This window comes from Euprymna scolopes, chromosome 3 (assembly GCF_053919585.1).
Source record: "Euprymna scolopes isolate OS-2025 chromosome 3, ASM5391958v1, whole genome shotgun sequence".
Taxonomy (NCBI): Eukaryota; Metazoa; Mollusca; class Cephalopoda; order Sepiida; family Sepiolidae; genus Euprymna; species Euprymna scolopes.
Window position 1 is genome coordinate 19549019 of NC_136484.1, and position 144179 is coordinate 19693197.

Genomic DNA, 144179 nt, shown 5'->3' on the forward strand with positions numbered 1-144179 from the left:
AATATAGAAAAAGAAATTGCTACAGTATACTGTAATGGTGGTGGTAGTAGTAGTAGTAGTCTTAGCTTCACTACATATGGTATAGGTTCGAAAACGCTTGGTTTCCGAGTTGTAGGCCACTACACAAATACTGGTCGATATTCTTTATTTTAAACATCTAATGCAGACAATGTGTGTGATAGTGTACTGTTATTTCTACATATCAGATAAATAAACAAGATCCATATGTAAAATAAGCCTTTTTTGTTTTTGTTTTTTTGCAACACGCACCACCAAAATCATGAAATAATGATACCAAGAAAATATAATAATGTTGCTCAGAAGAAAGATCTTAATCATGATCGGTAAGGGCTCCTTTTATAGCCAATTTAGAAACCTCAGTCGGCATCTTACGAGTGTTGGCCTCTCTTATTCCAGGTAACAGATTACAACAGACCAAATACAGGTGGTAAATAAACATGATCACTAGGGCTGTGACAACAGCATATTCTTTTAATTGTTTTGACTCGAGTATATATCCGTTAATATCTTATATATTTTTATATAGACGGAGGTGTTTCTCGGTTGATTAAGTGTGTCTAACTGTGTCGGATATGTACCCGAGAATCAAAAGAATGAAAAGAATATACTGTTGTCACAGTTCTAATGATCAAAGACGATGCAAAGGAAAAAAAAAATGGGGGGGGAGGAATGAATCATAAAACTACATTAAACTAGTAATGAAGTGTTACTATTTAACCAAAATTAAATATACCTAACCAAGTACACTGGTTAAAGTAGTTGCAGAATATCTGTTTTGTTTATGGGTTCTATTTCTTAAAGCATAGATGTTTGTGACTAAATAGACAGAAACTAAAACTCTGGTGCTTGTTGGGACAAGGGCAACAGATCGATTTTTTTTAAATATGTCATTTTAAGCAACTAAAACAATATTACTTGCTTAATTGTCAGATCGAAAATAGTAACATATCCAAAAATTATGAAATGAAAAAGTGTAAAAATTTATTTATAATCAAATTTTTTACGGAAAATTGCATTTTTCATAGATGTTTAAAGTTGTGGCAAATTCCCAGTAAGTTAAGCGTCTGAAGCAGAGTGGCGTTGCAACAGGTTGCCTTGTTGCGACTTTCAAGCAGACTGATATGCGTCCAACCCTTTGTCGGCTGCCTGAATTACTCCTCCGCCCATATGCGGCATGCAGCCGCTTTAAATAGAGAAAAAAGTGGCCCATGACGCGAAATCACGTTAACACATGTCCAAAAATCTAATATATGGCATATTAAAAAAAAATTACCTTTAAAAAGGCATCGATTCAAATCCAGGCGCCATGAAAGGTAGATGCATAAATTATTTTCTACGCATTCTCTCCTTTCAAAAGATAAAAATGGAAAAGATAATTGCAGAATAATTTTTTAGTGACACTTTGCTTATTCCTTTAGGTATAGGCAATTACAACAATACCAACCAATTTTAAGTTTTAAAAAAATTGGTGCAATTAACTAATAGTAAATTTGTTTTCGTGGTACAAGATATATTTACAGCATCAATTATTATTCCAACATGTTCAACAAATGAATTTAGCACCACACCGATAAACTACTATGCGTTCAACTCCCCGACATATAGTCGCCTTAAATTGGAAAAGAAAGGTTAGGTGGAAAACTTCTGCATTTATTCAAATCACTGCGCATGACGCGAAAGCACGTTAACACGCTTGCCCAAAATTTAATTGGCGTCCTAAAAAAAAAAAAATAAATAAATAATTTTTTTTAAAGTATGATGTGTTTGATTCCAACTCAGGCACCATGACAGGTAGTTTTCTGCATCTCCTCGTTAAGAAATTCAAGTGTTCAACTCAGCGGATTAATTGTTGGAGATGTTAATGCCGAAACTGTTACCCATTCCGAGCATTTTTTTTTTAACTCAGGAATTTAGGCTCCCTAGGATAAATGGTCGTTCATATAAGTGCAAACCGTATGCAGTTAAAAAAAAAAAATGTTAAATCCGACATTGTTGCCAAAAACGCACTATTCTAAATCTTGACGTTCTGCTGTCAAAACTCAACTCTAGAACACGACTCACTGCTGACAATACTTGCTACTCTGACATCCACATAAAAAAGAATCACACTGTCTCTGAAAAAAAAATATTTTTTTTTTAATTCAATCGAAAGCATCTCATGTGACAACATTACAATCATATAAAAGAGAAAAGGCGGCCATTTTTTTTCTTCTTTAACCTTCATTTTCCTTGTCTACACGGAACTCCACATAAACAGGTTTGTACTAATTTTTAATTACACGGTACTTAGGATAAATGCCCCCTCCCCCAGTATAACAAAGGTTTAGAGCTACATGGTTTCAAAATAAAGAACACGGCAAACTATAGTACGATGCAAGAGAACAGTGTGGAATCTTAGAAATTACGAGTGTTCGTAAAACAAATTTAACGTTAGGAAAATCGATTGTCCGCTAGTATGCTACGATGAAATTAATCTTGTATAATTTAAGTACAGTAACAAAGTTCGGTTCTCATGCAGAGAGTGATCCGTGCTGAAATAATAACGTTATTATTTAAAAACCCATTCTTAACATGGGGAGGGTGTTTTGTATTTATTCTGTACTTTAATCTTACAATTGAATAAAAAAAAAACATAAAACGGTACTAGTGCACTTATTGATCCGTGCTGAAATAATAACATTATTTAAAAAGCTATTCTTAACATGGGGAGGGGAGGGTGTTTTGTACCTATTCTATACTTTAACCTTACAATTGAATAAAAAAAAAACTTTAATTAAACTTGGAAATACGATTTAAAAAATAGCGCGGATCAGTAAATGCACTAGCACCCATAAAACTTTAATTAAACGTGGAAAAACGATTTTTAAAAAATAGCGCGGATCACTCTCTGCATCAGCATCCAAAGTTCATTTGGAAAACTGAATAAACATATCCGTGAAAGATATAATTAAATGTCTGTAGTTTTCACAACTATGAAAAGTAAGTATAATTTACATGAATTCGTTGAAACGTTGAACCAAAAGGTATCGATAAAGTTTTAATATTAACAATTACGGAAAACAGCAGCAAGACTTTTACATCATGATGGAACGGAACCACGATTAAAACACCTGATGTGTTGGCGAGTTTGTGTTTCACAACGGATTTCCTGCTGCCAGCACTATAAAAAGGAACAGCACGAGTCCGGAATAGAACTGTTAGCGAAAATGTGGTATTATTCTTCAGGTTCATGGAGGCCGCAAAATTTCAAATCTCGCTGGAAAGAGTTCCAAGTCACCATTACAGTCGAATAGTACCTGTTCCTATTCCAGCACTTCTGCCACGAGGGTCCCTAAAGAATAAAACTCTCCAGAGTGTGATTCCGCCGGAAAAGGGATTCTATCCAAATAAATATGAAAATAAACCTATTGCAAAATGTCGCGAATTCCGACTGTCTGAGTGACCTTGCAACAGGTTGCCTGTTGCGATCTCCAAGATCTGGTAGCAGACTAATATGCATCCAACCTTTCGTCAGCACATGACGCAAAATCACATTAGCACGTAAATCATGCATGCCCAAAAATCTATGACGTATGAAAAAAAAGAAGCCGTTGATTCCAATCCAGGTGCCATGAAAAGTAGATCCATAAATTATTTTCTACAAAGATTTCACAGACAAGGGACATAACTCGGAACGCACATTTTAGAATCCACGTTTAGGTTTAGGCACCGATAGAGAGTGGGGGGATTTTATAGGGTTTTTGGCGAGACGAGTGTTTTTTTGCAAAAGATTGGCAAGGGGGAACCATAGATTGAAGCTCAGTTTTTTTTTTTTCTACAAAGGAGTCGCCACTTATCAAGGCCCGAAAACCACTCGAGGATAAGGGTTAATGAGTATATCGTAGTAATCGTTAGTAGTGGAGATTTGGTAAATTAGATTACATAAGGGAACGGCTCATCGAGAACTTGTTTACGTTGGACTTGAAGACGACCATATTGTAGTCAGTTGGAAAGCAGGCAAACGGAAGACTTCTACAGGTGTGCAGTTCTAAGAAAGAAACTTTGTTCATGGAATCTACGTTTAGGTTTAGGCACAGATAAAGAGGGGGATTATTGTTAGTGGTTTAAATTAGACGAGTGTTTTTCGTGTGAGTTTGTTAGAAAAGAAAATTTTTCATTACAGCTGAGGCTAAGGATCAAGGGGTAGATGGTATCGCAAAAAAAAAAAAAAAAAAAGGAAATCTTAAACGGCGGTTGTAACTTTTACACACAGCTCTCACATCGAGTACAAGAAAATTGGTTATAACGAAATGTCACCAGTGTTCACAGTTCACATTTATATTTGACTTCGTGTGAATTGTATATTGTTTTGTGTTTTAAGAGCTATTTTGTTTTATTTGCTTACATATGAAAAATGTTATCGTACTGTTAAAGTGAAAAATCGTCATGTTTGGAGGGGAATAAAAAAATTCTGATCTAAAAATTTTTCGGTTTCTAGACACGACCAAGAAAGAAAAAAAATGGTTAAGGCGGACCAAGAAATATTTTTTTGTGTGTGTGTTTCTAGGTTTAGCAAAAACCACCTGTGCTAATATTTATCCTGGGAGAGAGCAGAGAATAAGGGGAAGGCAGCGATCTTCCGACAATAAGAGGAAATGTTTGTTTAGAAAGGTGTAGGTAGGGAGGAGGCTGAAGCACTTACAGAATAAAATACCGAGTTAATCGTATTGGACTAAGAGTATATCATACACATACATACTCCTACACACACACATACATATAATCTCACTAGATTCCGCCACGCCTATAAGTCGTAAATATACGGTGTTTTTCTTTGGCTTTGTTTTTGTTTTGTTTTGTTTTTAGAAGCGGCGCACTTTAAATTGACAACTGTATTTTCTTTAATTGCAAATTTGGCAATTATCGGTTATTTTGAGTTCAGCTTGGTTAGGCAATTCATCATGAAGAGACTGACACTAGAGCAGCTTTTTTCAAATTGCAAATAATACGCTACGTTTCTTTCCTGAGAAACATTTGAACGTATAATTTCACGCAATATACCTGTCAACTGACCACCTTGTTCGTGCAATTTAACCCCATTAGCTTATTTTCTTAGGGAATATGTAAAGTCTCGTGTCTATACTGATAAACCAGGCACAATAGACCACTTGGAAGACCATATTCGACGCGATATTGCTGAAATACAACCTAATTTAATGCTTAAAGTTTGAAAATTGAATCTTTAGATTACTCCATGTATGTATAGGCCGTGGGATCATATACCTGAAATTTTTTAAATTATAAATGCCAAAATTAATGGAATAAATCGCATATTTGTATAATAAAAACAATGTTCATCTTATTTTAAAGTTCGCCATCTTAAAAAAAACACCCTTTAGATCTGTCCTGTCTGCTAATCTAACTAGCATTCTGATGTTCCATCAACCAAACTCCAACTTTGTTCCATCGCCATAATGCTGCATCCCTGTGCCTGTTTTACAAGTATTTTAAGTGATCTGACGAATTTCTAACACCTATGTCCCCCACGCTGACGTAAATACCTCCGACTAACCCGACAGGATAAGCAGTAAAAACCTACCCTTCACTGTAGAGATCCCTAAATGCTGGAAAACCATCTCCTCAAATAGTTTCTTCTCTCAAACTGCTAGATGTTGGAATTCCCCCTACGTATCCTGCTTTCCTGACTGTATTAACACGCAGAAGTTCAAGTATAATGTGAAGACATCTCGCTGCTCAACTTCCTACATAGTGTTCCTGTAGATATGATCCTTACGTTCAAATGGTACTTTGCCTTATTTAAGTTGAATAAGAATTAAAAAAAACTTGCTATAGATGTTCGTTGTGGCGACATATATTCGTTTAATAATTTAATTAAGTCTACAATTGAACAGAAATCTGTTGCTCGATGCTCATATCGTGAATAAATACATAGATATTATGTTCTTACAAATTTATATTTTCTCTGGTGGCAGTGGAGACTTCTGAGGTTGTTTGCCTTCGTACAATTGACAGAATTAATTGGATCTCATTTAAACTCTAATCCATGTCAAACAGAGTGGCAGTTACAGCATGTCTCACTGGCAATAGCCGATAGAAATACCTTTGTTTTATTTTGATTATTCGGACTACTGTTCTCATCTTGATTTTTACTTTTACACGTTTCGGTTGATGTAACTTCTGACATTTAGGTTTAAAGTACTTAGTAAACTTTAGTTCTAAGTGATCCTTTTCTAAAGGTTGAAGGTTCTCTAACACTGGATGGCACTTGTCTTTATTAGTGGTAGTTGAAGGATAAAAGTAATACAATGTTAACTTTTAAAAGGAAAGAACTTTATTTGCCTTTTTTACATTTTGGAGAGTACACCTCTTCTTAATAATGTTCGCCGGCAACGTACGTCTTGTTGGTTCGGTGGCTAAGATTGTACTGGCTACTTGCCTATCATGCTGGCTAGGGCTTGGTTAAGGAGAGAGAGATGGAGATAATGAGGAACTCTGGATAGCAGTTCTTGGTTTAGGTTCGGTTTATAAGGAGAGAGGCTAAGATACTTATTTTGGGGGAATGGTATTATTTTCGTCCTATTTCTTGGCTTTTAAGGGTGACTAAGGTCAGTCCTACAATATTCCCCTGCCAATTTTCAGAGTATTATTTTTTTAAAGTTTAATAATAAATGTATTCGTTATCTTTTTTCCATGTGACTCTCCTACCTGAAGTTCTTTTTTTTTTCCTGCACTTTTCTCATTTGTAGTTGTATTTTGAATGCATTTTTGTTTATTTCCAATGTAAGGTTTTAAACGGTCTATTGAAACTTGTGTATGCGTGTTTGGGTTAGTTTCTATTAAGAAATATTTTAGTGTTCGTTCGAGTACCATGTAAAGACCTGAATAGGGTGCTTCGAGCGGTTTTCGACTGCAGTCTATCCTAACCCAAACTTTATTACAGGTTTGAAATTGATCTGGAACGTATTGTTGATTTTTCTTGTTGTAGTATTTGTCTTTTTGGGGGTTTCACTAATTTTTCTCTTGTTGCATTTGTCTTTTTTTATTTTTTTAGCTATTGCGAAATTTAACTTTCTTCGGCTTTTGTTTTTGTAGTATTTGTCTTTTTTTTTCTTTTGCTGTTGTAGCATTTGTGGAATCTTACTTTCTTAGTATTTTTTTCTGTTTCAGCATTTATCTTTGTTCGTTTTTTTTTTTTTTTTTTTTTTGCTGTTGTATTATTTGTCATTCTTCGTCCCCCCCCACCCAGTTGTATCATTTGTCTTTTCTGCAGTTGTACAATTTGCAATTTGTCTTTCATCATTGTTTTTGTTTTTATCTGTTTTCTGCATGTGCTGTGCGGTAAACGCTGTCACATTGATATTGTTAAGCAAAGGCATAAGTTCATCCGCAAGCTTTCCAAGTTGAGATGGATTTAATTCTTTTTGTGAGGCTATGACGAGGGAAATTGTAGCTGGTAGGGCGTGTAGAAATTTGTGAATTACAATTTCTTCGCCGATACCTATTCGTTTTGCTATTGATGTGGATATGTAGGTATGTGGAAGGACGGCCTGTAATGGTGGTGGTTGACATTAATTTGTCAAGCAATTCTGGTTTTGTTCTTCCGTGTGTTTCAATTAAGGAACATTTTAGTTCTTCATAGTTCTTTGCCTCAAAAGTGTGTATTGATATTTTTGCTGCCACCTCTGCGGGCAGAGATGATATCACTGAAGAATTTTGTTGCTGAAGCTGTTATGTTGCGTAAGTGGAATTGTGTTTCCAGAATGGAAAACCAGCCCTTCACTGCCGTTTCCATGAATTCTGGAGTTTTTATATTAATTTGGGTACTCATGCAGAGAGTGATCCGTGCTGAAATAATAACGTTATTATTTAAAAAGCCATTTTTAACATGGGGATGGGAAGATGTTTTGTACCTATCCTGTACTTTAACCTTACAATTGAATAAAAAACAAAACTTTAATTAAACTTGGAAATACGATTTAAAAAAATAGCACAGATCACTCTCTGCATTAGCACATTAATTTGTTGCAAGCAGGCTTCTTCCATTATTTATTTTTTTTGTGTATATATATATATATGTATATATATATTTGTTTTTTAGACGAAGAAAAGAGGAAAAAGTGTGGTTTTTGTTTTACTTACGTCAAAGGTTGCTTCTTTTCTTTTTTTTTTAATGTTTGCGATGTGAAGTTGAAAAGTTACTTGCATTTTCTTGAATTCTCCAACAGTTGTGTTTTATTTCCTTTTCTTCCCGGTAATATTTGTGTTCTTGTCGGGTTGCATTGTTTTGTAGGGGGTCACCATTGTAACACTGGCTGGCTACTTGCCTGTCATGCTGGCTAGAGCTTGGTTAAGGAGAAAGAGGGGGGAGGAGATGATGAGGGACTCTAGATAGCAGTTCTTGGTTTGTGTTTGGTTTATAAGCAAGAGAAAGAGAGGGGCTAAGAAACTATTATTTTGAGGGAATGGTATTGTTTTCGTCCTATTTCTTGGCTTTTAGGGGTGACTCCGGTCAGTCCTACAGTTCAATCCTCAGCATGGGCGATAGTCGTAATATAATTGCAAATTACTTGGGACTTCGACACGATTATGGTTGACGATACGAGAGCATGCTACCCCTGTTGATTAAATAAATGGTTTTGTTTGATGTTCAGTGCAGATTCCTCGAGTTCAACAGAAAGGTTGGTGATAGTCAGCTAACGTACCTCATAATTTACAGCGTAGCGCTACCGGAGGCGGTGATAAGGTAAATCAGTTCCTTCACTTTTATTGTTCTTCAGTATTTCTATTGTGAAGCGATTTATTGAAATAAAATATAAGAAAAGGATATTATTGAAAAATATACAATAAAAATTAACAATTATGCAGATAAAATAAGTTAGTCTATATTTAAGTTTTTATTTTATTTGAAAGTTTTCTTAAGAAATATGTTTATGAAATTATAAAAATAAGTTGTTTTTTGTTTTGTTTTTTTAATTTAACAATAGTACTCCATAGAGAGGTACAGGTACTTTTAGGTGTAAGTAACTTTCTGGCACGATAAAGAAAGCCCACCTTCTTTGCAGCAACCTTGGTAATGCTCTCAATATATGTTACAACTGATGTTTCCTGTGAACATTAGGCCGAGGAGTTTAAAAGAAGTACTTTCAGGTAATGTGTTTTTAGCCATTGCTATTGGTGGTAGAGAAGGTTTCTTGTAATTATTAGTCTTGGAAGTATTGAATGTGACCATCCATTTTTATTCCAATTCCACTACAGATTGAAGGTCTTCCTCTAGTGTTTCTGCCATTTCCTTAGATATGTGTTCATTTGTTTTCCCCTCGTACCTGTTATAGATTGTGGTGTCATCAGTAAATATACCCATCTCGGAGACAATTTTATCAGGGAGGTAATTTATGAATATTAGGAATAATAAAGGTTCAAGGATACTCTCGCATTTATATCATATTGTTTAGATGTATGACCGTCTAGGACAACCTGGATTTTTCTTTTACTTAAGAAGGATTTAATGTATGTATTCTTCCAGTGATACCATACGATCTAATTTTCCTTAGTAGACCATCGTCAGCTAACGTACCTCATAATTTAAAAAGCCTTAGATATATTGTCAAAAGACCTAGATGTATTGTATTCTATCCTCCCCTGTTTTGTCCGGTTAACGGAATATACATTCAAATATATTCCTTGTCGCCGCTTTTGGTAGCGCTATGCTGGAAATTAGGAAGTACGTTAGCTGACTATAACTGAAAGATTTCTGAGTTTGACGAGATATGCCTGAAGAAGGTTGGAGGTTACATCAGTCGAAATGTTGTGAAACTAACACTCAAGATGAGAACAGTAGTCTGAATAATTCAATCAATATGAATCCTCATCTCAAAATTCGGAAATAGAAATATCTTCACCATAATTGCATTTGAGAGATAGCTTGTCTAATACTTTGGAAAAAAGATCATACTTCTGTTTAGTGAAGAACATTTTATCGATTTATGTAAATTAATGTTTTTTTTTTTTGTATTACATTTTCACCCCAAACAAAGCACGTTGCCACTTTGATGTAGGGGGCTACTATCAAGGACATAAGCTACAGGGGTATTATGTGGGGAGTAAGGCAGCAAGATGTTGGTTCACGTTATACTTGAACTTCTGCATGTCAGTACAGTTGGGGAAGCAGGAACCCGGAAGGGAATTCCAAAGTCTAGCGGTTCTGGAAACTACTGGAGTAGAAGGCTCTCTTACATCTAGGGATCTCAACTGTGAAGGGGTGGGATTTTGCTGCTTGTCGGGTTTGTCCGGAGTATTTACGTCGAGGGGGTACAAGTGCTTGCAGTTCGGAGCATTCACCGTTAAAGTACTTGTAGAACAGGCAGAGGGATGCTACATTTCATCGATGGGACAGAGGCTGAAGCTTAGATGATAGTTCAGGACCTATCAGGTTGGCGACTCTCTTTTGAACCTTGTCTAGGAGTGAGAGACTAGCAGCAGATGCACCAGCCCAAATATGACAACAATACTCCATACATGGGCGAATGGTGGCCTTATAGAGGTACAGGATACTTTTGGGCGTTAGTAGCTTTCTAGCACCTACCTTTTTTGTAGCGGTCCTGGCAATGTTCTCAACGTAATTTTTCCAACTCTTGTTTCCTGTGAACGTAAGGCCGAGGAGTTCAAAAGATGTACTTTCAGATAAAGAGTCTTTGGCCATTGCTATTTTTGGTAGAGAAGGTTTATTGTAGTTATTGAAGGAAACCAGTTTAGTCTTGGCAGAATTGAATGTAACCATCAATTTGTGTCCCCATTCCACTTCAGATTGGAGGTCGTCCTCTAGTGTTTCTGCCATTTCCTTAGATATGTGTTCATTTGTTTTCCTGTCGTGTCTGTTATAGAGCATGGTGTCATCAGCATATATACCCATCTCACAGACAATTTTGTCAGGGAGGTCATTTATGAATATTAGGAAAATAGAGGTCCAAGGATAGACCCCTGAAGCACTCCCGCATTTATATAATACTGTTTAGATGTACGACCGTCGAGGACAACCTGGATTTTTCTCTTATCTAAGAAGGATTTAATTATGTTAAGTATTCTTCCAGTGATACCGTACGATCTGATTTTTCTGAGAAGACCTTCATGCCATACCTTGTCAAAAGCCTTCGATATATCAAGAGCTACCAAACTACCCTCCCCTACTTTGTCAAGTGAATGGTATATACACTCAGAGATGTCTGAATGGCTTGTCTAAATCCATATTGTTGGTCGGTCAGAAGTTTAGTATCTGTAAGGTGATGGACTAGAGCTTGGTTAATTATGGACTCCAATATTTTGGCGGAAAGTGGGTGGAGGCTAATGGGGCGGTGATTTACTGGGTCAGTTCTTTCGCCAGAATTCTTGAAAACTGGTACCACAGAAGCAGTTTTCCAGCAGGCAGGAAAGCAAGATTTAAATTAAAAAGATAAACACAAATTAAAAAAATCAGATAGCGAACGTGTACAACAAACCACTTTCTAAAAGTTGTATTACGGAATTTTCTGTTTCATTTTCAGATTATAATTTTTTTTTTAATCTTGAATTTTTAACAGGGGGTTTAGTTTGCTGTGTATGTGTAACAGAAAAATGCCCTCTTGAAATTGATGTTTGTCAAGAATTTCTTTGCTATCCCTTAGAAAACTTATTGGATTTCAGGATGGGGGGGGGTCATCTTCAATTGAGCACTAAATTCTCACATTATTAAAATGACTTTTTTGCTTTTTGTTAAAGGCCAGTCGAAAAATCAGGTATGAAACGTTTATTACATGAAACTGAAAACCCCATTCTAAAAGTGATCTTGTAATTTAAAAAAACTGTACAAATATATAAAATCTATAAACTAAAAAAAAAACTAAAGTCGATAATACAGAGTGACTGGAAAATAACTTCTCGTCGTTAAAGTGAATAGGGTTTTATTTAGAATTCCAGATTGCTGCTAACATTGACTGATTTCGCATGGAGCTCCTTAGTTTTATCTCTTTTTTACTAATGAGTCGCCACTTAGTAAGGATAAAAATACTCGAGGATAATTAATGAAACAGATAAATTGACAGTTAAAATGATTATAAATACTAGGAGAGGATTGAAATCTCTGCATACTATCCACTCAAGACAACAGCCGGCCCATAAAACAGCAATTCTTTCCCCTTTGGCAGAAAGATTGCTCATATAATGTAACAAAGGATAAAACAGGAAGCAAGAGTTACGGATTGTCACTTATTTTGAAAATGCTGGTGGCGAATGCTGGCGCCTATATTACATTTTAAATTAAACCCCATGCTATGCACTTTTTTATAATTCTTATAAGAAATTAACATAACAATTTATATAATATTCTGCTTGTTCCTTTCTTAGTCCATACGCTTTGAAAAAGGCCAAATACAATTTTTGAAAGTCAAACTGCTTTTAAAAAAAGGGGAGGCACTTTCGTGAAATTTGGCCTTTAAAAGGAAAAAGGACAATTTGGCAACTCTGGACAAGATTATGAGTGACCTCCCTTTGATGTAGCCTCGTTTTCGAATATTCGAGTATATGATCAATTTTTTAATGGTGTGAGAAACGAACTTGTAATTTCGACGTGTAGCACTTCTTCACTGTAGAAAGAATACAGCAAAACGTTACGTAAAAAAAGAAACAGGGGAAAAAAGAAGAGAATTGCCTACCAAGAGGTGCTGAACTAAAGAAGTAAATTAAAGTTTGTCTCTTACAATATGATTTTATTATTTGTGTTGAACTATGTAGCACAATATTACTTTCTAAGTATTTATTGGTACTTAATTTATCTCGTTTGGGTTAGTTTCATATTTAAAATACAATGGCCACTATTTTCATAAAAATGTTAATAAACTCATATTTGCTGCGTATTATTGGTTTTTCTGTAAATAAAATAATTTTTTGCTCTATTCAGAAAAACATCAGTTTCATCAAAACATATTTGTTGATTAAATATATTTCTCGTTCCATGGAATTTCCACAAACCCTGCTGGTTCAGTAATAATTTGTGAACACTTAATAATAGGATATAATTTTCCAATCACCCTATACAATAGAACCCTGAAATACGGCATTAAAAGTTACTAACGAAATACATGCATATAATCAAATAACATTGTAAATAATACCGTAAGGCGGGGCAAATCCCATAACCAGGGGGCCAGAAAAACATTGTATTCCACATCATAACCTGAAAACCGTATCCCGGGGTTCTACTGAACATTGTAAAATTAAAAAATATTGGTAATGAAACCTTTTTAACATGATAAGGATCCGTGGCGTAACGGATAAAGTGCTAGGTTAACTTCACTTAGGAACGACCTTCTTAAGGAGGTTGAAGGCACAATTCTCAATGCGGGTGATACTCAGAATATAATTGTAAATTAGTTAACACTTTTACCAGGATGAACGAGGTCATGCTACCTCCGTGGATTAAATAAAGGGTTCCGTTTGAAATTCGTGCAGATTCCCGAGTTTGACGGGAATATTTTTGAGTTCTAAAAGGAACTCCTGAAAAAGGAGATTGCATCGACCGAAACGTTGTGAAAATAACACCCAAGATGAGAACAGTAGTTCGAATAATCCAAATTATACAAATGAATAAGCCATCACGCACCTCTGAGGTGACGATTAAGGTGGACATGGTGGTAGCAGAGGTAATTGAGGTGACAAGAGGTTCAGGTAGATCTTGGAGTGAATGGGGAGGGGCTGAATTGGTAAACAAGACTGATGAGAAAGAAAGAAAGATGTGAAGTAAGTGTGGAAGAGAGGGAAGTCTGTTTGAAAATCGTGTCTTTTCTGACTTGATGAACAACTTCAGCAGTGGAGTACTGGAGTACATTTTTTTTTTTTCTCTTGAGCAAAAATTGGTTTTATTTTATTGAAAAAAAAGGGGGAGAAAAGAATCACAAACAAAGAAGGATTTGGAGAACGAATAAGAAAAATCATTGTTGAATGTAAAAAGATTTTATCATCTTGTCGGCATCTACGACTAAAATGTCCCGCTACAAATCGGAATGGAATCGTATTCATCTGAATTTTAAAAAGACGGCACTTTTCTTCTGGTTGTATATCTTCTTAACGACTGCACAGGATTCGGGTACGGACATTTTTCATACTTATCGTGTAGGATCAGTGTGTAAGGTGAACAATCATTTGCGATTATTAAATTTGGTACTTCTGTATTTGTGAACCCGCGATTTCCACGAAGTTACTCAGGTGTACCCGGCGGATGACGGGAAGAACCGGACACGGTCGGCAAGTAGTTTTCTGGATCTTAAGACATTTTTCCCCAATGTATTACTTTATGAATTTCAGTGGTCGTCGCCATTCTTAACATGGGTGGGGGTTTGTAACGATTTGTGTTTTTTTGTAATAAGGCTCGCCCGGCCGTTTCCAGTTATTCCAGTCATCTGCCGGGCACACCCGAGTAGCTTCGTGGAAATCGCAGGTTTATAAATGCAGAAGTAGCTTTATAAATCGCACTTCGTTTGAAGGTAAATTTGAAGGGAGCGTCTTATTTAGAGTTCAACCTAATTTAAAAAACAAAAAAATATAGAAAAGTCTTTATGGTGAACGTACTCTTCACAGAACGGAAGCGTCATGTTCCAAAAATCATGTAAATTGATCAAGTAATAAAGAAACTAATTTTTAAACAATTTTAAACGATCGATGTGAAATTACAAGGTTGATCTCGCAAGTTTGAATTATTATGGGCGTATCTGCCTCTTTTTCAAGATGGTGATGCGGAACGGTCCCTTTTTGTTTACTAATAAAATTGATTTTCTTAGTTAAAAATAAAATTACTTGATCAATTTACGTAATTTTTGGAATATGACATCATAAAGATTTTTCTGTATTTTTAAATTAGGTTGAATTCTAAAAAAGAACCTTTTTTTCTCAATATGACTATAGATTATAACCGATATCATCACATGCAAAGCACAATTATCGGGCAAACTATTTTTTTAAATAGTTTATTTATAAGTGGAGCCTCGGAATAGACCGCATCATTTTCCGAGTGAGTCTTTTTTCTTTGTTATTGACAATAACTGTAAATTATTGTCAATAAGATCTCAAAGTATATCAGGTGCTTGTAATGGATTGGTACCCAGATTTCAGTACTGTGAAGAAAAATTTCAAGGCAGTTCCGGAAATGTCCGAAGCCGTTTACGGGTTGAAAGCTGTGATAAAAGGTAAAAAGGCAAAGGATACTAAGCATATGAAGGTTAGTTTAAGGTTTTTATAAGGGATAGATTTCAGTTACTATAGAATAAAATGTTCATTTTTATCGCGGAAATATACTCCCTCTCCATCTGAAAATGTTCAGTTATCTTTTTCTAAATGTGATTAAATTGAAAATAATCAGCAATTTGGGTTTTTATTTAAAAGAAAAACACGATGCGACCTCTATTACAACGCTCTATCTAATTATACATTGTTCTTTCAACCTTAATCGTTTTACCTTATTCTTCTGATTTTATGAATTCTCATGTTATCAAAATTTTGTAAAATATTTAAACTCATTAATCAATCTTTCATATAGAACGTTCGTTTATTTATGCCTTTATTATACTTTTCTTTCTTTTTTCAATTTCCAATTTTCTCAAGGTTTCTCAATTTTATAAGATTTAATGGATAATATTAACTCTAGGGAAATTCTTGAAAAATGGAATTTTGACTAATGCATTGTGGGCATTTTTTAAATAAGTTTTTAATTACTAAACCCTTTTAAAATATCTTTTATACATAAAAACATTTCAAGCTATCTCTACAACTATATAAAAGGAATTTGCGTGCGAGTTCGTTCCCTATGGGCTTCTAAACGACTGAGCTGAATTTTTTTAATTTCACACAAATGTACTTGACGTGCTTGGCAGTGTTCTTAGATAGGTTTTGTATCGGAATGTCTTCAAAAAGTATTGATAATCGAAAATCGATAATCGATACTTTAAAAAATATGATGAAAGAAGGAACAGGCGATTTTGACGCAAGTTAACGCCTTATATAGCCTAATATTACAAATTCATTGGAGAAGTTTTATTACCACACAAGCAGAAAGACCCGACATATAAAATTAACAGTTGGTTATCTGATATAACAGAGGCGCGTTAGAAATGAACATTTCTGTTAAAAGTACAATTGAACCATGATCCTTGACCTGCATTATAAACTTCAATTCCATTATATAAAAAAAAATTTATAAAATCAACAGTATGTTCTCTACAGTGCAATTTAAACTACAATGTATTGTGGACTAAGTTACTGCGAGGAGGCATATAAAGTTTCCTCCCGATGCACCGCAGTGTATCCGCAACTAGAGCAGGCAATTAATCGATTTGATTGAAAAATGGGCGATTTCACTAAATTCAATGACAATAAAATATGAAAGTGTGAAACATTAGTTCAATCCCGGGCATCGTCAGATCTCCATACTAGTAAACTATGAAAACGTTCATAAATCATAAGGTAACAAGGCATCTCCATTTTTCAAATAGTTTTTATTATGTGTGGAAAACATGATTATATTTTTTTATTAAATTATTTTACACGTATTATTTTTGTGTCTAAAACATTAAATATAATACATTTATAAAATGTGTTGTGTTTTTTTAAGGAATCTTTAAAGTTAATATTAGTTGATTTAACTTAATTGAAATTTGATTTTATTTATCATTAGCGGGAGGCAGGGGCGACCTTGCCCGGTCGTAAATACGCTTAAATATATTTTAATTTATGCAAAGTTCATATTTATTATTACATACCTCATTCTCTATTGAATATTATATTGTACCTAATATATAGTACTCATTTCAAAAGTTTGAAAAAAAATTGACTTGAGTGCCATCAGCTAGAATTGAAACCAAAACATTTAGCACTCCAGCTGAATTCCCTACCATTTGAGTTATCGAAAAGATTTAAAATTAAATCACTTCAAACTATGAATTTGCGCATGCACAAAAGTAATAGAAATATGTCGGCAAGTGGAAATGAGCATTTTGCATTTCAACCTGCCGACATATTTCTGTATGCATTATTCATCCATCCAAACATAGCTTTTACGCATTGTGTATGGTTAATATTTCCTCTTAATTTTAATGTTATGTGGTCAATAGTTTAAGAATTTATCGGTTAAATATTTTCACACACATACACATGCATCTACTATTTTATTTATATATATTTGCTATGAGTGGAATGCTATTCATAGTTTTTCTTGTTTTTTGTTTTTTTTACTGGTTTCCTCATCTTAGTTATTACAGCAATGTGATTCAAACTACTTCGATAGGTCAAGTATAGTGATAGCGACTAGGAACATGCTTAAAATGTACACAGATGGACATAATATGGGGGTCCTCTAATAAAGGACAAAGTGTTAGTTTTATAAGTCTTAAAAATTCATTCAAACATGTCCCAAAGCGACTAGAGCATTGGTTCAAATGTGCAGGTTATTTTGAGTTTCTGGGTTCAATCCCAAACAAAGATAGCACACGTTAACTGAAAGAATGACACAATATTGTATCTCAAATGCTTCATTGGGTTCCTCAGGTCGACACGAAGAATATTGTAAATAATAATAAGGATTCTTTGCCCCCAAAAAGAGTTAGATAATTTAGATGGAATATTGAATGAATTGCCCAATAAGGATTTTTTTTTCTATTTTTTCTTTTTAATGGAAATCGTTCTGGACAAGGCGTGAAGCCATTTGATGTAAGGAGCTAACAAGAATGAAAGGTAATTATGGCAAAAAGAGATGTCTAGTCTTGAAAAGACCAAAGCTATAGGTAGGAGGAAAACAGTCAGCAGGAAGAGTTCCACCAGTTTGTAGTTTTTGAAAATAAGTTATTGGAGTAGGAAGCTGTATTATAATAATTAGTATCAAAACAATGAATTAATGAAGACCACTAGATCAACAAGCTGGAACAAAAGAAGCATGGAATAGATCAGACAATTCTGAAGAACATATGCAATGATAGTTTGTGTTTTTAATAAATTCTAACATCATGCCTGCGAGAGAGGTTGCAATGAAGAATGGGTGGAACCAATTAAATTAAAGATACATTTTCTCATCTTATCAAGAACCATGAAATGGAACAGATTCGCTAGTCCAGCTATTACAATAGGGTACTTATGCAGAGAAGGTGCCGTGCTATTTTTATATAGAATTTTCAAGTTAAATTCAAGTTTTACAGTCTTTTCTTTATCAAATTGTTAGGTGAAAGTACAGAAGAGTTACAAAACAACCCCCTTTCCCATATTAAGAATAGGTTTCTAAATAATAATGTTATTTCAGCATGGTACCTTCTCTGCATAAGTATCCACAATAGTCCCCCATACATAGTATATTTGTAGAGATAGTGTTGTGAGAAAGTGTTTAGAGTAATAAAGAGAACTGACTTTATGAGAAGATGATCGGGATTCATTAATTGCACATTTTTAAATTAATTTTTATCAGAATTAAAATTTAAAAAATAAGCAACAAACAAAGTAAAATATAAAAATGGGTAAGTTACGTATATATACATAAGCATAAAGTGGTCAAAAATGTTGTTTATATACAGAATATAAAATGAAAAAAATATCGAATAATGAATCAAATTATGTAAGGGGAATAAGTCATATTTTAAGCTGCAAAGATTTATCTCCCTTACATTTTTATTCATTATTTAAGATAATCACCATTGTAACAATCTTTCTAAACAGAATAAAAAATGCGATGCTATATTAGTTAAATTTAAAAATCCAGTAAGATAATGTTATATGTTAGGTATTAGTTTACTAACTATTATTAAACAAGTTCACTTTTACCAAAAAAGAAAAATAATTTATAGATGGCGTTTCATTTCCAAATTTAATTAATTGTAAAATGAGCCTTCATTTACAGGCTATGAAGACTTCCTACTATAAATTATTGTAAAAGTAGTAGTTTTTAATCGGCGTTTCCCTGGCGTCTTTTTATTTTACTCATTGACCATCTACTTTTTTGTTTGGTTTTAATTTCTTTTAAGAAAATATTTACATACTTTACTGTATGCTCAGGTATCCACTTCATGGCCATCCTGGCAGTAAGAATAACTATTGCTCTTAGTTTATTAGCTTCTAATCTTACCAATCTTTTTTCCTCAATTTCGTTTCTATTACGTTTGTGTGGCATTTTTAGTGCGCATCTGAAAGAGGAAAGTATTATCTTAAATTCCCCCCCCCCCCGAAGAATTATATGCAGTTCAAGGAAAAAGGATTCTTAATGATCCGTTACATTGATTTTTGTAGCATTATTTTGGAAGATCAAAGTTAAGAGATACAGTACAATAAATTTTGACCATAGTAAGGGAACACTACCATGCGAAATTTCATAAAGATTGGTTAAGGGGATGGGGTGAAAAAGGGTGATCTGATTTAAATTCACAGAAGTTGGCCAGCGCCATAATGGTGACCCCCCGGGATGGCGGCTAACCCTAAATTGGTATGCACCATCCCTAGGTGGAGGAGTTTATAAAGAGCCGCACCAAATTTGACCTTGAAAAATGGTGTGCGCAATTCCTAGGTCAGAGACTATCATGTCAGCTTTTGTCATGATCGGTCCAGTGGTGTGGACTGTAGGATAGTTCTACACACACACTCTCTCTCTCTCTCTCTCTCTCCTACTTAATATAAATAGATTTGGAAATATACTTCAATGAGGAAATATCTTATTAAAAAAGTTTTACAATAAAATTGATCAAACGCCTAACGAAATATTGAAATTTAAATTGCATGAATACTTCTGATATTTTTTCATTCTTAAATTTATAAATAACTTGTAAGTTGCCGGCGTTGCCCAGAAGTATTTTTATTTTCATTTTTTTTTAATTGTTTTATTTCCATGCTTTTTTTCTGTTTAACTCATTTTCTTTAATGGGATTTTTAAAGTTAAACTAGACTACCCGTGACCCATTGAGTCAGTATGTTATATTAGCTATGGAATTCAAGTTTGAGCGTGACACTTGTGACATAAAGAAAATAGTTTTTTTTTGACACAACAGAAACATTTCTATGAAAGTATATTAAAATGAAAAAAGAATATAGATAGATTTCTATGAGTCGTTCTGTTTATTATAATTAATTATTTTTGAAAAAAAATGTACAGTTACTGAATTATAAGTGGTTGGCCATACTTATAGGTAAATGTGTACTGAACAGATACCATAATACTTATTATAGTTAAATTCAAATTTTGATATATCTGTTTTTTTTTTTACATCGTTCATTTCTGTATTACGTTTAAGTTATTTTAACCCCCACTCTTCCTATGTTAAATAATAATTTCGAAATAATAACGTTAATATTTCAGTGCGCAGGTCATGCGTGCATGCAAACTCAGATGTCATAAACCGGAAAGTGGGTTACATACATTGTTACAAGGTCATTTGAGTTTTATAATTATATAGATTGTTAATTTATTAGAGTGGTGCTAAAACTTACACAATCAGAAAACGATTTAGAATTGACTGTCAGTTTTCTTTTTCTTCATATATACTAATTAGAATTCATTTTTAAGAATACAATTTTTGTTTAAATTTTTATATATTTAAAATTAACGAGAACGGAAAACATTTTTTTTTTTTTTTGTTATTGCTCAACTCCTTTAAACTTCATTTGAAGGTGAATATATAAAATGATATCAATTTCTACAGTGTCTTTTGAAAAGGTAAGATTAATCTAGTTGATTTGGTTGGTTGGTTGTTTTGTTTTACGGCATATTAACCCTTTTCAGGTTATTTAATGCCGAATCTGGTGATTTTAAAGAACGATTTTTTAATATAGTATATTTGTTTTTTTAAGTCGTAATCTATTTAACCCATAGTTGGGACCCTAACAGGTGCTACCACTCCCTAAGGCCTGCAAGCTGGGGCCTCACCATCGGATATAGTTTAAGGTCATATCCAGGACCTCTAGTTGATTTAAATGTTATTTTAATTTATTTGATTGTCTAAAATCTACGGCCAACCTTTTCTTCCAGGGAAATAATATAATCATGTTTCAATTTGTCTAATGTTAAATAGTTAAAACAAGGGTGTTCCATTCTCGCTGGCTTTAAATAAATTAAAATGAAAAATTATATTCTTAAAATAATTATAATTAATTATAATAATTAATTATAATTAATTATAATAATTAATTATAATATGCAGGAAGAAAGCAAAAGCAGATGGTTGATTTGAGACCATTTTTCGGTTGTGTTACGATTACTAAACTATCACCTTAGATTCATTAATCCTTATCCTCGAGTGGCTTTAGGACCATTTAAAAGTTCTGACCCTTATAAAAAAAAACTACTTCAAGGTCAAAAACTTGCCAATGATGAGCATTAGATGGAATAAATTATGACCCAGAAAACAGCAATTCTTCCCCTCTTGTCAGAAACATTGCTCATGGAATGTGAGGACTAAAGGACAAAATAAGGGAAGCAAGAGTCGTGTAGCTGCCGAAAGTAAACCCAAGATCATTTTATTTGGTTTGTCATGCTTGAATTTAAAATAGTATTTTTGGTCTGTCACACAAGTTTGAAATAGAATTTTCATTGCTTATAAATGCATGTTTCTCTGTTTTCGAGTACGTTATTAGTAAAAAAAAAAATTGTTTAATTCTCTTTTGGTGACATTGGTTTCAATAGTATAACCAGATAGTCATAGAAGGGACCATGTGAAGGTTGCCAACATCCTTGTAAAATCGATAGGACTAAGACGACAAACCAATTATCCAGTTCATACCATTGACCATTTCATATTGATCATTTCATATTATTGACCATTTCACACGCAACCATTGATCCTTACCCATCCGACCATTTCGTCTATATTTGAAAGCAAGTGTACATTTATGCATTCCAAAAGGAATCAGAAAATTATTCTGTTTTTATTGGTCCCCTGAAAAAGGATTTCGCACAAACATTAGGCATGGTGAAAGTAAATTTTTGCCAGAACGGATTTTCCAGGATAACTCTGGTTTCCTCCTTGGAGGCCATTATAGGGGCAAAATTACCCCCAAATTGTTTATCTGACCTTTTGTTTGCGTTTTTCTCAATAACCACGCCTTGAATCCTTTTTAAAATTTTGCACAAACGTTAGTCATGGTGAAAGTAAATTTTTCACTCATGGAAGGGAACCTTACATGCTCGGCTTGTCTTGTTTATTATTTCTTCCTTAATTGATTGATGGCACTATTATGCAGTGTTAACGGGAAAAATATGTTTTATGGAATAATGAAACTAAAAAATTAGTTTTCATTAATGGATATAAAATATTATTAATTATATTTTAGATTATTTTGGAAGTTTATATATTTTATATAAAGGGGTTCGTTCAATACCATCCCCACAAAAATGACTGGTGAAATATTTAAAATCAATATGCGTTAGTTTTGGAAATATGAGGGCAAATTTTGATACTGATTGAATGTAGCAATCAATTAAACAAAATCGTTAACAACGTAAAGAAATTTCTGGAACAATCTAACATATAAAATTATTCCTATTATTTGGATTCTTCCGACTACTGTTCTTGTCTTGAGTGTTATTTGCACAACGTTTTGGTCGATGTAATCTCTGACCTTCTCCAGTTGGTAATGAAAATTCCTACAAAATGGCCAATGCAACACACGAATGTTCATTCTTAATAAAAGGCAAAAAACATAGCAGCAGATAATTTTCTGATGCCATCTCATATGCTATTCATTTTTCGTCTCATTCTCTCTTTCATTCTGAACCCTTCTTTTGAATCCTTGTTAGATCTCTCCACTCTTTTTCAGAAAACTCATTAATTCTCTCTGCTTTTTCTTTGGATCCCTGTTATCTCTCTCTCTCTCTCTCTCTCTCTCTCTCTCTCTCTCTCTCTCTCTCTCTCTCTCTCTCTCTCCTTTTTCTTTGGATCCTTGTTATCTCCCTGTGTGTGTGTGTCTGTTTGTCTGTCTCGTTCTTTCTCTCTTTCTTTCTATCTTTCCACTTTTCCTTTTGGATCCTTGTTCTCTCTCTCTCTCTCTCTCTCTCTCTCTCTCTCTCTATATATATATATATATATATATATATATATATATATATATATATATATATATATATCCCTTTTTCTTTGGATATCGGTTATTTTTCTTCCCATTCTTTCTCTTGATCCCCATTATTTTTCTATCCACTTTCCTCTTAATCCTTGTTATCTCCTTCTCTCTCCAACCTTTGAATCTACATTATCTCCTTTTGTTCCAACTTTTTTCTCTAGAGTCCCATTATCATTCTCTTTCTTATTCTTTCCATATCATACTGATTTCCTATTCCTCCACCCGACATATAATTTTCTTTCCCCTTCACAATCATAGTATTCATTTTTCCTGTCTTGCCTCCAATTAAAAAAAAAAATCACCTTTTTATTTATCATTCCGCCATGCCTGTGGTACAGGCCAGTTTTTGGGACGACAATCATTAAAATCCTTCCGTCAGTTCTCCATCTTTAATTTGCCCGCCATTTGACATAATGTCTTTTGTCATAGAAATCGGTTGACAGTGACCTTCACGTGCAAATAAACATTGCAAACTGAATTCCGGATTTTTTAATCGAACCATCTTCACTACGTCTACAATGATGACTAGCACGGTCACAAAATTACTCGTCTAACCCGTTCCTTGCACGGATACTAAGAAACAAACTATATTTTCTTCATTAGATTGGTCGTATTAAGGACAATTGTTGAGAGATCATTGTAACTTTTTCTAGAAGCTGACACATCGTGTTTTGAAACGTAATTAACAATTTTTCTTTTTATGTTTTTTAATTAAAAGATTGGTGGTTTTTTTATGAAAAAAACAAAAGTTTAGACTAGAACATAACAAAAGGGACTTTCATTACTTGATTCTAAATCAAACTGAGAAAAAGTCGAAGTTTATTGGGAAACTGGTGTACACCTCCGTGTTAATAACAAAATAAAAATGTTCCGCAAGTGTTCTCACTAATCTATCTATCTATAAAAGTGTGTGTATGTGTGTGTGTGAGGATATTTCTTAACCTATATACTCAACGATTTTTTTATTTACAGACTTGAAAAAATTACAGACATGTGGAAAACTTTTTAATCGGGTTTTCCTTCGGAAAAGAAGGGGTGCTAAGGGGTTAAAATAGAAAAATTGGTATGTGGTGGTGATTGGATTTTTATCTGTTTTTAACTTTTTGACAACTGCACATGCGCGGTCATGAAACATGACGGCTTCCTTATGTTAAGTATAAGTTTGTTTGCAAACACTTTTTAAATATAGTGTCAAGCTGGCTAATGGTTATCGTATTTGATTCACTGTCTTTAGGTTTGGGTTTCGATCTCAGCTCGAGTATTTTTACTTACAAGAAGTGAACTGTCTAGATAAAACAATACTTGCATGAACATGTCTCAGTTTCGTCTGTTTTTTTGTTTTTTTTAGTTCATTTTCTAAAAGAATTTAACATTATGTTTAATGCCGGGCAACACAGGGTACATTTGCTCATATATATATATATATATATATATATATATATATATATATATATATATATATTGATCTTACTACTATATATTAGGTTTAATATAATAATCGATAGAGAATAGTCTCTATAATTATAAATACGTAATTTGCATTAATTAAATATTTAAGTGTATATTACGATCAGGCAAAGTCGGGTAGTCTGCTAGTATTCATATAATGTCATAAAATTATGGCAGTAATTTTACTTTTCATATAAAAATTATTTCTTATAACCCAAACAAATAAAAAAACACATTTACTGTTGATTTGTATTTAAAGTTAAGGATTTATTTCTGAATTCATTTTAGATATAACATTGTACAGCTTTCTAAATTCACGTTAGCCTTTCTAACAGTTTCAAACAAACTATGTGTAATGTCAACGTTGAAAATCTCACAAAGAAACAAAGGAAAGAAATTCGACATGAGTTTTTTCAGTTGAAAGAAAAGGCATTTATTCACGGTCGTTTCATCACCACACCACTAACACATATTTTCCAAGCCAGCGACAATATAGCCATATCCTTACTTTTTCCTTCTCTGCGCCAATAAACAGTTTCCCGATCCATAACTACGACCAGTTGCTACGTCTGAAACTCGCCCCACGGCACATGGTCATCTGACAATTTTGTTAAAAGTTCAGAGGACTAACAAGTCCTGCATCTTGTTTAAAAGTTCTTATCACACAGACATGTGCTTATAAGTCCTGTCATGCTGCCATGTGGTTAAGTCTCTCTCCACCACATGCTTTTTATCCTCTTTATTATTTTTCCTTCCTCTTGCGCCACAGCTTGGTCATTTGTATGTGTCATGCTTTGCTGCTACATACGTGTCAGTGGCTTCGATACACAGACAGCAAGGGTTGTCATAACTTGATTTATAACTTCCTTCACCACTTGAAATGGTTTCGTTTGGAGACTAAAAGACACATTTTTTACTCACTAACTTTTGTGTGACAGGACGGATATATAATATTTATTAATATATGTTTAAATGTTTTTGACTCGTAATGGGGGTATGACTCTAATGATTTTGACGATTGTTTTTATAACCACAGAAGCTTCAAAAGTTATTATAAAAAATGTCGAATTTTGGCTTCAATCAGTTTGCCGTCCCCTCTGTCACGAAACAACTGAAGATCGGAACTGTATTGATTCTTCACTGCCATCTTTGTTACTAGGAATTACTTAACACTCAAGATCGGGACAACATTGATTCTTCACTGATTTGATTTACTGCCGCCATCTTTGTTCAACATAATGTCTCAACATTTAACAATATAAAAAATATAGAAATAAGTACAGAAGTATTAAAGAGTGAAGGATAAATTGAAAAAAAAAATGTTCATAGTATTCGCAGGGATTAAAAATTGTCACCATCGTAATTTTAAAACCTTGCAAAAATGTTGGCATTATTACAAAGACTATCCTGTTTTAACAGATTTTAGAACCAGCTTTGAAGTTTGATGAGTGATGCCCTTCTCTCCTCCCTGCAGCCTCTGTCCAACAGAAGACACGTTGCAAACCATCTCTTCTTTATCATTATTTTCATGGCAAGTGCTCGTCTGAGCTCCAATCTATGGTTTTCCCTTCCAAACTTTCACAAAAGCACTCATCTAGCTACAATCACTACCAGAAATTTGTCCTTCTTTCTATTTGTGCTTAAATCTGAATGCAAATTCTATGAACAAAGTTTCTTTCCTAGAACTGCCCATCTGTGAAACTCCTTTCCAGCTGACTACAACATGGTCTTCTTCAAGTCCAAATAAACAAGTTTTTGATGTCTCACTCTCTTAAATAATCAAATTCTACCCAATTTCCACCACAATCGATCACTACACCATTATCTCAGTGACCACCTTACACTCATTATCCCTTATCCTCGTGTGGCCTTTGGATAAGCGGTGGCTCCCTTCTAAAAAAGGGTTGCATATTTTGCTAATCATTAAAGTATATATTTTTTTCTACAAACACCTTTCTCATATCTCAGCTCTGATCAAAGAGAGAATAACCAGATTTGCTAATTACTGCTGGAAGGCTAAGCATAAAATTGTCATTGATGTTTGTTTGTAGATGCCACAACAGGGATGTGGTTCAGTGAGGAAATCGCATAGAACTTATATTAAGTAACAAGCGGAGGACCCACCTATATATAAAACAACACAAAAAAATGTATTTCACCTGCCTTGTGCCACTCTACAACCCTGCATCTCGAGGAGATGCAGTTTGAAAAATAGAAACACAGAAATAGTGTGTTATATATATATATATATATATATATATATATATATCATACTTTAGTAATTTAAATTTTATGATGTGAAATGTTTAAATTTCAAGACTAGAATTTTTATCATATGCAAGACAAAGAATATATTTCAATAAGTACATCTTCTTAATCTATAGGTTTTCGATGTTTACCCATCTCCTCAGAGGAAAAAATATTAGCAAATTTGCATACTAGTAGATTTATTCTGAAGTGTGTGTGTGTGTGTGTGTGTGTGTGTGTGTGTGTGTGTGTGTGTGTGTGTATACAGTCCTGGTCAAAATCATAAGACCACTTAAGAAAGTAAGCGTTTATGTATATTATAGAATTTTTAATCAAACAAATGGTTTAAACCATTGCCAAAAGGGAAAATATGATGGAAAAAAAATGAAATCTGCTTCATTCGAAACCTTAACCCTGATCTAATAATTATTTTTTTTAAAACAAACGAACTGATCTCTTTCTGTAAACAAATTAAGTAAGTCCAAATTTAATTATGGTAATTTTGAAATTACATAGCTATTACTTAAACCTTTCAGACATATATAATTTTTCTTTAACATTATCGTTTTTTCTACATACTTTCTTAATACTTTATAACTTAATAATCCTTTATTGGAATTCTTTATTTCTTCTTTGTTTGCCCGGTTTTTTATCTGCAATTAGTGTTTAAATATTCCTATCTATCAAATATATCAATCTACTTACACATTCTGTATGTATATTTACTTATATTTTACTATATGCATTTACTTACATATTACTTGCTTTATTCGGAATTTGCAGATACCAGCCATCCTCTCCCCATAAAATTTCTTTTCTTTCTTAGTGTCTTTTAAAACTCCTGCTGATATTTTCTTAAGGAATAACCTCTACATTTCAGTTGACTTCTTTTTTTTTTTGCCCTATATTTTTGGCGTCTTTTAACGTCATCTTGTCTGGGTCATTTTGATATTTGCTTTTCTATTTTATATTTTATTCAATCACCATTCAATCTTTTTTTCTTCTTCACTCATAAATAAGTGGATAGTCCTTAATCTGCAGAGTTTCGAAGACATACTTTCCTTCTCATCAGAGGGTAGGATTTAGCAAAATGTGGGATCGGATTTTGTTTGCAAAATATTTGATGGAACTACAAGTAAGTCATAGATCTTACTTGATAACAAAAAGTGAAGCAGAGGGAATAGGGTGAAGAAAAAAGTGATTTCACGTGAATGGATAGTCTGGTGAATGGTAAAGTATCCAATGACGGTAAAATCCAAAAATGCAGAATATATATATATGATTTCAAAAGACTTTAAAAATGACTTTGGCACCATCAGCTAGAATCTAAATCCAAGCATTTAGCGTCCTAACCGCATTCCCTACTGTTTGAACTAACCTGATAGATAAGGGAGGTTTAAAATTAAACCAATTCTAGCTATGATTGAATTTGCACATGCGTAAGACTAATGAAAATATGTCGCCAAGTTGGAATGAAAATTTTGCATTTCAACTTGCCGACATATCTGTACACCTTATTTATCAATCCAGATTTTACTCGTTGGTGTATGATTACTATTTCCTGTTAATTTCAGTAGTTTGAATTAATCAGATAAATATTTTTACATGCACATACATGCATCTACTGTTGTATTTATATAGATTTATCAATTTTCACAGCTATTTCCTACACAAAATTTTCAAGAATTGTTTTTTTAATGACATCTTTTTGTGATTATATCTGTATTTAATTTAATTTTTAATGAAACTAATATAATATTTTTCTTTCTTTTAATCTTTAATATTTAGTTGCCGACGGCAGAATTCCGAGTAACACAAGTGAGACCCTCCCCAAATCTTCACTGGCAGTCAGTAATCTGAAAGAAAATGGGACAAACTTAGACATCTTTAATGAAAATCCACTTCAAATATCTTTTCCAAATAAAGATGCTTTTTCTGAAAGCACATCAGTCAGTGGTGACTCAGCTTGGCAGGATGCTGACCAACCAAGCCAACTTTCCTTGTCACATGACTTGCTGATCCTAAATACAAACTTTACAAATGATTCAGCCATCCTTAATGAAGAGAATAACCAGAAAAGTATGAGCACAGTTGCGGAAGACAAAACTCAACCTGGTTGGTTAACAACAACAACAACATCAACAACTAGAAGAGAAAGAATGTCGAGAACAGATCGAGAATTTGCTCCAATTCCATGTGACACACAGACTCATATTGGTTGTAAAGTAGAGAATTTTGAACGTTGCGGGGAAAGGGGTCGCTGCCAATGTCTCCGAGGATATATGTTCTCACCTCAAACTGGCTTTTGTGTTGGTAAGTTTTATATATATTTATCTGTGCCTAAACCTAAACGTAGATTCCATGAACAAAGCTTCTTTCTTAGAACTGCTCGCTTGTGGAATTGTCTTCCGTTTTCCTGCTTTCCGGCTGACTACAATATGGTTGTGTTCAAGTCTAACGTAAATAAGTTCTTGATGAGCCGTTCTATATAAGTTATCAAATTTACCAAATTTTGATTACTAATGATTACTATATTGTCCAATGTCTACTGTACACTCTTTAACCCTTATCCTTGAGTGGCTTCTTAGTCTTGATAAGTGGTGATGCCTATGTAAAAAAAAAATATATATATATATATATATATATATATATATATATATATTTAATATCATCATCATTTTTCTAAAACTGCAGTTTAGGGGGCACAATTCAATTGCTTTCCTAAGTAATACATACTAGCAGACCGCCCAGCGTTGCCCAATCCAAAAATACACATGAATATTTTAATTAATACAGAAACTGAGGCATGTGCAAGCGAGTATTATGTTTTTCTAAACTGTTCACTTCTTATAAGTAAAAAAAATACTCAAGCTGAGATAGAAATCAAAACGTAAAGACACTTAGTCAAGCATGATAACCAGCTTACCACAACATTTATAAAATGTTTTCAAAAAATCTTATTCTTAACATAAAGAAGCTCTCATGTTTCTTGGCCATATATGCACAGTCGTGAAACAGTTGACAAACATAAAAATCCGGCGACCTCCATGTACCAGTTTTTCAACTTTTACCCCTTAGTGACCCTTTTTTTTTTTCAGATAAAAACTAATTAAAAATTTCTCCACGTGTCTGAATACCCTATATAGCAAGTTTCAAGTTTGTACATCAAAAATTCGTTGAGTATATAGGTTGAGAAATGTGGTCACACTCACAAACACATCCTATAGGTCAGATAGTAGAACTGCTGCCTATCAACTAGATGGTTCTAGGTTTGATTCCTGGCTTGGAATAGGTGCTGATCTAGTTGCACTGATGATCTGTGATACAGCCAAACAGTCTGTCTGTGGATGACTAATATATATATATATATATATATATATATGAGAGAGAGAGAGAGAGTAATAGGAGCAAAATTCGAAAGATAACAGATTATTAAAAAAAACTTTTCAAATTCAAAAATGCAGAAATATAAATATATAAGTATATATTAATAGAAAAACAATCTTATCCAGATATCATCCGGATATTTTTTAAAGAGATTCAAAGAATGTCTTGCGGAACTCTTTGTGGACTCACTAACCGACCCACCTATTGCAAACTTTTGAATATCACTGGATATTTATAATCATAAATATTGGACTTTCCATAAATTTATCCTTCTCTTTAAATTTTCTTTCTCAAATATTTTCAAAAATTTAGCTAACCAACAAAAATAAATACCTATCTACACTTACCTTTTGCTAACTTTTTTCCTCTGAGGAGAAGAGCCTTTCTTTGAAACTCCATGGAATAAGAAACCTTTCACCTTTATTTCATATTTCTTGTTTTAAATAAAATATTGTAAATTTAATTCTATGATATCTTGACTTTTTCTACTGATATATTTCCCCAAAACCTCTAGACTTGATGGAGGGGAAACTAAAACTTGCTGCTATGGTTTCAAATGACCTGAAATAGCAGTAAAAGGGAGACTTGATTCCAAATGTTTCTCATATGTTATATCACCCCTCTTGTGTTTTTATGATAAAGTAAATTTCACAATGTATGAGGATTATTATCACAAATGAAAAAGTTGGTGCAACTAAATGGAAAATCAAAGAAAGACCTTAAAATTTTACCATTTTCCATTTGTGCTCAAATCTTGATGTACGCAGAGAGAGTCGTCATACCGACTACGCTTCAGAAAAGAATTTTAAAAGAATTTCATAGTGGTCATCCAGGCATGTCGAGAATGAAAGCTTTAATGCGTGGATATACGTATTGGCCTAAGATGGACCAGGACATTGAAAAACTCGTAAGAGAGTGTCAAGGGTGTCAGTGAGCAGCAAAGGCACCACCTGTGCAGATACAACCGTGGCCAAAGACTGATACACCATGGACTCGGTTACATATCGACTATGTAGGTCCTTTAAATGGACATTATTTCTTAGTGGTCGTCAACAGTTTCACAAAATGGCCAGAAGTGTTTAAATACAAACACCCTACTTCGATGAGTACAATAGATGCACTAAGAGTTCTCTTCAGTCGTTTTGGAGTGCCTGAAACTATTGTCAGCGACAACGGCACCCAATTTACCAGCAAAGAATTTGAAGAATTCTGCAAGGCTCTAGCCATTGAACATTTAACAACGGCAGTCTACCACCGAATGTCAAATGGCCTAGCAGAGAGGTTCGTCGATACATTCAAAAGAGCCTTGAAGAAAAACCAAGGCATGAACACTGACGAGAAGAGTCGTGAACGATTTTTATCGGTGTACAGGATAACTCTGAACCCAAACACTGATACCGGTTCGTCACCAGCCGAACTGATGTTTGCACGGAAAATCAGATCTGTATTTGACAGAATTTTACCAAGTGCAACCAGAGTAACAACAACAAAAGAAAATTTTCCAACAAGGTTTTACAAACCTAGTGACAGAATATTCTTCCTGAATTACAGGAGTGGAAAAAATTTTTGGGAGGAGGGGATTATCATGAAAAGAATCGGACACATGCTATATTCTGTAAGAAGTAATAAATTCGACTGTCGCAGGCATATAAATCAGCTAAGACCTCGACACACTGATGACTACAAACAGGCAGAAGAAAATGACCTGCCCCTAGAGGTTTTGTATGATTCTTTTAATATTCCCCAGCCCTTACTCCAGATTTGAGAGTTCGAGCTTCTCCACCAACTCCACCCACTCAAACGATATTGAGGAGAAAAAGTACAAGGGTGAAAAGAAAAGTTAACGGGCTGAGCCCCAAGCCAAAAAGCAAACGATATTAAGCCAAATTCTCTTGGGAGAAATTGTCTTAGGGGGATGTGTTATGGCGAGATAAGCAATTCACCGCCGGAACTTTTTATCGAAAGAACGTTGTCACCGGTTGTGAGAGCCTTCCCTGGGCGGGAACACTTAAACCGTAATATGCTGTCTCTGTAAATATTCTCAATAAACTTCTCTATTTCTTTATTAACTTCAGAACCTCTTTATCCATTTATTTTCCTTGTGGAATACCCTTCTTGAATATCCTTTTATTACGGCCACCCACCGCAGGATATATCAAGAACCTACTGTTAATTTTATATGTTGGGCTTTTCTGGTTGTGTGGTAATAAAACTTTTCAAATACACTTGTGATATTAGGCTGTATAAGGCGTTAACTCGAGTCAAAATCGCATGTTCCTTCTTTCATCGGATTTCTTTGATTATTGATACTTTTTTAAAACATTCCCATACAAAACTTATCTAAGAACACTGCCAGGCACATAAATTACACTTCCGTGGAATTCAAAAATTTAGGAATCCATATGGAATGAACTCATACACACAGAAAGTTCCTTTTATATAATAGTAGAGATTATGGCATGTCCTTCAGAATTGTCTGCTATATTCTTTACTTCCTTGTTTGGCTCATTATTATAATGGTATCGATCAATTCGCTGTTTTGATGCCTCGTTATACAGTTTTCTATTCTAGTTGCTTCATTCTAATAACTACAGACTTGAGGAACTCCTTTCCTGCTGACTGTTTTCCTTATATAGAATACAAACCGTGCTATTTTTAAATAGGATTAACAAAGTTAAATTCAGTTTTTACGGTATCTTTTGTTTATTGAATTGTTAGATGAAAGTACAGAACAGTTATAACACGCTCTCCCCTCCCCATGTTAAGAATAGGTTTCTAAATAATAACGTTATTATTTCAGCATGGGCCGTATTCTGTAAAAGTAACTTTTCCTCCTACCTCTAATCTTGGTCTTTTCAATGCCAATTGCGATAATCAGTTGTTTTTGTTCAAGTGGCTTCATGTTTTGTCTGGGGCGATTTCAATAAAAAATATCGAACTAAATTGTCATAAAATGGAAACTAACTTTGTTATGGTAATGTTGTTTTAATTTCTGTTTATAAAATTATTGGGTGCAAATAACTTCAAATTTTTTAAAACATCAGAATTTTCTAAGAATTTTCGGTATTTGTACAGTTTAGTCAAGACATTAAAAAATTAAAAATATCGAAAAAAAAGTTTAAATTGTATGTATCCGTTATAGAACGAAGTTCTCCGGAAAAAAATTTCACTTAATTTCATCGAGTAGTTTTGTTTTTTGTTTTTTTACAGCGGAAAAACATGTTTTTATGAGAGCGCGTAGAAGACGGCCATTTTGGATTTATAAAAAATTTTTGTTTGAATTGTAGAAATAACAAAGGGAGATAACTCCAGTTAAAGCGCTGACACCCCTTCCCATCTTTAATACTAGTTAAATCGAACATTTTGCTCGGTATCATAACAAATTGTTTTTACAAAAAAAAAAACTTGATGAAATTAAGTGAATTTTTTTTTTTTTTCAGAGAACTTCATTCTATAACGGATACATATAATTTAAACTTTTTCGATATTTTCATTTTTTTAATGTCTTGACTAAACTGTAGTAGTACCGAATTTTCAAGCAAAAGTATTTTTTTCAAATTTCAAAGGTCAGAAAATTCTATTTTCTTTTCAACTATTAACAAAGGATTAATCATGGCTGGCTTATTTTTGAAGAAACCAAAATGCATTATGATGTATTTTGATTTCATAATTCAATTATTTATTTAATACGATTTTTACATTTTTGTTTTATTTATTCCATTAGATTTTTTATATTTTATATTTAAAACAAAATGAAAAATGAATGTTACTTAGAGGGAGGCGCGAAACAGAGATGCATGACGGGCTTTTCTTTTGCCATTTTCTAAATAGTATTTTTAAATTTAAATTCATTGTTTACATTTAACTTTTTAATTAATAATTTAGGCAAATTAGTAATTAATTAATCGATGTTTATTTATTTATTTTATAAGTCATAAATATTCTTAACACACGCGATATTTTGGTTCAATTTCTTCGAGAGTATTTTATCTCTCAGACATTCTTACTCTTCTTGAATCGTTAATTTTATTTTTTTCTCGTCATCGTGTATATTCGGAAAAAGTCGTTTTTGTCCATAAATCACCAGTGTGGAAAGGAAAGGCTGTGATGAAATATTTGAAAAACAAGGGCATACTTTGTTGGAACAATAAAGGTAATTTAGTTTTATTATTAATTTTAAAGAATTAGTCTCTTTTTTTTTTTTTTTTTTTTTTTTTTTTTCAAGAAAAAAACAACTGGAACTGAATTCTACAATAATTAAAAACTCGGTGCTTGTCCAAAGAAAGGCGACAGACCGCAGAAACATGACAGACTGCTTATTTTAGAGAGCATATTTTCGGCTCCCAAAATCAAGAGATTAGACTAAGACCATTCCTGATCCGGTCCTTGTTGATTTTGCGATTGGAGTTAAGTTTTCTGCAGTTCTAGGAGGTTGTTCATCCGCTCAGGCCTTGCCTTCTTTGAGAAAAGGGCTGCCAAGGAACTTTTTGCAGATCTGGCGCGCTGACTTCTCAATCCCACTCCTCGACACTGGTGTCTAAGTTCTTGCAGTAGGCGAGAACTAAATACCTTTCAATTTTTGCTTATTGTTCGTTATTTAATTAAAAGGCGGAAGTTTAGGAAATTCCCCACCCACCCCAAATTCCACAGTTCCCACTTTTTTTCTTTCACGTTAATCTCATCAAGGAACCTCATCGATTACAAACTTAACGGTACTATTGCACTTATTGATCCGTGCTGAAATAATAACGTTATTATTTAAAAAGCCATTCTTAACGTGGGGAGGGGAGAGTGTTTTGTAGCTATTCTGTGCTTGAACCTTACAATTGAATAAAATAAAAAACATATAAAACTTTAATTAAACTTGGAAATACGATTTAAAAAATAGCGGGGATCTCCTTACTCTTTTGACTCCCAATGTTTCGTCTGCTAGTGTTGACGGGTGTATTCTATTCTATACTTTCACCTAACAATTTAATAAACAAAAAGGTAGTTGTATAGTTTAATCAAAACATTTTTTAAAAAAATGAAAATATCGAAACAAGTTTAAATTGTACGTATCCGTAGGTGTATCAGAATTTTTGTAGGAATTTTTGACACCCCTAACACGAAACTGCGAATAAAATATAAAAAAAACTCGTAATTTCTCTTTTAAAAGTGGGTTGTTTATTTTCTTTATGGATTATACTTCCAAAATAAACTATTAAAGTTGTTTTAAAAGTAATAGAAATATATTTTTTTATTTTTTAAAAAACAGTAATGAATTTTATGAACTCAATATTTTTCAATTTTTAAACTTTAAAAATCTATCAAAATTTTTCTATTGATTCTATTTTTACGATATTTTCAGGGTCAATGTGAAATTTTATGCTTCATAATGAAGTTCTCTGAAAAAACAAACTTTCACTTAATTTCAAGTAGTTTTTTTTTGGGGGGGGGGGGTAAAATTTTAGAAAAAGCGTGAACTCGAATTAGTAGAAAACAAAATATTTTTCGTGTAGATTTCGGTGTGCTGAAAAAGAATCTGAGAACTGTATCCTTCGCAAATTAATAGTTTTGGAGATATTAACATTTTTCTAAGGGATTATATTCTTTGTGTAATCAGCCATCAATCGATCAAGTAGTTTTTTTTTTTATTTAAGAAAATCAAATATTATCGGACGATTCATCAATGTGAAATTTTATGCTCTTTCCAATAAACCAAATATAATATTTTGGACAAACGTTTTTTTTTTCTTTAGATTCCCCCCCCCCCGCCCATTTTGAAATGTCTATTGAAATTTTAATAATTAATTTATGTATTAAAGTTTTATATATCACAAATTGAAGATAAAAGATCAATGAATAAAATATTCTAATTTAAAACAAACAAAAAAGAATAGTTTTTTGGAAATTTACATGTAAAGTCCAAAGTATAAAACATTTTTTTTTTTAAACCACGTTGAATTTTTTTTTTTAAATGGGAGCTTATGTTATGCTTAGAATGTCAAGTAAATATGGGATGCTTACAACAATTTTTTCTATTTCATTCAATGTTTTCTTTAGATATAAAAAAAAACAAAAAATCAGTTGATAAAGAAGTATTAAAGTATATTAATCAAAAACTCATGTATTTCATTAAGAGAATAAAAAAAAAATTAAAAAATCGGTGAACTGTTTTTTTTGTTTAACATATGTGAATATGTTCAGTGTTTAAGTACGGAGGACCGAAATACTAAATTTGGCTTACAGCACGCATTAAAGACATAAATTATATCCCTTCAAGGCGCCGGAATATAAAGGCAAATAAAATCAGACTTGTCTCCCTTTAATTGAACAGTTAAAAAAATGTGAGTTCGTGTTTGTTTTTAATCCTTGTTTAAAAAAGTATTTTATTTAAAAAAAACATGGAATATAAGTATAAATATGGATAAATTCTTAACAATGAACAATTGAACTACTCATCGAATACTAGTTTTTATAGGTAAGTCATTTTTTGGAATTTATATTTTTTATAATCGAAGGAAGTAAAATTTCGTTTTTTTTTTTTAATCTTTTTAAAGAAATCTGATTACAAAAAAACAAATATTGCATAATTTACTATTAAACCTGTTATTTTTTTTAAATTTTGGTCTTTTCAATATTAAGCATTTTAAAGTTATTTAAAAGTCAGATTATTTTTTGGTACATTAAAACTAATTTAATTTGCAATATACAGCTTAAACATCTATGTTAATTGAATTAATTGCAGTACTTTTTTTTGGGGGGGGCATCAATAGGCAAATTTCAAAGTGAAGAATTATCATTTTGTTACTTAGTCGAAACTATGCATATTACAATTTACAATATGAAGAAATTTAAATCACTTAAAAGTCACACTTTTTTTTTTTAGGTCAGTTAAAACTAATTAATGTACATATTGTTATTTGAGCGCAAATCAAATTAATAATACTGACACTGCAAAATAAGTCATCTAAGTGCAAAACCAAATTAAATTATTGATTTTTGCAAAATAAACTGTGAAAAATTTAATCATGCATAATTTAGAATTTGACAGAAATTGATAATGAATGAAAAGCAAACTTAGCCGGTATAAAAAACCGGTCGCCTTTCTTTAGGGTTGCAAAAATCTTTGCATTTTTATGCATCTCTGTTGAGTCTGATCGTTGACTTCGTAAGAAGTGTTAGTTTAATCTCTACTGAGTAGAGTTTAAAATTCTTGGTAAAGTTCCATTTAATTATGGCTCCAGTTGAACGAAGGCAGATATCTCCGCCAACTAGAAAAATCCAATGTTATCAATATTAGCTGATGTAAGGGGACGATATAACGTCATTAAAAGAAACCTAATTGATTAGGTAAAGAATCTCACTGGAGGGAAGAAAAAGCGCCAACCGCCCTAAATGACTCTATGGATGATAAAAAAAAAAGAGATGCCAAAACTGCGTCTTACCTCTGAAAGAAATATACGTAGTGACATAATAGCAGTTTGAATACCAGCTTGCCTGATGTTCTAATTTCAATCAAAAGAGCTGTAATAGAACATGGCATGGGTGTCTATTCTGAAAGCTGTTCTTAACATGGTATTCGTTGTAAGCATACCTGAAAACCTATAAAATTCAACATTTCCTACGTGAACAGTGAGTTGGACTTGTGTACAAAAAATACTAAAAAGATATACCAAATTGAATTTTTTTGTTTAAAAATTAAATTATTTCGTTTTGTGTTAATAGGATTTTGTTGGGTTTTTTTTTCATATAAAAAGTATGATTGTTGAATGTTATTCTTTCGATTACTTTTGATTTTTTTTTGGGGGGGCGGCATGCACAATTTAAAAAAAAAAAAAAAAAAAAGAAATAATAGAACAAAACAGAATTTAAATTTCCGCTCTATTTTTAAAACAACTGTAAAACAGAGCTTTCTCCACAAGTTTTATCAAAATAATTAAAAACTTTCAAATGTTTCTCACATAATTTTGTCATAGAAATGTAAAACAAAATAGCTACCTTCAAGTGAATTACGAAACCAAAACTTCATTATTTTTTCATACAAATGTTTAAGTTTATTTTTATAACACATTATTTATGACCAAAAATTCTGTGATGAAACTTCTGAAAAACAAATATTATTCCAAAAAGACACCACTCATAGAATGTAGAAATTGTGCTCAAATAGGATAACCAATTTATAATCAGGATTTATCAATTTATAGGACCAAGGTTGCATGTGTCGCAATTTTATTAAAGTCGAGAGTAGAAATGTATTTGTGGGACCATTAAATGTAAATTTAATGGGATCACAGATTAATAAAAAGGTTTCACCAATCGACATCCTTACATAAATAAAAATGAAATCTAGAAAATAATAACACTCGATGAAGAACACGAAATTACAGTATTCACATGAAATAAACATTTATTTACATCTTAGGAATATTAGTTTAAATTATTCTAGCATCAGTGTTTTTTTTTTATGTGGAATTTTCATAATGAAGGATTAATGAAGTGAGGATTTTGCAAGAATAGTATGAGGTTCGAAATTACTGATTTTTTTATTTTACTTCAGTAAGTTTTAAGAGATCAAGAGGCTCCTTCCTGGAGCTAACACTTGATTCCGTTATGATTTAAATTTATATCCGAGAGCTCTTTTAAGAATAGATACTGTTCCCTTTATGGCTGCTATCTGTATTTCATTACAGCTTGGTCTTCCAGGGATTGCTTCTAAGTATTTATGAAGATTCTTTTTTTATTAAGCCAGTTGCTCCTATCACAACCGGTATAATGTTTATTTCTTTCAGAGACCATGTCGTTTTTAGATCATTTTTTAGGTCTTGATATTTTGTTATCTTTTCCCGTTCAGCTCTGTTAAGGCAGAAATCATTTGGGACTGTGACATCGACAATGAGTGCAGTTCTTTCAGAAGTGTGCTGCTGCACGTGGGAATCACTGTGGAATTTGGCTATTTTTGAGAAGCACAGTCAATAAATCAAATAAACGAATACATAGTGTGTGTGTGTGTGTGTATCATAAGAACAGTAGTTCGAAATAGCAAAATAGTAATACTCAAAAGGAGGTTTGAGTCCTTGTTATGTGTGGTAACTTCCTCTAGATATTGAAGAGAGAACTGGTTGTTCTATGGCATTGTGGGGAAAATAGAAACAAAAATACAAACGACCTACCTGTAAAGCGCCCACCTGTCTGCCTGTCATGTGCGTTGGACAGGAAAAAGAGAAACCAAGATGGTGTCTGCAATATTTAACAGAAATGGTCACATGGATGAATATAATATAAAAGTAGGTCGCTTGGTGGAGTGGAGGAGTTTCGCTGTACAGACGGTAAACAGGTGACGTTACAAGATGGTTACTCAGTGCATTGGAACAAGTGAGGAAGGTTCCATTTCTACAAGCTATTTTCGATTTGATCCCAAGCTGATTCCACTGTTTGATGGCAGCAGCGCTGAGCAGTCAGTACAGAAATGGGTGGAAAAGGCAGAATTGATATTCCAGCTCAGCGGTGTGAAGTGTCTGGAATGCGTGGTCCCAATGTGCCTCGCTGGGGGCGCATATGCTGTATACGAGCAGCTAACGGACGAAAAGAAGGCAGATTTCACTTACATCTAAAACGCTATCTACACAGCATTTGCATGAGATCCAGTTGCTGCATGGAAGGAGTTTATGGCACGCAAGTTACATTCCGGGGAAACGGTTGATGTTTATCTGGCAGAACTGAAGAAGCTTGCGGTCCTGTTCAGAGGAATGCCGGACAAAGGACTGGTGTGTGCATTTATTGCAGGATTGCCTGAGCCTCGTCTCAAGTAGATGAGATGGACATCTTGGAAATATTAGCGCGGGTGATACTAACAAAGAGCCCAGAGACTGTAGATCGCGCAGCAGCCGTGCAGCTATCACAGGGTGGATCTCAGGATCTGGGCACCGTTACAAGCTGCTACAAGTGTGGTGGGCCCAACCATATGACTCGTGATTGTCTCTCGTTGTGCTCACTGACTGAACATGTGCGTGTGCGTTAACGGACGTAAATGCCTTGCCCTTTAGACACTGGGTGTACCCAAACACTGGTGCGCAAGGCATCTTGCAACACTTCGTACTAGAAGAGAATTCCGGTGCTAACCGTGGGTGGCAGGTCGCTGGCCTCTTGCGGGGTGAGCGTCATCAGCAGCACAAGCATCGGCGATGGGCCTGCAGTAGCTGTGTGAGCCCTGGTGATAGACGGGGAACTGCTTAGGTACGACCTACTTCTAGGAATGGATTTGATTACACAGTGGGGTAGAATCACTGTGGACTGCATCAGCAAGATAGAGTTCTCCCAACATAAGAAACGTGTTTGCACTGCGATTACTCTGGACGAGCCTGACTTTCATGCAGAGTACGACAGGGAAACCAACGCATGGACAGCATTCTGGAAGTGGTCTGGCAATCAACCACCAATATCCTCATGGAACCGACTATCAGAGTACCTCCCTCCAATGAGGCTCAGGGGGCTGTATAAAGAAGAACTGCAGACTTGGATCAATAATGGCTGGCTGCTTCCATACCTGGAGGATGAGCTCTCCCCCCCTTCCCCCGGAGGATTGGATTGATTCCCCTGATGGCCATCTTGCAAGATAGCAAACAGAAGGTCCAACCTGTCATGGACTACCGTGAGCTTAATTAACATGTCGACCCATACATGGCAGGGGCAGAGGTTTGTGCGCTCAAATTAAGTGAGTGGCGGCAGCAAAGGTCACACGTGGCAATTCTGGACCTGCGTAGGGCCTACCTGCAGATACGCATTGAAAAAGCGCTGTGGCCTTTTCAGACTGTGGAAGTTAAAGGAACTCGCTATTGTCTGACCAGGCTAGGGTTCTATCTCAACGTGGCACCAGGCATTATGACGGCAATTATGCACGCGATCCGGCAACAGGATGAGGCTGTGCTCCAGGCAACATCGTCTTACATCGACGATATCTTTGTAAATGAGAGCCTCATGTCTGCCCAGTCAGTCAAAGGGCCTATTCTGTCTATTTCTACACAAAGGAGCGTAACATAGTTAATTTTGTTTTATATGTACAGTGGTCGCATCACGTCATGTACCTATGTGTTCTTCATACGCATGGGCGTTGAAGCGGTGATCACTATAATTTGTTCCTGTGGGGGATTTATTCCGGCTGGGCATTGCAGTTGCTACAAATGTAAACAATAAAAATTTTTATTAGTTTTTTGTTAAAACAAGAATAATATTTATAGAAATGTATAAAATTCAAGTTTATTATTTTTATTGTTTCATGAAAACATAAGAAGTGTTAAAACTAAAATAATTTTTTGAAATAAATTATTTCCATATGGTTCTGTATTTCATTTCATGTTTATTGACTTCCATTCCATATTTAGATAAACCGAGTTCACTTCTGGTGTCTTAACTTTGTATACTGAATTAAAAAAACATTTAAAACTATATCTCCTTCAAAAACAAAAAATAAACCACAAAAAAAAATTATATTAAAAAGATTCTTGAATAATGGGAGTAAAGTTTTCGATAAAATTGATAAAAAAGATAGGCAATTGAGCATAACATGGTAGCTTAACTTTCAAACATGTTGTTAGAGGGCATGCGCATTGCTCAATTGAGGTATGAAAGTACAATGGAAACAATACGTCCGCTTTTCTCCAAAACTGCTTGCTTATATATTCAGGCAAAATATTAAGATATTTTGTGTTGATTAGGGATGTACCAATTATCAAATTGGCCTTTTGGTAATCAGCCGATTAATAGATTTTCTAATGCCAATTTATCAGCAAATTTTATTGTCATAAATGATACTAATATAAATTATATTGGAAAGGAAAACAAATTAGCTCACTCTTTAACTTGCCAATGAAAATTTATCAAAGAGACATGCATCGCTAAGCTATATCGAATGACGCGCTGTTAACATGTAGACTTTTACAATTTCAATGAATTTGAGGCAAATAAATGTAAGCATATGGAAAATTTTTCTCCTTTCTCGTCCTATCGAATTATTATTTTTTATTTTAAATCATTTGTCAAAGAAAATTATTACTTCATCTTGCAGTTTTCATGTTGAGGAATTGTACAGTAAATTGGGACGATGTGCAAATGAAAAATAAAGCATTCTTCATTGGTTATACTCTTGTTCCTCATTTTCGGATATTAGATATAAGACATAAGTAATTTAAATACATAAAAATAAACTAAATATTAAAAACAACAACCATCAACCATTATGACAACCTTTCTGCTGGAAGTATTTTGATGTCAATCCCAAGAATAAGAATACAACTACTTGCAAGTTTTGTCAAACCATCACATCAAAGGGTGGCAAATCAGCTAAAACTTTTAACATGACTAATATGTTAAAGGTTTGTTCAAAAGAAGCAAAAGTTGCAAACAAGAAAAGGAAGCAAAATGAATATTCAGGGACAGATACTCCAGGAACAAGTGACAGCAACTACAAGCCTCCAGTGAAACACCAAACTACTATAGAATCAATATTGGCCAAAAAGAAAATTTGGGGTATTAATGATCACAGGTCACAAGAGATTCATTATCTGATAAGAGAAATGATTGCTGTTGATATTAAACCATATTATGTAACATCTGACATTGGATTTAATAGGTTTGTTGCAAAACTTTGTTCAAATTACAGCATTCTATCAAAAGCGTACTTCACTGCAAAATAATTTTCGATATTTTTACAAAACAAAAACAAAAAATTCAACTATTTCTTGCTGAAATTAGCAGCATTTCATGAACTATGAACATTTGGACAACTACAACAGATAATGCTCCTTTTTCAAGTTTGACAGGTGATTGCCTTTCAAATGACTTTGAACAGTGCAGAGCTGTGGTTAGAGTGGTTCCATTTCCTGATGCACACACACACATGCAATAATAAGTGAAGAATTGCACAATGTTCTGGATGAGTATAAAATCTTCAGTAAAATTTTCTTAGTCATGAGAGATTCAGGAACAAATATGGTTGCTGATGTCAGAGAATGTGATTTCGAATAACTCGGACTGTGAAGACAACCATTACATCTAACAGAAATAGTTCTCATTTTAATCGGTATTGTTGCCATTTTGTGCTTTCATACCTCAATTGAGTGATGCGAGTGCCTTTTAATAACGTGTTTGAATGTTAAGCTACCATGTTATGCTCAATTACCAAAACGTTTCTTTATTGTTTGCTTGTTTTTCTTAATGATTTAACAATTTTGAAGTAAAAATTTAAAATAAAAATAAAAATTGACTCTACAAGAGATTTTCATCCTCTCTCCCGCCAAAAATGTTTTGCTTTTTATTTATATTTTTATGTAATTTATATTTCTATGTAATTTATATTTTTAGTGTTTAGGCATTACCTTTTTTATTTATAACTAGCGGGGGTACCCGGCGTTGCCCGAGTGTTTGTTTCCGGGACGGGGGGGGGGGAGTTTTAAAAAATGTTATGGTAGGTAAGTAGGAAGGATCAAACCCGGAGTCATGAGTAAAAGTAGGAAAATAAAGTGTGAAAAAAAAAAAAAAAAAAAATCTGCAATGTTAACAGTTCGGCCACGAAGAAAAGTCCATTCCAGTTGTTTAGGAAAAAAAAAAAAAAAAAAAACCACTATGGTAGGTCGGCGCGAACGTGAAAATATAATGTGAATTGTCCAGCAACCTAACCACTACGCCACAGAGCACTGCAACTTAGTTTAGTGATTTTAAATAACTTAACATGATAGAACTACGAAGCCAAACCGGTGTTCTCTTCTCAACTGTTCCTTGTGAACGATCTCCAAACGGTGTTAAGTGGTGGCAGGGGGAGGAGGAATTTTTAAGAGAGAAAATATTTTACCACTTCCATTGATCTTAACCGATTTTGGCCGTGACTTCTCAGCAGAAAAAGTATAGAAATCTAAGATTATCGAGGAATTTGAGAACTAATAAGCCTATAACAAACCTCAGATATTGTTCTGCCGTTTGTGCATAATGTATTTGCATGAAATATCTTGACTTTTAATCCTATTAAGGTCAAAATCCCACGGGGAAAAAATGAGTTCATTTTATTTATATAGAGACAATATTTTTTGGAGTATTAAAAAATTATAATTTTAAAAAAAGTGGGGGGGTAATTCTGCTCTGGAATTGTTTGGTAGTTTTTGTTTAATTTGATTATTTTTTTTTTATGCATACCAATTAAATAAAAAAAAACTCTAAAATTATATTTAAAAAAATTTAAAACAGTAAATAACTATAAAATCAAAAAAATAATATATATATATATATATATATATATATATATATATATATATATATATATACTAGCTGTACCCTGCCACGCATTGCTGTGGCTTAATTTCGTGTAATGGAAAATTCTAATAAAAAGAGAAAATGCATGTTTCTTATATTCTTAGTACAGCAATCCACTCCTAAAAGTAAAAAAAAAAAAAAAAAAAAAGGCGAAAATAAAAAAAATATGGTACTCTTGCAGAATTGGATCCGGATCTTCGGGAGTTACCATCAATCATGGCTTGGGCTCGACCAACATTCAGTGGATTAAGCCGAAAGTTGCTAAACCATTAAAACGCTAAAGTTTTCTTTTTTATTGTATTCAAAAATGTGAGTTTTTAATTAATATTTGGGTAAGGGGTGGTGTTACTATACACAGATTCAAAAAAGTTGTTCAAAAACGAATAAATGAAAGCAAAGGTAAGGTAAATTACGTTTCTATCTAACTGGATAATTTTTTAGTGTTTTTATTTAATGTAAAATGTTTAATCGGCTCAAAAACGCAGTGTTTATCTATGTATTTGAAAAAGACGAATGGTCGCAGACTCTGTTGAATACGTTAAGTTTGGGGAAATCAGTTAAAAACTATACAAAACAATGTCAGACACCTACTGATTATATGTTATTGTGACATAGGCTGACATATTCGGTGGGTTTCTGATAGTATTTTGTATAGTTTTTTAGTTTTAAATCATTTTCTCAAACTTAACATCATCAACAGTGTCCATCACCGTTTGTATTTTTCAAATACACTGATAAACACTGTTCTTCGAGCCGGCTAAATGTTATAGTAAATAAAACGGGTTTGTATTACTAAACACAGAAACAAAAAAGTTGTTGAAAAATAAATATAACAAATAAATGTTATCAAAGGCAAGATAAGTTACTTTTCTACCCAACTGGATAAGATTTTAGTGTTTTTATTTAGTGTAAAATGTTTAATCGGTTTGAAAAAATGTAGTGTTTATCTGTATATTTGAAAAATACAAATGGCGGCAGACTGTTGAACACATTAACTTTGGGAAAATGAGTTAAAACTAAAAAAAAACTATACAAAATACTGTCAGGAACTCACTCAATATATGTTACTGTGACATAGGCAGACATGTATTCAGTGGTTTTTAACAGTATTTTGTATAGTTTTTTTTTAGTTTTAACTCATTTTCCCAAACCTAATGTGTTAACAGTCTGCCACCATTTGTAATTTTCAAATATAACAGTAAACGCTGTGTTTTTTGAGCCAAATAAAAAATTTTGCATTAAAAAAACAAAAGAATTATCCATTTCGGTAATAAAGTAACATATCTTGCCTTTGATAATATTTGTTAATAAGGTCACGTGAGTCGATTAATGGGTGCTAATGCACTTACTGATCCGCGCTATTTTTTAAAATCGTATTTCCAAGCTTAATTAAAGTTTTATGTTTTTTTGGTATTTTTTTAGATTAGGTCCACCTCCACAATTTTCTTTTAAATGACGACCTTTATAGGTTTCCGACTATGCTGAATACAGAAATCGCATTGAAATTTTGCAGAAATAAGTAGTTATCGAGATATAGATAGTTGTTTTATGCATTGTATTCTTTGGCGGCCATCTTTGTTACGCGCGCAGATTTGTTTATGACGCGCGCAAGCGTGTAAAAAAGACGGCTGCCAGAGATTACAATGCATTATACAAATTTTTAATATCTCGATAACTACTTATTTCTGCAAAATTTCAATGCAATTTCCGTATTCAGCATAGTCGAAAACCTTCAAAAGTCGTCATTTAAAAGAAAATTGTGGAGGTGGACCTAATCTAAAAATTTACCGTTTTTTTCATTCAATTGTAAGGTTAAAGTACAGAATAGGTACAAAACACCCTCTTCTCCCAATGTTAAGAATGGCTTTTTAAATAATAACGTTATTATTTCAGCACGGATCAGTAAGTGCACGAGTACACAATTTCTTTATAAGCATTCATATTTTCTTATATAAAAACAACTTCTGTAAAAAAAAAAAAAGAAAAAACGTGCACTTTCAATCTTTGTTAAAAAAGGTTTTCTTGAAAAAAAACAAAAAAAATACGGTAAAAAAAGCAAAGAACAAAACGTTAATCGGTATTCATGCAGAGAGTGATCCTTGCTGAAATAATAACATTATTTAAAAAGCCATTCTTAACATGGGGAGGGGGTTTGGTACCTATTCTGTACTTTAACCTTACAATTGAATAAAAAACATATCATAAAACTTTAATTAAACGTGGAAATGCGATTTAAAAAATAGTGCAGATCACTCTCCGCATCAGCACCGAAAGTACAGAATAGTTAGAAAACATCCTCCCTCCCCATGTTAAGAATGGCTTTCTAAATAATGTTAATGATTCAGTACTGTTCCTTGTCTGCTTAAGTTTAACTTTTGTTTATTAAATTGTTAGGTGAAAGTCCAGAATAGTTACAAAACACCCCTATCCCCATGTTAAGAATGGCTTTCTAAATAATGTCATTATTTCAGCGGGGTAGCTTCTCTGCATAAGTACCATGTTTTGTTTTTAAATTGTTAGGTGAAAGGACAGAATAGTTACAAAATACCATCCTCATGTTAAGAATGTCTTTCTAAATAACATTATTTCAGCACAGTATTTTCTATGCATACGTACTATCTATTTTTGTTTATTAAATTGTTAGGTGAAAGTATAGAAAAGATGCAAAACTCCCTCCCCATGTTAAGAATAGCTTTCTAAATAACGGTGTTATTTCAGCACGGTACCTTCTCTGCATAAGTACTATCTTTTGTTTATTAAATTGTTAGGTGAAAATATAAAATAGTTACAGAACACTCTCCCTTTCCCATGTTAAGAATGGCTTTCTTAATAGCGTTATTTCAGCACGGTACCTTATCTGCATAAGTACCATCTTTTGTTTATTAAATTGTTAGGTGAAAGTATAGAATAGTAACAAAACGTCCTCCCCATGTTAAGAATGGCTTTCTAAATAATGTTATTATTATATTATTATGGTACATTCTCTGCATAAGTACCATGTTTTGTTTATTAAATTGTTAGGTGAAAGTACAGTACTCATGCAGAGAGTGATCCGTGTTGTAATAATAACGTTAATATTTAAAAAGTCATTCTTAACATGGGGAGGGGAGGGTGTATTTTAACCTTACAATTGAATAAAAAACATAATAAAACTTTAATTAGACCTGGAAATACGATTTAAAAAATAGCGCGGACCACTCTTTGCATTAGCACCAAGTATTATTTTAGCAAGTTACCAATCCGTAAAAAAAAACTACTTTTACCAACCAATCTTATATCAAAAAACAAAAAAAAAACTCAAAAAGCTGGCCTTATATAATAAAGAAAAAATGTAAATTAAAAAATTTGGAAGATAAACAAATGAATTATGTTTTTTTTTGTTTTTTTTTACTTATCGAGTAAACAGAAAATGAAATTACTTCGTTTCGTCAATTCGTGGCTGTGAAATAAATCGAACCGGAAGTTCAGTTTTATCAACAAAGCAGGTTCTCACTAACGGTTACAAAAATATATTTATTTTATTTAATATTTTAATAATTCACGAGGTAAATTTATTTTAATAACATAAAAACATCCCTCGATTTTAAAGATGGGTTGTCTGAAAATTTCAAATAAATTGGTAACGTAGAAATATGGTTTTATTCACTTGTAACAAACCAAGAATTACATTTATATATATAAGTAAAGTGTAGTCTCTTTTTTTAACTGAATAAACGCTTTAAAATAAGTTAAAACACTAAAAACATATCCAGCTAGGCAGAAGGCAAACACTTAGAAAAATCAATTTAACCTTTTTTTAAAACAGCAGTAAACAAGTAAAAATATTTTTACTTAAATATGATTGAGGGGGGTGGGTAGTCTTTTTAAAAATATCTCCTTCAAGAATAGTCATAAAATGTGTTTTTAATCTATATATAAGAATACCCCAGTTTTCTTTAATTCATTTTTTTATATGACCTGCAACTCACCATTCCCATTCGAAATATCGACTTATATAGGTTTTGGGGTATGCTGTCAATGAATATCACGGTTAATTTTGGGGCTAATTAAGAAGTAGATTACCAGACATTTTATTCACAACCGAGGAATTTTTATTTTTACTTGTAATTTTTTTACTGGATAATTTTTCATAATTTTTTAAATTTATACTTTCAACATTACATGCAAGTACATAACATTTTCACCTTAATAATGGAAATACAATAAAATTTAAAAAAATTTGTTTTAAATAGAAACTTTTTTTTTTTTTTTTTTTTTTTTTCAAAAGAATTGTAAGAAAAAAAATTTATTTTTTACAGTTTTTTTTTTATTAAATAAAAATTTTCGACTATCGATTTATAGTTTTATTGCATGTTTTAATAATCCAAAACCCAGGGGAGGTAACTGCAATCGATCATTTTGACAAAACTGACTTAGCGGGTTTTAATTGAAAGCAAGGAAGAAGCTATTTCAAAATACAAACTGTTGGACCATAGTTATGGATTAATTTTTTTTGTATGTATATATATATATATATATATATATATATATATAACTTAGATCAACACACCCACTGGGTCATTTTTCGCAATTTCGAGAATTTATACTAATTTCGACATGACACATAAGTAATGCCTTAATTTGAAATGTGTTATTTTCAAACTCCACTAATCTACTATACAAGCAATTCTTATTTGGCAGTTACTAAATTGTAAGGGAAACTTGAATTATGTTTTGGGGGGGGGGGGTAATCTTGTGTGTGATTAAAAACTAATTTATTTTCTTTTTTCCAGTTTATGAAAAGTTGTTTGCTTTGATTTTTATTGGCTAAGCATGTTTGCTATTGCTTTTTCCTTGGCTAATCAATTTGATCAGTGCTCGATATATTCCAGTAGTTTACATCAGCTGCCAGTCAAGCTCGAGCCAACATTTACAGAAATCCAGTGTGTTAAATACAAAAGTAGTGAAGTCTTGTAGTGACTTGGATAAAAATTTATTCAAAACAAGTAAAATACTTGAAAATATTTTCATTCTTGAAGAAGTTGTTACTGCTGGAATTGGCGTATGTATTAGACATTTTTTGCAAGTAAATAATTCAATGTGTAGTATCTGATCTGTTCTGACCTCAGTCAGAGGAAGATAAATTTGCCTAGGTTGAATAAAGTTTTATTTTTCCTCTATTCAGAGAGTACCTCATAAGGAAGTGGATATTCCACACATCGAAACCTGACCATGTGTCTAACTTTTACCCAAATAGATTAGTAAATAAGAACACACATATAAACTAAACAGCTTCAATCTTTCAGGCGAGTTTCAAAATAAAAGTAGTTTACCTTCAAATTAGAAAAATTGAAACGGCCACATGAGATTAATTTTTGGAGAGTCTTAAAAAAATGCTGCTTGGCAACATCTCAAAATATGTTATGATTGCATCAAATTATTTAATGTTTTGTGACAAAAAATATATGCAATAAATTTTAATTTTAAAGAATATTGCTGTTTTGGCTAGTGATGGGACGATTCCAATATTTTTTTTTTTTGATTCTGTTAAAATTATTGATTCCGATTCCAATAACAAAAGTGCTGGAAGACACCTCAGCATAAAAGTAATTACCTACAAAACTATAGACCTTTAATCAAAAGGCTCATTAGATGGCGTTGATTTTAATTTTGTTTATATAGAACTTTTTCACTTTGTCGCAAACTTTTCCTAAACAAATTGAGGTTAAAATGTAAATATACCAAAATCAAGTGCTTGTCTGACCTCCAATCTATGGTCCCCTTTTCCCAAACTTTTATGAGAAACACTCGTCTAGCTAAAAACACTATTAATAAATTCCCATACTCTTTATCTGTGCCTAAACATAGATTCCATGAACAAAGTTTCTTGCTTAGAACGGTACGCCTGTGGAACTGTCTTCCGTTTACCTGCTTTCCAGCTGACTGCAATATGGCCATCTTCAAGTCCAATGCAAACAAGTTCATGATAAGACGTTCCACTTAAGTTAACAAATTTACTGAATGTCCACTACTGACGATTACTATGATTCTGATACTGTACACTCTTTAACCTTATCCTCAAGTGGCCTCTGGGCTTTGATAAGTGGTGACTCCTATATAAAAAACAATTTGTTTTATTTTTTTAATATAATTTTTTGCTTAAACATTGCCACCTGAGTTTCATGTAAGATTACAGAACATTTTTTTTTTTTTTTAAATGACCAACATTGACAAACTTATAACAGTAACTATACAATCGATTGCTCAGGATCTTTAAATTTTTAGGGACTATTAAAACTCTTTTTCATTTTTTTGTTGTCTATTCAACCCCAAATCTTATGCGTAGATCCATCTATTTATTAGCAGGATTTCTTCCTTCCACCTTTCTGTGCCAACCTTTACAGGTCGTGCCTTTTATTTATGCATTGGTATGTGTGCATTACAATGCTGGGGACATTTGTTGTTTTCATTTGGAAGATTTTGAAGGGGAGACGATTGAATTTCAGAACAAAAATTATTTTTTTGTTTTGTTTTTAGAAAGTGAATTCATTATAGAATTTTTACTTTGTTACGAAAATTTATATTTTGTAAAAAAAAAAATTATTTTTTCAGAAGAAAAAAAAAACTTGAATTTCATGACAACTTTCTTTCATTTTCTTAATATTCAAATAATTAATGTTTTATTTTATGTTAACATTTTCAGATACGATTTACTTGAATTGTCTCCCCTTTGTTCTGAAATTGAATTGCCTTCCCCTGTTTGAAAATTTCAAAATCCTCAAAAAATTTTGTCCAGAACTCTAATGTAGACATACATATTTATTTTTTCAAAAAAGGTATAATTCATAGTTGTTGGCACAGAAAGGTTTCAGAAGGTCTGTCGGTCTATATAGGGAGGATGAATAAATGTGGTGTAATTCTGGTAGAGCAACGAAGAGGAGGGAAGAGTAGAGACATGGCCAATTTTTATTCATTATATTGGTTTGTAAAAATATATATATATATATATATATATATATATATACAACACACAAAAATTAAATCATTATTTTATTTATAACATGTTTTTATGTTTTAAGCAGTAAAATCAATACCCCCCCCCCCAACATGTATGCAAAATTGATCTAAAAAAAATTAAAATTGCCTTCATTTAAATAATTATGTCCTTAAAGTTATTTGGTCCAAAGATTTTACATCAAATTTATATGGGAAACTGATTCTAAACTCTAAAATGTATTTTATTCTCCTATTTTTTTTACTGCCAAGTTTTCCAGGTGTTTACATGTTTTATTTTTATTGATCCAACAATGATTATTTTTTTTACTAAAATGTTTAAATAATTTACATGATATTGAAATAAAAACTAACAACATTTTTTCCTTCTGGCTGAGCCAGTTTTTGACTTCAATGTTTAAACTTTGTGAAATTAAAGAATTCAATTTGATGTTTGGTAACAAATGAGTCACATTTCCCCTCTCTCGTTTCCTCTTGAATTAAGTTTTCTTAAATGAAATTTCATCACAGCCAATGGACCCGACTTCGACTTCATTGTGTCAACAAAATTGATGGTCGGTTCAAGGTTGTTTAAACATCAGTTAGTATCCCCCCCTCACCTCCCTTACTCCTCCTTGGGTGTTGAGTGTTGTCATGTCACCTTTTGCCTTTATGCCGGTGTCCTTTTGAAAAGAAAATCCAACAAATATTGATAGAATCAATGTTTGTGGTAGCTTCTTTGTCTTCTTGCCAAATGAAACCTTCCTGAAATGTGACAGTGATGTGTAAAACCTTTACCCTTGTGAAGAAGCAAATATATAGGGATAAACTCCCCCTCTCTGCTCTTCCGGTGTATTAATCTCTCCACTATTCCCTCTTTTTTGTGTTGTTCCAATCTACCCAATTATCTCTTAACACTCACACTATTGACAGTTGATTTGCACACTTTACAATCATTTCCGCTATGTCTGATTTATTGTGTTTTCTTTCAAAAAAGAAAATCAATGAAAGTATTTTAAAGCCCAGTTTCAATTGGTCAAATTGACATTTTCAAATGAATGGTATCGCATTGATCTTGTACACGATCATTCGCAGGATTTTATTCAGTTAGTAAAATTCTCTTATAACCAATGGACAATACCATAGGTGTACATTTGCATTTTTGAACCAATCACAAGACAGAAATGGAAAAGATCAATTTTAAACTAATCGTATGACAAGCTGGATTTAAAAAAACAAAAATTCATGCTTGCTAAAAGAACATAGGTGCCCAGTGCATCAACTAAGTGGACAGCAAACAAATAATAGTCAAAATATTTAGTTACCTCAGCAAAGGAGAATTGTCTATTACTATTGTCACAGAAAATCGAGACACACAAACTCTCAACTGTAACATAAAAACAAACTATTATAACAAAATGTCTTGTCTGAACAGACTATCATTTTCTTCTACTCTTATTATTATTTTAAAATTTCCTTTGGAACAATGATGTCTTATAGCATATTTAATAAACATTGGAGTCATCAATATACTGTTTGTCTAGAGTATAGATTATAGAAATGTATCAAGAATCACGTTGACAGTTAATATACAATGCTATAAAATTGCAAGGGAGATAAATGAATAAAAAAAAAATGAAATCATTGAGAATAAGGGGGGGGGTCAACATTTGATAAGTGCTAAATTAAACAAAGGTTTCCTTTGCAGGGCAATTGCTCTTGACATATCGAAGGCCTTCGATAAAGTATGGCATAAGGGCCTACTTCACAAGATTTCCAGCTACGGTATTGCTGGAAATGTTTTCTCAATCATTAAATAATTTCTCTCTGATAGGTTCATAAGAGTAGTGGTTGATGGGCAGAAATGAGAGGCCCACAGTATTAATGCTGGAGTCCCCCAGGGGTCCATCCTGGGTCCAACTCGCTTCCTGATCTGCATCAATGATCTCCCAAAACACATACTTAAATCATTCGTTGACATCTATGCTGATGACACGACCATCTATGGCAACACATCAAAGGCCGTAAATGACAAAGTTCTCTCTGATTCTCTCTCCTCTGATCTTGAGCGCGTGGTACAATGGGGTAAGAGGTGGCTGGTCACTTTTAATGCATCCAAAACTAAGCTTCTATCTTTACATCATCAATGCTCTGATCCCCATCTGGCATCAATTGAAATGGATGGCTCTCGTCTAGGGGAGGCTCCATGTTTTGACAAGCTTCTGGGCTTGACCTTTACTCCTGATCTGAAATGGAACACGTACATCAAATCTGTTGCCAGGAACGCTGGGAAAATGGTGGGATCCTTCTACTGCTCCAGAAGATATCTCACTACTAATGCAATTCTCTATCTGTATAAAAGCCAAGTACGTCCAAGGATGCTTGTATATCACGTGGGGGTCACAATTTTAAGGTTTAGAATGCTTTTAGGGCACAACCTAAGAAAATAAATAATTCCATACGAGCAATTCTGAAATGACGAATGCAAAAACTTCATAAAATGTAACACAAAAAAGGTTTATTAAGGAGAATGTGCTCCGGGTGATATATACCTGGTCAAAAGCTGGACTCCGGCTACCTGGTGCTATCACGGTAGATATTCCAGTGGAATCGTCAATACTGGTTGAAATAACACCGAGGTGAGAGAGCAAAGAAAAAGGGTCCATTCCGTTTAATGTCTCTCTCTCAGTAAGGAAGAGTTCTTCTCCTCCAAACACATCTCATAATATTTAAACAATTATTTTTATCTGTTTTAAAAAAATAAACTTGATCATTTATTTAAAAAAAAGTTAGTTTTAACACTTTCTGTGTTATTACGAAATAAAAATAAAAGTAAGAAAACACGTATTATCAAAGAAAGTCATTATTTTATTTAGAAGAATTAATTTAGTTTAAACAATTCTTGTGCTATTACAAAACAACAAAAAAGAAAACACAGTACTTATGTATTTTGGTACTGCGTTGAAATAATAACGTTATTTCGAAAGCCATTCTTAACATGGGGAGGGTAGGGTATCGTTTCAAAGTCATTAAGGGGGCACTTGTGCAGTATGCAGACGGCGGCTATTGTTAGAGGGCGATAAGTCCAATATCTTCTTGGGCAAATAAGTAACAAACAAGAGTTTTTTTCCGAACAGAAAAATATTTGAAAACCCAAACATTTATTGTATAAAATTGTATCAATATATAATTATAAAAATATTTATTGAAAAGTCTGCATAAGAAAATATAATTTTAATAAAACATTTTTGGGTATTTCACGGGGAACGTGGACTGTGGACCCTGCGTAAACAGTGTTTTTAAATGATTGCTCCCTCAAAGCGTTTTCTTTCACTTTCTTTGTATATATCGCAGACTTTATTTTTAATCGCGCATGTATTTTATTTTTTTGAATGTTTTTTTCTTTGGGTAAATTTGATTCATACTTTTATTTAGTGCTTGTTTTTATTTTATTTTTATTTCATTTTACTTGAATTTTTTTTTATTTTCTCCACTAAATATATTATATCTTCAATTTTTGGGCATTTTTTAAAATAATTATTTACTAAGTAATGTCGAGTGCGACATTACTTGTTATTTTTTTAACTAAATAAACTCTTTAAAATAAGTTTAAACGCCAAAAACTTACAAAGCTAGGTAGAAAACGGAAACTTAGAAAAATCAATTTAATTTTTTTTAAACGGTAAACAAGTAAAAATATTTTTTTAAATATTATGGGATGTGCATTTATTACCTAAAAATATACAAATTTATTTTCTTTTGGAAGGCAGGGGGGCTCGTTTTAAAACTATATCTACCTCAGTATTTTCTTTAATTTTCTATTTTTGAGCAATTATCGAGTCTCCTAAGACGTGCCTGATCCTCTTATGTCGTGTCGGAAATTTATCTTGTTTCCAGATAAATTTGACGTGAAAGTAACTAGCCTGAAAAATATAAAAGCATGAAATAAAAAAAAAATAAAGGTCTTATTTCAAAACGAAGAAGAGATTTTATTCACAATAAAATTAGTTGCAAATTTTTCCCTTTGTGGGCATTAAATTCAAAGAACGCCAAGGTAACATATAATGAAAAAAATAACACTGGTTCTTATATATATTAAAATGCCGTATCCATGAATGAACACAATATTATGATTCAAAATAGTAGTTCCTAATGACACTCTCATATGTAATAAATTTTAGGAACGTACTCACAAATTGAAAGTCAGTCAGGCACATGCCTTTTTCTTTTTTTATCTCGATTTAAAGTCCTTTTAAATCATTATACTCCTTCCAATTACGTGCAGACCGTAGCCACGTAATATAAGGTCTTTTTCTAAAAATTACACTCCTTCCAAATACATGCAGACCGTAGCCACGTAGATAGTTTTCAGAAGCATGCCTCGTCGGGTATTCTTGCCGGGCCTTCTTCTTCGAAGGAGGCTCTAATATTCCCTGTCTGCACCGGGCAATGAATCTGCATCCACTCTCCACGTAGCTGGAACCAAAAAGAGACCGAAATTCGCGCTGGGTTAGTGACGTCATCAAGGAACTAGCATTTCCCTTTTCTTCAAATTAAAGGGAGTTTCGTACAAACCCAAAATATACGAAACTAAGAATCATAAGATACGAAATACAGAAAATCAAATATAAGAACCAGAAAAAAATATAATAAAAGTAAACAGGGGGGGGTGCACTATTATTGGTACAAAAAAAAATCCAACAGTCGGACATGTTTTGTTCATAAGTAACACTCAACATTTCTTTTCTTTTTTTTTAACTAAATAAACTCTTTAAAATAAGTTGAAACGCCAAAAACTTTCAAAGCTTGATAGAAAACGAGCACTTAAAAAAATTAATTTAATTAAAAAAAAAAACAGTAAACAAGTAAAAATTTTTTTTTTTTAAATATTATGGGATGTGTATTCTCTTTTAAAGACAATATCTTCTTCAAAAACGGTCATAAAATGTGCTTTCAATCGATATTTATTCAATAAGGGACCAGTTTTCCTACCTAGCAAAAGGGTACTAGTTTCCCGGGGACGAGTTTTCCTAAATTCATTTCAAATACATAATTTTCTCGCTTTGTTTATAAATGTAACGACTATATTTCTCGAACGTTTCTCGAAAACGATGAAATTTCAATAAATTTAGTGTTTTTTATATTATTTCTAATTTATTTTGGGGCTTGCGCATTTTTTTTTTTTTTTTTTTTTTAATAGTATTAAAGTTGAGTTCAATTTTTACGATATTTTTGTTTATTAAATTGCTAGGTAAAAGCACAGAATAGTTACAAAACAGTAACAGTAACACCTTCCCCATGTTAAGAATGGATTTCTTAACGTTATTTCAGCGCGGTAACAAAGATACAAAAGTACCTTATTTTGAATTAATGTAAAGAAAAAAAGGTAAAACTATACAAACACCGTGACAGCGAATTAACCCTAACCCTAACACTAACCCTAACCCCAACCCTAACCCCAACCCTAACCCTAACCCTAAACCTAACCCTAACCCTAACCCTAAACCCTAACCCTAAACCCTAACCCTAACCCTAATCCTAACCCTAACCCTAACGCTGTCACGGTGTTTGTATAATAATACCGAAAAAAAACTTAAACAGAGTTTAAAGTAATCTTAATTCACTTAAATCACGTGACTAAAATAGGAATTTACAGAAATGTTTCTAGTTACACTACTCTGGTGAAGTAACGCGATCGGCGATTGTTTCTAATAAAGTTTATAAAAATGAAGGAAACGTATTACTTCGATGCGTGTTTGTTTTTCGTTTAGAAATCAATCAATTTTACGAGCTTCTAAAATGTTAAATAATTTTTTAAAATTCGAAATAAGTTTTTATAAGTTAGCTTTTGTTTACTTCATACGCGAATTGTCGCTTCCGGTGGAACTCTGTCAATGTAAACACTGTATAGTGTATTAGAAAGGTGAAGGTCGTCACAAAGAGGCAAAAAGTTTACATAAATTTCATTTTTTTCAATATTCATTCAGTTTGTTTATTTATATTGAAACGGGGGTTTTATTATGATGAATAAAGAATTGTTTTTATGTAAAGTTTTGTAAAATTCATATCATGTGGAATTTTTAATCATACTTAAATCTAAAAGTAGGAGCGCACCGTGTGTTAATCGTATATGATATATATATCTGCAGAAATGCCTTCGAATTCAACAAACTCTGGTTTCCGGTCAGGAACTGCGGATAAATCTTTCGCCTTTTACTAAAGATTTCCGTGGCCGGGAGCAAAACAATGAGTCTATAGACTTATTTTTGAAACCCTACTTAACTGTAGGGTAATAAACAAATCTAAAAACAGATTCATATTTTCTTTTTTATTCTTTTTTTCTAATGAAATAAAAAGTTTATCTCAAAGAAAAGATATTTTTCTTTCTGTAATCTATTTTTTTTTTTTTTTTGATTCAATGTAAAAGTCAGCGATTATGAAAATGAAAAAAAAATCACAATAAATAACTATTACCAAACGCAAGAAATTAGCTGTATAATGTTCGTTTGTTTACTCATTGTAATATTTTTTTAATATATATTTGTTAATTTTTATCTTTTATTTTTGAAACTAAATTACTAGGCACCGCCAAAACTGGAGGGGGGGGAAGGTAAGTACTTTTTGACGGATCGTCTTTTTAAAAATCTACCAAAAATCAGGTAATTATCCAATCAATACGAAATTTTCAGCGATTATTAAGAGAAGAATGAACTTTATAACAGTATACTTATTTTTCATGAACAATATATATATATATATATATATATATATATTTATTTGCTTACAAAACCCCCCACTTGTTTTGGGGGGTTTCCAAATATGCTTAAAATAATCATCTGAAACTGAACAAAACATTATGTTGTAAGGGACGGGATTATAGATTTAAAAAAAAAAAATCTTGTTTGCATACCTTATTTTGATGTCTGATTATCAGAACTTCGATTGTGTTTAATTATCCCGCCTTTGAATTTTGAAGTGTGAAATTCGGTGAATATGTTAAGTAAAATAATTAATTTAAGTTAAGCAAAACAAAAAAAAAAAATTTTTTTTATATTTATACGAAAAAAGCCATTTTAAAATCTTTGATAATAAATTAACAATTTCTTTTTAGCGAGCCGAATAATGCATGACCATTATTAAACAGGGCATGCTTTGAAGAATCGATACAAAAAAAAAATTCGATAAATATTGTGTCCTTTGTGTTAAAAATATCATTATTTTTTCCATCAAGTTTGGAAACGTTTGCTGCCTTTCGACTACGGTGGACCAAACGCGCTGAAATAATTTTTTTTATTCTGCTTTAAATTGTCCCCCCTCCCCATTTTGGAGAGCCTGTCCCCCACACACATACACATTAAAAACCAAACTCATACAAATGGTCACCCATCTGGTACTGGCCAGCCTCAGCGTTAATAATACATTGAAATTTTCGTCGCTGAAAAATGTTTTTTTTTTTTTTGGGCTTTTTGGTCTTCCGTAGTTTGCTTTTTATCAAGTACAAATGTAAACAGTAATCAAATCGACTGGAAGTAACTGGTTGCCTATATGAATAAGTGGAATTATTTGAAATCCAGGTACTTATATTATAATATTTTTGCATATTCTCATAGAAAATCACCCTAAATTTTAGTTAGACAAGAAATAAACAAATTAATTCTTTCAAAAACCTTCTTTTTTTTTTTTTTTTTAAACTATTTATATACGTTTTTTGTGCAAAACAAAAAAACGCCAATTGTTAACTTTTGGGGAAAATTTAACATTTAAAATTTAATTAAAAATAGTAGAAAAAGTTTTACATTATTCTGCTTTCTATATGATAAAATTCAGGGTTTTATCTTTCTGGAAAAAAAAAAAAGTTACTCAGAAATAATGGATTTTAATAAATGTAATTTTGTCTTAAAAAACAACAACTTGATGTTTTGGCCATTTTTGGTGGTGCCTATAAATTACGAATTGGATAACGGCGGGCGTGTACAATGCATACCTCACCCCCTATAATTTTCTTTCTTTTCGTTTTTGGCAATTTTTTCAGCGGATTATCGATTGAATACTAATCTACCAGATGGGGGGGGGCCAATATTTTAACATTTTAAAGGGGTGTTCAGTTTTTAATTACAACATGCTAGTAAATTGATCCCCATATTGGAAACACTCGACTACAAAACAATTTATTTAAATTTTTTTTGAGGGCCTGTACAAGTGTATACCCTCCCCCTAAAAAAATGCTTTTTTTTTCGCCTTTTTCCTTTTTTTTTTTTTTTTTTTTTTTCCGACGATTTATAGACTTAACTATCAGCAGAAAAAATTTTGATAAAAAATAAGTTAATGACTTTTAATGAGGGGATTCACTTTCTCGTTATAACGTTCTACTTGCCATTAACTTGCTCCCTGACTTACTGTACATCTCTTTGCCGACACGTCACAGGATTTGTCACGGTGAGATTTCCTTAGATTCCCTTACAACAAACGGTAAAAATAAATAAAAAAATACCCCCTACTAGTCTCGAAATGTATTTTAAGGGTCTTTTAATACAGGGTCGGCATACAGTCTTTTTTTTTTTTTTTTTAATCTACAAAGTTACATAGACATGAGAACTACATACACACAGTTACGTGACACGTCGGTAAAGTGGTGTATAGTAGGGACCTCCAACACGCGCCACAAATTTAACTCCCCCATATGTAACACGATATAACTAATTTAATTTGATATTACCATCCTAACTTTTTTACTAATTGCTACTATTTTTTTTTTAATTTTTACAGCATACAAAAATAATGAAAATGCGAGACAAAAATCGTGTTTTATTGACGCTTTAAAACAACGTTCCTATGTAGTGATCATTTTGAAGCTGTAAACATACCCATGTTTTAAAAATCTAGCAAAAATCAAATAAGTTATATTTTCATGAAATTTTCGATATTTATTCATTTTAAAAATAACTTACATATTAAAAGTAGACTTTTGTAAAATATATGAGGGGAAATATTTTATTTTTAGGTGTTCTGTCCCCCACACCATATTTCATGTTACGAAAACTAAAAATAAATTCAGGCTCATAAAAATTGCAACATTTTTTTAAAGCCGAAGAGTTTAAATAATTAAAAAATATTTTTATATAAACACCCATTATTTATTTCATTTACCTTAAAGTTGTAAATAAAATTGGACATAAAATCAATATTATGTTAAAAAAAAAATCAACACGTTTTCTTGATAATATAATTATTTGAATTATAACAAAAAAAAAATACAATTCTAAAAATAATAATTTTTTAAAAAAGATTTAAATGATATTAAATTCTAATATTCCTCGATATGAAGTTTAAACATAGAATGTTTTATTACAGGTTTTCAATATAAAAAAATATATTCATATTATAGAATTTATATGACTTTTCGCAAAGTTAAAATCGTAAATCCAGCTTCAGCCAATAAAAAAAATCGTTTGGATTTGATTATTTGAATTGATGCAGTGTTAACTTTATTTTTGCGCCTTTTTTCAAAAAAAAAAAAAAAAAAAATGTATGGAGGCCTCTAAGTAGCAGTATCATTATAGTAACAGTATAACTATATATAGTTATAGTAACTAGTAAAACTATTAAAAAATAAGTTTAATTGTAAAGATGGTAGAATAGATTTATTTATTGTATAGTGTAGAAGACTAGGACATGTAAATCCTAATCCCGTTACAAGAAAATAATGAAACGAATGGAATTGAAGGAAACAAAAACTCAATTGATGGATAAGATAAACGTCATTTATTTACTGTTGAAAGAATGAATGTTTTAGACATAACATGTGTTCATGTCCGCGCGGGTGTAACCATTGTTCGTTGCGGGACTGGTGTTGTAGAAAGAAAAGCAAATGTGCGTTCATCTCAAGTTCGAGTCACTATCGTTTGTTCGTGCGTGGGAAGAGAAGTGAGTAATGTAATAGAACGAGAAATGGCAGTCCATCGTGTAGACAAAGAAAAGGATAAAGGGTTGACGTCAGTTAGCAGTCAGCTACACGAAGGTGTTCTCAGGGACCAGTAGTAGATAGAGAGAGAAAGAGTGAGAATGTGTACATACGGTCTGTTAGCTTTTTGTCCCACATAGTAGCAAGTAGTGTGAGGCTGCGGTCGAAAGCTGGTCCTAAAAGGAAGAAGCCGCTTGTTGCTCTTTCTTTTATATGTGTTTCCGTTGGTCTTTTGCGTATGTGTGGATTTCCTTTGAAAGGAAGTGACGTCGTCCATCTGTGTGCGCACGTTAGCGTGTGTGTATATACACGTGAATGTGAGTGTATGTACGCGAACGTGAATATATATACGTGTGTGGACGTGGGCGCGTATGTTTGTGTGTGTGTGTATGTATATGACAAGTAATATAGCTTGAGATGTGAACATGTTTTTGTGTGAAACTAGGAAAGGCTCGCACAATAAGGAAAAATATAAGCTAAACGGATCAATAAATACGTATAGATGAAATTATTCATTTTTCTAAATCAATATAATATAAATGTTAATATGAAAATCTGATAGCAGAAAATGTTGCTTCCATTAACCATTATAGTGATGACCATCTGTAGAAATTGACACAGAAAATAATATACACACAAAATAACATTGCCATGATTGTGTAAAATGCTGGTGTTTTACACATATCTTTGGAGATGCTTAATGTATGGGAGCAGTTAAGTAGAATGTTAGAACAAGAAATTGAACCCTCTTAAGTTATGAAATTTATTTTTTATAAAAAAATTTCTGTAGTTAAGTCTGCAGTCTATGATAATTGTCAAAAAACAAATTTTAAGAAAAGGTGAAAAATTCGCATTTTGGTGGAGGGGGGGGGGGGGGCATTCTCATACAGGTCTGTCAATTTTTTTTTTTTAATTATTAAAAATTACTTTGAATTGGGAAATACTAAAACAAAACTGGTACTTGTGCATGGAATTTACCGTGAGTTTTACTTTCAATTGGAAATTAATAAAACGGTATTTGTGGCATGGCAGACCAATTGAAGACTTGTAATTAAAAAATTGATTTTTAGGAGTACGTGCCTGTTTTGAACAAATATCACATTTACAATTGTCGTCAGCAAGTAGTTCTTTGATATTAAAACCTCCGTTTTCCGATATTTTGTCTCTAAATTCATTGGTCGCCATTTTGAACACATACACATGTTCGCGTACATACACACACACGCTAACATACACACATGTACACACGTAAGCACGCATGGACAACGTCACTTCCCCTTTCAAAGGAAATCCATACATGCGCAAAAGACACACTGGAAACACCTATAAAAAGAAGAGACAAGCTGTTTCCAGTCCTTTTCAGACCAGCCTCCTAGCTGGACGGTCTACGGACCGACAGCGTGCCTGTAAAAGTAAAACAAATAATTACGGCCTTGTTTTTGAAAAAAAGTCAACTCTGTTTCGGTTTCAAGTTATATATTTTTTTATTTACTCTGATACTCATCACATAATCTTTGCTAGTCTATGCTGATCCTTGCTAAAGTTCTCATTCACCACAATACCTCAAGCACACCGGGGGGGGGGGGGGTCCTACCTAAGATTCCCAAATCATATCCTGTGTATGTGTTGTTTTTTATTTTATTAAACAATAAATTAAATTGGTAAAGATAAAATTTCATAAAAAGTCGTTTGTAATTGTCTCAGTATGAAGGGTTTTCCCTACATTGACCAAGGACCAATTAACTTAAGTGAAACATCAGAACAGGTACTACACTTTGAGATTTATATTTTTTTTATTTATTTTGAAAAGTTTACAACAAAACAGTAATAAACAAAAAATTAGGCACAAGACCACACAAGAATTGGGGAGGGATTGTCTATGGTCATCCTCGTCACTGTACCTTTGCTAGTCTAACTCCCTAAATTGTGATATCTATGATTTGTGAATAGAGATCGTCTAGATCTTTTATTTGAGCAACTTTTACAAAATTCACGCTATTCCATTGTCGTGTGTTTGTTCGGCTTTTTCGTATAAAAACGAAACTACTTGAAAGCAAAGCCGTTAGCGAACTTTCGTTCTGGGACGTCTTGAAAGCAATTAGTTTTGATCAATGTGGGGAAAACCTTTCATATCAAACAATTACTATTCATTTGAGAGTTCCCCCTTTTTCAGGGGAACTTGGTTTCCCCAACATCGTGGGGAAACAAATAAATGAAACGGGGGGGGGGGCTGAACTGGCTTTCAGCCAACGTTCATTTCTGCACCTGCTAGCACATCAACTTTTTGTTTGACATCACTAAATTTTAACGCTTTTCACACCCTATGGCTTCATAGCGTAGCGGTAAAAGTTCACTTTTTCTTTAACTTTCTTTTCCGCCTTCGGGTTCATCACGGTTTCGAGCCTCCCTCCCTACTAACACTTTTTTTTTTCTTTTATGCCTCCAAACACCCGGGCAACGCTGGGTACCCCCACTATTTTATAATAAGGGGGAGACATTTATACAGTTCTTTTAACACCTCAAAGGGGAGATACTTCTTAATGATGGTGGAGGGGGCAGACAATGCTTTGAAGGGCGTTGCAAAGTTTATTCACAGATGATAGACAAAAACAGATTTACCTTTCAGTTATCATGACAACGACGAAGACAAGTTTACAAATATAAATGATGATCCTTTATTCTTCATCCAGATGATTGATGAATCAGGAACTCAAGCTCTAACGATTATATGGTCTCATCTTCTCCTTTTTGCCTCCAAGAGGACTCGACTCTGTCATTCTTGGACTCTCTCTCCGACCCCTTCTGACCAAATGACTTGCACCCATCTCAATATATTAGTAATTTCCTTTATGACTTCAGAGGCGCGACCAACAATGTGATTCTCTCACGTTTCAAATTACACGTGCGCTTTGCACATGCCTCCGCATGCGTTTGATAAACAAAGAAATTCCTAAATTGAATTGTATCGTTTTTAACTCATTTTGTTAATCGGTATTTCTAAACTCGCATTGTCCTTTCTTTTGACATAATTAATATATCCAGTTATTTCTAATAGAATGAACAATCACTGCATTCCTAAATTAAATATCTACTGTCTTTACAAACTTTGTTAACTGGGTTCGATTCTATCCTTTTCCAAATATCATTTTCAAACTTTCTATTTAATTACTGGGGTCTGCCCCTTTTTACCTAACAACTATGGGTCGTCCTACCTAAGCTTCCCAAATCATATCGTGTGTGTTTTATTATAAACAATAAAATAAATTCGTAAATATAAAAATTTATAAAAAATCATTTTGTTTAATTTTAGTTCATTGGCTTAGGATGGGGAAAAAGTAAAAAAATAAAAAATAAAATCAAAATGTTAGTAAAACTCTCCCAACCCTCAAAAAATTAAATTATAAATTAGAGCAAAAGAAAAAAAGGCAGATATGAATTTCCGCCCTCCTAAAAAAGCGAGAAATAAAAATAAGCATCATCCCATCCCATTTTTAAAATCTTCCCTGTGCAGACGGGACTCTCCATTGGCAATCCCCTCTTCCTCACCAAAAAATCACCCATTCTTTTCACAAACAATTTTTATTAAGTTCCAGCAAAATAAAAATTTTAAAAAATCTCTCACGTGTTGAGTATTTCCAATATGGGGGATCAATTAAAACATTGTAATTAAAAACCGAGCACCCCTTTCAAATATCTGAATATTGACTTTTTGAAAAATAATTATGAGGGGTGTGTGCATTGTACACATCTGCCATTTTTTTTTTTTTTTTTTTTTTTTTTAAGTCAAATAAGTTTTTTCTTTAAAAGGATGTTTATTTACCTTTAAAAATGCTTATTCCAATAAGGCCCATTGTCAGTGCCTGAGGTTCAGCATCCCATCCATTGATCCAATTCCTGGTGGATATAATCACTCCAATCATCAGCAAATCTCCATTATATGTCAAGAATTCAGCTCACTTCATGGAAATAATAAAAAATGCTTCCATTCATTTCAACCAGATGCTAAGTTTAGATGCTAAGTTCATGAAAGTACCCACAGATGAAACTGACAGTGCTACGAGATAAGCTGACTTCTGATGCATCATTGAAGGAACGCACTTGCATCCCAATTGACAATATAATGGAGATGTTGACCTTCTGTGTAAAAACTACATACTTCGTGATCGGATCTGATATATATATCGGCAGGAAGAAGGTATGGTGATGGGATCACTGTTGTTCCCAGTACTGGCCAATGCATACATGGAATACTTTGAGGAAATTGCATTAGGCTCAACACCACTAAAGCCAACAATGTGGTTGTGATATGTGGATGACACATTCATACTCTGGCCTCATCAGAAAGATGTTCAAACCGTGTGAACTCTATCCATCCAACTATACAGTTCACAATGGAAAAAGAACATAGCAAATTATCATTCCTAGATGTGCTGATTATATGCACTGGTCAGGGGTTTATGTCATCTGTATATTGAAAGCCAACTTTCACTGGACAGAACCTAAACTTCAACTCCCACCATCCATATGATCTAAAGAAAGGAATTGTCCATTGTTTACAACACCGAGCAAAAACAATATGTAGTAACAGCAATGCATACCAAGAGGAGAATTCAAAAGTAGATGGGTAAAGCTGCTAACCGAACACTAGGGGAAAGGGAGGATCCAGGTCTGCATTTACGATATGCCTCCATGAACTATGGCTGACAAGGTGGTGTCGTTAAAGTTAAAGAAAGATTGCTTCTTAGCAATTTCGACAGTGCTCGTGCACAACAATTGGAACATGACAATGGTTTTGGAAGACCACCGTCTGCATTGCTTACGATGTCTTTTCAACATATGGGAATCAGGGGGGGGGGGCGTACTGATGAAATGAACCCTGTCTGCGATGGTAGACGTTATTCATAGGGGCAGCACGGGCATGTGGCCGATGTTGCCGTCAAAAAGTGTGTTTCAGGTCATTTCAGTTGCCGTTAAAAATTTGTGTTTCGGGTCTCCTTCTCCCGTGATCTTGACGCTTTCATCGCAGGTCCAAAGCACATAGTGCTGATAGGGGATTGGAACGCCATCCTTGATTCTGATATAGACAAGGTAGGAGGGGGAACTAAAGGGTAGGAAAGGTTCAAAACCAGCTGGATTGATCTAAATACTAGATGCAATCTGCTCAACAGCTTCTGCGTCGAGCACCTGAGATGTGGATGGGGAACAAGAGCATTGACTCCTATCCTATCCAAACACCCCTCTGGATAGGATGCGAGTTAAAAGAGGTGATATGAATTTCCTAGAATGTCCCTCGTTCCACTGGCGAGGTCAGACGGACCATAAACTAGTTATAGCCCGTCTGAATCTAGGGAATAGGCCCAAAGCAGGCGGGTACTGGAAGTTGAATACCTCCTTGCTGGAGATACAAGACTTCCCGGTAAAACTAGTTAAGCTCATCCAAGAGGCTTTCGTGGGAGCAGTTACCAGGAGTAGGAGGAATAGCCTAAAATACAAGATTAGGAACTTCTCCATCACGTACACCAAACACCTCGCACTAGATAATGCTAGGACAAAGACACAGCTAGAAGAAAAGTTATCCTGGGTGGCAGGTGAAGGGGATACTGTCAGCCAAGAACTAACTAAGCAGGAGCTTCCATGCGAGGCTAGCAAGCACTATGAAAGGCCAAGTAATTAGGGATAGGCTTAGAAAAGTAACGAACAAAGCAGTGAATTCCAAGCAGACATGCGTAGGAAAATCTTAATGCATGGCTCGGATAAGTACATCTCAAGCATCAAGCACCCGGATGGACATGCCCTGAGGTCGATTCGGGAGATCTGCAAGGAATTTCGGGAACATTTTGAAGAGCAAGTTAGCCTGATCTTCGTGTCCAAAACACCCCACCGTCTCTCCAATGCCCTCCCCCCAAATGTAAACAGAATTTTTGTGAAATATAAACGGTTCTTCTGCAAGGTTAATGTCAGTGCGTTACTTACAGAAAAACGGTTAATTAAACTACAGAAGAACCTGTTAAAAACTATACAAGTTCTATAATTGAATACCCCCCTCTAAAAAAGAACGAAAAACATTAAAATATGTTTTGTAAACTGCTCGTCAAAACAATTTTTTAGATCATTTAAAAAGCATTAAAACAACACAAAAAACAATAATGCAACACATTTTTTTTGTTAAGCTTTATTAAGATTCGTCCACGATGTGACAAGTCACTTTACCATGCGCGTATAATAAAACACTACTGTGCGTAGCGTAGTCAAAGGCAGTGAAATGGCGCAAAATAGTCCGAGGGTCCAGGGGTTAATACCATGCAAATGGTACATTTGCGACGGGTTTTAATGCCAGATTCGTTTTCAGCGGCCTCGATAATCCCTGAAAATACAGACTAGAATGGTCGGCGTTGTGTTAAAATTAAAATTAAAATTTACCGATTATTTTATAACTTTGTGTCTAATTTATAAATTAAATTATAATTCATAGTTATTTATTTAAGAATATATATTGTATTTACGAAAAATCTTTCTTACTTGGTCTTTTTCATTAAGGGAAATAACTTATCTCAACATGAAAACAAAATATAGGTTCGATTATCTCCCTTGATAAAGGCCATGTAAGAAATATTTTTCATAAATTAGTTAAGTTAAATTGGACAAATGTCCAATAGGTGCCTCTAAACAGTGTCACAGAATTACTCTCCCCACCTTTAATATGTAAAACGATGTAAGTTTAATGTAAGTTAATATTATCACAATAATTTTGTGTACTATTTCAAAGAAGCCTAAAATAAACTAATTAAAAAAAAAAAAAGAAAAATTATCTTTAGCGTATGAAAATGATTAAAAATGCAAGACTAAACTTGTGGTCTTATTGGCGCTTTAGAACAATGTGCTTATGTGCAATATAATAGCGAAACTGACAGGGAGCATGGTTAAAGCCAGCTTATCATAAATTTTTTGTAGGTTTCCAATTACTTTTTGATTGTGTTTGAAAGATTACAGCCTGAAATCTCTGAAAGAAAAAAATATTTTTACACATGAAAAAAAGTTATACTGAAAAATGTTTTCATGGCGGCGTTGGAAACAGAAAAGTTAAACTAAATTAGGAGGTTAAATAAATTCATTGCGAATATTAGTTTTCTGGGACCATTTCAAAGAAAATTAGTAAAGTCTTAAGATTTTAAATTAAAAAAATATACCTTGTTTGTACAAAAAAAATGTAGCTTCATTATTATACGGAAGAGTTTAGTAACATGTCCAGCTTTGTGCAATCAAACCCGACTTCCGTAAATGGATCTCCATTCTGTACCGCTGTTGTGGGCCAGGATATAAATATCCTAACTCGCTACAAAAGAAAATAATGATAATATTCTTTCTTAGCCAGTATATCAACTTGCCCACTCACAGAGGAGGTAATACCCTAGACCTGGTGTTTACCAATAATGATTCCTTGCTGCACAGTTATACCAGTACGCCGACAATATTGTCAGATCATTTCATGGTGACCTGCAGCTCAAGTATTGAATGCCAGCGGCCGGATACCGAATGCGATAACGTATCTAAACCAGGCAACCTGGCATCTCTAAATTTTTTCAACGACGCCATCAAATGGGACAACATTCGAGCTTGGTTATCGGAAGTAGACTGGGCAAATGAGCTTTCACACCTTGAACCGGATGAAATGTTGAATCGTATTGGAAATCTTTGTTACGAGACCACACGAGAACATGTTCCTTATAAGAAAAAATTCATAAACGTTCCGGTCAGTAAACTCATACCGAGGGATCAGAAGAACCTCATGCGTAAAAGAAGTAGAAAAATGCAACAGTTGCAAAAGTCCAAATCGCATGAAAAAACAACGCGAATTCTTAGCGAATTAGTTGAAATTGAAAAGAAACTGATTAGTTCTCTTCAAAAATCACGCAAAAATGACGAGTACAAAGCTGTTGGTGCTATAAAGCGCAACCCTAAATATTTCTACAATTATGCCAAGAAATTCTCAAGTATTAAGTCAGCGATAGGTCCTCTCATTAATCATGCCAGGCAATTAACCGCTAATAGTGCTGAAATGGCCAGTTTACTTGCTGATCAATACGAATCGGTTTTCAGTAAGCCCATTAGACCAATACCGTCAAAACCTGAACCTGAACCAGATGACGACACTAAACCAATGCTTACTGATGTTACGTTTACACAAAGAGACCTGACCGACGCGATAGATGAACTCAGAGCCAACTCTGCGGCAGGTCCCGACCGTTTCCCAGCGCTACTCCTTAAGAAATGTAAAAAGCTGCTGGCTAAGCCACTATTCATATTATGGAGAGCATCACTGGACAAAGGGATAGTCCCAGCCGACTCTAAGCGCGCTAACATTATCCCAATATACAAAGGTGACGGTCGATATCTCCCCAAGCAATATCGACCAGTGGCACTAACATCCCACATTACAAAAGTATTCGAAAAGGTCCTTCGAAAGTACTTGGTGGAATTCCTCAACAACCACAGTCTGTTCAATCCGGGGCAGCATGGATTCAGAACCGGAAGATCCTGCTTAAGTCAGCTTCTAATCCATCATGATAGGATCATTAATACTATAGACAATGAATGTAATGTCGACGTGATATACCTAGACTTTGCAAAGGCGTTCGACAAAGTGGACTTTGCAGTAACCATCGAAAAGCTCCAACATGGAATTGGAGGTAAATTGATCCTATGGATTAAATCATTCCTAACAGATCACTACCAGACAGTTGTAGTAAATGGCTCTGCATCTCCCCCGACCAAAGTGCTATCTGGCGTTCCCCAAGGTTCAGTACTTGGTCCGCTGCTGTTCCTCATACTAATCGGCGACATAGACGAAAAAGTCAAATCGTCTTTCGTCTCAAGTTTTGCCGACGACACCAGGATTGGCAGGAAAATAAAAGATTCTTCTGATGTACAAGCTCTCCAAGATGATCTAGACGCTATCTACCAATGGGCGGATGACAACAATATACAGTTTAACTCCGGGAAATTCGAGTGTATCAAATACGGTAGAAGGAAGGACCTGAGAGAAGCATCTAAGTACTCGACCCAAGACGGGAAGCTAATTAAAACCAAAGATACTGTGTGCGATCTGGGAGTAACGTTGGATTCTGATGGTACATTCACCTCCCAGATCGACAAAGTTTGTTCAACTGCACGGAGCCTTTCCAGTTGGATTCTACGCACTTTCAAAACGAGACAAAAAAACCTAATGCTGACACTCTGGAAGTCGCTGGTGTTGCCGCACATTGATTACTGTTGTCAGCTGTGGACTCCGGACAGAAAAGGTCATATTCAAGCATTAGAGGCCATCCAGAAGTCGTTTCTAAGAAAGATAACTGGTTATAGTTAATTGAATTATTGGCAACTGCTGGATACGTTGAATATCAAATCGATTCAACGCAGGCAAGAAAGATATTCAATCATCTATACCTGGCGTATGATGTAGAACCAGGTGCCCAACGCTGGTATACAGCACCATATCTCGAAACGTGGCAGAAGGTGTGTGGTACCACCCCTAACCAGTGCCAGGGACAACTGGATCCGACGGCTCAGGGAATCGAGTTTAAATTCCCAGGGTCCTACGCTCTTCAATTGCCTACCACGTAACATCAGAGTGATCACAAACTGCAAAACAGAATCGTTCAAGTTGGCGCTGGATACCTGGCTGAAGTCTGTACCAGACGAACCTCAGATCCCCGGTTATACCGCTATGAGACGCAGTGAATCCAATAGCTTACGCCACATGCTTGTCTGTGTAAAGAGGGACAGCGAAACGGTGCAGCGGTCTATTGATTCGCCGCCGCCTATACCGTCCCAACTGGAGGCCGCTTGCCGCAGTGACCTTGGAGGGCTCTGACCGCCGAAAGACATCACAATCACACTCACACTCCCACACAAATGAAACAAATGGAATGAAGGAAACAAAAACTCAATTGCTGGATAAAATAAACGTGTCGTTTATTTACTGTTGAAGAATTAATGTTTTAGGTATAACACGTGTTCATGTTCGCGCGGGTGTCAGCATCGTTTGTTGCGGGACTAGTAGTATAGAAAGAAAAGGAAATGCGTGGTCATCTCACGTTCGGGTCACTATCGTTTGTTCGCATGTGGCAAGAAAAGGAAATGGAGTAGAGAAACGAGAAATGGCAGTCCGGCATCTGAAAGAGAGAGAGGGTTGACATCAGTTAAGCTGCGCGCCATGTTAGCAGTCAGCTACCCGGAGGTGTTCTCCGGCACAAGTTGTAGCAGAGTTGTCTGGTTGATGGACCAAAGCAAAAGGGGGAAAAAAGAGTGAGAAAGTCAATCCAGTTCATGGAGAGAGAAAGCGTATAAACTGTCTGTTAGCTTTTGCCCCACATAGTAGCAGGTGACGTGAGGCGCGTATGCCGCAAGGGAGGCGGCTGGTCCGCCAACCACTCGGCTCGGAAGGTGAGTCGGAAAAGGAGGACGCAGCTTATTGCTCTTGCTTTTATAGTTGTTTCCGGTGGTCTTTTGCGCATGTGTGGATTTCCTTTAAAGGGGAAGTGACGTTGCCCATGTGTGCGTACATGCGTGTACGTTAGCATGTGTGTGTATGCACGTGAATGTGAGTGTATATACGCGAACGTGAATATATGTACGTGTGTGGACGTGCACATGTATGTTTATGTGGTCATATATATATGACAAGTAATATAGCTTGAGATGTGAATGCGTGTTTTTGTGTGAGACTAGAAAAGGCTCGCGCACCGCGTACTGACATCTGTCTGAACAGAAAGTGCTCAAAACTCTTCGTTATCTCCCAGTCAGTCCATCCAGCTGTCCCCCTTGCTCTACATCCTTGCATTGAAGCCACTACGTCACAAGCTGAGGAGCAAGCAGGCAAGTTTGGTCCTTTGTGGAATAACTCTGCCTGGCACATTCGCCGATTACATCACCATCTCTGTGTTGTACTTTCAAGGCATCAAAAAGGTGACGAAAGTGCTCACTCACTACAAAATGGTTAAAGAGGCCAAAATCAACCGCAATAAAATCAGTCTGCGGTTAGGTGCATGGAGAGATGTCATCACCCTTTCAGCACCTTTCAGCTGGACGGATGGCTCAGTTCAGATCCTCTGCATGTGGTTCAGACCAGGTCTCCAGCTAAAAAAACAATTGGCCAGAGGTACAGTCAAAGGTCGCTGCCATGGTCACCTCATGGCAGTGAAGGAAACTTTCCTTAAAGGGTAGAGTAGAGGTGTGCGCCACTTACGTGTTTCTCTCATCCTCTACTGGCTGGGCATGCTTCTCCTGCTTGCTCAACATCTAAGGTCCTTCAGACAGGTCTGTGTCCAACATTATTGTGAAGTGTTATCGCAATGCCAAAAGGCTGACCTTCCTGAGTTGAAACTTGACGGAAGAGTCTGTATGGGACCCATAATCAAGGCACATCGAAGGCTGCAAGATGATATGCAGTTCCTCAGAGTATGCCGAGCTGCGCTCCAGCAACCTTTGCGGGCTTTGAGAAAGCAACAATTTAAGGAATTAGTCGGAGGGGTGGCGCTGATGACCCACTTGTCAAGCATCTGGGGTTGTCAGAAGATCTGCTCCCGGTGGAGCTGGGAACCAGGTACGAGAATAATGAACAACTCTGAATTCTCCCTGACCTGGTGACTGTCCCAAAACACATTGCCCCTTAAAACCATACAACACAGTGCCAAACTAGTGTGTTCGCCTGAGTGCACCTGCTGTGGGACCTCAGCAGAAGAAATACCAGGGCATGGTTTCTCCGATTGCTGCAAACTCTATTAGTACTGGACGTATATCAACAAGGTGACAGCTCATATCGATCCCTAGTATCCTCTCCCACTGAAGGTGTTCCTAGTTGTGCACAATGCCGGGCTGCCATAGAACAGGGTGAAACAGATGGTGTTTCTCGTGATCCTGGCCGTAGCTAGAATGGTGATGTGGACGTCGAGACAATGAGAAGTGTGAGGTTTAATTTTTGGCAGATCAGGATCTGTTTGCATTCTTCAAACACCAACTGAAGGCCAAGATCAGGACTAAGAAAAAAATTACATCCCGCGGCTGGCTTTCGAAAGATGGATTAAGGCAGTGAGCTTGTGCGTATGAAGAGGAGCCTACTTAGAGTATGTGTTCCCTGTCTAGGCATGGCGTGTACAGCTCTTAGTCTTGCCAGACCCAACTCATATTAAGGTAAGCCTAGTTTCACTTAGCTAGCCAAGTAAGTGGTCCCCCTCTCTTCTCCCAATAGAGAATTTTTGTTTCCCTACCACCACTACCACTAGTGAAATAATTTTTTTACTCTTGTTGAACTTGTTTATTTGTAAATAAAAATGATAAATTTTTTTTGTTATATAAGTATAAAAAAAAAAATTAATTTTACTTGGGAACATTGATTTTTCAATGTCTGTAGCATTTTTTTTTTTTTTAGTTATGCTTCAATGTCAATACTTGCATGCATATGTCTCAGTTTCTCTATGCATATTTTACAACCGGGCAATGCCGGGTGGCCTACTAGTGTGTGTGATATATATATATATATATATATATATATATATATATATATTTTTCTGTGGAAATATTCTTTATTCACTTATATTTCCCTTTTTATATATACCAATCCTTATTTAAGAAGCTCAATGTAATTACAAAGCATATAATGAATAAGTGACAAAAGTCTATATTCCAAATTTCATGGTGTTGACCATCTTACGATTTATTCCTTTTATTCAGTTGACATTCACAATTCTTGACAATAACTGTTTGAATTAATTTATTTATTGCGAACTATTATCCTCATCTTTTCTTAGTTGTTTCACAACGTTTCAGCCAACTATTCCTCTGGCCTTCGTCAGGTAGTAACCGCGACAGGATAGGAACTCCGAATCTCGTAACTGCATTCTCAGTAATTATTGCTTTCCATAGTTTTTGTTGTCTCACTACCAGAGGAATAGTTGACCGAAACGTCATGAAACAACAAATAAGAAAGATGAGGATAATAGTCTGCTATTAATAAATTAATAAATAATACTCATCTCAGTAATGAATTCCAATTAAATAATATATAGTGACTGTTTTATAGCACAAAATCATTCACTTAATTATTATATAAATCAATGAATCTATTTTGTCCTTAACTCATTAAAAGAAATAGCAACAATCAATCCACTAAAAGGAAATAAAATGTGTTTGAACATGATTAAAAAATTCGAAAATTGGAAAAGAAGCTGCAAATACCTTATAGTTTGCTTACGTTACACCATTAGAGATATATATTACTTAAATTTGTAAATAGAAAATGGAAATAAATTCAACATTGTTTCTTTTAAATTACGGTGTTTCTCAACATGTAATCAGTTGAATTGCAAAGAAAAAATTCTCCAAAATAATTAATTTTTAAAAGAATTAAATGATTTACATTTGATGATTCTGGATGGTTAGTTTTAAGCATAGATATCAGAATACAGTTTGACAATTTCAAAAAAAAAAATTTTTTATACCAACAAATGACTAAGAGGGGAAAAAAAATCAAATATACAATAAATAAATAAATGTTATTATGGCCAATAAAAATTATTTCCTACCTCTCTGGCTCGTTTTTATTTTCCCAGTAGTTTCAAATGTTCTTTATTACATTGTAAATATTCACTTTTTACGAGTTAGTAGCCAACAAGATAGCCACCAACATTCTTCTTCATTGTCTGTCATGTTGGCTACAAACTCATGAACACAAAATAAATTAGCAAGGTAGGCAAAAAAAAAAAATTAACTTTGATAACATTTATTTATTGTATACTAGCAGACCGCTCAGCGTTACCCGGTCATGAAATATGTATAAAAATTATATTTTAATTCCTACAGAAACTGAGACATGAACAAGAAAGTATTATGTTTTTCATTTTTTCTAAGCAGCCCACTTCTTTTAAGTAAAAAAAAAAAATAAATAAATAAATAAAAAATAAATAAATAAATACTTGAGTTGAAATCAAAACCAAAACCTAAAGACAGTGAGTCAAGTACAATAACCATTCGGCCAGTGTGACATGCTCTTTAAAAAGTGTTTTCAAACCGACTTTTATTTACATAAGGAATCTGTAATGTAATGTAAACCATTCATGCAAACACAATCGTGAAACAAATAGCAAACAGAAAAATCCGACTCCCACGTACCAATTTTTTCAGTTTTGACCCCTTAGAAAACTCTCTTTTTTTTTTTTATGAAAACCGATTAAAAAGTTTTCCACATGTCTGTAGATTAAAAATTTGTTGAGTATATAGATTGAGAAGTGTCCACACACACATATTCCATCTTTTATAGATATATATATATAGATTTGAATTTTTTTATTTTTACTTTTTTTTTGTTAGCTTCACTGCACAATTAGCAAATAAGTCTGTATCCCCCCCCACCCCCATACCCGGTAAAACATTCGCAACAGTTACTTGTCTAGCTACAACAAGCGTCACATTTCCCTCACTCTCTATATTCGCTTAAATCTAAATGAAAATTTCACAATTTTCGATTACTGTCGTTCTGTGGAACAAGATACCGTGGGACTGTTTCCCAGCTGATTATAACATGGCTGTTTTCAAGTTCAATGTAAATAAGTTTTTGTTGATTCATCCTTTCAAATAACTAAGCTTTGCCAAATTTCCACCATTACTGATCATCATGAAGTTGTCTCACCAACTACCTAATACTTTAACCCTTATACTAGAACTAGCCTGGGTGTCCGGCATTAAAACCTGAGTCTTACCCCTACTCCATGACGTGCCCGGGAGTTTAGAACGTTGAAATTAGTAAAGTCATTCCAACCGATATGATGACTTGCAAAAATGGCGACAAAAAAAAAAAAAAAACGCCCAGTTGAGGGTGAAGGAATTAATGTTTGTAGCCAATTTTTTTATATTTGTCGTCCAAAGGGTCATGCTTCAAAATGATATCAATCTCATGAAAATCCGTCACCTCTGTCAAAAGTTTTGGCAGACATACATACATACTTACATCTAAACAGACAGGTGAGATTTACATAATAGAATAGCGGGAGTGCCCGGTGCTGCCTGGGTGTTTGGAGGCGTGAGTGTTGTGGGAGGGGGGTAAATCACAACAAAATGGCCTGTTTCAATATTAAAAAAAAAAAAAACGATGTTTAACAAACAGCGAACATTGAGGTGTCTGTGTGGGGGGAGGGTAAATCCAAACAATAAAAAAAAATAGCGATGATAAATTTCTTTAGAAAATCTGAAAAAATAGCGTTCGTGATAGAAAAAGAAAGAATGAGCTGTTTAAATAATCTGTCCTTTACTTTTTTCCTTCTTTGTCCGCCAAGAATCATGGAAAAACCGACTTTAAACTGCAGAAGTACCAACGTTCGACAATGAGTACATTTTTTTTTTTTTTTTTTTATATTAAAAGCATTGAACAATACAAAGTACAATTTTCGATACGTATGTATTTTTGGTACCGTGCTGAAATACTATTGATTTTATTTACCAAACCATTTTTACCTTCGGAAGGGGAGAGTGTTTTGTTACTATTAGAAAATTAGCGTGAAACTTGAATTTAACCTGAAAACACTATTTACAAATAGAACGCTACCAAAAACCGTCCCCTCGTGACGACGACCGGTTCTACGCATGCATCAGATGACGTCATGACCTGATTTACTTTAAATAGTTGAAAAACTGACTAAATTTCATGTACGTCGCGTTCAGTTGGTTAACGCGTTGGTGAGATGTCTTTTATTTTTTTTTTGATTTTTTAAATCTAAATATTGAACCAGTGTTATTTAAGCCATTTTTCATGTAACGTTCGTTTTTCTGTTTTTTTGTTTTTTTTTTTACTTCGCTTATCCACCCCCGACCACACACCCAAAAACACTCGGGTACCCACCGATTTTTTAAATTTTAATATTGAAACAGGCTTATTTAAGCCATTTTTCACATGTTTTTTTTTTTTTGGTTTTAACGTTCGTTTTTCTGTTTTCTTTTTTGTTTTTTCGATTTTTACATTTAACATCGTTCGTTTGCCTTACATTAGTTTTTTTTGTGTTTTTTTTTCGATATTTTGATTACCCCTTCCCCCTGCTAAAGCTTTAACGTTCGTTTTTGTTTTCTTTTTTTACTTTGCTTATAACAAACAAACCTGTTCATTGACCTCATTTGCTGAATAGCTATTGCTTACGTCGTCATCATCGTAACACTCTACGACTTCCGTGCGGGCACCTGTCAATTTGGTTCTTACTTAAATAAACTCAAACATCTTTCAGTAACTCATTCTGGTTGGCCGAACAGTTCATGTTTTCTCCGCATTTTTTTTTTTTTTCAAACTTTGTCTCAGGGCTTCAGCCCCCCCCCCCCCCCCCCCGGTTTCTTTTTTTATTTAAGAGCACACACACACCTCCAAACGCCCGGGCAACGCCGGGTACCCCCGCTAGTGATGAATAAATATCGAAAATTACAGGATAATATGACTTATTGGATTTTTTTTCCTAGATTTCTTAAGCTGAAAACAAACTGCTTCAATAATCAAAAAAAATGTGTGTGTTAACGTGAAGTGGACGATGTTAAAACTTGTTTAAAAAATCGGAAAAAAAAAAAAAAAAAGATAACCTACATCACGATTCGAACTCGCAACCTTTAGATAATGATGCTGCTCTTTAACAAACAAAAAAAAAGAAAGGGTCGCTGAAATTGGGTTGGATTTGTAATATTAAAGCTAATTCAATGGACGCCGTCATTGCCACATGCGTGTAACATTATCTTGTCATGAAGGAACGATTTCCCTGTAAAAAAGCGTCTGGTTGAGGGTGAGGGAATTAATGTTTTGGACCAATTTTTCGATATTTGTCAGGCGAAGGTTTGAACTTGAAAATGGTACCTATCTAGCGTAAATCAGTGTCCTGCGTCGAAAGTTTTTGCGAGACATACACACACATATTTTGCCCACACACACACATACACGCACACACATTTTGCCTTTTATATATATATAGACTAGTGGGGGTACCCGACGTTGTCCAGGTGTTTATAGGTGTGTGTGTGTGTGTGTTGAGGAGGAGGGAGGGAAGCAGAACAAAAAGGAAACTTGTTAAAAAATAAAACAAAAAACAGCAATTTTTAAAAATAGAAAAAAAAAATTTTTTGTAGGTTTAAAAGAAGAAAAAGGGGGCGGGGGGGTCGGTGGCAGGTAGGCCGAGCCTGGAACCCTGAGGCCAATAGGCTGACGACATATGCCTGCGCTACAGTGACGGAAGCAATGTAAGATGTTAAATTTAGCGACTAAAAAGTGAATGAATTTAAATTGAAGTCAAACATGATGCTATTCCGCAGTTAACTATTTCTGCGAGACAGTTTTTAAGTGTGTGTTTAATGAGGTCAAATTCACACTTAATTTTACTGCGGGATAGTTCTTTTTACCCAACTTATTCTGGTTTTGTTTCCCCAACATGTTGGGGAAAACCAGCTCCCCCGTTTATTAGGGGAGTATCCAAATGAAAGCAATTGTCTGATATGACGGTGAAAACCGACATTGACCAAACGTCCATCGCTTTTTGGACGTTCTCGGCCTGTAGCCGAGAACCGCTCATTAGTTTCACATCAGTTTCGCTTTTATACGAAAAAGCCAAATCCACATGTCAGAAACCAAAATAGCAATAATTTTGTAAAAGTCGCTGTAAATAAATCTAGGCGCGACGCATGTTTGCAAATCATAGATATTATTATCTAGGGGTTATATAAACACTTCAAAGCGATAGTGCCCCCCCCCAGGAAGCCCGGCGAAAAAAGCCTTTCTTGGACATACAAAAACTCTTGTGCGTGTTTTGCCTTTTATATGTATAGATGGCCTCCTGGCCTTGATAAGTGGTGACCCTCAAGTAAAAGTGTGCTACACAACAAACTATAAAAAAAATAGTTTATAGTTTGTTGTGTAGCACAAGTTTGTGTGGCATTCATAAATCGCTACTAGTTTTATTCATTTCTCCCATGACCCATACTTGAATACTCCATTAAACCTCATTTACGTTTCAAATGTTGAGTTAGTAAAGCAGTTGAGAACACAATTTTCCTCGTCTCAATTAACCATTTAAATATGTTATTGTATATCTTTTATTGTGCTCTTTTGGTTTTACTGGATTCCAGGACAAGAATTCATCTAGTTTGGTGGAGTATCCAACTTCGTGCTGTTACTATAGGCAACATCACTTGGAAAAGGTGCAACCTTCCCCATAAAAGCTACTGTTGGTTAGCCATACTGATGAGATCTTATTTGTGCCGCGAACAATATGTGATTTTGAATATTTAGTTAGGGTTCACTTGCAGGGAAAAGTATCATCATGACGGATTCTCCTGATTATATTGAGAAACCTTAGACACATGAGGGTAATGTCTACACGTGTGTATACATGTGTGTGTGTGTATACATGTGTGTGTATACGTGTGTGCGTGTGTGTGGAAGTGAGGACATGATTTGTAGCTTGGTCATATTTCAGGAAACTTGATGTAGACAGTTTATTCGCCTTCAGCAATTCTATCATTGTTAAATAAATGAACCGAGCAGCAATGTTTGTCTTTGATTTATTATATGCAGATATGGTAATAAGGTTGTAATGCGAAACATGGTTCTTTCTGTGGGTGACATTTTTAATTGTCATCTTTTCTTCTTTTTTTACCATAAACTGGAAATGTTTACATGTGAAAACGTTTAGAAAAAACAAGAACTGCATTCAAAACAATTAAAATCTTTTTTTTTTTTTTTTTTTTTTTTTTCCAGTAAAAGATTTGATTCTGTCAAATAAATCTATCTTATATGTTTATATTTGATTTTTAAAATATTTTGATAATAAAAATAAATTTATTTGTTTTAATTTTCCAATCAGCGGTACAGTATTTCTGGGGTCAGCTCTACCTGTGGCGAAATTTTTCTCTGGTTCAACCGTGGAATGAAGTTTCTAACCAATACAAACTTATAAAACAACAATTGAGAGACAAGGTAAGAATTTAATGTTGCCATTGATGTCAGTATAGGTTCTAATTTGTTTTGATAATTTTTAATTAATACAAGAACAATTATAAAATAAATGTTATATTTCAGGACGTTTTTCTGTGAGTCAGCAATTAATGAGCTTGTGGAGCAATTTTTGGCTTATTTTTACTTGGAAGTCACCACTTATCAAGGCCCAAAGACCACTCAAGGATAAGTGTTAATAAATATAAGGTGGGAGTGTAGTAATCGTTAATGGTCTAATTTGGATATAATTTGATTATTTATGAGGATGGCTGTGAAAGGAGCTTTGTTCATGGAATCCGCAATTTTGACATTTTGGAGTCGGCTAAGCTTATCCTGTATATAATATTTTGATTGCAGAAATTCCCTTCTGGACAAAATTACTGAAGGTTTGCAACAACAAAGGCTCCATTACAAATTTATTGTGTCCAGATTATTAGCCACTACATTATGTAACTTTACAACTTCATTATAGACAGATTTAGGCCTTATAATAAAATCCTACAATTCATCCTAGGACAGAATCATCACTCTCGCCAATATCATTACAGGAAGTAGCTCCTATTTTTCCCTCTAATTCATAACTATTCTCACTGCCCCCACTCTACGCTATGTAAAATTATACAGTACACTTGTATTGTCCTGTCACTCTTATTAACTGAATCATAAACTCATAGAAATAACGTTCACTTCCGATTCACAGATTCAGAAAATGATTTCTCTTTTCGCAAATTTCCACCCTTTCTCATTGGATGTCAGGTGTAATTCTCTTATTCCAGATCCTTCAACAAAAACAATCGCTTATGGATTATACGTCTGCATGGCGTCTGCAAGACAAATGTTACATCAAATTGTTACACCATATACACACATTACACCAATATTACATGTAGATTGTTTACTTCTTGGCCACTTGCTTATATTTAAACAAAACTAACAAAAAATTCTACCGTTTACTTTGCATTTAGTTTGTCATCAGTTATTTTAAGCTAAATACAAACACAAATCATTTTGCAAGTTCATTCATTCTCATATTAAACCATAACTTTTGTTTGTTTTTGTTTTAAATTTTTGATTAGAGAGGGTGGCGTGGTTTAGTTTCGATAACTGCTATAACGCAGGGTTCCTTTTTGGAGGCGGGGTTGTTAATTCTTGTATGATTAAATCTACAGGAAACTATTTTTTGGGAGGGGGGGGGCTATGTTTCTTTTTCTTTTTTCCACTTTTCGGCTTCTACAACTTTTTTTATGTGAAGGTGGGGTGGGGGTATGCTTCCACCAGGCAATGTCAGTTAATGGGTCCTGCTAGTGTAAAATAAAATCGGAACTTTTACATTTATTTATGAGGGAGAAGAGCAGATTATTAAATGAAGTTGAAATTAAACAAGTTTTAAACATATCAAGCAATGTAACCATAGTCGCCATGCTATACATTGCTTGTTATGTTTAACATCATTTAATTCCGACATTATATTATGTATTACGTAGTTTTTTCTTTTTTTTTTCTGTCGGTGCTAATGTTTGTGTAAGTAATATCATTAAATAGCTTTTCGGGTCAAGATCAAAGTGTAATATCTGTTCTTCAGATGCTGCACTTCAATTTCTTGTTCTGTCAGTGGAGGAGAAATCCTTCACGACTGAGACAATTTAAATTTTTGTTCCTTTTCTCCACATTAAAAAACAACCCTGGTGTCTAACTCTGTCCCGTCGTGGGGAGGTATTGTAAATAGGAACAACAACAAAAAAGAATCATCATCATTGTCATCATCATATTTGGTTAATACATTGTATGAGTTAGAAAATGTAATCTTCTTTATTTTTTGTCTTGTATATAATAAGAAACACAATTTTCCCCTCTGGACGAAACTACCTTATGTTAACAACAACAGATGGCACATAAAAAATTACTATGTTTACGTCATTAGCCATTACGTTATCTAGCTATAGACCGCAATTACATACACATTATTTCGTTATATTAAAAAATGACATTTAGTCTGAGGAGCACCATGACCATCATCGTCCTAACCTAAAAAGGAACTAGCTAAAATCTCACCCTCACTTTACCGTCTACTCTTACAACACCATTCTACATCGCATTCTTTAATACTTTTTGCTACTTTTTCTAGGTGTTAACCATTATTAACTGTCTACAGACTTCCAATACATATGCATATTCTTACCCCTTACATCCAACACATTTGATGCTTTCTCCCTTTGAAATATCCGGTGCAGCTGATTGGATAAGAAGTATTCATTCTACAATTCCAGCATTCGGTCATTCCACCAAATAAACGAACAGTTATCAACTATAAAACACGCTGCCATTTTCATTACGTAACGTTTTATTTATTATTGACAGAATTATTCCCCTTAGAACATATGAACTTTTACTATTTATTTGTGAACAGTCACATCACAACCATTTTTCGTTTCTTTCTGGTGCGGGGAGGAGGAGGTTCATTGTATACACCGGGTTTTCTTATTTTCGTTTTTGAAAATATCCCTTCCAGCGAATATTCGCTGTCTTCCTTTAATTGTTTAAAATAGATTAATACATATCTTATATCTTATATACATATCTTATTTAATTGTTTAAAATAGATTAATACATATCTTATGCGATGGGAATGAAGTTACATTCAATAAAAAAAAAAAGCCAACTTCATCTCTGTTATATAATTTGGATTTTAAAAAAATAATACACATATTTTTACATATTTTTTTTTTGTTTATTCACTGCATAAGTGTATTAGTTTTGTTTTACATTAAAAAACATCGACTGAACGTGGTTTTTCATATATATATATATATATATATATATATATATATATATATATTATAGTTATTTCACTAGATAAAAATGCAAAAACAAGTTGCTTTTGTTTTTGTTCTTTTAGAAAGTTGTTTTAATCAAATTTGGCTTGTGGGGTACTTTTTGGTGTGCTGACGTGCCAGAAAAGAATTACTGCGTTATTATATATTTATACTTTGGTAGAAAATAACTCTTTTCCTTTACACATACCTTCTGTTAAAAAAAAAATGTCTTATTTGTATGAGTTTTATTTATGTAATTCATTTACTTCAGTTACAGTGACAGACACTCATAAACAAAGAATTCATAATTATATTTCATTTCCATGAAAGATATAACGATATAGTAATTCGCTTTTACTAAATTATTATTAGACATACAAGATAAAACAATCGTTTCCTTTGGTTTTGTTTTGTTTTTTTTATTAAAAATGTTTCACTAATTTTACATGAGTCTATTTTAATCAGCTAATTATTTCACATGTGAGGTGATTTTTTTTTTTTTTTTATTTTGTTTGTGTATGCAGTTATTTGTGTATTTTTCTTACGACCTTCCCAAGCGTAGTATAAACACACCCAACCTCCCCATGTTAAGAACGGCTTTCAAGGTTGGGGGGGGGTTATGCCGATAGCCGTTCTTAACATGAGGAGGTTGGGAGTTTTTATTATGTTGACACAATGATACTTTGCCCTTTCTTTTATTTTTCCTTTTTAAATCTTTCTTTTTTTTACTTTGTCCGCCGAGAATCATGGAAAAACCGACTTTAAACCGCAGAAGTACCAACGTTTGACAATGAGTACATGTTTTTTTTGGGGGGGGGGTTATATTAAAAGCGTTGAACAATACAAAGTACAATTTTGGATACTTATGTATTTTTGGTACCGTGCTGAAATACTATTGATTATATTTACAAAACCATTTTTACCTTCTGAAGGGGAGAGTGTTTTGTCACTATTAGAAAATTAGCGTGAAACTTGAATTTAACCTGAAAACACTATTTACAAATAGCACGCTACCAAAAATGCATAACCAACGTAGATGATTCATATGATGGCAGAGCGTGATATCTGCAATCATATGCATCTGAGATTAGTAACTAAACTAGTTTATTTAATAATGAATAAATATCGAAAATTACAGTATATGACTATTATTTGATTTTTTCCTAGATTTCTTAAGCATGAGTATGTCTACGGCTTCACAAACATCACTACATAGGATTTTTGTCTCGCATTTACATTATTTTTGTGTGCTGTAAAAAATTTGTAAAAATTATTAGCAGTTTATTAAATAAACTGCAAATTTTTACAAATTTTACCTTCTTTTAAATGGTAAAAAGTTAGGATGATAATATTAAATTACAGTTACATACGGGGGGGGGGTTAAAGCTGTGGCGAGCATTGGAGGTACATATATTATTATTACACTTATTAAAAAGAATTCAACAACTGATTAGGCTACTTTGGCAGTACAGACCTTAGTAATTAAATATTTGGCCAACAACAAAAATAACAACCGTATTTGAAATTTTTACGTGGTTAACGGGTCCTACTAGTATGTAATATTGATATGTGTCTTGATATTACATAATGCTAGAAGTCTTGTTATGCCGTTAAACAGACAGATCAATCAACAAATTTTTAACTAATACCGTTTCAATTTTAGATCCATATTAAATTTTGTTGACTGTCTTCCAATTCTTCAACATACTTCTAGCACATCCTCTACTTTTAAGTAAAATAAAGCCAAGGGATATAACTCTTATAGATCTCCAAGGGACATAACTCAAGCAATTCTACAGACAACAGTAAAGATTATTTTAAACATTCGTTACTGAAATTTGGTGAACAAATCCGTCATAAATTGAAGTTTATTTCTACCAAATATGATTGTCTTGTAGAAAGGATTGTGAATTTATTAACCATTCCATAATTGACATACTTTAAAGTCATCCTGTGGAAGGTCATTTACCTGTAACAATTGTCTAAAATTTAGTCTCTACTTTTCTAAGCTTAATCTTAACCAGATTACTTTTCCTGCTCGCATTATTCTATGTAATAGTTTGCATGTAACACATTTATCTAGATTTCTTTAATACAAAATAAAAAAAAAAATAAAAATTCTGATATTTGTATGTCTTATTCTCTAAATGATGGGTTACAGCATAGAGATCCATACAATTCGAATGCAGAATTAGAAAGAACATATTATTTTAAACTAGCGGGGGTACCCGGCGTTGCCCGAGTGTTTGTTTCCGGGACGGGGGGGAGTTTTAAAAAATGTTATGGTAGGTAAGTAGGAAGGATCAAGCCCGGAGTCATGAGTAAAAGTAGGAAAATAAAGTGTGAAAAAAAAACAAAAAAAAACATCTGCAACCTTAACAGTTCGGCCACCAAGAAAAGTCCATTCCAGTTGTTAAGGATAAAAAAAAAAAAAAAAAAACGATTACTGTAGGTCGGCGCGAACGTGAAAATATAATGTGAATTGTCCAGCACGCTAACCACTACGCCACAGAGCACTGCAGCTTAGTTTAGTGATTTTAAATAACTTCACATGAAAGAACTACGAAGCCAAACCGGTGTTCTCTTCTCAACTGTTCCTTGTGAACGATCCCCAAACGGTGTTAAGTGGTGGCAGGGGGAGGAGGAATTTATTAGAGAGAAAATATTTTACTACTTCCATTGATCTTAACCGATTTTGGCCGTGACTTCTCAGCAGAAAAAAGTATAGAAATCTAAGATTATCGAGGAATTTGAGAAATAATAAGCCTATAACACACCTCAGATATTGTTCTGCCGTTTGTGCATATTATATTTGCATGAAATATCTTGATTTTGTATCCTATTAATGTCAAAATCCGACGGGAAAAAATGAGTTCATTTTATTTATATAGAGATAAGAACGTCAAATTTTATCAAAATTGTTCTAAAACTAGAGAAACTGCAAAGTAATTAATGAATTTCTTGCTGTGAATTGATTCATGATTTAAATTTTTTTTTTTTTTTTTTCATAAAATGATCTCAATTTTGAACTCTGAATTTCTGAGCTTTAAATTCTTATAACTTTCGAATCATCAGGAATATTTGCAGAATGCAGTTTTGAACTCCACTTACTCAGCTCGGTACAACTTACGAATCAAATAACAATAGTTTAAAATATAAAAAAAAATCAATTTGGAATGCTATTATTATAAGTATAACAATTAAATCAGGTAAATATCCAACGTGGCGAAAATAATAGATATACACAGACATGACAGAAAAAAAAATGGATGCTTTTTATTTTTGTGAAAAACAAAAACTCTTGTCAGATGCTTATGGTCATCCTGAAAGAAGTCCTAATCATTCTTTTTCTTTTCTGTTGATGAAGTGAAAAATTAGAAACACACACACAAAAAAAAATCTGTATATTTTAATAATTCTCAGAGATATGATGGCACCAACTTACAAAAAAAACGACACTTGAATTGTAATTAACGATTCTCCAAAACATGAATCGCGTTAATTGAATAATCGGTGCTTGTTCACGTACAGTCAACAGACTGATTTTTTTTTCTTTTAATATATTGTTTTAAGCAAAAACAATATTAGTACTGGTCATGTTGAAAATAGTAATATATCCAAAAATTACGAAAATTAAAGTAGAAAAATAAAAGTAGGAAGTTATTCATAGTTAAAAAGTAATTTTATGAAAAATTGGGTAAAATTGTATTTTTCTTAGACGTTATAAAGTAAATTGATGAGGGGACATAATTCAGAAGGAATATTTTAGATTACTTGTTCATGGCATGTAAATATTTATTGTCTATAGCGATACATTTTTACTAAAAATGCAATATCAGTTCTACTTGATGGATTTTCATATTTTTGGATATATTACTATTTTCGACATGGCAATTAAGTATGTAATATTGCTTTTGCTTAAACAGACATATTTTTTTAAAAAATAGATCTGTCAACTTAACAAGCACCGAATAATCTAACACAAAAAATGCCAAATTTACTCCAGTTTGACGAGGTCCTGGATATGATCTAAAACTATATCCAATGGTGAGGCCCCAGCTTGCGGGCCTTGGGGAGCCACCCTTTAATTGCCATTGCTCCCAGGTCCACTCTGACCCAGAGTGGTAGTACCTCTTAGGGTCCCAACTATGGCTTAAATAGAATCCGACTTAAAAACAAATATACTCCATTAAAAGATCGTTCCTCAAAATAACTAGATCCGGCATTAAATAACCTGAAAAAGGTTGATATGCCATAAAACAAAAACAACCAACCAATTTGACGAAACTGGACTTTGATGGTCTGAGATCAGGATTATATAATACATAATACAAGTAAACACACATTCGATCGATTCATATCACAGCCCCCCCCCCCATCTATTTACATGTCTTTGCTATTCTTTTTGATTTACTGTCGATGGCATCATGTGCTGTCCTAACCCTTGTCTTAATTTTTTACGTTCTAAGCTTTACTAATGCAACTAATCTAGGAGAAAGAAAACTTCAGAATAGCAATATTTCAAGTTAAATAGTAGAATCAGAACTATGTGTGTCTTGACGTGCAACTCTGATTCTGCTATTTAACTTCTAGTGGAATTTTCCACTTTTCTTACTGTTTATGTGGAAAATTCTCATTTTTAACATTAGTTTTACGTAGTCATATCAAATCTTATAATGTTTTCTTTTTGTTCAATATTAACATTAGATGCATCTTTAAGTGCACTTGATGCATATTTTATTTCTTTATTTATATATATATATATATATAGGATTTTTTTAAATTTATTTTTTTTTTTTACAAGGTCACCACTTATCAAGGCCCGGAAGCCACTCAGGGATAAGGGTTATTGCATGTACAGTACGTTGTACGTTAGTGTTGAGATTTCATAAAGTGTCTACTTAAGGGGGCGATTCATCAGGAATTTGTTTACGCTGGATTTGAAGACATCCAAGTTGTAGTCAGGTGGGAAACAGGCAGGCGGAATAGAGTTCCACTGGCGTGCTGTTCTAAGAAAGAAGCTGTATTCATGGAATCTACGTTTTGATTTAGGCACAGATAGTGTTTTCTCCATAAGTATTATTAAATGCAAATTCAAAATATAAGTTTAGTAAGCCAATTCAACATAGATTTTTTTAAAAAATAAACATTTATTTGTTTATAAATCGAAGTACTTTTCCACGTAATCTTGTCTTCATCAGGATAGGCACAGTTTTTTTTCTTTTCATCTTATTTATTCCTCATTGCATGATACCACTAAGAAAAACAAAACCCGTTATCAATAGTGATATGGTAAATGTCCAGGTGAGGAGATATGTGTGGTCATGCGTAAAAGTTATATAAGGATATGTTTTCTCCGTGATAAAAGTGTTAAATGCAAATTCAAAATGTAAGTTTAGTAAGCCAATTCAACGCAAATTAAAAAAAAATAAACAATTATTTGTTCATTTTTTTTTTTAAAGTCTGCGTCGAATTAGCTTACTAAACTATATTTTGAATATATATATATATATATATATATATATATATATTTTAAAGATTGGATTTATTTGGTTAAATTATTAGTCAACAGAAATAAGATGATGTGGTTTAAAACTATAAAGGCCTTAATTTTCATATGAGGGGAATAGCTTTCTTAAGAAGGATGAATTAGGAAGGACAGGGGTCGAGTGCTTTGCAAATATAATCACATTGAATTTAAGAGTTGGTGTGAATTACAGTGTTAGGAATACGCGTGCTGTCAATTCCATTCAGATTACACGCTATTTGGACAAGAAAGTAAAGTTGATGTGACTAGTTGGGACTACGTCAAGTGTTCAGTAATGGATAAAGAAACAATTGTTGGTGTCGTGTTTTGGAGAATTGTTTCTACAATTCCATCAGAGTTGAGTTATGTTTTAGAGAATTATTAATTATAATTCAATTTTATTTTTTTATGTGTTTGAAATCAACATGAAAATGACACCCAACTGTGAGAACTTCAAAACCATGTATGAAAGGCTATGTGTGTCTTTCTGTGTATGAAAGGCTAAAGATGTAAGTGCTGATTTGGACACAGAATTGTGGTGTGAAATGATATTTAATTATCATCAGGGCATGTGGTTTAAAACTATGAAGGCATTAATTTGTATGTGAGGGTAATTGCTGTGTTAAGAAGGATGAATTGGGGACAACAGCAAGTTGAGGACCTGGCAGCTGAGAATAGCTACTCCCCTCAAATAGCTAGACTTTGGAATTCCCTTCCTGCTACCTGCTTCCCTAACTGTACTGATATGCATAAGTTCAAATGTAACATAAACCAACATCTTGTTAATCTTTCTTAGGCATGGCCCCAATTAGTAGCCCTTTATGTCCAAGTGGCGATATATTTTGTTTGGGGTGAAGATGAATAATAATAAAAAGGTTGAGTCTGTGAATTATGGTATCTGTGAAAAGGAGTGCCATCAATTTTTCAGATTGCAGATGAATTATTATTATAATTAGCGTCACTTTTCAAACTTTAACCGTTCAATGAATATCAATCTTTATTTGCAACATTTTTAAAAAAAGTAAAACTTTTCTTTCTCTTCTTCGCCAGTTGTTGCTTTTATTTCGAAACCAGAAGATTCCCGGTTTGATGGATATCCAAGTTATGAAGATTTCCTGGCAAGTGACTACCGTTGAAGTTAAATTCCAGGTTTTTTTGGACAAAAGGTTAGCACCACGAAACAAAGAAATTGAAACCATTTACAAAGACGGACTCCAATCTCGGCAAAATATTAAAAGATTAAATGGATTCTACGTATTTGTGGATTCGCATTTCGCCATCAGAATGAATATTACACAAAGCAGCCAAATTTCAGGTAAAATGTAAAAAAAATTTCAATTCACTTTGATTAATGTTACTAATCTGAGGAAGGGGAGTGGGAAATAGGATCAAATACTATTAAATGGAGTTTTTTTTGTTTCTTTAAAGAAAGTTCACTTTTTAATTCAAAGCATTTGCTATTTCATTGTTATTGTGTACTAACAGGGAGACCGGACGTTGCCCGGGATTGACTGATGATCTACAAATGTTTCAGTGGTCATATTTATCATATAGTGTGTCCCTGAGATCCTTTACTGGGTGTTTCTCAACTTGTTACTGATCATTAACAATCTGCACATTGATTGGTGATTCCTGTGATTATTATTCTGATTTTTATTGATTATTGTATTAGCAATTTTTTTATTGATTATTGTATTGTCCCATTTGATCGACGGTAGAATTTTGTTGACTATTTATTTGGATTCTTTTCACTTTAATTAGATACTACTACTAATACTAACATTATTATGTAAGGATGCATGTAGGAAGGGGCGGTAGTGTGTATCCGAGTGTTCTAAGGAAAACATTTGCTGTGAAAAGGTTGGGAAATGTGGAGTTTCCTCTTAGTTACCATTGCTCCCAGGTCCACTTTGGCCCAGAGTGGTAATACTTGTTAGGGCATCTGGTGCTAAAAAATCAGGCTGTCTAAAGATACTTGCTTCTTGACCCAAAACTGTACCCAACATTACAGGTGACCGAGGATTGCCTGTGAATTTATATTCCCTTGACACTTCCTCCTGTGGAGGAAACCAGTTCAACCTGCCTAGGGTGAATGACATATAACAACAATCTCAACAACCAATTTTCTTCATATTTAAATAATTTAGATATCTTTTCACTGTCAATCAAATATTTTTAATATTTTCAGAACACAACCCTTGTGCTGATTCCGCATCCAATTATTGTGATCCGAATGCCAAATGCAAGCATACTATGAAATCTTTTACATGTTCATGTATACCAGGTTACGAGGACACATCACCAGACATTTCGCATGCACCTGGTGAGGTCTGCTCAGGTAACAATTTTTTTTTTTTTTTTTTTTTTTTTTTAAGAGTTTAGTTTTTGTCGATTAACTTCTTTTAGTTGAATTCAAATTTAACAATGTGGACTCAGAATTATTAGAAGTGGATCATATCACAGTTATCTCCCCTGAATTATACTGGCTAACAAGAGAACACACTCTTCTATTTTTGAAAATCAAAAATATCTAATTCTACAATAATTGAACAATATGCAAACTAGATTCATGATTATATATATTTTATTTGTCTGTCCGAGGAAAAAGAAACCGGAGGGTTTAAATTGTAACAAGAGAGATAAAACATTTTCTGTAAACTGAAAATCTTAGGCCAATTTAGCAAAACTCAATTTTCATGAACTTTTGGAAAACTGTTTTCATTTGTAATTAATTTTCTACTTTATCGTTTTGTGTAATTTTTGGATATGTTCATTAATGTGACATGGCAATTAAGTAGATACCATTAGTTTTGCTTGAAATGCAATATTATACAAAGAAGCGGCAATTTTTTTTCTATATTTTGTTTTTTATTCAGGGGGTGAGGAAGTATGGATTTGTGCCCAAACTCCTCTTTTTTACACAACGTAGGTTTACAACAGGAAATATAAATTACCTTAATGTTTAAATAGAAACAGATGAACAAATTGATAAATATGTAAAAATTCTTAGTTTTGCTCAAGATTATTGTTAGTCAAGGGAGGTAATATAAACTTTTTTTTCTGTCTGTTCAATTAGGTTGATCTGTTTTGCACGAAACGGTTTTAATTTTATGATATTTTGCTAGCATAGACTGGGGCTTGGTATACCAAGTTGAATTGCATAATGGTTACAAATATCGAATATAAAATCTGCTCCGTTCAAACTCTAACACTCGATTTATGTTTCCACCAAAAATAGCAGTTTTGTCTTCAATGCATTTATTTATTTACTTAAACAACCCACAAAACAGTTGATATTTTATGAACGAACAACTCCAACCAAACACAACAAAAATTAATCCAATATGAAAATATTTTGTCTATTTTATCTTTTCCAATATTTTTTTCTTTCTTCCAGTTTGGTGTGGATGTAAAAATAATGGATCATGTCAACGCTCAAATGGAGAAATCAGTTGCAGGTAAATTGTTATTGAATTTTTCAAGTTTACAAAATTAAATAGAAAAATCTGAAAAACAAGTTATGAAGAATATGATTCCAAAATTCAACTTTAAATAAAATAATTATAAATAAAAGAAACAGCTGATAAATTTTCAAACTATTTTTAAAACGATTTGAAAACCAATTAAACTAAAAAACCTTTAAATATAAAAAAAAAAAAAAATTACTGAAAACAACATCTGAACTTAATTTCCAAATTTAATTGAATATATCTCTTAATAAATGCCGAAATTGTCTTTTCAGGTGTCTCTCTTGGTATTTAGGTGAAAAGTGTGAAATAAACGGCAGAAGTAAGTAAAATTATGATTTATCTCCCTTTATTTAATCAGCATAATCAACAAATAAATACTCAGTATCTCACATTGCAGAATCGTCTCTCGCTACTTTTATCTGATTGGATTGATAGCCCAGAAACATACATTATCATGCCATTTTTCTCTGTGTTTTGCTACTGCACTCCTCCACCATTCCTTCTAGACATACTATTTCAGCAATTGATTGGTTTATGCTTTTGTATATGCTTTTCCAGATTAATTCCACATCTGGAATTAAAAATCTGGTGTGTTTATAAAAATGAGTTTCAGAAAGTTTACTTTTTTTCCTCCATTCAAATCTAGATTGCATTTTGGAGTAAAAAAAAAAATGCTATCCTTTTGGTTGAGCAACGTTTGTCACTTCAACTCTCAGCATTTTATGATTTTAAAATGCCAGCAATGATGAGTGTTAAATTTCCACAAGAAAAAATTTCAACTGGTAAATGTAATCTCGATGACGTTTCATGCATCAAATTAAAATTAGTTTGATTTTTTTGTTTTATTATCTGGTATCATTTTTTTAATCATGTAAATATAACGTCAAACCTACTGTAAATGATACAACCCATGTTGACATCAAGGTTCAGATGGTAAATGGAAGAATGCTAGGTTTTATTCTTCTGTGAGGAATCAAATCTCTTAAGGTACTGAGCGTTATTGAAACAACAAATCATTTTCTCCGGGGCAGTACATTTCTCCATATAGTCGTGAAGAAAACCAATCCATATTGGAACAGGAATTTGATCCGATATAGATCTCACCATGGAAATGGTCAAATGCCAGAAAGACTGCGAAACAATGCCAACACATTGGAATGACTCGCGAAATGTCCATTTATATTAAAGTTATCTTTTTTGTGTCTTCTGTTGAAAAGAAACTAATTCTATACAACAAGGAGGAAAATGATGGAAAACTAGAACTTTTTAAATTATTAATAAAATCAATTGATCTTAAAAAGTTAAACAAATTAAAATGAAAATTTCATAAATATTTCTCAATATTTTTTTATACCAATTTTTGTAAATAAGATGACTTGTTTAACACTTAAAAAGTTTTATTTTCATTTACAAAAATGCTGTAAGACTTTCTATTTTAATAGCCTTTTCCCTTAAACTGCCTCAGGAATTCTCTTTTTGCTCTGACTATACCAACATGCAGAGATCTAAATGTAATGTCAATAAACATCTCACAACACAACTTCAATTAGGGTGACCCCTATAAATTTGGCCTCAAATTCTCAATGGCTCCTCACACTTTGATGGCAATCTTTGTTTTGGGGGTGAATAAAAAAAATAAAAATAAAAAAAATATATTTAATCGTTTATTTAGATTTTGTTTTTGATTTCGTAATTTGTTTTGAAGATTTCATAATTTTTCCTTTTGGAAAATTAAATGAAAGATTATCAAAAATTATAACTTGAAAAATTAACTTCTCAGAAAGTCAAACTAAGACAGGTTTTTCGCATGCAATGTTATGCAAAAAAAAAAAAAAAAAAAAGATTGGCACATTTTTCACCAATTCCTTTTAACTTAATTTGCCACACAGGCTACAAGCAGTCTGACTATCAAATAACTCAAGAGTCATCCCTATATTGCTCCTGGGTGAATGCATTCTCTTACCCCAAGGGGTATACAGCAAGAGATGACACACATTGTTTTCAGTCGCTTCCATTCATGTCCGTCACATGTAAAGTACTCAATATCATTTTAGATAGTGCCTTATGACAATAATAAAGTGTTATTGTAAAACTTTAAAATGTTAAGATTAAACCTTTTTAATTATTTATTCTGTTAATTTTTTAATTAATAATTTATTCTTACTATAAAGCTCTATTTTAAATGATGTCAAGCTCTTATGTTCCATCTGATCAGGTTGTCTGAAGATATTGTATTCCTAATCTAAGATGCACCAAACATTAATGTTACTGATTTTTTCCTTTGTAAATCTTATGTTCTGCAAAGCTACAAACAAAAACAACAAATTTCCTTTACAAAACAAGCAAACCAAACACCATGAATAAATATTTAAAAATATAAAAAAAACTTTACGCATGAAATCTTTTACAAAAATGAATGGCTTCTGCATATATTTAAACATATTAAAAACTTGAAATCTAAAAAAAAATTAACAAAATGACCGGATTTCCTATAAAATAACCTCAAGGTGTTATGCTGTAAAATAAAATTAATCTTTGTATGTTCAAGATTTGCTATTTTTGGTTTAGCTAATTTCGACAGGTTGATTTTTCATTTTCTATAAAAGTCAGATCATGCCCAAAATAAATTAATTTTCTTTCTTTTTAGATTTGGTGATTATTTTATGCAGCACTCTTGGTGGTTTGTTGTTGCTGACGATTATGATTTGCATTTTCTGCATTTCTTTCTGTCGACGAAAGGCCAAGTGAGTTACAAAACTTAAAAACTTTCTTAAACATTTCTTTCAAATATCGAAATTCTCTGCGGAGAGGGACTGTACACTAAAAAAGATTGGTTGATGAATTCAGATCAACAAAAACTTTGAGTTTATCTTAAAAACAAAATATTTCACAAAAATGGAAATTATTTAAAAAAAAAAAAAAAAAAAACCCTAAAAAGTTCATCAATATTGTATATTTGTTGAATTGGTCAGCATTACCAGTAGCTATCAACTCCATTCCAAGCTTTTCTTTCTAAACACCTGTTTTTCAAATTTGCATCTTTTTTGCAGTCAACCAGCATAAGTCTAATGCTTGCATTCATCTCAAATTTATCCATTTATTTTTTACAAGGCCAAAACGGTTGGCTCTAGTCATAGTTATCTCCCTTACAACGAATATATTTGACAAAAACAAATTATTTCCCTTACATTTGTGAATAAATATTTTTCTGTAAATTAAATTTGTATCGTTCAGCATAGTATGACATTTGTTGGTTAGTTGGATTCTGCTGTTGGTATAGCTTTCGATGAATCTTTCAGATCCTTTCAGAAAGTAAAGGTTGCCAACACCTATAAGTGAAAGTGGAACTGAGTGGGGTACGCCCAGGTTGTCAATCCGCATTGTCATCCACATCACCTTCCCATAATAAACGTAACAGTAATCAGATTCATGAGATAATTTTTCTAAAGTTATATATTTCTTGTTTGGCTCTAAAATGCTTCAAATGTTATAGAAAATTCAAATTTACATTTTAAGAAAAAATACATCTCCTCTTTGGTTGCCAAAAGCTACGGTCCACATTTTAGTTAAGTTCCAGTGTATTGGCTGAGATAATTTATCTGCCGAGATCATCGTTGTTATTCAGTTAAAGTCAGCGCATCTCATCGTCTGCCTGATGTAAATCTCTGCCAGGTTTTCATTCTTCAGGTCAACACAAATCTGCTCTAAGTCAAACTCTGACCACTGAATATATTTAGTTTCAACCAAAAATCCTAAGTGGCCAATTTTTGTCTTGCATTATCAACGAAAATGACAACTTGTGTTTTCTCAAACACTCTCTACTGATCACTCAACAACTGACCACTAATTGCCAGGCGCTATCATAAAATCTGAAAAGATTTGTTCCGTCTTCTTTTTGCCTGTTCAATTACTGAACCATTTCCCAAGTTAACATTCTTGGTTGTGTGTGTGCGTGGAGATGGCTCTAGAGAGGGCAGTGGGGACATTACATAGTATTATACAGTTGCTCGCATACAACATTGCACTACAGGCATACACAGGTGACCAAAAGAAAGTCCACAGTTGTAATTTTTTTCAAAAACTGCAAACTTAAGCTAAATTTCAGGTAATTCTTTAAACAACCTATACCTCGTTTGATTCGCCTTTTATTTTTCAATAATTTTACCTGTTCATATTTGACTTTTGATTGAAATATTCTAGTGTTCACATCAATTTAAAAAATAACTTTAAATCGAGGAGGCAAAAAGAAAGTCCGCACAATGGAAAATTGTTATTTAAATGTAACTTTAGGACATTAATACAACTCGAATACAGCAGGAACACAATGAACTAGTTAATATTTCGTAGCCCTTCTGCAATTTGGCAGTCTGCAATCTTTTGGGAATCCCTTGAATTAGACTGCAGCAATACTCCAGGGAAAGGGCATCACACTTTCCTTTAATCTTTGTCCAAAGTTCTTCCAAATTTGAAATTTTATCATTGCATAGCTGTTGCTTGATGTAATGCCATATGTTTTCGATAGGATTGAGGTCTGGAGATTGTGAAGGCCAATCCAAACACAGAATATCATGCTCTTCTAGGAACCTCTTGACATTGCCAGCTGTGTGAATGGGAGCATTATCCTGCATGAAGATAGGATTATCATCCAAACTCTGACCAAAGTAGGATAGAAAATGCTCAGTCAGCATATTAATGTACTTGGTCGAATTAATTTGACCTTGCAAGCGAACTATAGGTATTGGTACAAATAATGCCCCACACCAAAACTGAACCTCCACCACCTTGCAGCGTTGAAACTGGGTACCTAGGTTTAAATTCTTTGTCTTTCCTCCGACGGATGTACTGTCTACCATCACTGCCTAGCCTATTGAACTTGCTTTCATCGGTAAAAAACACTTTTGACCAATATGAAGTCATGATGTTCATTGCATTTGACAAAGTCCAGACAATGTTTTCTGTTCTTTAAAAATGACAACTTGTGTTTTCTCAAACACTCTCTACTGATCACTCAACAACTGACCACTAATTGCCAGGCGCTATCATAAAATCTGAAAAGATTTGTTCCGTCTTCTTTTTGCCTGTTCAATTACTGAACCATTTCCCAAGTTAACATTCTTGGTTGTGTGTGTGTGTGTGTGTGTGGAGATCTTGGCTCAAGAGAGGGTGGTGAGGACATTACATAGTATTATAGTCGCTCGCATATAACATTGCACTACAGGCATAAGTGTTGAAAAACACCCCCACTCCACCCCCATTTCAAGCAGGAAGCAAAAGTGAATGAGATGTTAAATGATTACAATATCCACTGATATTTTTATCTTTTTTATTGTTGTTACCCAAACAGAAAATCCAGTAGTAGTCGACATTTATCTGCAAGCGATTCTACACTTGTGAAACTTCCTCGGTTGTGGAATGAAACGGTTCCAACTCATATGTATGAAGTGCCAGCAGTTTCGGATCGACGACGATGGAGTTACGTCTCTGATCCCATAAGATACCCAGAAGATATGGTAAGTGAACAAAGCAACCGTATGCCAACCATTTGCATTCCCAAAATTATACGTTTGTCTCCTTTATCAACAATATAAATCCAACCAGACAAGAGGAATCAATTGGTGGGATTCGTGTTTTGTAAGGAAAAAAGATATTTAAGACATTTTACATAAATTGGTTATCATATCTTTCATATTTCTAGATCAAATCACAAGAATTAGTGGTAACACAGAAATTGGTTAAGTTAAATCGATTTATTTTATTTTGACTTTTGCTTTTTGTTTAGCGGAAGTTATGCTAGTGTATACTGAAGAAACGTCCTTTCTGATTAATGTTTACGTAATTCCAGTTTAATTCTTTAAAACTCTGTGTAAAAAAATCTTTGCTTTGAAATAATTCTTTTTCAGAATGGTTTTTATATGATAAAAAATATATTTTAAAAGTTTACATTAAAAATAGTATTTACTTTTAAACGTTTTTATATTAAAGTTTAAAAATTCAACTGGAATTTTGTAAGTAGCAATGAGAAAAGACTCTTTCTCGATTATACACAAGATTTCTGCTAAGCCTATTTTTGTAAAGCAAAAAATATTCCTTAGTTTGAAAATTTTTGTAAAGCTAAAATAGTCTTTAGTTTGAATTGTTAGGATTGAGCTTTGTTTGAAAAAAAAAAATCTTCCATTTTAATTGTTCTAATTAACCGTGATTTGCAATTGACTCACCAAGTGACTCTTTAACTTTCTATCACTTTTATGCTTTCCCTGTTTGACCACCCCTGCTCTTATTCTACATACATGTCGTCGTTTCTGTTTCTCTCAATAAGTAATAAAGAATAGAAAGATTGGACTAGTCCATTATAAACAAAAGGTAATATCATCACAAGCAGAAATGTCGTTTAATCCATAGTTAGGAGGAGGGGGGCAAATAGAACAAGTAGAAAGAAACTAATTTGGAATTTAGTCTTTTTATTTTATCACTAGCAGTTCAGCCCGGCTTTGCTCGGGCCTTATGTACTGTTCATAACTTTGTGTGTATATGTGTGTGTGTGTGTGTGTGTGTATATATATATATATATATATATATATATATATATATATATATATTAAAAAGTTTGACTCATGTCCAGGTAACCTAAATCTAGAATTTCAAGTGTTTAGACCTGATGTAATGGAATAACCTAATCTCCCTTCATAGATGAAATGAACTATAGATATATTGACCATCTTACGTGACTGAGGCAGAAGGAAAAAAGACAGGAAGAGAATAGGAAACTATGTCAATTAACTCTTAAGTCACATCTATTCCCTTGTAAATAAACCCCTTTGTCTTTCACTCATAAACCCATGTTTCTTGCTGTATTCTTATTTAAAGTAAGGATATAACAAGACCCAAACTTGGTGAAGGAGTTTGGTAAAGTTTGCAAAGATCAACTCTTTCAACTTTGACCTCTTGACAGCCAAATTTTGGCCTAAAAACTGATTAAAAAGCTTGCTGCATGTCTAAATACCCTTTATGTAAAATTTTAAATGTTAAGACCCAAAATTGGCTGAATAGTTTGCTAGAGAACGCAAAGGTCAAATCTTTTGTACTTTGACCCCTTGGCAACCAGATTTTCAGTTAAAACCCAATTAAAAAGGTTGCCCTATGTCTGAATACACTTTATGTGAAATTTTAACTGTTTAGACCTAAAATTAGCTGAAAGGTCAATTTTTAACTTTGACCCCAATTTTGACCCCTTAACATTTATTGTTTTGGGCTCAAATCAAGTCAAAAAGTTTCATTCATGTCCAATGAATATATATATAAAATTTCAAGTGTTTAGACCCAAAATTGACAGTGGAGTTTAGTAGAGTTTTCAAAGATAAAATCATTGAACTTTGACAGCCAAATTTCTGGCCGAAAACCGATTAAAAAGATTTTCCCAAGTCTCAGTACCCCTTATGTCAAACCTTGAGTCTCTAGACTGAAAATTGACAGAGTAATTTGCTAGGGAAATGTATGCACACAGACAATTTCATTTTTCTAGATATATAGATAATTCAAACAATTTAACCTGAGCTAAATGGGTGAGCCAGCAGGTCACTTTTTTTTTCTAGTTATATAAAAACAAAACTAAAAACTGTCACCGTACAAAGTATTTGAATTCCTCAAAGTACAAGTTTTAAAGATAATTTTTCTGAATTTTTAAAAATGTGGATTGATAATTCAGATTATTCAAACTACTGTTCTTATCTTGAGGTTTATTCTTGCGTTTTGCCCGTGTGACCTCCAACCTTAAGATCTTAAGATTATTTGAATTCTTCGGACTACTCTTCTCATCTTGTATTATTTTCACAATGTTTCGGTCGATGTAACCTCCAACCTTCTTCAGGTGTATCTTGTCAAACTCTGGAATGTTTCTTTCAAACTTGGGAATTTGAATGGGACCCATTATTTACTTCACAGGAGTAGCATGCTCTTTATTCCATCAGCCATGACTGGATAGAGGTCCTAAGTAATTCACAATTGTATTTTTCGGTCGCTCGCACTGAGAATGCAACCTTTAATCTTCAGGAGAAAATTACTTTTACAATTGATTCTTTCAAGTACTGCGCCACGGGTCCTTTTGGACAGTTCTAGTATGAATTTTGGGAGCCTTAAACTTATTTTATTTCTAGTTGTAAATATCACTATTACTAATTATTATTACATAGACTACTGTGTATATATATATATATATATATATATATATATATATATATATAATTTTTTGTTTTAACTTGTTATTGTATATATATTATTTATAATTAACAGTTCCCATATCGTGTTAAATTCTATACTAGGTCTATTTAGTAATTTATTGTCACCCAGCATATGTGCTGCTTCTTTGAGTCATTTTACTGTTCTTCTCAGTCTATAATTGTTACTTCATCCCATGATTATAGATGGTTTCCCTTTTCCCTCAAGATATGGTCAGCCATACCCAAGCTGATATCATGCTCTCTGGATAGTTGTTTTGGTAGAGGGTTTCCCTTAAACTGTCCATCTCCTCTTGGTATGCATTGCTGTTACTACATATTGTTTTTGCTCGGTGTTGTAAACAATGGACGATTCCTTTCTTTAGATCATATGGATGGTGGGAGTTGACGTTTAGGTACTGTCCAGTGAAAGTTTGCTTTCGATATAGAAATGACATCGATGAAAACGTAGTGAAAATGACACTCAAGATGAGAACAGTAGTCCGATGAATCCAAATAATATATCTCAAAAATTAAAAAACGTCATATTCTTTAGATTTATCTTGTCAAACTTTGCAATCTTTCTGCTGAACTTGGGAATTTCTACAAAATTTTGAATGGAATCGTTTATTTAATCCACAAGGGTAGCATACTCTCATTCCATAAGTCATGACCAGGTAGAAGTTTAAGCAATCCGCAGTTATATTCTTAGTATTGCCTGTACTTAAGATTGGACATTCAACCTCCAAAAAAGTGTCGATCTGAACTGAGAATAACATTCAAGATAAGAATAATATTTCAAACATACATTTCTGTTGATTTTCTATTGAAAAAAAAAAAAAAATTTTGTTTCAGGTTCAAGAAGATCTGTTTGCTACAGGAACACTTCCATTACCACGCACGTACGATCTAAACAGGCGTCATTTAATGGCTTATCAGGTACATTTTACATTTTAAACTTTTACGCTAACATTATTTCAATAAATTATATTAAAAATCTGGTCTTTTATTTTGTTGCAGCAATAAAAGCCCCAGTGTCGTAGGATTTTATGTTTGTATACTAGATCATCCATGACCCATTGGATCAGTTTGCCTGTCTAGCCGCACTGATGAGCTGTGAAACAGCGAAACAGTACTGTATGTGGATGACTATATATATATATATATATATATATATATATATATATATATATATATAAAAGAACAAATAGTTAATAAAACACTTTGAAAAAGAGTTAAAAAAAACATATTTAATCTGAAAAGGAAACACTTAATAAGTGGATAGTCCTTAATCCGCAGAGTTTCGAAGAAATACTTTCCTTCTCATCAGAGAGTAGGAATTAGCAAAATGCGGGCTCGGATTTTGCATACAAAAGTATTTGATGAAACTGCAAGTAAGTCAAAGATCTTACTTGATAACAAAAAGTGAAGCAGGGGTAATAGGGTAAAGAAAAAGGTGATTTCACGTGAATGGATAGTCTGGTGAAAGGTAAAGTATCCAATGATGGTAAAATTCAAAAAAGTAAATCCAAGAAAGTTAAATTTCCATTCACACAAATAAAATCCAAGGAAATAACGTAATTGGAAGATGGTCCAAAATAATCCAAAAGGCCGAAATCCGTGGAATAATTCACAAATATGTACAAGGAAAAGAGGAAAAAATTCCAGTAATATTAATAAAAGAAAAATAAGATATGCGTTTAACACGGCTGCCGAGACAAAGTGTAATTAAGAAAAATCAATGAAGAAGAAAGAAAAAAATAAAAAGATTAAATGGTGATAGAATTACATGTAAAATAGAAAAGAAAATGTCAAAATGACCCAGACAGATGACGTTAAAAAGCGCAAAAAATATAGGGCAAAAAAAGAGGTCAACTGAAATGTACAGGTTATTACTTAAGAAAATGTCAGCAAGAGTTATTAAAAGACACTAAATGGAAAAAAATAAATAAATGAATAAAATATAAAATAAAAAAAATTATTTATTTTAAGTTAGAAAAATATATATATGGCAATTAATCTACACAGAATATTCCGCATTTCATTCTCGTGAGAATTTGTCAGGCTTTTTATTGAGCACTTTTGAAGTAAATACTGAAAATTTATGCTTAAAAAATAAAAGAACGGATAAAAACATGTAAATGTAATCACCCAAAAAAAGAAGTATGATACCCCCCTCCACCAGATATTTCGGCTCAATGGATACAAAAAGAAGCTGTTCTCCAGATATTGAGCACGTTTTGTTGTTCGTGTGCTGGACCCCACCCCCGCCAAAAAAAAAAAAAAAAATGAATAAAACAACTTTTGTTTCAATAAAAATAGCAGCGAGTGCCGGAGCGACCCAAAAAAAAAAAAAAAAAAAAATAGCCGTGTAGGCAGACTCCAACCTGAAAAGTGAATAAAGGGAAAAGCTAATTTGCCCACTGTAGAAATGGTAACGTTATAGACATTAACGCGTTTGAAAAGTTTAAGAACAAAATGGAATTCGTTTCATTGGCTTGTTTATTTTTTTTGTTTGTTTTTTTTTTTTTTACTGGCTTTTTTTTTTTTTCGTAAATAAAAGAAATTTTCGACTTGTTTCTTTTTTGGGGGGAGGGGGGTGTCGGTCAATTCCCAGAGATCTTTTCGTTTATTCATAAGTATTTTATTTATTTATTTATTAATATTTAAAAATAAAGCAAAACATCTTTCTCTCTATGCAAAATTATTTTTTCTTGCTAGAAACTTATTGTGATTAGCAAATTATTTTATGTGGGAAGAGTCTCTTTTTATCTTTTCAACTTCGGAACATATATAAAAAAAAAAAACTCATCAGGGGAAATAACTCTACCCGTTTCTAAAAAAAAAAAAAAATCTGTCAGAAATAATAATTCCAAATAAATTAAATTAAATATATTATCGATATAATTATTTAAAGTTGATGAAATAACAATCTTAAATAGAACACTTAAAATAACTCGCTCGCTAGAAACTTAAACTAACATACAGATATTTAATAAAATCGATTTTCCTTAATGCAATATGCAAATGAGGTAACCTCTTAATTGTATATTTTTAAAGAATCATACTATATAGAGAAATAAATGAGATGTTTAAGTAATTGACCTTTTGTATATACTAATCAAATTGTGAACAAACAAACAGGAATACAAATTTATATATATAGATATATAATATAAATTACTGTATACATTGAGCAATCCATATCATTACGGCCAGAGTGCAGATATCCATTAAAACTTGGAAATAAAAACATAGATAATTCGAATAAAACCAGTAAAAATAACAAATGTCTTTTCTGATATATTTTTCTTTTTTTTCTTTTCAAGAATCCGTCCTACCAAAGCTCAACGTTACCTTTGCGACCACTTTACCATCAGGACAAATGGCGATCAAGCTACCAACCTTCGCTCTCCATTCCTTTCTGACCGCAACAATATTCATTATAGCATTTAATAACGGACTGATAACATATCAGCCACATAATTAAATGCATTTTACAATAACTTTATTTAAAAACTGAATTTTGTTCTTAAAAATCAAGTCAGTTGAATTTGTTGACTAATATCACATCAATACCTGCCCTGACACGAAACTGGGTTCTTGTCCTAAATTCATCCTAAAGAAAAATCTGTATGATGTATGTACCCGTGACCAAACAAAAGTATCATATTCCCAAAATCACATAAATTGATCCAGTAGTTTTATTTTTAAATCAATCAAATTTTATTAGTATCAAAGGAGTGATTTTTTTTTCATTTTTTTTTTTTTTTTTTTTTTACATGAGTCACCACTTATTAAGGCCCAAGGGCCACTCAAAGATAAGAGTTAGACTCTTCCCCATCATTTTGAAAACAACCTCAAGAAAAAAGGATGATTCGACAATAGTTCAAACTTGCAAAATTTCTGCTTTAATACTTACAAATTCCGAGTAATTGCTTAAAAATGATTTTCTTTATAAAAATAAAAGTACTTAATCAATTTACATAACTTTTGGAATATGATATTTTCATTTTGTCATGAGTATGTATATTGGACAGATTTTTCTTTGATTTTTGTTTTTCTAAGATAGGGAAATTTTGGATAAGAACCCAAAATTGTACTCAGTAGTTCAGCCCCAATTTTGGGAATGTGGTCATATCTTAGTTACCACTACTCCCAGGTCCATTCTAACTGATACTAGTAGTAGTAGTAGCTGTCAGAGCCTCTCTCTCTCTCTCTCTCTGTTTAAAAAATATGTGAAGATTTGTTTAAAGACAGATATTTGATAAAATGTGTGCATATAGATGGGAAAAAGAAAATAAGCAAATCATAATTTAATAATTGTGTTTCCTTAAGATTTGGTATTCTCAATTTATTTTTAAAACTTGTCAACAATACCCTATTATTGCTTACATATGACATAGTCACGTTGACACATCGGTTTCTCTTAGATCATCAAAGTTAAGCAATGTTGAGCCTATTCGATACCAGATGGGTGACCATTTGGAAATACTCAACGCTCTCTGTAGGAAGACTTTGGCATTCCCTGCAAGAACTGCAACAACCTCACGTCATCATCTTCTCTAAATGGGGTATACATGCGACTGGGAACTGCTTGTGAATCTGATATTCCAAACTTTGGAGAAAGATAGTTCAACCTGCCTTAGCGTGAGTGTCACTTTGGTATTGTATTATGTTTACGGTAAAGTTTTATAAAAGCAAAATATTGAAGCTAAACAAGTGCGATTATTAAATTATTTTCTGTTTTATTTCCTTTTTGTCTTATCTACACAAAATATATAAAACAAATTAATGTACAAACCAGTTGTAGAGAAAACATGCTTTCAGCATAAAATGACTCAACGCTGGCTGATATGCTGCCGTTAAAACACAACAACCAACACTAACAACATACGCAGGCAAAATCAAAAATTGTTTGTCCACTTTATCCATATAGTGCAGGTATAAAACCTATAGAAATTATAAATAACTATACTGTGAATTGTTTATAAAAAAAAAAAAAAAAAATAGGCCAAACATGTTTCAATCAGAACACTGGCTTTAGGCCAACAATCAAGAGTAAGGGGAGATAATTTCTTTGAACTTTTCTTTTCATAAGAACATTTCATTTTACAAATATTTGAATTTTCATTTTGAAATTTGTTAATTTACTTTACAGTTAAATTTGATGGTGGAAAAAGTTGAAATAAATAATTAAAAAAAATTAAACTACTGAAACAAGTGGTAAGTAACCAAAATCTGTCTTGGTCTTCAATTTTGAATTTAACAAAAATTGAATTATCACTAAATAAAATTTGTTTATAATGAATTCTAATTGTGTTTAATTCTAATGTAAATGTTTAAATTATAATTTTTTTTAAATTTCTAGTTGAATTAGCAGAAGAGGAAACTTTGAGAACTCTTGCATAGAAGAGTACTTCAACTAGAACATTATATATAAAACTAATGGTCCCAACCCTGCGTTGATCGGAGTATTTTTTACTTTTAGTTTTATTTAGCTTTTTCTTTTGCAACTATGTGGTCAAATTTTTTATTTTGCTTTTTGCTCATCCTAAGCAAGGCATGTTGCCATGGACATGTGATGGGCTATTGTGATTAGGGGTCGGATCTATAGGGGCATCCTTAATAGAGCGTCTCAACTCCTCATAATTCCCAGCTAGACATGATCCTAAATAGTAGCCTCCCCCCCCCCTATATCCAAAGGGCAATATGCCTTGTTTGGGGTGGAAAAAAAAAAACTCACCGGAACAAAATTACTAAACACTCTCCCGACTGTATAAATCTCTTTGTTGTCCCATTTCCTTCTGCTTTCCTGTCATCTCGTTTTTAAAAACTGGTGGGTGTCCACACATAAAAAATTACTGATATCTACAAAAAGCCACAATACTGAGCATACAATTTTGGACTTTTGCAAATGGCTATTTGACAAGCAACACTTCGCGGGTGCTTTGGATCCGGTAAGTGTGAATCTGTTGTCATCCTTTACTTATGTGTTCCAACATTTTGTTTTTTTCTTATTGATTCTTATTTTTACTAATTTTTAAAACGTTACAATCTAATGTTATTAACTGACCACAATAAAAAATTTTCAGTTTTTATGGAAGGTGTTAATTTCATTGAAGCAAGGTTCACTTTTTTAGAAATAAATGATTTTCTTTGAAGAAACATTGGGAAATGTGAACGTTTCATAGGAAAAAAATGGAAAACACTTTTTTTTAAATTTTAAGTGAAAAAAATAAATAAAAGATAAAAGCTTTCTCATCAAATTCTAACATAAAATAAATGTAACAAGGGAAAACAGAATACCTCAAATCTTAATGGAATTGATAAAAATGCTAATATTAATGTTGTGGTTCAAGTTTTATACTAGAGATAATAACAAAGAAATGATTAAATCTAAAGTTTCAAAGTATATTTTTTTTCATTTACAAATATTTTACTTAAAATTTATTAATTACGTTTGTAGTTATTTAAACATTTTTAAATAAAACTTTGCAAAATTTTGGCTCTTATCCAGAATTCAACCTAACTTAAAAAAAAAACAAAAATACAAAAGATTTTACTGGTGTACATACCCGCCACAGAATGCAAATATATTCCAAAAATCAGGTAAATTGATCAAGTAATTTTTATTTTTTTTTATAAAAAAAATCACTTTTTTACAATTTTTAATGATTTCAATACTAAATTGTAACCATTACAAGGCTGGTTTTAATTTCAGTAGTTCAAATTGAATTGTCATCTCCACCTTATTTACTAAACATGGTGTTTCAAAACAATGTCTTCTTCATATAATTTGATTTTTTTTTTTGTTTAAAAAAACAAAAAAACTAGCTACTTGATCAATTTACATGATTTTTGCAATATGACATTTTCGTTTTGTAATAAGTATGTACATTATAAAACGATATCTTTTGTTTTTTAACTAGGTTGAATTCTGGATTTGCACCAACATTTCTCAAAAAAATCTCATTTTCAACAACAGAATTAATATTTTAAAACTTGATAAGTAATTAATTTCTAGGATCATACATATGTAATTTTTTTTTTTTTACCCCAAACAAGACATAATGTCACTGAGACTTAAAGGAACTACTGTGAATTAGGAACATTCTAAGTGGGGAGTTGTGCAGCAAGATGCATTACATTTAAACTTTTGCATGTTGGTACAGTCTGGGAAACAGGAAGGGAATTCTAAAGCTGTCAGGTTGATGGAAGAAACTATTAGAGTAAAAATCATCTGGGGTTTTCTACAGTGAAGGGGTGGGATTTTGCTGTTGATGAGTTGATTGAGCGTATTGCTAAAAAGTGAGTACCAGTGCTGCATGTTCATTGGAGCACATTCCATTAAAATGTAAAACAAACAGAAGAATGCAACAAATGCGAGTTGGGCATTTAGGTAAAAATGCACTTTCGTAAATAATTGAATTCATTCAAAAATGTATCGCAAAAACAACATCTAAGTAAATCGCAATATATCCAAACAGTCATACGAGATGGATGAGCGGTAAGGGGTTTAGGCTCATTACCGTGGGGTCCTGATTTCGAATCTCGCTAGATTCAGCCACTCTGATGAGTCGTAGACGATGAAACGCGTGTCAGTGGATAATTATATTTAAAAAAATATATACACATACACACCTACGCTGCTGCTTACTTCAATGATAATCATGGTTTTCACTGGAATATGACACAGTCATGTTGACACACTGGTTCTCATCAGATTATCAAAGTTAAGCAATGCTGAACCTGGTTAGTATTATGTGGGTGGGTAACCATTTGGGACTACCAAGGTGTGTAAGGGAAGTGAAAGATCAGGTCAGTTGTCCTGCTTTCCAGCCAGATGGAAAGATTAACAGCCAGATGAAACTCCATCATCTTAAACTGCAATCACAAAATGATGATCACTGGAAACTTTGTCTGCATAACTATGGATTTCAATGAGGCAGCAAACCCTCTAATCTTTTCTGAATTGATCTTGCCAAAGTTTGTTTTTTTTTTTTTTTTTTTCATCCGAGAACATTGATAACATATTTGTATTCATTGTTTTTTTTTTCAACTTGTTGATCGGTTTATTCATGCATTTCCTTTTACGGTTCATTTTGAATTGTTTTGACAGACATTTTTCATTCCTTTCCTTGTATGAAACGTAGCACATATCCTCATATAGCATCAGCTTATTAACTATTCGTCTGTCACCCTCTTCCTCACAATGGCATGCATCAACTTATTGAATTCATTGTTAACATGAACTTCAGTTTCTGAATTTTTGAGATGAGAATTATTTGTATTATTCATCGGACTACTGTTCTCATCTTGAATGTGATTTTCATGTTTTGGTCGATATAACCTCAGACTTTCTTCAGGTGTATCTTGTCGAACTCGGGAATGTTTCTGTCGAACTCGAGGATTTGGATGGAATTTTGAGCGGAACCCTTTATTTACTTCACGGGGGTAGCATGCTCTTGTTCCGACAGCCATGACTGGATAGAGGTCCTAAGTAATTCGCAAATGTGTTTTTCGGTCACCCACACTTAGGATTGAACCTTCAACTTTCAGGAGAATATCACTTTTTGCAATTGATTTTTCCCAGTACTCTAACCACTGCGCCACAGGTCCTTGTATCAGTTTCTTTTTGATGTTTTTTTTAAACCTAATACCTTATTTATCTTTCTGGTAAGAAAAAATCTGTTTTTTGCAAGTATGGATGTTAAAATCTATTCAAAATCAACTCTTCTTTGAAACAAAAATATTTTGTTTTAGGTGATTTTTTTCCTTTTGTTTTAGGTGAAAAACTTGGCGGAAAGAAAAAAAAAAATTTTACAATTCATACAGACAGTTAAATTTTGTATATAAACTTAATGAAAAATGATCATCATTTCTAGAATATTTTAACTTTGTAAGGATGTTCACTAAATTTTTATCAGTGTGTTCATGAAGATAAGCAACAAAACTAAATAAAAAATCATTTGCACTATACATACTCATATTATATATATATATATATATATATATATGTAAACATCTATATATCTGTCTGTCTCCATATTTTCAAACTATTTCCTCCAAAACTAAAAGTCGCAAAACGGCACTAAGGGCCTCAAATTGGATTTTTTTAAGGGCCGTTCTTTTATGGGTCTTTAGCCGGTTAAAATAGTTTTTAAGGGGTCAAAATTGAAAAAAATCGTTATACATTTTGTACATTCCATTAAGTTTACTTTCAATCAGTTCATATGCGTGTCACGTTGGTACAGTGGTAATGTCACCAGCTTTGAATGCTACAGTTTTGGTATCGATTCTGGCTGATGGCACCCAAATAATGTTTTTTTTACTTTTGAAATCATGTCTATAATAATATATATGAAATCTGGATAAAGTAAAATATCATATTTAAGCGTATTTTACACCCAGGCAAAGCCGGGCACCCCTCACTCAAGTATATATATATATATATATATATATATATATATATATATATATATATATATATATTAGTGATGGGATGATTCCAAAATGTTTTCTGATTCCGATACAATTACCGATTCTGAATCTTTCTACATTTCTAAATATTTAATTGGATATTTGGGGGCGGGGGGTTGATGTCTACATATATTTTTGCCAGCATAACAAATACACTTGAGGTGGGGGGGGACATATTACACAAATAAATCTTTTTTAATATTTTTCTCAAATCTTTTTATTGTAATTGATTGAAAATAGTGAAACAACTAACAACTTATTTCTTTTTTAAAACAAAGGCGGTATGTGCTTGTTGGTAGCGGACAAAATGCTATTTGAATGTTTTCATAAATCATTGAAAATAGTTGACGATTGGTATGCAAAATAAGACGGTGTAGGAACAGAAAGGTTAACATGTTGAGAATGAGTGTCTGAATAACATGGTTACTATTTGAAGAAAACATTCTTAAGCTGAGAAGAATGGAGCAGAGATGTAAACTATTTTGTTCGTTCTCTTTACCAAAGAATAATGTTTTTATCCTAAATTACAAAGATTTGGTTGGTTATTGCAACTGTTAATATGACAAATATGTAATAAATTGATTTGTTTTAATTCAAAAAGAAACAGATGCAGATAATAGAAATACCACTATTACTAATAATATCAAATTTGTAGATTAACACCCTCAGATAAAAATGAGATTTTGTTTTTGTTTTAGGTGATTACTTGTTAATACCTTGAAAAACTTGGCAGAAAGAAAAAACACAATAATTTCAGAATTTATACAGTTAAATTTCGTATATAAAGTTAATGTAAAATGATCATTATTCACAGAATATTCTAATTTTGTAGGGATGTTCACTAAGTTTTTAGCACTAATACTAAGTTTGATTGGCAAGGTCATAACTTCCCCTAAAAATGCAAAGAATTTATCTCTTAGAGAAAACTAATACATTTTGGTTAAATATGTGAAGCAAATCCTCCCTTCTAAATTCTTGAATAATTTACTTTTTTTTTTCTTCCCACCAAGTTTCTCAGGATGTTAACACGTAATCGCCTAAAAGGGTTGAATCTCGTTTTAGTTTGGAGGAGTTATTTAGCTGAGGTGTTAATTTACAACAACAAAATAATAATATTTATAAGTTTGTATTTAGTAAAAAAGAATCTATTTAATTTCTACAAAGATTTGTTAAAATTAAAGTTTAAATATGAAAAGTAATTGGGAAAATGTTAGTAATTAATTTTTAATTCGTAAAACACAATTTAAATGTCTTTAAAATAACATTTAAAAATATGCCTACATTTGACAAATTTTCCATCTTTCACATAGATCTAGTCAGTGGAACATTTCTGTGACAAATAAACTACCCAAAGGTTTCAATAAACCAAGAATCATTTTTGCTAGTAGTTTCGATTTTATGGTTTTCTAAATCCACCTTAAACAGTCTTGATTAATTTTGTTTTATAATCTGTATATAGACATGTGGTGGGAAGGCGGATCTGCCTTCAGGCTGAAAATAGTGAATTACTTTGACTGCCGTAGGTGCCACAGAAATTCCTAAGTCTAAATGTAAGTAATACAGACAGAATCAAAGATGCCAAACATTATTTCATATGAAAGTGTAAAAATTCACATTGATTTATACCTCTTTTTTTTTTTTTAATTTTTTTTTTATTATTACATTTTCACGCCAAACAAGGCACATTGCCACTTTGGTGTAGGGGGCTACTATCAGGGACATAGGCATCAAGGGTACTGTGTAGGGAGTTGGGCAGCAAGATGTCGGTTCATGTTGCACTTGAACTTCTGCATGTCAGTACAGTTGGGGAAGCAGGGATCCGGCAGGGAATTTGAAAGTCTAGCTGTCCTGAGGAAGAAACTACTGGAGTAGAAGGCTCTCTTACATCTAGGGATCTCTACTGTGAAGGGGTGGGATTTAGCTGCTTGTCAGGTTTGTCGGGGGTATTTACGTCGAGGGGGCACAAGTGTTTGCAGTTCGTCAGAGCATTCACCGTTAAAGTACTTGTAGAAAAGGCAGAGGGATGCAACATTTCGTCGATGGGACAGGGGCTGAAGTTTAGATGACAGTTCAGGACCTATCAGATTGGCGACTTTCTTTTGAACCTTGTCTAAGAGCGAGAGACTAGTGGGAGATGCACCGGCCCAAATACGACAACAATACTCCATACATGGGCGAATGGTGGCCTTATAGAGGTATAGGATACTTTCGGGCGTTAGTATCTTTCGAGCACAGTAGAGAGAACCTACCCTCTTCGCAGCGGTCCTGGCGATACTCTCAATGTAGTTGTTCCAATTCATGTTTCCTGAGAGCGTTAGACCGAGGAATTTAAAGAATGTACTTTCAGATAAAGAGTCATTGGCCATTGCTATTGGTGGTAGAGAAGGTTTCTTGTAATTATTGAAGGAAACGAGTTTAATCTTGGCAGCATTGAATTTGACCATCCATTTATGTCCCCATTCCATTACATATCGGAGATCATCCTCTAGTGTTTCTGCCATTTGCCATTTCTTTAGATATGTGTTCATTTGTTTTCCTGTCGTGTCTGTTATAGAGTGTGGTGTCAGCATATATACCCATCTCACAGGCAATTTTGTCAGGGAGGTCATTTATGAATATTAGGAATAACAGAGGTCCTAGGATAGACCCCTGAGGCACTCCTGCATTTATATCATATTGTTTAGATGTACGACCGTCGAGGACAACTTGGATTTTTCTCTTATCTAAGAAGGATTTAATTATGTTAAGTATTTTTCCAGTGATACCGTATGATCTGATTTTCCTGAGAAGACCTTCATGTCATACCCTGTCAAAAGCCTTAAATATATCTAGAGCTACCGCTCTACTCTCCCCCGCTTTGTCCAGTGAGTGGTATATACATTCTGAGATTACAGTTAGGATGTCTGCTGTTGAACGGGCTTCTCTAAATCCATATTGTTGGTCAGTTAGAAGTTTAGCATCTGTAAGGTGATGGACTAGAGCTTGGTTAATTATAGTCTCAAATATTTTGGCGAAAAGTGGGAGGAGACTAATGGGGCGATAATTTACTGGGTCAGTTCTTTCACCAGAATTCTTGAAAACTGGTACTACAGAAGCAGTTTTCCAGCAGGCAGGAAAGCAAGATTCATTAAGGCATTTGTTGTAAAGTTTGGAGAGAACTGGAGCTACTTCGGCTGAGCACTTTTTTAATAGCACAGCCAGGATGAGATCAGGTCCACATGCTTCTGCAGTGTCAAGATTTCTTATGATAGCATGCACCTGAGAAAGGGTGAGTTTCATATCGTCTAGTGTGGCGTCTGTCCGCAAAGGAAAGTCAAGGCAGGGTCCAGTGTGTAGTTTGAGGCAAACCGGCTGGCAAGCATGCTAGCCTTCTCAGTTGCAGAGCAAACAAACTCATGATTGTTGGTTAGTGGGGGAATTGTTGATTGCCCATCATTTACTACACTGTTGTAGATTTTCCAGAAGTCGCGGGTTCCTAATTTCTGTGCTTCGATGCGTTTTTTTGGTGGTTTCAGTAAATTCTCTCTTAGCTGTTGCTACTTCTTTCTTAACGTTACTTCTGGCTTCTATATACTTCTGCCTGTTTGAACTGGACTTATGTCAGTTAAATCTGTGGTACGCATGCTGCCTTTGCGCAATGGCAGCTGCACAACTAGAAGTAAACTATTGGGGAGAGTGGGGTTTGCTATAAAATTTCCGTGTGGGAACATGTGCTTCAATTGCTGTTTTGGACCATTCAGTGGCCTCATTTGCGCACTATTCAGCAGGAAGTGAAAAGATATTTCGCCATGGGGTGTCCCTGATGAGTTCCCTGATGGCTTCCCAGTCAGCCTTTTTATAATATCTCGTTATTTTGAGCACTGGCTCTTCAGTTTTAGCTATAAAGTATAGGGCTATTTCAACTATTACTACTGCATGATCGGCGTTCCCTAGTGGGCTGTGGGCATTAGTTACACAGTCATCGGGAATTCAAAGTCAACCTTTTCTCATCCGCCTAATATTTGCAAATGTTAGATATGGGGCCCGGACAAAAGTCTACCGGACAAAATCCAACTGGACAAAAGCTGTGAGCATAAAATAGTTAAAAATATTTAGAAATACTTTTTATATTTTACTTTTGATTTAATTATCAATAATGTTTGATCGTATTTTTCTTGATAAAAACAATTTTTTGAACTTTTAAAATATTTTTTGCAAACATCGTAAATAAACTACATTAAAGTGTACAAAGCGAATTTATATAAAGTTTCATTTTTATTTTATTTTATGAAAATAAGATACATTTACATTGTATTTTTATGTTATTAGGATCTATAGATTTTAGTTTTAATAATTGTTTAAAGACAGTAAATATTTATCAGTGGTACCAGCAATGGAAACTTAAGTTTTCATAAAATGCAAAGAATCGTTTTTGGAATCGGAAATTAGGCTTATTTTTTTTCAATACTGATTCTGATAACCTCAAAAGTACTGATTTTCCTGCATTCATCCTCCCAACACACATATATATATATATATATATAAGTTGATTTGAAAATTTTAGAAAGCCAAATGTTATAAAATATTTTAATTTCGATGTAAGACACTTTTTTTCTTTTTTTTTCTTTTTTTAAGTGTTATTTTTCATTTTACTGGTGACATTAACCTCGAGTTGTTGACTCCCTCTCCCTCATGGAGTAAGAAAAGTATACATCCAATTTTATCGATGGTTGCAAATCTGAAATCAAATTCACTGACAGTTTCAGAAAAAAAATAATTTAATCATTTAATAAAATACTTTATAACTTTGTTTCTTTTTTTTTCTAAAAGTTTCAAATTATGAAATAGTGTTTTCAAGGATATGACCAAGCTCTTTCCACAAATATATATACACACACACACCATAATAAATTAATGTGAAACAATTTTCAAAATTCAAAACACTAACAAAAGGTATAACAAAAAATGACTTTATTTGTAACAGTCTGGAACAGTTTTCTTTTTTTCAAGAGAATCATGCCCCCCTCCCTATCTTCACACAAAAAAAAAAACCCCTAAAAGCCCTGATATCAGCCCTTGACAAGTACTGCGACAAAGGCACCCCTGTCACTTTTACATAATTTTTTTTTTCTCTTTCCACTCACATCTCCTTCCCAGAGAAATGATGGTTATCAGCAGTAGTTTGGGCCCCTTCATCTCCACACACACATGTGCGTACACACTGCTCATCTTTCATCAAAGAATTCTGTTGCCAAAACCAAAGAACAGTTGTTCACGACATTTTTAGGGAGATGAATTATATATAATGTACACAAACATACATTAGCAACAGTCAAAAAAAAGAAAAAACTTTTGTATTTGCAGTTGGTAAAATTGGTAGAATATCACTTTCTCCTCAATTTGTGACCAATTTTCTTTTTGTGTTATTAGGTTTAAAAACAAAAATGTACAATAAAGTTTTCCCTCAAAGTCGCATTATTTAAAACCAAAAATTCATAATGAAGTTTTCTAACTTGAAAAAAAGTAAGTCGTAGTGCAAATATCATTTGTATATTAGTTTTCTTGGTGGAGAGGAGGATAGATAATAACAATATTTAATGTCATTTGATGTTCTAAGCCATGCTAAAATAAAATAAAAAAATTTAAAAACAAAAAGTTTAGAAAAAAGCAGCATCATAGCAATTTATAAAATGAGGTTAATTTTAAATGTAAAAATTAGTCACTTTTTTTTCTTTTTTTTTTAAATAAATTGAAAGATTACTCTGGATAATTGAAAATCAAAGAAAATAAATATTACAGTGTTTAATTGCAGCCAAAATAACTGTTTCAGAAATAAAATAATCTATAGTTGACTAACAAGATTAAATACAATTTTATTTTGGGGATGGGGACAGATGACATTTTTTTTTTTTTTTATTTCCTTCCAAATGACAAATTAATCAGGGAAACTATTAGGACATAATAAACCAGATTTTATGACTTTTTCACATGTTCATAAAATATTTACACATTTCAACAGCATAACAATAACAATAGTGTATATACTTATCTAGAAATACATATATGAACACATTTTCATTGGACTTTTCAAATAACAATAGGGACAAAACGGACATATTTATCCAATAACAAATAAATTTTTAAAATATTTTTGTGAGGAAATTTTAAGATTCTTTTATACAGGTATTTATGCGAATTGGACCCCTATATGCTCATGGTGGTATTCTATGACTAAATGAGTATCAAATGTGCACACAATTTCTTGCTACTGTGAAGTGTCAGCAAATGTAAGATTTAGATAAATTATTGAGCCATACACAATTTGTCAGCATAAATTTTGCAAAATTCAGTTTGATCTCATCGGCTCCTATATCTGTATTCATTTTCTATTCTTCAAAATGACTTTACAATTATGTTTGCATAGTGCATGAAAAAAATTGCATCAGCGTTTCATTAATATCTGTAATCTCCTCCAATGGCTTAAAACAGTTTCTTTCACGTTTTTTTTTTTTTTTTTTAATTGATACAATAATCTCACATGTTAGGTGGAGTATTATACGATGAGTGTCAGGTGTGTTTTGCTATTATGAAAGGATAGTGCAGCTATTACGTGTGTCGTCTTTTTCACTGTAATCTTTAACTTTTAATAAAACATAAGAATTTTATATGGGATTTACAATTTTAGAATATCATTCTTTGTGATAGCGGAATCTTTCGATGTGTTTTGACTGAAATTGGTTTCCTCTATAAAACATGTTTATAGCTTGACGATAATAATTTCTTAGCAGTAGTCCCTGTTTGAAATTGTTCTGCGTGTTTAATAACTTGAAATGTAAGCAAATAATTATCAAGAATGTTATTAGCTATTTAGTCAGCTCGATTTGGTGTAGAGCACAATATTGTGTCGCCCTTCAAAATAAGAAAGCAAACTGACTCTTGCGAATTTTCATGTCATTGTTGTATCATGTTATGAGCATGATAACATAATTTGCTAGTTTATTTTAAAACGTATGGAAATCTTTTTCAATGATAAACAAAAAAGAAAAAAATTACCTGGGGTAATAACACATTTTTAATTAAAAAATATAAAAATGTGTTGTCTCCCTTACAACAAAAATTTTATTTCTTTTTTTGTATAAGTTAAAAAATGGGCAACCAAATAAAAAAATTAGAATTACTTGACTGCCTCTTGGGCAATGCCAGGTTTAACTAGTAAAATAACAAAAAATATGGTTATCTTCCAAAGTAAATAAAATTTTGCTTGATGACAAATTATGTTTAAATTCTTTAAATCAAGACAAATTTATGGAATGTGTGAATTACGTTAAAGATTACTTGAAAACCGAAACGGTGACGCAGTAACAAGTCATCCATAAATAAAATAACTCTTCACCAAAATTTGGTTCAGAAACACATACATATTATATATATGTTTCTGAAATTAATTTTTAGAGTTTTAATATATTATTTAGTTATCGCTCACCCCACAGCTCCAAACAGAAAGTCAGGTTGTAATGCTGTTTGGGAGGCTTGAAAAAACCTGGGGTTGTGCTGGGAACTAGTGATGGATTTATAATTTTAAGAATTACATCGGCTCTGTAATTATAAAATTCATTTCATTGAGCATCTTAAAAATGTTTTAAATAAATGTTTGCTTTATTTTTAAAAAGGGGTAACTTGTTTCTAGTCACTGAAAACCTTATACATAAAAATAAATATATGTATATATTGTTATGAGGAGCCTGTTACTTAAAAATCAATCTTAAATGTTATGTAAGCATTTTCTGCATGCAAGGGTTTTATTATTAATGAAATACAGGAATTATTTTCTTTTGTTTTTTAACAATCTATATAATACTAGTATGCTTGTTTCTATGTTTGTTCCAAATAGGGAGAAACCAGTTTGTACTATGGACTTGCTCGAATACAAAGAAAGTTTCTTTAGCTTTATTTTCAACCATAATATTTTAGGTAGTAAATAATGTAAACATATGCTAAATGTTTACCTCAGAAAAATATAAAGTGAAAGATGTTTTTAATCTCTCTTCTGTAAAATTTGCTCCGTCCCTCACATACAAAAGAATATAAATTGACAAAAAAAAAAATGATTGAAAGAAAAATAACACGTGGAAATTTACATTGTTTCACCTAATAAATATTAATATAAAAAATCTGTTTATAATGAAATTCCAAAGATTAAAAACAAAAGTTTCTCCAGACAATTTAACAGCACACAATCTGAATAACACACATTTCTATTGGATAAAATTACTGGTCATGTGACATGTCAAGTGACAATTATACATTAAACATAAACAAAAATCAAATTAGTCGGCAGAAGAAAACACAATCAAAAGGTCATGAAAATATTTTTTTAAAAAAATCAGTTAACGACTTGCTGCTATTTCATGTGACAGTGTATCATGATATAATAATAATAAGGTGCTTATATTTAAACTTTTCAAATTACTTTAAACATAACTAAACAAGATCATAAACAAATATTGCCTGCAACAGACGATCACAACAGATTTTCACCATTTTTAATAATACAGTTAAGAAAAGTTATGGAATAAATTATTAAAAAATATTTCAAAACCCCAATAAACTCAACATTTTAAACAGTTCAATTCTAATTATAACGACAATTCAAATTGATCTTAAACCTCTCAATATTTTTGAGGTATAATTTCAAAAGTCAGTTTTTCCAGAAACTGAAATTCCAGCTGTGACCGACTTACGTTATACACAATGCACACAGCTGCCCCATCCTCATCCGAAACTAGCATAACAAACCACACCTAATAATAATAATAATAACAACCACACAAATTCTAACGACTAATTCTTTTAATTGGATAAAAGAATTTCTAAAAGAAATAAAATATATTGTTTGTGCAGATTTCTTTTTGAACATATATTGCCAATCTTTTCTAGACATAGAAATAATATGACAAAAAGAAAAAGAATAAACTTCTGAGTATAATTTGAATAACAGCAACATATCTTGATTGAAACTTTGAATAATGGAGCATTTCTATCGGATAAAATTACCAATCGTGTGACAATGTGATACAGTGACCAATTCTTATAAACATAAATGCTGTCTGGTGATTTGAGCAAAGAAATTATAACTTAGATTCAAGAATAAAACAAAATTTTTCTGTTCAAAATCTGCATTTTTATAAAGTACAGACCTTTTGAGATTTTCTTTTTAATATGGCAAAATGTGCAACAAGATGAATGTCAAAGAGATAAAAAAAAAATATTTTAAATTGTATAAAATAGAAAAAAAAGTTTCTGTGATTGAATGAAATTAAAATCCCAGTTTATTTTGTTACATTCTTTTAGTTAATTCCATATGAACAATAAAGTCTTGAAGAACCAAAATTTTATCTTTTTAAAAACTTCAAAAATGTAATCTCTTTGAAATTGAGTGAATATGACAAACTAAAATATTGTGGAAAAAATAGCATCTACATATTCTCTTGCCTTGAACATAGGCCAGATTTTTTCAAAAGAAACTCAGTTTTGATCAGATTGCTTTTTCAACAATAGAAGTGTTTTTGGGAGCAGATGAACGTGAATAGTCACAATGATGTTTTTAGACAATGATGATGACGACGAGTCCGAGGAAGACAGATTTGAGGAAATAACTTGTGTAACATTTGAAGTGATATCCTGAGGAGAAGGGAGAATGTTTTTTGTTTTTTATTTTTTTTAAATTTTGTGACAACTGTAAGGATGATTGCAGCAATTGGCCATTCGCTGGCAGTTGGTGTGGTGATCGTGAAGGGCAGACATTAACATTCTGAGACATCATCTAATTTGGAGTGGAAGGGTTGCTGCTAAAAGAAACAAAATAAATAAGATTAAAAGACAGAAGACGTTATTCATTTCTAAATTATTACAATAATAATCACGTTATTCATTTCTAAATTATTACAATAATAATCACGTTATTCATTTCTAAATTATTATAATAATAATCACAAAACCACAATCTATTAATATCTTCTTGTAACAAGTTTTTGTGTCAACATAACTTTGATAATTATACTTTATTGTATTTATTTACTATTAATCAAATATTTATTAAAATCAAAAATGCAATAGCATAAAATCAAACTTATTAAACTCTTATAAAAAACAATTTAATTTCAAAATTAAATCCACCAGAATGCATCTCAGCTTATTCTACAACAAGTCAACCACTTTAATGCTTTGTTAATAATTGGAGAAAAAAAAATTATTTTGTGAGACTCAAAAATTTGGAAGCATTTAAAATGTTTTATATTGAAAATATTAAAATTTTTGAAAGCAACATGTAAGAATATTATCGAGATTTAAAAGATCTTAACAAAATTAGACTTATAACAATTTGGTTCAATTAATAATTTAATTATATCCGAACAATACCATAATAATAAAATTTAAACTTAAAATCTTTTTTATTTTATTTGCGGACAGTTATCCTCATCTTTATAGTTGTTGTTTCACAACGTTTTGGCTAACTATTCCTCTGGCCTTCGTCAGGTGGTTAACTGCAACGGGATAGGAATGCTGAGTCTTTAACTGTATCTTCAGTAATTACTGCCTTCCATAGTTGTTGTCATGAAACAGTAACTATGAAGATAAGGATAACAGTCCGTATATAAATAATCAAAATAATATACAAATTACTCATCTCAAAGGATTCCAATAATGAAAAAATTAATTAAAATCTTTTGTTAAAAAAAAAAAAAAACGTAATTTGACACACAAAAGCTGAATAAAAATAATTCCAACACTGAGCCGGTACATCAGCTAATATATACATAACCTTTGCCGTGTAACTTTGGAATCGTCCGTTACTTCTTATAACAAAATTGAAAAATATCAGTTTCAAAATAATAGAAAATGACAAAACGTTTCCAATTCAATCTTATAAAAGGTAATAAATAAGAACATTTCGGCACTGAACAACAGAAGAAAAGCGTTTTATTATTGCTTGCTAGCAGGGAGGTTATATGGAAGACTGGTAGCTATTTAGATGAGCATACTAAGGTCACCAACCCTGCAAACACCATATGAAAGACTTAAATTTTTAAATTTAAAAAGCAATAACTGTACACCATCATTCCTGACAGTATAGAAACACTTGTGTAAATTGCAGCTTTGTTCCTACATTAATATGATTTATCATGAATCGATCCATGTTAAATTAATCGAGCCATGTTAAATGGATCGATCCATGTTAAATGAATCGATCCATGTTAAATGAATCGATCCATGTTAAATGGATATATTCAACATTTCCTGTTTCTGTGTTTCGGTCGAGACCACATATTTGTTTCTTCCCAATAAACAGTTACCATATTTCTCGAGTACAAAGAATAAAATGATGAAAAAAAAAATTTGTAGTAATTATGAAATAATCGACGTATAATACATTTATTCTCACAAAGAAAAACAGGAAGTGTGAAAACTAAAGACATGATTACTTGAGTAGCATTCTTTCATTTAAGCAAACATTAAACATAACAGAATTCCACAACCTGATTATACGTTGTTGTTTTTTTTTTGTTAATCTTTGTGACCAAATGAAAAAAAAGCTAATGAATGTCTCATAAGTATCATTAACACTTTCGATTCTTTGTTGAATCCTCTTCAAATGACAAAAATAAACAAATGAACAAAAAGTGAGAGGAAAGAAAGTATATATATAATAAAAAAAAAAAAAAAAAGGTCCAAGAAGGTCATAAGTGAAGTTGTTAGACGTCAAAACAACAAACCAGTTCAATCCCAGAGGAACACTTACAATTTAAATTCTGGAACACTAGAATTATTTTGACACAAAAAAAAAAAAAATGAAAAAATATTTAAAAAGAAATAAAAAGGAATAATTAAGCAAAAATTCTGTTAGGTTTAACAATGTTTGCTATATATATATATATATATATATATATATATAGCCAGTAGAGTTTAGTTTCCTAGAAGTATATCCAATGAAACATGTGTCTACCAAAAGAGTGCTCAATGAGTGAACAGAGCAGGTATAATAAATTTATTTCTACAAACATTAATGGCTACATATGTGCATACATGTTTCTGTAATCACCCGTGTTGGGGGACTACGACGGTAATTCTTGGCCTGAAGACGTAGTCCCCCAACGCGGGTGATTACAAAAACATGTATGCACATATGTAGCCATTAATGTTTGTATAAATAAATTTAATATATATATATTAGTGCAAACCTACCTGCCCTCTATGCAGCAATTAGGATGGCATATACTTAAAAAAAAAAGTACTTTTACTCAGAATTCTGCTGGCAAGGTCATGCTCAGTCTTCTGGGACCAGGACGGAATAGTGATGACAGATTTCCTGGCAAAGGGTACCACAATTACAGGAGCCTGTTATGCTTCACTTTTGAGGAAATTAAGGGAAGCTATCAAAATCAAGAGGCGGGGCAAGATCAGCAAAGGTACCCTCCTCTTGCAGGTCAATGCTCCGGTCCACAACTCGCATGTCGCCAGATCAGAAGCACGGGCGTGTGGTTATGAAATCCTTCCCCATCCTCCATACTCTCCTGACCTTGCACCCTAAAGTGTTTCCCAGATGATGCAGCCTTGATTTCTGAAGTCACGTCGTGGTTGGAGGACCAACCTGGGGTGTTCTACAAAAACGGTCTCCAGAGCTGCATCCAACGATGGGAGAAATGCATAACTCTGGGTGGTTCCTATGTAGAGAAAGACTAATAACTGTGCCAAGTTTCGTTACTCTACTGTTATGGGAAGTGGGTCAGGGGCATTACTTATTGCACGCCCCTCGTATCAGAGGCATTCCAATACAAACCCTATCTGAGAACACTCCCAGACATAAAATACATGTGTGACATTTGTTAAAAACTTGGCCTAACCGTTTCAGAATCCATAGGGAATGAACTCCCACACACACAGTGCCTTTCATACGCACGTGCTCACACACACACTCAATATTTCAAAAGATTGTTGTATTTAAATAACAGTAACCCATTTTGATGATATAAAAGTGATAAATAATTTATTCAATTATATAAATTTAATTGTGATTTTTTTTTATCAGCCATGACCAGTGATTTTATGCCTTGATCGTCAGAAACCATAAAAAGTTATTTTGTGTATTTCTCATTGGCCATAATCACTTATCTATTAATACGATAGTGTGTGTTATTTAGTGCGTTATGCTTACATCTTTTTTCTTCCGAGTGACTGTCGTTTAATTGTTATGACCTTCCATTTCTTGTAATAAATAATTTTACCAAGAATCATAAGTTCCGATTTCGATTCAAGCTGATGCACCCAAGTCATATGGATATATTTTTTTTATTTTTGAGATCACAACTTTATAATATATAAAAATCTATAGAAATTTGACTTTATAATAATAATAATATAATAATGTATACAAAATCTGCATGAATTGAAATATATTTAAGCGTATTTTACAACCGGGCTACACCGGGCATCCCTGCTAGCTTAGATAAATACTTTGGCAGTTTTAACAAAAGAGCTAACGGTGAATGCTCTGACGAACTGCAAGCACTTGTACCCCCTCGACGTAAATACCCCCGACAAACTTGACAAGCAGCTAAATCCCACCCCTTCACAGTAGAGATCCCTAGATGCCTTCTACTCCAGTAGTTTCTTCCTCAGGACAGCTAGACTTTCAAATTCCCTGCCGGGTCCCTGCTTCCCCAACTGTATTGACATGCAGAAGTTCAAGTATAACGTGAGCCGACATCTTGCTGCCCAACTCCCTACACAGTACCCCTGATGCCCATGTCCCTGATAGTAGCCCCTACAACAAAGTGGCAATATGCCTTGTTTGGGGTGAAAATGTAATAAAAAAAATATCAGGGTGTCCATTTACACTGAACATCCACAGAATGCCAACATCAATTACATATGAAAGAGTCTGCTGTGGAATTTCCACAGGTCCCACATAAATTTACTGCAGAACAGTAAAGGTATTCAGTTTCAAAGTTAAGAAATAAAATTTTAGAATAATAATAATAATTATCCAAATTAACAATCAACGTTGTATATAAAACAAACGCAAATGAAAGTTATTCCCCTTTCATCAAGTAAAACTAGGAATTAACTAATGAAAGGGGAAATAACCCAACCGAAAATAAACAGCCATCCACACACAAAAATGATAAAAAAACAAAATATATCATTAAACAAAAAATTAAGTAAAAAGCAAAGAATAAAAAACTAAGATAGTTAAACTTAACTACAAAATCGAATGCTTTTCATGTTTTCAAGTAAATTCATGCAGATTAATTATTAGAAACACAAGAACGTGTTTGTGTCATCTGATGTTCGCTGAAAGTGTTATTCAATTATTTATTATAACTTTGTCCGGGGAAAACGTCAAGCACTGTATATAAGTTTGAATTGAAAATTTTGTGTCGGCTTTAACAGCCGATACATCTATCAGTAAAAATCGATACAAGATTCAGATTTAAAATCCTCATCCTCCTCCTAAATAGCTAAATATTTTAATCAAACACAAAATAATGCCAAATTACTGCCCACATATCTACGCAAACAAAACAAATCAAAATGAATATTAAAACTAAACATAAATCTATATATAAAAGTGACCTTGTGTGTGTGTATACGGAATGGTCTCTACCAAACTACTGTTAATTTTTGGTCTGCAGACATGAAACTTAATATATAGGAAATTTGGACCTGTGAAACAAATTCGATTTGGATGTTAACTGGTAAAATTGGCTGCTAAGGAGTCAAAACCAGAATTTGGCAGGCGTAAGTCAATTTAAAATGCTCCTCTATGCATGCACAAATATACATTTATGTTAAACTCTTACTTTTTGAATTTTGATATTCATCTGTTATTAAGTCATATATGGTAGTGAATAATATTAGAGTTACATATTTTGGTTTTGATTCTAGCTGATGGCACACAAGTGATATTTTTAATTTTTGAAATCACTACTATACATATTCGGTACAAGATAATAATCAATAGAGAATTGATTCTATAATAATAAATACTAAATCTGCATAAATTATCATATTTAATGATCAGGCAATGCCAAGCACCTTACTAGTCAGGTCTAAACTCCAAGGCACATATTTTTAATTTAAGTTTTCTTTACAGACTGAGAAAGATTTAATTTTGATAAAATTCTTAATTTAACAAATTCTTTGCATTTGGCAATAACAGATATGAAAAGGAAAAAGAATTTTAAAATGCTGAGTATTTTAAAGTCATTTTAAATGTATGGCGGTTCTACAGTATTGGGAAGAAATTTTGGAAATCTTCATGTGAAAACAATGGTATCTACGTATTCTTCATATTTTTAAGATGATTATATCCAAAAGTTATGAAAATCGATAAGGTAGAAATTTATTTATTAAAAAAAAATAGAAATAGAATTCAATGAAAACAATCGTAAAACACAGGAGAGGTCAAAAGGGACGTCATTTTCCGTTTCAATTTAAACAAGATAGTGGCAATTTTTCACCTACCACGATTAAAGTTTTTTTTTTTTATAATTCAATTACATTCCGGTAATTCCGACTGCATAATTTGGAAGCTACCATTGTAATTTATTAAAATTGATAAAATAATCAGTTGAAACCATTTTTTTTTTTTAATCTGAAATTTATCCCCATTTATCGACTACAAAATCTCGTCCCAATAGTGTAGAAGCACCAAATGCTTTCCTATTTGACTTTAAATTATTCTAAATTCCTTTAAAAGGTTGCAAATTCGTTTGTTTTTTTGTTTTTTCTTAATCAATTTTTTTAATCAATTATTATTAACAAAGGATTAAAATAGCTGACTTATTTCCAAATGAAATATATTCTGATAATTTGGCAATGGGCATTCCACAAGTAATACCTTTTTTTTTTTTTTTTTTTTTGTTCTAAAGGATCAGAGGGGATTGTAAATTGCATTGCTATGATGACTGAACTTATGCATCCATAACCTGAAAGTTTCATCTCTCTGTTGCAGATATTGATAGTGTGAGACTCTAAAAAATCAACTTGTCATGGACATGTGCCAGAAGCAGAAATGGGTCATTGAATTCTTGGCAAAATTAAATTGAGAATGCTGGTGGCTATGTTGAAAAATTCGTTGGTAAATTAATACAAACTAATATTGGTCTCGTTTATCTGCTGTGCAAAATGTTAATCATGAATGGATTAGTCCAATATTGTCAAAGGGGATTAATCAAAGAACATCCCACCACATGATATATCTAACATACACTTTTATGGAGATTAAAGCATTCATGGTTAATATATACATATTGATAAATTACTAATTAAGTCAAACAGTTTACATATTTCTCTGTGCTTGAATCATTATTATGGTTGCTGAGAGGAAAGCTCAAAAATCAATTCTCAGAGTAAAAAAAAAAAAAATGTCATGAAAATCCAGATTCGTTATAATGACAATACAGAAATCAATTCTTATTGAGTTGTCTTGGCAAATAATCAATTCTGAACAGTTTACAAACATTATTACTTGTGCGGCTTTTTAGCCTTTATAAATAACTCATTTGTAATAAATAAAAGAAAATAGAATTAAAAAGAAAAAACATCCAACATTTCTGAATTTTTGAGATGAGGATTGGTTATTTGTATTATTATTCATCAGACTACTGTTTTCATCTTGAGCGTGATTTTCACATTTCGGTTGATATAACCTCCGACCTTCTTCAGATGTATTTTGTTGAACTCGCGAATTTTAACAGAATTTCGATCGAATATCTAATCCATATGACATCAGGACAGTGTTCAGGAGTGATTCAACTCTCCAGAAATAGTTTGTGAGAGTCAAGCCTCTTACAGAAAAAATCATGACTAAGAACTATATATATGAAATCCCATGTAAATGTGGAAAACTATACAGAGGTGAAACGTATCGTCCGTTGAATACGGTTAGAACATCGAAAAGCGTGGAGAGACTGAAAAGTCAGGTATAGCTGACCATATCTGGAAAGAAAATGGAAACCACCTACCACTATGGGACAAAGTAAAACTTATAGACAAAGAGGAACGGTGGAGAGTAAGACGACTGAAAGAAGCATCACGTATGCTTGGGAATAACCAACTGCTAAGTAGACCTAGTATAGAATTTAATACGATATGGGAATCAGTAATTATAAACAATAGATAATATATACAAGTAGTAAATAAAAAAAAAAACTAATATATACAAATAAGTATAGAGAAAGATATACATTAATATATAGTAATAATTAGTAATAAATGGTGATATTTACAACTAGAAATACAAAAGTAGGTTTAAAGCTCCTAAAATTCATACTAGAATTGTCCGCAAGGACCTGTGGCGCAGTGGTTAGAGTACTGGGAAAAAATCAATTGTTAAAGTGATATTCTCCTGAAGGTTGAAGGTTCAATCCTCAGTGTGGGCGACCGAAATATACATATGCGAATTACTTAGGATCTCTATCCAGTCATGTTGAACAAAACAAAGGGTTCCGCTCAAAATTCCGTCCAAATTCCCAAGTTCGACAAGATACACCTGGAGAAGGTCCGAGGTTACATCAACTGAAACGTTATGAAAATCATATTCAAGATGAGAACAGTAGTCCGATGAATCCAAATAATACATCCAACATCAACCCCTTGTACTTGGATGGCTTTTTAGCCTTGTTAAATGGTAACTCATTTGTAAAAAAAAAAAAAAAAAAAAAAAAATTAAAAAGAAAAACATCCAACATTAAAATGTTGATGTTTTTTTCCCCAAAAAAACATTTTCCTGAAACCAAATGAAAAAAGAGATGGACACAATGGCAGAACAAGAGAACTAGGATAGACATTGTTATAGTGAAACAATGAACAAAGAATGTGTGCAAAGTGTGGAAGGTGTTCAGTTGAACATGCAGCCTTTTGTTTATATCGTTAACATTGTTAAAAATTATACAATCTCTATAGAAAAAAATAAAACAGAGGGAAAATAAAACAGAGGGAAAACAAAAACTTCTCCACTTTCTTTGTATTCTTAATCAAATTTACCAACGTTTTTTATTTACTATAACATGTTCATGTTAAGCTTTCATATATTATGTTAGTAATTATTTATCTAATGCATAAAGTTATCTTGTCGGATTTTCAAAGCCGGATATAAATGGCATTTCAGCTGCTAAATCAAATTTTGCTTTAGACTAGTCATTTTCTATTTGTTATTGCTGAGCCATGTTATTAGCAATAAAATAACTTCACTACAATTTATTTTAAAAGAAATACGTAGTCTAGTCCATACAACTGATAACATGAAACATTTCAAATTATCAAATAAAAATCAGTAAGGTGGATAACCCATATTTTTATTTGAATAATATAACATAAATCTACTAAGATGACTCTGCTGCATCCCGGACAATACTGGGTAGGTGCAACTAGTCTATGATATCAAGGTGATTGCAATAAAGTGAGTAACAAGGCAGACTGACTATCTGAATGTATCAAGTTCAAATCCAGTTGTTTCTATAGCAGCACTCCAACTTATGGATGTTGGCAACCTTCATGTGCCTTCTGTAAGTATCTGGTTCTAGATCGAATAAGGGAACCTAATGCCAACAACTGAATCAAGTCAGTAAAAAAGGTTGTACCATGTTGATTCATGCAAATTTACTTTATAAATTATTATTAAAAAGAAAATTAAAATTTTGTAAATTAGAATGGACAACATTTATTAAGGGATATAAGTTGAAAGTTAAAATTTCCTTATTCCATGGAGTTTCAAAGAATGGCTCTTTCAACCTCTAATCAACCTATATATTTTATATTTTACCACATTTTTTATCTTTATTTTTAACTTCATGTTCACGTAATCCTTTTGATTTCTTTATTTTAAAAAAAAAATTACTTCTCTCACATTTCAAAATTTTTAATGTGCTGAACAGCAAACTTATAGCCTATAAATATTATTTTTCTAACTATTTTTCCTCTGATAATAGCCATTCGTTGAAACTCCATGAAATAAGGGATTTTTAACTTTCGACTTGTATTCCAGGTATTGAATAATATTGTGAATTCTAATTTCCAAAATTTTAATTTTACTTCTTATATCAATGCTCTATCTCGAGTATTGAACTTTTTCATTTGGTTAGGATTGTCCTATAAATATTAGTATTAATATTTATATACCCACTTTAAGTTTCCCAAATTTATTCAGTTTGTAAACTTTAATTTCTGAATTATTTATTATTATTATATATAAAGGTAAGTGATAATCCTATGTGTGCGTCTTGCTAAAAGTCGGAAACTGCAAGATACGCTTACAAAATTTACATTATACACTTCAGTATGACCTCCACCCGGTTAGCATAAAAAAAAAATTTTTTTTAAATGAATCCTGTAATATTCATTCCTTTTGTGTCATAAGGGATCAAATTAGTGCATGAAAGGGGATAAAAATAATTTTTTTTATTGTTCCTTGTAGCTATTTCACAAACATCGAAATTAGATCAAATAGTCAACTTTGTTTTTCTTCCTTACTATTATATTGAACCAGTTGCTAGAGTCAGAGAGAGAGAGAGAGAGAGAGAGAGAAAAGGAGTAGAGAAAGAAGTAAAAAAAAAAAAGATGATGATACACACTTGTCTTAATTCTTATTTATTATATAAAAGGTAAGTTGTAAAACTGTGTGTGGTGCTAAAGATCAGAAACTACACCAGATACACTGAATCGGATAATGTAAGGTTTGAAAGTGTAACTGCAATCTACAACCAGGTTATCATAAAAAAAAGATAATCAACACTAATATATCTTTGGAGGTCACCAGGAACCAAATTCCAGAGAGATAGATATGAACCGTTGAAGGGAGAGATAAAGAAAGAAGTTTAAAAAGAAAAAAAAAAAGGCGATACACACACTTTTTTTGACTCTTCTATTTTTTATCCAATGCCAAGTTGCCATGCTAGGAATATTAATAAAATGAAGTGAAGAGGTTATAATATTCAATTTCAGTCAATTATTATGTAATGTTTATGTCTGTGTTTTGTATGTATATCAATAGTTTGTTATATATACACTCACAAAAAACGTTATATATACACTCACAAATTAGCAACAGAAACATTGCATGAAATAGAATACAGGATTGTCAATGGAAGTGAAAGTTGTTTGATTTTAACCAAATAATTTTATCCATGATTGCAATGAATCCACCAAAATATCAGAAAATTATTTCACTTTAATGAAGTTTTCAGTATTTATTAATGAATAAAGGAATGTTGATATAAAGTATTTATCTTATTAAAAAGAAAAACAAATATATATCTTAGATCAAAGATAAAATATGTCTTATACTAAAGTCAGAACTCAGTGATTATCTTTACAAAAAGATTACACGCTGAAGATGCGCATGAAAAAAAAAAAAAAAATTTTTTTAAGGCAACTGATATTTTAAAACTCTCCAGAAAACAGTTTTGTTTTTTTAGTATCATTTTCTATCAAGAGCTGCTTGTCAAACAATAGTTTTTATATTTGCTTTCAAGGTGTTATCTCTTTGACAAGTTTTCCATCGAGTTTCATCTATGGCATTAAATAAAGCATATTTTGTATTTGAAATGAAGGGTTAGGAAATAAAGCAATTTAAGTGACCAAAAAAAAAAAAAAAAAAACATCCATAAATTTTCTTTTTTATTTTAAATAAAATATTTCATAATAATATTTATTGATAAATAAATACTGAAAATTTCATCAAATCATAATTCTCTAATTATTAATGTTTTTTTTTTTAAATTAGGTATTCACTTTTTTTTTCTTTTTTTTTTTAATTATTTTTTAGAACATTCCAAAAATCTCAAGGTAGGAAATAACTTAATTTTAAACATTCATAATAAGAAACAATATAAATATGAAAATACACACGCTAAAAAAAAAAATCATGCTTTGAATTCAAAGTGCGATTGGGGGAAGACAAAAAATCATTCATGGATTGAATTTATGTTCTGTGTGTGAGCGTTTGGCCATGTGTGTACACGTGTGCATGCAGATTCACACATAAGCCATTCTCAAAAGCATTTAGTGATATACAAAAATCCATACAAAAGCAAATGATGACTTTGGTTTGTATGTCATCAACATCATCATCATCACGATAAACAGGTTGTTATCCAACTGGTCATATTTGGAGCCTAACTCTGAGATCAGCTTAGGATCAGTTTCATCAAATCTATTGTCAATGTTAAGAGAAATAATTTTTAATTAATTGTTCTCAACCCCTTTTTATTGCACATTTTCCCTCCCTATTTATCAAAATGCCGCCCCCCCCTCCCACACACACTTTTCATAAGATTCGAATGCTGTACATTCCATTTTTTTGATTTGTTTATACATTGTGCTCTACAACCATGTTTTTCCACATCTAAAATAATAACAAAAGATAAAGGATAACTTCTGTTGTTGTCGATCCGCAATCAGATCATTAGTTTTTGGAAGGAGGCTGTTTTCATCTTTTTACATATAACACCTGCTATTCTCAAGGGCTCAATCTCACTTAACTTTGAGGATCTAAAAGGAACCAATTAATCAATGCCCTATCTGTACTATTTTGTGAAATTAAAACAATTCACACAACAGAAACAATTCACACAACAGAAACAATTCACACAACAGAAACAATGTATTTGCATATCAATTTGTAAAAGGACACTTCATTAATTAACTATTTTTCTATTGTTTCTAAATTCAGTAAATGTTTTGATATTAATATTAGACATTTCAGTTCACAAATACAGTTTTATTTGTTGAGGAATGCATAGAATTTGTACTTATTTTAGTTCAAGGGATTGCAATTCTTAGCTTTCGAAGTTTTTCTGGGCAACACCAGAACACAGGTCTTGCTAGTTGTTTTGGTTGTTACTCTTTTTATGATTCCAATCAATTAAATCCCAAAACAAAATAGACACAGTCAAAATACTGTTATCATATTGCTTTGTGTTAAAAATGAAAAACCTCACACATTTAAAGTTAACATGTGAAAATGATGACGTATGATAAGATTTTATGCAAGAAAGAAAAGTGTTCTTAACAGTATTTTGAATTTTTTTTGTTTTTGTTTTTACCTCAGAAGGTTGAAAGAAATTTTCTGGGAAGTTTATGATTTTTTTTAGATTTTGCCATTGTTAAGTGACACGGTTTTTATTTTTGTACTTATGAAGTTTAACAATAGAAGTGAATATCTTTATTTTAATTTGTGATTTGTTTCAGATTGTTTTATTTTCTTTTTCGTTGCTGCCACATTTCAATCCTTGTACTGTCAAGTCATCTACAGATGCTTCTTATCATCATCCGTAACTTAGAAATTATTTTATTGGATCCTTAACTGGAATCTTCTCAGGTAGATTGCTAGTTTCATAAATTCTTAGATATCTTGTATCATTTAATCTAATATATAAAGTAAAGCAAGTTGCTTTCTCAAACCTTTGTTTCCTTCAAAAAAAAAAAAAAAAAAAAAATCAATATTTGATTCTGATTTGCCATTTTTTTAAGCATTCGCCCATGTTCTTAGCAAGGAAAAATGTATTTCGATTTAATTGTTTTCAAAATATAATTTATCTACCTTGGGAGATTTTCAAAATGAATGCCATCTTAAATAATGATGTGGCTGGGAAAGCAATCTTGATATTATTTTGCTTGCTTTCTCTACTTTTGTTGCCTTTGAAAAAGGAAAAATAAACAGACTGCTTTATATCTATTGGATTAATAACATCATATCTTGACCTATGCATCAATCACTTTCAGCACTGTTCATAAACAGTCTGGGTTCAACTTTAATCAAGGTATAATTATTTTTACTCTGATTTCATTTCCAAATAAAGTTCTACATTTCAAATTATAGCATAAAACAAATTGTTTTCGGTACTCTATGTAATTTCCAAAAATTAGAACCTTTTCCATCAACAGTTTTTTATAAGTTCCTTCAGCAAGAATTGAATTCACACTTTCTCAGTAAAATTCACTTTCAAATGTCTGAACCAACACCTATATCCATGTGGTTCATGTATCCAGTAAAACTATCAGTGGTGATTTTCTTTTTTGATTTATGAGCTGTCTTAACTTACATGTCCTGTGCTCATGTGGCAGTTAATAATACTCAACAGGTTTATAAATCCCTCCTCTTCAAAGCATCCTATCCATTGCATTAAATAATGGAATCCATTCATAATTGCAATTTTGACAAAAAGGCACATAAAACAAAAATATTGTTTAGTTTTTGTGGTTGTCAATGTCACACCTCAATACTGTACATGTACATGCTGTGATCCAAACTCACAACTCAATTCTCTCCTTATCTGAAAACAGTTTTTTTTTTTATCGGAGCCAACACAATCTTATTTGCATATAAGTAAAATGATTTCACATTACTTTGCGAGACCCACCAGCATATATACTCAGGTGCAGCCACCATTTTGATTTTCTTTTTTTGCCTGTCACCAGATCTTACATACCAGTTATCATAGGTGCCACATTGGCTGCCCCATACCCAGCGTTACAATCTTCAAAGGAAGAAAATGAAAAAAAACTCATTCAGAAAATTAAGTCCCTACCATACTCTTATTATGGATGGCAACAAGGCATTTTATCGAGAAAGCATTGATCCTAATGTCTAATCTTTCATCATTATGATAGGGATGATGGCAATACGGTAGTGTTAGAGTTACCTACCTCAGAGGGCTCAAATAAATATCCAGAAGACATAAACCTTAGTATCCATCATCCCGTAAGCATCTCAACTTGTGGCAAGAATTTATCATGCATGAAACCGCAAATTAATAGTGAAAATAACAATGTTGTTTCTGCGCATGTGCAGCTGTCAGTTTATTCTGTGTTCTGGACCAAACCTTCCTCGACTTTGTATGCAACTTATGGATCTTGATTCCATGAGTGTTGCGGATAAAAGTGTTGTGTACAAAAAATAGTTATGGCTACCAGGGAAGACTTCATGCAGAACAATTCTGAGGTACAATCTTTATAGGCTTCATGCAGAAGTGTGATTCACTCAACAACGATGGAAACATTGTGAAAATAGTAACAATCAAGATTAGGAAAAGTCACAATGTCATCTCAAAAATATCATCTATATATTAATACAATAGCACGTGTGGGTGTGTCACGCTTACATCTTTCTTCTTCTGAGTGACTGTCGTTTAATTATGACCTTCCATTTCTTGTAAAAAAAAAAAACAATTTTACCAAGAATTCTTTAAGTTTTTTAATTTCAGTTTCAAGTATAGCTGATCACACTCAAGTCATCTGGGTTTTTTTATCAACAATTTTACCAAGAATTCTTCATAAGTTTCGGTTTCGATTATAGCTGAAAGAACATTTTGGTTTCGATTCAAGCTGATGTACCCAAGTCATATGGATATAATTTTTTTTATTTTGGAAATCACAACTTTATAATATATAAGAATCTATAGAAAATTGACTCTGTAATAATAATATAATAATAATAATTTATGAAATCTGCATAAATTAAAATATAATGTTTAAGTGTATTTTATAACTGGGTTACACTGGGCATCCCTGCTAGCTTAGATAAATATTTTTGCAGTTTTAACAAAAGAGCTACAATAATATCAGGGTGCCTTCATTTATGCTGAACATCCACAGAATGCCAGCATTAATATATTGCATATGAAAGCTCACTGTGGAATTTCCACAGGTCCCGTTAGTCAAATATTAATCTGTGACATTTAATAATCTTCTGTCTTTTACAACACATTCATAATTCAGTAATCAAATAGTTTAATTAGTAGTCTCAGTACCTTTCCTCATCTTACCTATCTCTTTAAATGCTAGAATGACCCAAGGTTGAGAACCCTGCTTGAGAACTAAGATATTTTTCTTCTTTTAATTGAAATCTTGCGATTCATGCAGTGGCTGTATGATGTCTACAAATGTGAAAATAGTGTTGACTAAATAAACGTAAAAAATGGAAATGATGGCCTTGTAAGCTAAACCGGGTGGTGCTCTGTCTGTGCTGGACGTTTCAGCTGGATACTTACTTCTCTGGCCTTCTTCAGCGACATAACTTAATACCTTCTAAAATAAGAAAATAAGAAAAACGGCTTTGCATGATACTACGCTAGTTAATGTTACTAGAAATTTTGGTGCTTTTCTTAAGAACTGCTTGTTTGACAGAACAGTTTTTACCTACAAAACAATTTACAAATTCTTTATAAAATATCACAAACAATGAAAAATATTAAAATATTCAACAAAATGTAAATTCAACAATCCAATTATATTACAGGTAGAAAGAAACTCGTATAGCACGATACTGTATCTGACATCATTTAAATGCGATGCATTTCCAAACAAAATACATATGTTCAAATTTTTTTTAATTTTATTTTCATCCCAAACAAGCTGAATTGTCACTTGGACATAAGGGACTATTATTTAGGATATTTTCTAAACTGGAGAGTTGAGCAGCGAAATGTTTGTTCACATTACATTTGAACTTATGCAGGTCAGTACAATCAGAGAAGCAGAAAACAGAGGGAATTGAATTCCAAAGTCGAGTAGTCTGAGAGAAGAAAATATTAGAGTAGAAGAGTTTCCGACAGCAAGGTACCTCAACAGTGAAGAGGTGGGATTTTGTTACTTATCAAGTTAGTCAGAAATCTGTACATCTAGGAGAAGAGGGGACACAAGTGCTACAAGTTCATCAGAGCACATGCCATTCAATTACTTGTAAAACAGGCACAGAGATGCAACATTGTGATGATGGGACAGATTGATAGTGCATGACCTATCAGATTGGGGACTCTTTTTTGAACTTTGTCTAAAAAGACGAGACTAATGGTAACAATACTTCATGTATGGATGAATTGTGACTTTGTAGAGGCGAAGGATACTCTTTGGTGTGAGTAATTTTCTAGCACGGTAGAGTGAGCCCACCTTTGCAGCAGCCTCGGCAATGTCCTCTATGTATTTGTTCCAATTCATGTTGCGTGTGAATATTCAGCCAAGGAGTTTAAACAATGAGCTCTCAGGTAGACTGTTATTTATCATGGTAATCAGTGGTTGTAAAGTTTTTTATAGTTATTACAGGAAAGAAGTTTTAGTAACATTAAATGTTACCATTCATTTACGTTCGCATTTCACTACAGATTGAACGTCGATATCTAAGGCTTTTACTACTGCCTGTGTATGTGTACATTTCTTGTTCCCCTCATGTCTATTATAAAGCGTATCATTAGTAAATATACTCATCTTGGACACAATTTTATCATGGAGATCATTTATGAATAATAAAAGTTCAAGGACCGATCCCTGCAGCATACCTGCATTGACTTGATCTCAAAACATTTTTTTTTTTCATTACATATGTTTGTAAATTTTTTAATATAAATTAAAAGCACAAAATATTTTTTATTCAATCACCATAATATAAGTGTTTGATAATGGATCAGGAGAATGAGGTTCAATCCTCGGTAGAGTCTCAATTAAATCCTATGAGACCAGATTCAAAACTAAGTGGAGTAATCCTGGAAAAGGAATAGCATCCACCCCTACATCTCTGTGTTAATCAATGAAAAGAACATCTTTGAATCATCTACAGTTGATTCATTTATTTATTTTTTTTTCTAAAATGTAAAAATTTTATATTTTTTTTATGGAAGTCTTCTATTCATAAGACCAAGTCACTTTGAAAATGTTATTTTTTTAAGAAGAGTTTAAGTGACATCAGATACAGTGTCATGTTAAACTTGTTTATTTCAACTGCTAAAATAATTGAAATGAATAAACTACCTCTGGTTCAAAAAATTCTTTGATCCAAAATATATTTTTTTAAAGTTCAAAAGATATTCAACATTACAAAAAACAAAATCCATGAGAATTTCTTAGTCAAGTGAAAAATATATCTGCCAATATAAGGGTTGGATTAAAAAAAAAAAAAAACAGATACTATTGTATCATCTCATTCTACTTAATTGTAACAAAGTTCTGTCTGATTTTATTAATTTTAATGATAAAGATAATAGTATTTGTTATAAATGAATAAGAATATTTGATATTCTGTTTTCTTTTTGATAACCCAAACAACTATCCATTTTGATATTGCCGGCAAATAATCCAGAAGTGATATCTCTAACAAAGAATTTTCGACCATGTTTTCGTACAAGAGTTATGATATTTCATGTGAGCAACAGACTTTTTTTCTTTTTTTTTCTTTTTTTAAACCAAGGGATTCCAAGCCCAATGGAAATAACTAGCTTAGAAAATTATGGTTCTTCTGTTATTGTAGCGAAATTCAAAAATTGAATTTCAAGTGAAACCAATGATATTTACTGAATTGTCATGTCACAGTAATGAACATATCCAACAATTAAAAAAAATGATAAGGTAGAAAATTAATTATTAATAAAAATAGTTTTGGGGATGATTTTATCTGCAAAGATAAACTAATCAACTTAGTCCTAAAAAAGTTCAGAGAACAAATCTTGTACTGAGATAATGGAAGAAGATGAGAAATAGATTTTGTGCCCCCCCCCCCAAAAAAAAAAAATGATAAATGAAGAATGAACAGCTACATTGTCATGATTTCATACAGAGTTCTGGGTATGACTTTAAAAGACATCCAATGGTGAGACCCCATTTGGGGGCTGTTGAGAATATGGAATTTCCTCTTAGTTACCATTGCTCCCAGGTTCACTTTGACCCAGAGTGATAATACTTATCAGGGCATCTGATGCTAACAGATCAGGCTGTCTGAAGAGACTGGCTTCCTGACCAAAAATGCACCCAACATTATAGATGACCGAGGACTGCCTGTGAATTTATATTCCTTTGACACTTCCTCCTGTGGAGGAAGCCAGTTCAATCCACCTAAGATGAAAGCCATACAACAACGATTTTATAAAATCAAGTTGTGAAAATAGATCAAGGTTGCACAATCAGAACTGAATAAATTGAAAGTAGGAAACTTTCTTTACATAAATTGTACACATTCACACTTGGTATGTGTCCGATTCTATTAAAACAATTCTTCACATCATAAAATGCAGTTGATATTTCATCAACTTTTCGGATTTGCTTTGAAAATGTAAAAAAAAATTCATTGGAGTTGAGATTGGTTTGATTAGACATCTTTTATGGCATATCAACCCTTTTTAAGTTAATGCACAATATATATTATAAGTGATTGAATACAATTAAATGAACATAAGTTGCTATTTTTATCAATATCTGGGGGGGGGGGTTAAATTGTGGCTTCATACTTATTCCAGATGTCATCATCATGAGTCGCATCTTCCGCTTGGTGCGGATTGCGAACCCACACAACTTATTTTTCGCCATTCCTTCCGATCTAGGACAAGTTGGTTGATGGATGCGCAACTGTTGAGAGATGTCCAATCAAAAACATTGTCTCTCCACCTTCTCCTTGGATTTTCTCTGCTTCTTTTGCCTTCTAACATATCCTCAAAGCATAACTTGACAGACCCATCAACATGGAAAGGCATAGCTGAACAGATTTTTTACCCTTAGCCAATTGATTGAAAACTCGAGTTCAATAAACCATTATACATAATTTTTATCGATTTTACAAAAGTTTTCACTAGTATCAAATTAGACAAACTTTGATCAATTCTAGACAAAATTCCAGCAATATCAATGTGTAAATGCTTGTGATTCATAAGGATTGTGATTCAACACAGCTGTTTCCATAGTCCACGGCAGTATCCATTAGGCAACCCCCCCCCCCCCATCAAGTACAACAATGCAACGAAACTAGTTTAATGTCAGCCGCCTTGTGCTTAAATGGAAACAAAAATTGACAAAAGCTCCTTCTGCACTTCCTTAAATGTTGGGTGGAAGGGGGTTAGCATCATCAGGGATTGAACTCCTGGCTTTTATTGTATTTATTTCTTATTTCCACAATGAGAAATGTGACACAAGGGTCAGAAAGTAGGGTTGTAAAATAAGCACCTCTGAAGGCGGAGTATGCTGAACCTGCAAAAGATGCTTGGGCAGCCCCATCAGAAATCCCCAATAGAGGTGTCTCAAGTGATTAGCAATAAACTAATCCCTTCTCAAAAAGAGAAGGCAAAGCTTGGGAGAGTAAACCGCTTAGAACTGCACAGGACACAACACTGTACAACAATCAATAGGGAAAAAAATGGTCTGGATGTTGATTTTGCTGCCAGGGGAACCTGATCTTTTTAAATGAAAAATGTGTAGCAAATTCTTAAATGAAACTAACATTTCTTTTTAATGATCTAAATATTTTAGTTTGTCATCAAAATGCCCTCAAGATGCAATCAAGCGTTAATTTTAAAAGTTGAAAAAGTCGTTTGATGCCTTATTTTTACTATCATATACAAGGACTTGCGTAACAGACTTGGCTTAAAAAAGGAATAAGGAAAAGATAAATTTTATAAGCAAAAAGAAAAAATCCTTTAAAAGCAGTTTTTCATCATGAAAAGAAAAATCTCAGGCAAAAGATTCTGTACCAAAATCGAGAATTTAATACCTGGGAGATGTAGATCCTGAACCTGTTCTCCGCTTCCAATACAGGCCCTAATGAAAGGAAAAGAATAATGGGGAATTATGAAAGAGAAGACGTTTAAATATCAAAGTGAAAGAATCACAGACTCATGTTGCCAGGAATGCAGGAAGATCCATCAGAACAAAGGAAACAATACTTACACTGGAGACGGGTTGTTTTGAAAAATTCATGTGTGCATATAACACAACTCCGATATCTTTATGATCCGTCTCCATAGCTATGGCTAGAGCATTCTGACCATCCTGAAATAGAAAAAAAAAATACTTATTAATATTTTCTTCCAATAAAATATGAAGACTTGATAGCAGCACAAAAAAAAAATGACAATTTGTGTTTATTATTTTGAATGACAAAATAAAATTGGTAAAAAAAAAATCTTTGACATTGTAATATTTATAGATTATCACAGTATGAATGGGACTCATTTAAATGCTTATGACTTATGAACCTGACAAAACATTTTTGGATTTCTAAAAAAAAAAAAAAAAAAAAAAACTGAATTGATAAAAATTAAACAAATTGTTTGTATTATTTGTTTTGATCAGACTATTTATGTTTGTTGCTTTTATTTATTTTTTTATTGCTAGCTTCGTATGTAAGACAGAAGAAAAATCAGATTTTCAAAATGTTTATTTGGACGGAGGGTCTAATTGTTTGTGTTACTTGTTTGGATCTGACTATTCTCATCTTGAGTGTTATTTGTGCAACGTTTCAATTGATATAGCCTTTGACCTTCATCAGGCATGTTAGTAGTCATTTTTCCAAAACGTTGCACAAATAACACTCAAGATAAGAACAATAGTCCAATCAAAACAAGTAATACAAACAATCGGCCCTCATTTAAAAAATTCAGAACTGTAATTAAAATAACTGTTCATTGATAAAGTGTTGATAAAAATTAAAATAAGTATTTCTAAAATTAAAATTTTACAAGACATGTTCTGTTCACCTCAACGCTGATGGCGTATCTGGAATTGTCAAGCAAAGATGTTGATCATTCTTTTATTATTGCGTGGTAGATGTGCACTTCAGAGTGCAGCAGCCTTTGAAGGGTTTCATCTGACAATTAAGATTCTCAAAACGCAGTCCTTACTATTGACAAGGGAAAATAGAAAGAAATAGGCTTTATTACTGAACATGGATGATTTTGAAACAGTATTGTATTTTCTATCAACCCTAAAAAGTGCAAATAATATCATTAATCATGTCAGAGTAATTAAATCGGTCGCCTTTATACAACCTGTATACACAGCTGCCATGAAAAACTAAATCTCCCTCATATTTTGAAAAAAGTTTTTTTGAAGTAGTTCTATAGTTCTTTACAATTTACATTGCCATAAAAGAAAAATATACATAAAAGCATCATTTCGTTTGTTTTTAATACAACCATTAACACTGTGTGTTGGCCACCATTATTCAGAACATTGTGCAAACCAGTTCAACCCAACTAGAGTGAATGGTGTCGCAACAACAACAAAACCGTTACTGTAATTATATCGAGTATTATGAATACATAAATGTTCTTTTTCAACAAATCCTCAGAATTAGAAATCGCTTTTGTTTTGCAAAACGTATACTGAGATTGAAACAAGGTTGGGATTGTTTTATGTCACATTCACCCTATAAATCATTTTGTGCCAGACAATGTATTTTTATGAAATAATTATTTGAAATTATTTGTCAGACTGACATTAAGAACTTAAACTTGGTGGACAAGTCAGACATAAACTTTAAGTTCATTTGTATATAATATACTTGGATTGTAAAAAGGGATTGTGAATTTTATTCACGATTCTATGAGTAGCAGTTTATTTTTTTTAATTACCATATACGAAAGTAAAAATATTGCAAGGTAAATGCTAAATAATAACAGGTGCGAATAGGTTGGATATATTAGAGAAAACTGTTGGCATTCATTCAAATAGTAAGTTTTGACATTTTGAGATGTAGAAGGGTAAATAGTCTTGCAAGGGGAACAGGAAATTAATTATTGTCCATTTGTAGAAAAGATAAACTAGTCCGTTTCAAGCCAGATTTAGAAGCAATACTTTGTGATAAGACTTCAAAATCCTTGTATTTAAATGAGGCAAATTACATTAAATCTGACTATATTGGAACTCCAAGACTACAAAACGGAGATGAAAAAGAAATCATTGTTTTATTTTTGAATATTGCAGGATGAACATTTTACTAATGATGTAAAAAAAGAAAACTAGATTATTGATTTGTTACAGTTTCGAACTGAAAAGAATAATGAAACAACAAAATCAGTTTTGGCATAGTTTTCTACAAATGAACATGAAAACTCAAGTTTCTTTTTAAATTCATATTAATAAACAATTCATTTCAATTTAATTTTTTCTATTTTTAAGGTACACTTTACATTAGTGTTCTACCTGATCAAATCTAAATATCTTTGCATATTTTAAGTAACATATACCTGCACACATATAGAAATAACAAATATCAAAATCTTATGTATGACATGAAAAGAAACTGGAATCTTGGGAAGATCTCTATCATTCCAGTAATCATACAAGCAACTGGGCTCATGAAAAAGAATTTTAAAAACTACCTGGCAAATAAACCTGTGAACCAAGTGCAAGAGGGATTCAAGCAGTTGCATTTCAAGTGATGATTAGAATCTTAAAAGGTTTTGGTTGGAATGTATGTCTGACATCCACTAGGATACTTCATTTCTAACTAGAACAGGATATAATCTATACATCTTTAAAAGTGAAATTATTTGTGTGTGTACAAACCAAACTACTCTGTCAATTTTCAATTTACAAACTCGAGATTTGACATAAGGGGTATTGAGATTTATGAAAATCTTTTTCATCGGTTTTCAGACAAAAAGTGGGCTGTCAAAGTTCAATGATTTGACCTTTGAAAACTCTACCAAACTCCTCCACCAATTTTGGGTCTAAACACTTGAAATTTTAGATGTAGGTTACTTGGATATGGATCAAATGTTTTAACTTTATTTGAGCCCAAAACAATAAATGTTAAGGGGTCAAAATTGGGGTCAAAGTTTTTTAAAAAAAATTAACTTCTGCAGTCTCTACCAAATTACTCAGCCAATTTTTAGTCTAAACATTTGAAATTTTACATAAAGTGTATTCAGACATATAGCAAGCTTTTTAATCTGTTTTTGGCAGAAAATTTGGCTGCCAAGGGGTCAAAGTTCAAAAGATTTTACCTTTGCAGTTTCTAGCAAACTATTCAGCCAATTTTTGGTCTAAACACTTGAAATTTTAGATGTAGGTTACCATGACAAAGAAACACTGAAGAATTTATAAAATGGTGATCAACGTTTATTGCAGGGGACATCATCAGGATTTCAACAGGAAAAATGCAGAAGAAAAAAACGATCATAGACCATACGCGTTTTTTTCTTCGGTATTTAGGGACGAAACGTTGATCACCATTTTATAAATTCTTCTGTTTTTGTTTCTGAAAACGACACACCGTCAACCATCGCTGGTATTTTTATTTTATTTTTACTCATATATATATATATATATATATATGCACATAAAGTTATAAACAGTACATAGGGCCTGAGTAAAGCTGGGTTGAACTGCTAGTACATATATATATGACACTTGAACCTTTTGCATTTCATGCATTTTATTAATGTCTAATAATTATTTTATACCTTAACTATATTTCTCACAAGAAATTATAGACACTATTTAGCAAGTGTCCGTTGATTTATTATTTTGAAAGACACAAATCTTTTTCCATTTTATTGCTCTCAGTTTTCAACGCTGTTGTTTTCTCCTAAATAAATTAAACGAGAATTAACTTATACTTTAGAAGTTAAGATCGTTGCTTTTCACATCTTTAATCACGTTACGTATCATCATATTCATGTCGTAACAATATTTACCAATTTATATCAGATTAATTCAAAAAAGAAATGCCACATTCCTTCAAGAATTTAGATTTTATTTTTTTTTTCTTTGTAATCATCCAATGCCTTCTTCTGCTACATCTTCACACTTACACATGCATTTTTTTCCACCATATTAATTAGATTTCATTCTCATTTCTGGAAATGTCTGCAGATTATTGAATCTGGAAATTTACTTCATTCTTTCATGTATCAATTTAGCTATCCAGGTAATTAATTTAGAGGGTCCGTTATTTGCAAACCTTTCATCATGTTTCCTCATCTCAATCTGCTCTGATGACAGATAGCATCAAGGTTCAATACCTCATACGCTAACTGAATGTTCTTAGTCTGTCACTTAACCGCCCTCGTTTGTAAGACCTTACAATGAAAACATAACACTTACATTATCTGTGAGAGTGGCATCACAACCTGGATGAGCCAGAAGGGTTTTCACAATATCTGAATGTCCATGTTCACAAGCACACATCAGGGCTGTGGAACCATCTTCGTCCTGACAGTTAACTTCTGCTCCTGACTCCAATAACATTTTCACCATATCATCTCGTCCATGGCTGACACAAAGCATTAAAGCTGTCTGGCCAGCCTGAAATCAGAAATTGGCACAATTACAATGATGTAGGAAAAAAGATGGGGGGGGGGGGAAATTAAATCTCAAAACACGTTTTTTTTTCCTACTGATGGGGGGGGGGGTATTATTCAGGCTACCATTCTTATCTTGAGTGTTAGTCTTACAAAGTTTTGGCCAATGTAATCTCCGACCTTCTTCAGGTGTATATTGTAGAATTC

The 144179-nt window shown here is 32.8% G+C and overlaps 2 protein-coding genes and 1 non-coding gene across 22 annotated transcripts in view; 2 read left to right on the forward strand and 1 right to left on the reverse strand.

Moving 5' to 3' along the window:
* The first annotated feature begins 15133 nt into the window (after nt 1-15133).
* On the forward strand, nt 15134-106766 carry LOC145252652 (uncharacterized). Its single transcript, XM_080112401.1, has 11 exons — nt 15134-15230; nt 28606-29130; nt 80296-80408; nt 89817-90081; nt 90955-91104; nt 92164-92224; nt 92509-92555; nt 94884-94980; nt 97581-97746; nt 101302-101385; nt 103776-106766. Exons 1-11 carry the CDS (start codon nt 15134-15136, stop codon nt 103872-103874), a joined length of 1704 nt encoding a protein of 567 aa, XP_079968527.1. The 3' UTR covers nt 103875-106766.
* On the forward strand, nt 57628-57750 carry LOC145265537 (U5 spliceosomal RNA). The gene has a single exon (XR_013864663.1). It is a non-coding gene; the product is annotated as a U5 spliceosomal RNA (small nuclear RNA).
* Nucleotides 106767-119214: 12448 nt separating the features above from the next.
* The window catches only part of LOC145253353 (uncharacterized), a 692561-nt gene continuing 667596 nt past the window's right edge, over nt 119215-144179 (reverse strand). For 12 of the 20 annotated variants that reach the window (XM_080112927.1, XM_080112928.1, XM_080112926.1 and 9 more), the window contains 4 exons: nt 143776-143976; nt 139612-139713; nt 139436-139482; nt 119215-119756 (listed from right to left, as the gene is read on the reverse strand). In XM_080112927.1, coding sequence (XP_079969053.1) covers nt 119732-119756; nt 139436-139482; nt 139612-139713; nt 143776-143976 — 375 coding nt within the window. In that variant the 3' untranslated portion in view covers nt 119215-119731. Of the gene's footprint in view, nt 119757-134960; nt 134998-139435; nt 139483-139611; nt 139714-143775; nt 143977-144179 lie in introns of all 20 variants that reach the window. The other 8 variants (XM_080112942.1, XM_080112936.1, XM_080112944.1 and 5 more) reach the window with 5 other exon arrangements.

Excerpts from the sequence above, each read along its gene's own strand:
- LOC145252652 (XM_080112401.1), top strand. The coding sequence starts at position 15,134 with ATGGATTGGTACCCAGATTTCAGTACTGTGAAGAAAAATTTCAAGGCA. Across the intron at positions 15,231-28,605 it reads GTTGAAAGCTGTGATAAAAG|TTGCCGACGGCAGAATTCCG; the intron begins GTAAAAAGGCAA and ends TTTAATATTTAG. Across the intron at positions 101,386-103,775 it reads GTCATTTAATGGCTTATCAG|AATCCGTCCTACCAAAGCTC; the intron begins GTACATTTTACA and ends TTTCTTTTCAAG.